The following is a 144,179-nucleotide window of genomic DNA, read 5'->3' as shown; positions in this document are numbered from 1 at the left end:
CATCAGTGTCCTTGCACCCGGGTCATGGAGTGACATGTAGAACAGTCATGTGAAGGAGGGAGGCGCCCACCCACCCTGGTGGGATTCTATCCTAAACTGCCACACCAGTCTGCCTACATGACTTTTCAGGCTTTCGATTCACCAGTCTGCCAGCTCCTGCCTGCATGGTGCATTGCTTTGTTGGTGCCCTTCCCAAATACTGAACTCTCGTGGTTCTCCCAGGAATGAGCAAACTTGGTCAAGATTTTTCAGCTCCCTCCTTGCAGAAGAACTATGCAGAAGAGTCAGGCATAGATAAGTTTCTAAACTTTCCACATCAATAGATAATAGTGCACAGAATAGCATAATAAATTGCATATGCTTCTCATTTCCACAGTGTGATTTCACTCATCCTCTAGGAACTATTTCATTCTCTTTTCTTTAAGGTATTCATATCCAGACACTTGCTCTAAATTCCTGCCTCCAAGGGATATGGCTTCTATTGGTGCTCAGTATTGGTGAAGAAAAAAGTGGTGAAAAGCACTTAGGGACTGCTGCTGCCTTGGGGACGGTGTTCCTCTCTCCTCCACACTCATGCACCTCCTAACACAGTATACAACACCAAGACAGACCCAGGACACTACAGTGAGAGGAGATGGGCCCTATGTGACTGCTCTTCCTGGCCTTGATCGACAATCCAGATTCCTTGGGTCCCCTAACACCAATGCCCCAATGTCAACAGGAAGCAGCCAGAGAGAACATTGCCCACTTACCCACCATCCACTGACCCAATAAGAAAACAAAAGGGTGGTAATGAAGGGACACTAGCCCACTCAAGCATGAGTCTCTGGAAGGCTTTGCCCTTCTCCCCCATTCCCTCTGCCTTGCTAAAGCCATTCAGTTACATTCCTGAGGCTAGGCCCCAAGGTCCATTCTCTTATTTGGCCATTCCTCCTCCTAAGACTGACTACTGAGGTCCAACAATCAAAGTATTTAAGTCCAGCAATCAAAAGCCCCCTTTGGATCACCTAATTAACATGCCAAATTAAAATTAAACAATTCATCCTAACACAGGGTTTTCCCTTTTACCTTTACACATGAACATTTTTCTATGGACCAAGTCTGCCTGCTCTCTCCAGAGGCAGTCCTTTGTCCTCAGGACAAATACCTCTGACCCCTTCCTTGGCTCCCTCCCCTTTAGACCTAGCTCACTATGCCCTGTATTTGCATCTTATCCTTGTCCTCTGTCCCTCTGGGGCAAATAAACCTTTTTTGTGCTGAGAACTTGGTCTGAGAACTTAGTCTTGTGGGTTCTGAGCCTAAACTTTTCCTTTCAGCATACACAGTTGAGACCCATGCAGGACACTATGGTGAGTGCTCGGTAAAAGAGATGGCCCCTAGAATGCTTCTCCTGATGAAAACAGTGAGTGAGAAGGAAGAGAAGCAAGCCCATGGCTGTCAGCAGGACCTGGGTAATTATCCAGGGTTGAAGCTACTGACACGTGAGGTTGCTTCCTCTGTGAAGACAGACAACTCTGAAGAAGTACAGCTTCCACCAGCAGAGGGAAAGAATCCAGGAGCTCATTCTTCTGTAAGCACTCCCTGGCCCGAATTCTTCTACTTTGCTAATCATGACCTATTACCGCGAGTACAGACAAAACACAATTCAGATAGGAAATGCAATCTCAGAAGATGAAAGAAACAAAAGCTTTTGTGGGAGTAGAGTCTGGGGTGCCGAAAGGCTGCCACAGAGCTGTGCAGACATCAAGATTCCAGAGAGAGTGCAGAGTGGGTGGACCGATCACTGTCATCCAGGCAGTGAGGTCTACTCCTGAAGATGACTTAGGATTGGGTCATCTTCATTCATCTCTGCAATATAAAGATTTATTTATTTGTCTGGATGCATGTATGAGGCCTGGCAGACAAGGGTTGTAAGATGCAGACACACTCCCAGATTCCAAATCCTGCTAATTAACCGCTTCAATTTATCTCAGAGTAGCAATAAATTGGAAATTGCTTTGTTCCTGAGACTCATACTTTTTTTTTCTTTTTATTATTCAAATTAGAAACAAGCTTGCTTCACATGTCAATCTCAGATCCCTCTCCATCCCTCCTCCCCTGCCCCACTCCAGGTCCCTCAGCCCCCCACCCAGTCTCCACTCTGATCCCCAGGGAGGGTGAGGCCCCTCCATGGTGGAACGCCAGAGTCTGTCATTTCATCCAGGCCAGGGCCTAGGCCCTCCCCCAAGATTTCAGGCTGAGAGAGCATCACTCATTTTGGGATGGGCCTTCAAAGTCCATTTGTATGCCAGGGATAAATATTACCCAAGTTCCCATAGGTTGCCTAGGCCTCCTCATTGACACCCACATTCAGGGGGTCTGAATCAGTCCCATGCTGGCCTCCCAGCTATCAGTCTGGGGTCCAAAAGCTCCCCCTTGTTCAGGTCAGCTGTTTCTGTGGGTTAAACCAGCCCAGTCTTGAGCCCTCTGTTCATCACTCCTCCCTCTCTGTCACTGGATTCCAGGAGTTCAGTTCAGTGTTTAGGTGTCTGCCTCTGCTTCCATCAGTCACTGGATGAAGGTTCTGTTTCCCAGACTCTCTGGCAGTGGCATTGTAGGCTGGCACTCCCCTGATCCATGTCTGAGATTCATACTTCTTACCATCAATTGTGTAAGGGGCCAATAAGCATGTTTGTGTGTAGTAGTTCCATTGTAACAGCCAGCATGAGGTAACCTCCCATTTATTTGCTTTTGTTTCTGTTTTTCTCTCTTTCTCTCTGGTTTTTGTTGTTGTTGTTGTTGTTAGACTATAAAACTAGAACCCCTGGACCTCACGTATGAGCCACTTACTCAGGGCAGCTAGAATTTGTGCCTTCTTTCCAGGTGACCATCTCTACTATGGCTTGAAGAAGGCTTTGTTCTCATGCTCTGTCACTCCAACTTGCCCTTCAGTATGATATTTGTCTCTACACAGTGGAATGCCTGGAGCTGCTAATCAGATTGACTACACAGTTGTTGAGTCCATTGCAAACTACCGAACCACAACTTCATGTCTAGGGCTCCCCTGATGATTTAGCCGTCCCTGTGAACAGTGGAGTAAAACCAGCAGATATCTATTCAGACATCCTTTTGACTACTAAAATAAAAAAAAACCTTAGTATTTATGTTTTGAGATTAGAGATGCAGAAACTGAACCCCAGTGGGATCAAGTGTAATGTAGAAATCAGAGCCAGGATTGGAATCAGCAGGTCTGGCTTTAGGGGCTGGAGAGATGACTCAGTGGGTACGATGCTTGTCGTGCAAGTATAAGGACCACAGTTCAGTTCCTCAGCACTCGTGTAAAAGCCAGATGTGGTGGTAAGACTTCTGTAACACTGGCAAATGGTAAATCTCAGGGTCACTGGCCAGCCAGCCAAACAGAAACAGAAAAGTCCAAGTTCAGTGAAAATACACTGTGTCAAAAATAACATGAAAATAGAGGGGAGCAGGATAAGAGATATCATAATAGAAGGAGCCATTATAGGTTTGAAGAGAGATCTGGCACTAGTGAGATGTCCAGAGATCTACAAGGAAGACACCAACTGGCAATCTAAACAATAGTGGAGAGGCCACCTTAAAAGCCTTCCCTGATAACATGATTGACCACTTCCCTGTATACCATCCTATAGTCTGAAGGAACCAGAGGCAGACACCCACAGCTGAACATTGAACTGAACTCCTGGAACCCAGTTGCAGAGAGAGAAGAGTGATGAGCAAAGGTGTTAAAACTTGGCAGGTGAAACCCACAGAAACAGCTGACCTGAACAAGGGGGACCCCCAGACTGATAGTTGAGAGGCCAGCATGGGACTGATCCAGACCCCCTAAATGTGGGTGTCAGTGAGGAGGCATCAGCATTCTTTGGGGCCTCGGGCAATAGATCAACATTTATCCCTGTCATCCAGATGGACTTTAGGAACCCATTCCATGTGTAGGGATGCTGTCTCCCCTGGACACATGGGAAGGGCCTAGACCCTGCCCCAGATGATATGACAGACTTTCAAGATCCCCATGAAGTTCCTCACCCTCCTTGGAGAGTAGAATGGGGATTGGGGGAGGTGCTGGGGGAGGATTGAAGGGGAGTGGGAGAGGAGGGGAGGGAGAGGGAGCTGGGATTGACATGTGACACAAGCTTGTTTCTAATTTAAATTAAAAAATACTGGTAAAATAAAAAAAATAACATGGAAGTGATGAAGGAATACACCAGTCTCTGAGTTCTACATCACACACACACACACACACACACACACACACACACACACACACACACATACACGTAAAGAGAAGCTTTTTCCTGTGGGTTCTGCATGTCCAGATTATACAACAACAGTCAAGCAGTACAGGCAAGAGCAGTTTCTTGCCCAAATGGCTAATCTTGCCATGTTGAAAGCAAACTCCATAACGAGTTTCTTCGATGCCCATCTTCCTCTTAGACGTAATTGGTGATGCCAGGAGCAGACATTTCTCATTGTCGAGAAAAACCCTAGACCATTTTAAATGCCATGTTCTGAAGGTCTTTGAGAGGTTTGAAGACTGTCTATCTATCTCAAATATATTTCTGTGTATCTAGAAAACCTAACTTACCTAACTATAAATTCTATTATAAGTACCTATCTATAATCTGTATTTAATTACGCATTACATGTGACTGCTGAACTCAGTCTTACAGGGTTCCTGCTTCATGGAACAGTCTACGAGACTTTCTGCAGGACACAGAGAAATGACTGACAGACTACCAATGCAGATGGACAGTTTTGAAATTTCCTGCTTTGCTGAGAAAATCTTCTGGATACATTGTGGCCTATGGGCTGAAGATGGATGCCCCAACGTTACAGAGGAACTTCGGGTGACTGTCCAGGCAGTGAGATGTCTCTGTCAATCCTAGTGTTTATATATTATCCTTCTGTGGTCTTTGATGGAGTTGAAGACAGATAGTTATAATTATAGTTTTCCTTAGTTATGATAAAAGATAAGCTACATAGAACTTTGGACTCACAAGTATGGGATTGATGATATTTTCTTTAAATCTTGCTAAAATATTGTAACTATGTTCTTATTTGATAACTGTTCTGTTATATACAATTTGACTATGTGAAAGTTAAGACCTTTCTTTTTGTTTAAACAGAAAAGAGGAGATGTTGGGAAGTCCTGTGCATTTGTCAATAAAGCACTGTCTGGCCAATAGGGAATCTAGATAGGTGAGACTAGGAGTCCAGGAGAACTCTGGGAAGGAGAAACACAAGAAGATTCAAGATGTAACTCCATGGGGTAGGAGCCCGGAACTATTCTCCGGTAAGAGACATACTTAGATTAACAATTATGGGGTAATTACTTAAAGCAGAGCTAGCCAGTAAGAAACAAGCAAGGCCAAAAGCTTCATAATTAATATAGCCTCCTGTGTGTTTATTTGGGACTGATGCGGCTCTAGAACCAGGCTGGCGGGAAGGCTTCCCTCAAGGAAAAAGCCTCTCTTTACACACACACACACACACACACACACACACACACACACACACACACACAAACACCACCACCACCACACTCACACTATACACACTAACACATGCACATACACACACGCTCACTCTCACACACACACATACACACAACACATACCACACACAGTCAGTCACACACACCACACACGCACATACATACTTTCTCACTCACTCTCTCACACACACCACACACACCCATACTCACATACTCTCTTACACAAGAGTCTCTTCCTCTCTCTCTCTCTCTCTCTCTCTCTCTCTCTCTCTCTCTCTCTCACTCACTCACACACACACACACACACACACTCACTCACACATACACAAAGTCTGGTTCCTCTGTGCTTTGAATTTCTCTTATCTGTTGTACTAGTTCTTCATTACTCTGACAAAATAGGTAAGTAACACTACCTGAGGCAAGACAGGTTTGTTTCGGTTCATGGTTTCAGGTATTTTAGTTGATCACAAAGAGCATGGCGAAATAGCATCCACACCATTGCAGCCAGGAGGCACAGAGAGAAAATTCTATGAAGTGGTTTTTCCTATCCCGCTGTTACCCTACCCAAGTCCTGTCACTGAATTCAGTATAGGCCTTCCCCATTCTCTGGTCTCTCTGGAAATGCTGCTCTTTCTTTCTTTCTCTCTTGCTTTCTTTCTCCCTTTCTTCCTCTTTTCCTCTCTTCCTTTCTTCCTTTCCTAAACTTCCCACACCAATCAAGCTGACAACAGAGATTAACCACCATACCTGTCTCCATGACAAGGTGAACGAAATGGCTATATAGTACCTGATGTGAGTCACAGAGAAGTGTTACAAATGCCACCTAGGTTCATCAGCAGTGTGGACCATCCTTACCCCTTGGGGAATGAAGCTGTGTTGAAAGCCTCTGCTCCTTTTGCAACATCCTGAGAGCTTCTGTTTTTGTGTTTACACCAGACACATATTCTTATGACAGACTGTCTTCTGCTGCCTTTAGCTCTCCAGTAGGCAGTGCTGAGACAGCATGCAGACAGAGAGAAAAGGCCATTTCTTCTTACTGCTTATCTTTTTGCCTCACAAGATGATGATAGGAGCTAATGCAGCTTGGGAAATTTTGTTTTGTTTACAGTATTGCATGAGCCATAGGAAAATATACACCCTAAAATTTTTCAAAATACAAACACTTCTTCTTTGAACATATGTGCATTTTATACATTTTTATTTTGACCAAAAAAAGGAAAAAGTATTCCCTGACTAAAGCAGACTATGGGATTAAGAAATCCAGGCAGCCAAGATGGCTCATTGGGCTACAGCATTTGCTGAGCAAGCCTGACAACATGAGCTTGATTCCAAGAACCCACATAAAAGAGCCAGATGCAATGGAGTAACCCCAGCACTCCTGTAGTGAGAAGTAGGGTAGAGCAGGAGAATCATCTAGAAATTCAGAAACCAACTAGCCCAGAATTCCCAGGAGAGCAGAAACAATAGAGACCCTGCTTTGACACAAAGGAGAAGGGGAGAACCAACTCCAGCAGAACTACCCTTCAATCTACATACGTACACTATGGGATAAGTGTGCCCACAGTCAAACACATGCATCTCAGACACACATGCATACATGCGCACACATACACACAATAATGATGAAAATAATAAATAAATAAATAGTTTCTATTTTTTTAAAAAGGATCTCAAGCAAATTATCAAATCCCAAACACATGCACAGTCAAGTAACACTAAAAGACTCATATATGTGTGTGTGTGCATGCTCATATACAACAATAATACAAAATAATAAAGCAATAATGCAACAATAATAAACAAGAATATAACAATAATGAAAAAGAATATATTGTGAATTTGAGATGGAGAGGGGAGTATGAGGTAAGTTGGAGGGGGTAAAACAGGGGTGAGATGATATGAATATAGTATTCATTTATGAAATCTTATAAAATATTTAAATTAAGAAGCAAGAGAAATAAATCCCTGTTTGCCATTCTGTCATTCTATTTGGCTAGATTTAGAAAGAAGGAAAATCCTGCCTCATGCATTGTTTATTCCATTTGAACTAATTTTCATAATAAAGTTGAATATAATTTTGCAAATACACATCAGTCAGCAATAAAAACACATAAGGTCAGCAATGATAGTGCCATTTTTCTAAAGACAATACCAATAAAGATGAAATAAATCTTCAGGGAGGTTCCAAAATCTGCAGAATGCAAAGCTGGAAGCCAAGGTTTGGAACTGCATTGAACAATAAATAGCACTGTCAATTTACACAACATGTTTCCAATATGTGGTTTGTGGAAACAGAAATGATGACAACTGTCCTAGTTCATACATGGTGTGCTGGCCTGTGAACACAGAAATGATGACAACTGTCCTAGTCCACACATAATGTGCAGTCCTGTGGACACAGAAATGATGACAACTGTCCTAGTCCACACATGGTGTGCTGCCCTGTGGACACAGAAATGATGACAACTGTCCTAGTCCACACATAATGTGCTGCCCTGTGAACACAGAAATGATGACAACTGTCCTAGTCCATACACAATGTGCTGTCCTGTGGACACAGAAATGATGACAACTGTCCTAGTCCACACATGGTGTGCAGTCCTGTGAACACAGAAATGATGACAACTGTCCTAGTTCATACATGGTGTGCTGCCCTGTGAACACAGAAATGATGACAACTGTCCTAGTCCACACATGGTGTGCTGCCTTGTGGACACAAAAATGATGACAACTGTCCTAGTCCACACATGGTGTGCTGTCCCTCTGGAAGGGAAATGATGACAATTGTCTTAGTCCACACATGGTGTGCTGTCCCTCTGGAAGGGAAATGATGACAATTGTCCTAGTCCATACATGGTGTGCAGTCCTGTGGACACAGAAATTATGACAACTGTCCTAGTCCACACACGGTGTGCTGTCCCTCTGGAAGGGAAATGATGACAATTGTCCTAGTCCACACATGGTGTGCTGCCCTGTGAACACAAAAATTATGACAACTGTCCTAGACCATACATGGTGTGCAGCCCTGTGAACACAAAAATTATGACAACTGTCCTAGTCCATACACAATGTGCTGCCCTGTGGACACAAAAATGATGACAACTGTCCTAGACCATACATGGTGTGCAGTCCTGTGAACACAGAAATGATGACAACTGTCCTAGTTCACACATGGTGTGCTGCCCTGTGAACACAGAAATGATGACAACTGTCCTAGTCCACACATGGTGTGCTGTCCCTCTGGAAGGGAAATGATGACAATTGTCCTAGTCCATACATGGTGTGCTGTCCCTCTGGAAGGGAAATGATGACAATTGTCCTAGTCCACACATGGTGTGCTGCCCTGTGGACACAGAAATGATGACAATTGTCCTAGTCCATACACAATGTGCTGTCCTGTGGACACAAAAATGATGACAACTGTCCTAGTCCACACATGGTGTGCTGCCCTGTGGACACAGAAATGATGACAACTGTCCTAGACCATACACAGTGTGCTGCCCTGTGGACACAAAAATGATGACAACTGTCCTAGACCATACATGGTGTGTAGTCCTGTGGACACAGAAATGATGACAACTGTCCTAGACCACACATGGTGTGCTGCCCTGTGGACACAAAAATGATGACAACTGTCCTAGTCCACACATGGTGTGCAGTCCTGTGAACACAGAAATGATGACAACTGTCCTAGTCCATACACAGTGTGCTGTCCTGTGAACACAGAAATGATGACAACTGTCCTAGTCCACACATGGTGTGCTGTCCTGTGGACACAGAAATGATGACAACTGTCCTAGTCCATACACAGTGTGCTGCCCTGTGGACACAAAAATGATGACAACTGTCCTAGTCCACACACGGTGTGCTGTCCCTCTGGAAGGGAAATGATGACAACTGTCCTAGTCCACACATGGTGTGCTGCCCTGTGGACACAAAAATGATGACAACTGTCCTAGACCACACATGGTGTGCTGCCCTGTGGACACAAAAATGATGACAACTGTCCTAGACCATACATGGTGTGCAGTCCTGTGGACACAGAAATGATGACAACTGTCCTAGTCCACACATGGTGTGCTGTTCCTTGGGGTGCCCTGCTCACCTGTTGTTGTGTAAGGATAGTGCTGCCCAAATTATTTCCACACTCTCATAAAAGAAGAACAGCTCCTTGTCCTCCAGAATCATTCAGTCCTGCTTTTGGGAAGACCACTTTACTCAAATTTAGCTCCAAAATATCCATGCACACATTTCCTCTCATGGACCCCAAACAAAAGCAAAGTGATGGAAGAGTTTACCTACTTGTTTCAGCCTGCTTTTTCTAAACAGCTTTTGCATTTCTGTGTATGGATGAGGTTGAGCTTGGCTTCATGACTGCCAAGCCTAAAAGCAGAAGCAAGGACTTCCCTAAACTTGAGTTCATATTCTCTCTCTCTCTGTCTCTCTCTCTCCCTTTCTTCTATCTTATCTGCTCTATATTTCAAATTATTCTAAATATATTTATTGAATACTAAACTATGTATAGTATCAACTATTATAAAAAAGTATTTCAATCATATGCAGTTAACTATATTTTTTCAAACGAGTATTTGAAAGAAAAACTACTAAATATGAATAAAGTTCAAGGGTTCAGTTTTGACCCAGACTCCTGTTACGAGAGAGGAGTTTTCCTGATCACCATGAAGACACCTACTTTATGATTTAAATAACATTTTTTTCTATAACTTAACTTGACACATTTTTTAATTTTTTTGGAGCCAAATTTAAATAGAATTTCACAGGAAGTTTTCCACTGAGGTTGGCTGAATTCCAATAGAATTTTAAAGCAATTAAATGTGGGGATTGGGTGGGGGGCTGGAGGGCTAGTGGAGGGACAAGGGAGGAGGGGTGGGAGAGGGAGCTGGGATTGACATGTGAAGAATTCATGTTTCTAATTTAAATAAAAACATATATTGAGAAAAATTTTTATCCAAGAAGTTGTTCAGTAGTTAGAAATAAGCTGGGCCAAAAGGAAATGAGACAAGCATATCAAGTAGATGCAGGACTTTGGAACATCTCTAAGAAATTTCTTGAGTTCTACTGAATAACTGACTGCAGCTTCAGTGGGTGGAAAATATTTCACTTTTCAGAAATGGAATTTTCTTCCAACCCTAAAGCACCATTCCCAAATGGACTTACTGCACAGTCTGAGAGATACAGCCTCTAGGATGTTGTATTGAAGTGTCTGCACAGGACACAAAATAAAATGTTCCACTTAAAATCCTTTCTTCTATTTTTGTTTTTTGTCTTTCTTTAAAATGTTAGAAGGGTCAGCCACAACTCTACATCACTTCCTTAGTGAGTGACAGGTATAGTGCCATCCAAAACACCACAGGAAATGATCGTAGACAGAAGGGATGGATGACATCAAAATCAACAATAAAGAGACATGGTTCACAGTCTTAGAGACACATCTCACTATTTCTAAGCAACACCTCCATAGTTTTCTGTCTTTTGAAACAAGATAATGACTATTAAAGTAACATAGGTTACTCTGTCATTTAAATATTTGCTGTATTACTATATTCCAAGAGTTTGTAGATAGAAGTTTTGGTCTGGCCCAATCCTGCAGCTGTTCAGTCCCAAATAAACACACAGAGGCTTATATTAATTATAAACTGTTTGGCCTATTGCTCAGGCTTATTAGTAACAAACTCTCACAACTTAAATTAATCCATAATTCTTATCAATGTGGCTTGGTAAATTTTCTCAGTATAGCATTCTCATCTTGTTTCCTCTGTGTCTGGCTGGTGACTAAGTCTCTGTCTTTCCTCTTCCCAGAATTCTCCTAGTCTGGTAGTGGCACCTATACTTCTGCCTGGCTATTGGTCAATCATCTTTTTATTAAACCAATATGATTCACAAATCTTTACAGTGAACAAGAGCATTTTCCTGCATCAAGGGTTTGCACAGAATTCTCAAGAAAATAGATTTTTCAGAATGTCAATTTATGTAAGTACCTACCTGGGGTAACATTGGTGTAGTTAAAACTTGAAAATCACTAATCATTCCTTGCCAATTAACCTCTTCTGATTAATTACTTAAAATAGAGAAATAAAGTAGAGAAATAAGATTTCAGAGTAATTACTGCAATAAGGTAATAACATATTAAGCTACTCCAATTTTCTTTTCATTTTAATAAACATTCCCTTTTATTTTTATTAGTGCATGTTAATTACACAGAATAATGAATTACAATTTGACATCACTGTACCTGCAGAAAATGTATTTTGATCATGTTCACCCCTCTATTACCCTTTCTGCTCTCACTCTTCTTTTCTCCTTCCACATACCCAAGAAGTTTCATTGACTCATGTCCTTCCTCTTGACCTAGATGCTACATGTGAAAGAAATCATGGGACACCTTTCTTTGGAAGGCCCAGCTTATTTTGCTCATCATGTTAAGCAAAATGATATTCAAATGACAAAATTGTATTCTTCTTTGTGGCTTAGTAAAACTCCAGTGTGCATATATGCCGTATTTTTCATGCATTCATTCATTGATGGCCACCTAGGCTGATCCCGCAGCATAGCACTGTCCATGGTGACATGACAAACACATTGATATAGGCATCTCTACAGTATGCTTACTCAGATTCTCTTGGGTATTTACTCAGAAGTGGTATATGGTAACTCTATTTTAAATTTTTGAGAAGCCCCATAGGGATTTCCATGGTGGCTGAACTAATTCACATCTACAGTGGATATCTGAACACTTGTTGGTGGGGATGCTTAGAGGTAGTGGCCTTGCTGGAGAAAGTAAGTCACTGGAAGCAAGCTTAGAGAGCTCATACAATCACCCTACTCCTCTGAACACCCTCCACTGCTGGTGGAAGTGCCAACTCTTACACCCAATTTGGAAATCAGTATCGAGATTACTTAGGAAAATGGGAATCAGTCTACCACAGGATCCAGCAATTACACTCTTAGGCATATACCCAAAAGATGCACATTAATACAACAAGGACATCTACTCAGTATGTTCATAGCAGCATTATTTGTATAACCAGAACCTGGAAGCAACCTAGATGCCCCTCAACTGAAGAGTGGATAGAGAAAATGTGGTACATTTACACAATGGAGTACCACTCAGTGGAAAAAAAAAACAATGGAATCTTGAAATTTGCAGACAAATGGATGTCACTAGAAGAAACCATCCTGAGTGAGGTAACCCAGTCACAAAAAGAGAATCATGGTATGTACTCACTCATGTATGGATTTTAGACCTGGAGCAGGGGATTGCCAGCCTACAATCCCACCGCCAAAGAGTCTGGGAACAGGGAGGACTCTAAGAGAGATATGCATGGTACCCCAAAGAAGGGGGAATGGGATGGGATCTCCTGAGCAGATTGGGAGCATGAAGGGAAGGGAAAGGGAGCATGGAGAAAGACAGGGGGAGAAGAGGAGGGGAGAGGAGGAAATGGAGGAGCAGGAAGTTTGCCTCGGGGAAGAATAGAGGAGAGTGGGATGAGGATACCATAATAGAGGCGGTCATTATAGCTTTGAGAAGAGATCTGGCACTAGTGAGATTTCCAGAGATCTACAAGGATGACACCAACTGGCAATCTAAGCAATAGTGGAGAGGCTACCTTAAATGCTTTCCCCAATAATGAGATTGATAACTACCTTATATGCCATTCTAGAGCCTTCATCCAGTGGCTGATGGAAGCAGAGGCAGACACCCACAGCTAAACACTGAACTGAACTCCTGGAACCCAGTTGCAGAAAGGGAGGAGGGGTGAATAAAGGGGTCAAGACTGGGCTGGTAAAATCCACAGAAACAGCTGACCTGAACAAGAGGGATCTCATGGACCCCAGACTGATGGCTGAGAGGCCAGCATGGGACTGATTCAGACCCCCTGAACATAGGTGTCAGTGAGGAGGCCTCAGCAATTTACCAGGCCTCAAGTAGTAGATCAGTATTTATCCCTGGCATACAAGTGGACTTTGGGAGCCCATTCCACATGGAGGGATGCTCTCTCAGCCTGGACACATGGTGGAGGGCCTAGGTCCTGCCCTGGATGATATGACATACTCTGGCTATCCCCTATAGAGGGCCTCACCCTCCTGAGGAATGGAGGGGGCATGGGGTAGAGGTCTGGGGAACTGGTAGGGGTGGGGAAGGAGGAGAGGGAGAGGGAGCTGCTATTGACATGTGAAGCAAGTTTATCTTTAACTTAAATAAAAAAAGAGCTAGTTAGGAATAACCCTAAACTATAGGCCAAGCTTTTACAATTAATAATGAGTCTCCATGTCATTATTTAGGAACTGGCTGGCAGGTCAGAGAAAGATTTGTTACATTCCTAGAATCAAATGAAAATACAACTTGTATCTGTGGGACAAAACAAAAGCAGTTCTAAGAAGGAAATTTATGTGCATGAATGTCCACATTAAAAATCAAAATACTCTCAAATAGCTTTAATGTGTCCAAGTTCTTAGAAAAAGAAGAACAAGCCAAACCTGAAATTAGTAGAAAAGAGTAATAACAAAGCTGCATTTAATGAAATGGGGAGTAAAATGTCCATATCAAGTTCAATGAAACATGTAGTCTATTATTTGGAAAGATAAGATTGACAAACTCTTAGCCACATTGACAAAAATCAATGGAAAGATGATCCAAATTAACACATTTCAAACTAGAAAGGATTATCACAACAGATTTAACTGAAATCTAGACAGCCATTAGATCATGTTTTGAAAATTATTTGAAATAATTAGAAAACCTGAAAGAAGTCACATACAACACATCAAAATTGAGCCAAGAGGATATTGGTTCACTATAACATCCCTGAAGAAACTAGGAGTGTAAGGAACATATCCCAAATAGTAAAATATATACATGACAAACAAAAATCAACATTATACTGAATGTTAATAATATTATGTTGAATGGGATTTTTTTTCAATCAGGAATGAGACTATGGTGTCCATTCTCTTCAGTCTTATTCATTGTAATGTTCGTAGCCACAGTAGTGATGCAACAGAAAAATGAAAGTGATACAAACCAAAAACATTGAGATTCCATCTCACTTCAGTTAGAGCAGCCATCAAGAAAACAAAGCAAACACGTTATTTTGAGGAGAAAGGAATCTTTAAATGTTGATGGCAGGAAGGTATGTTAGTTTTCTGTTGCTGGGATAAAACATCACGGACGTGGCAACTTAGAGAAGAAAACATTTGCTTAGGTTTATAGTGCTAGCAGAGCAGGAGTCCATCCATGGTGGGATGGCATGGCAGCAAAACTAGGAAGCTGAATGCTCACACTTCAAATGCAAGTGAGAAGCAGAAAGAGAAGTAGGCTGACTTTTTAACTTAAATTAGAGACAAACTTGCTTCACATATCAATCCCAGCTTCCTCTCCCTACCCTACTTCCCCCTTCCTACTAACCCCCCAGATCCCCCACCACATCTGGGGCAAGGCCTAGGCACATGTGTCCAGGCTGAGAGAGCATCCCTCCATGTGGAATGGGCTCCCAAAGTCCATTTGTATGCCAGGGATAAATACTGATCTACCACCTGAGGCCCCATAGATTGATGAGGCCTCCTCACTGACACCTACGTTCAGAGGGTCTGAATCAGTCCCATGCTGGCCTCTCAGCCATCAGTCTGGGGTTCATGAGCTCCCCCTTGTTCAGGTCAGTTGTTTCTATGGGTTTCACCAGCCTGGTCTTGACCCCTTTGTTGATCCCTCCTCCCTTTCTGCAACAGGGTTCCAGGAGTTCAGTTCAGTGTTTAACTGTGGGAGTCTGCCTCTGCTTTCACCAGCCACTGGATGAAGGCTCTAGGATGTCATATAAGGTAGTCAGCAATCTCATTATCAGCATTATCAGGGGAGGACATTTAAGGTAGCCTCTCCACTATTGCTTAGATTGCCAGTTGGTGTCATCCTTGTAGATCTCTGGAAATCTCACTAGTGCCAGATCTTTTCTCAAATCTGTAATGCTTCCCTCTATTATAATATGGGAGAAGAAGAGGGGAGAAGAGGACATAGGGGATCAGGAAGGTTGAGTCAGGGGAAGAATAGAGGAGAGCAGGATGAGAGATACCATAAGAGAGGTGTTGGGGAAGTCTTATGTCAATAAAGTACTGTTGAGCCTATAGGGAACCAAGATAGGAGGGATTAGGAGTCCAGGAGAACTCTGGGAAGGAGAAACACAAGAGAGTCGAGATGTAACACCATTGGGGTAGGAAGCCCGGAAACCTCTCCGGTAAGAGACATACTTAGATTAACAATTATGGGGTAATTACTTAAGTCAGAGCTAGCCAGTAAGAAACAAGCAAGGCCAACAGCTTCATAATTAATATAGCCTCCTGTGTGTTTATTTGGGGACTACAATGCGGCAGAGCCCAGGCGGCTGGCGGGGGATAAACCAAAGTGGCTAGCAAAGAAAAAGCTTCTCTTAACATAATGGTTGTCAGGAGTGGGATCAAATTTCCACGCAAAACAATGAAAGCTTTAAAGGAATTTTAGAAGCAGAAGAACAGAGAGAAGCACAGATTTTGGTAGCAGCAATTTTCTCAGGTGTGCTCTGTTTTGTTAGGAACAAGCCGAGATTCACGTGGCTCGCTTACCGGAGTCTTCCTGACACGGCATAAAAAGAAAAAAAAAAAAACAAGGTTGTTTTAAGAGACTCTACTAACGATTGAAAGGTGTGTACGTACAGCTGGAAGTGGCAGCTTTTGCTGGATGTCAGCATGGACTGAGGCGGTAAGTTGGAATCACGCTTACGCCCGCCATCTTGACAAAAAAACCGGCAGTTTAAAACAGCCGCGGTTTTACAGATACGACACATGGCCAGAAAAACATGAAGATTTACAGTAAAGTCAGACTTGGATGAAGAAAATCTCTAAAGGTTTACAGTGTGTTTAAAAATATAAGTGAGATTGAGAGAGAAAATGAAACGGCAAAGTGGTATATATACAAAAGCCAGCGTTGTGGTGGCACACACCGGTAGGATTTCCTCCAGAGGCAGAGGCAGGCAGATTTCCAAAGAGAAACCCTGTCTCAGAGAAAAAGAGATAAAAGTAAAAGAAATAAAGTAATAATAGAAATAAATAAGCCACATAAAGATGGAAAATACGCAGAGAGTCTGGATACTGTACGCTATTGTGTTTTTCAGTTTTATAATTGCTCAGAAGGAACTGCTACTAAAGTACACTTGATTATAAATGCTGCTGAATTAATCCAACTTCTATCTTTTGAAAATGCCTTGACTTCAAAATTTAAGTATAATGATATGTTACTTGGGAAAGGAGATTTTACTTTTGTTTCTACAGAAAATGAAAAGCTGAGGATTCCTTCCAGTCTTCTGTGGTTTGAGGAACCAAGACCCCCAGAAGCAGTGGACCAGGTGTTCCAACGACTGAGACAGCTAAGATGATGCAGCCTTACAGACCCCCAAAATACGGACTTATACAGGTTTCTGAGTTTTGTCATGATCCCCATGGTGTGAACAGCGCTCCCTTCCAGCAGGAAGCAGTTTGGAATGAGCAACGTCCCAATTCCCATCTTGTTTATAAATCTTTGTTCTCATTTAAATGGGGTTATTTATAATTGGCTAGTGATCACAGCCAGTCTTTTTTAATGGTAAAAAAGGGAATTATGGTACGGGTATTATTTTTCATTTATTGATACAAATTCAAGGTCAATTTTGTGATGCTTATATTTCTCCTCTTGATTAAGTATTGTGCTTATACTGATCTTTTAAAACATAATACATAATTGAATACAGACTATAGATATTTACTTATAATGTCAGAACTTATAGTTAGGTAAGTTAGGTTTTCTAGATACACAGAAATATATTTGAGATAGATAAACAGTCTTCAAACCTCTCAAAGACCTTCAGAAAATGGCATTTAAAATGGTTTAGGGTTTTTCTTGACAATGAGAAATGTCTGCTCCTGGCAGCACCAATTATGTCTGAGAGGAAGATGGGCATCGAAGAAACTCGTTATGGAGTTTGCTTTCAACATGGCAAGATTAGCCATTTGGGCAAGAAATGCTCTTGCCTGTACTGCTTGACTGTTGTATATTCTGGACAAGCAGGACCCACAGGAAAGTGACTGCTGAACTCAGTCTTACAGGGTTCCTGCTTCATGGAAGAGTCTACAAGACTTTCTACAGGACACAGAGAAATGACTGACAGACTACCAATGCAGATGGACAGTTTGAAATTTCCTGCTTTGCTGAGAAAATCTTCTGGACACATTGTGGCCTACGGGCTGAAGATGGATGCCCCAACGTTACAGAGGAACTTCGGGTGACTGTCCAAGCAGTAAGATGTCTCTGTCAATCCTAGTGTTTATATATTATCCTTCTGTGGTCTTTGATGGAGTTGAAGACAGATAGTTATAATTATAGTTTTCCTTAGTTATGATAAGAGATAAGCTACATATAGAACTTTGGACTCACAGGAATGAGATAGATGATATTTTCTTTAAATCTTGCTAAAATATTGTAACTATGTTCTTACTTGATAACTGTTCTGTTATATACAATTTGACTATGTTAAAGTTAAGACCTTTCTTTTTGTTTAAACAGAAAAGAGGAGATGTTGGGGAAGTCTTAGGTCAATAAAGTACTGTTGAGCCTATAGGGAACCAAGATAGGAGGGATTAGGAGTCCAGGAGAACTCTGGGAAGGAGAAACACAAGAGAGTCGAGATGTAACGCCATTGGGGTAGGAAGCCCGGAAACCTCTCCGGTAAGAGACATACTTAGATTAACAATTATGGGGTAATTACTTAAGTCAGAGCTAGCCAGTAAGAAACAAGCAAGGTCAACAGCTTCATAATTAATATAGCCTCCTGTGTGTTTATTTGGGGACTACAATGCGGCAGAGCCCAGGCGGCTGGCGGGGGATAAACCAAAGCGGCTAGCAAAGATAAAGCTTCTCGTAACAGAGAGGGATCCATTTTAGGTTTGAGGAGAGCCCTAACTAGTTCTTATAACTTAAATTAACCCATTTTTATTAATGTACATTTTATCATGTGACTTTTTACCTTTTTAAAATTTCAAATCTCCAACTCCCTCCATGTCTCCTTGACAATTCCTCTGCACCTCTCCTCCTACTTCATCTATCAGCTGGAAGTCCCACTTATAGCTCCTGCCTAGCTATTGACCATTTATCTCTTTATTAACCCAATCACAACAATGTATTTCACACAGTGTTCAAATATCCCACAGCATAGGAATATTTAATTTTTCCCCTCTTGATTTTTTTCAGTGCTCAACTGATTATTTAAAAGCACCTGATTGTTCAGTCTTCACAAAATTGTATGTGTGTGGTCTATGGTTCTCTTGTTATGATTTCTGATGGTATCCCATGTGAAAAGATACAAGAAAGTTTTTTTTCCATTTAAGACCCCCCCTCCTTTGAACAGGGTCCTACATAGTTAGGCTTGATTGATGACTTTGTAAACTTGACAGAGCCTAGAGCCACCTCATAAGAAAGTCTCAATGAGCAATTGTCTAGATTAGTTTGTCCGTTGGGCATGCCTGTTGGGTTAATTGAGTTAGATGAGGTGGGAAGACACACCCTAAATCTCATGACTGTCCCTAGACTGAATGAAGAGGAGAAAATGGTCTGATATCCCCAAACTTCTCTGCTCTTGACAGTGGATGTCATGTGATTAGCTACTTTAAGTTGCTGCTGCCTTCGGCTAAGTACTGAGCTGAACTCAAGAAAGCCAGTAACAGAGAGGGAGGACTGATGACCAAAGGAGTTAAGACTGGGCTGGTTTAACCCCAGAAACAGCTGACCTGACAAGGGCTAACTCTTGAATCCCAGGCTGATGCCTGGTAATCCAACATGGGACAGATCAAGAACCCCTGAATGTGGGTGTCAGTGAGGAGGCCTAGGTAATCTATTGAGCATTGGGCAGTAGATCAGTATTCATCCCAAGTATACACATGGACTTTGGACTCCCATCCAACAATGTGAGATGAACTCTCACCCTGAACTCTTGGGGGGAGGGTCTAGGCCCTGCCCTGGATGAAATGACAGTCTATGGATACCCCCATGGAGAGCCTCACCCTCCCTGGGGAAATGAGGGGATAATGGGGGAGTTGGGGGGAGGGCACGGGAGGAGGGGAGGGAAAGGGAGAGGGACCTGGAACTGACTTGTGAACCAACCATGTTTCTAATCTAAATTTAACCTTAAAAATAAAAAAATTAATAAAAAAGTTGCTGCTGCCTTGACTACACTGCAATGATGGAGTGTGACCTGGAGGTGTGAGCCAACTAAACCTCTATCTCTGCAGCTGCTTTTGCCAGGATGTCTTATTACAGCAACCAAAAATGAGATTAGGCTAGTCTCACACTTGCTATAACCAAAGCTGGCCTTGAACCCCTAATCATTCTGCCTGCACCTTCTGAGTGCTGGGGTCACAGGCATGCTGGAATCCTGTTAACACAAATTTTGGGTAAAACATGATCCATTTTAGAGAAGGTTGTATGGGATATTAAGAAGAATGTGTATCTCATAATTATTGGGTACAATATTCTGTAGAAGTCTATTAAGTCATTTGATAGATTGTACAGTTTTTTCTGAAGTTTCTTTGCTAAGCCTTCATTGGAATAATCCATCAATAAAAGTGGGGTATTAAAATATTCCATGATTATTGTACCTGGACATGCCTGCTCCCTGATGTCCAACAGTGTTTGTTTTATGAAACTGAATGTACCAACATTTGGTATGTCCATATTTATATCACTTTGTCTTCCTGATGGATTGTTCTCTATATTAATTATACCATGACCTTTATCTCTCCTAGTCTGGGCTATAAATCTACTCTGTTAAGCTTGACTATAACTAATGCAACTTGCTTTCAGATTCTGCTTTTGTGATGTATCATGTTCTATCCTCTCCTTGTAAATATTTGTATTTGTTAGTGAAGTCTTTATAAAAAGACCTTATTGTCATGTGCATGAGTGCTTTCCCTGCATACATGTATATGTACCAAATGCACACATAGTATCTAAGGAGGCCAAAAGAGGATGTCAGGTACAGAGGGTTGTGAGCAGGTTCTGGAAACTGAACCACAGTTCTCTGCAAGAGCAGCCAGTGCTTTTAACCTGGGAGCCATCGCACCTGCCTTGGGGTGTGCTGCTTCAAAACATACTAGACAAACCTGGTTTATTAATCCAAATACCCTCACTTTGCCTTTTTAAATGGAGAGTTAAAACCATTTTCATTTAAAGTTATTACTTTGTGGTATGTGCTGGATGAGTCTTGTAATTTATTATTATTATTTTTATTATTATGAACTCAAATACTGTGTCTTTTTCTTTCCCCCCTATTAATTTTATGAGTTTAAATGTTGGACTTTTACCTGATTTCCTGATTCATGTGTGATATTTGTCCTTTCATGAGCTCCCATCATCCAGAATATCTCTCCTTCTCATCCATGTGTATGGTTTCTCTAACTACTTTTAGCAACTCTACCTTGGTGATTGTATGTTGCTCTAGTTCGTGCTTTTTTTAGGAGGTGTTTATTTCTTTGTTGATTTTTAAATATCCACTGTGATAAGATGATCTTGACTGGTAGTCATTTGCTCTCAGAAATTACAAACATCGTGTTACACTCTACCACTGACCTCATTCCATTGGGCTTGCCTTCAGAAAGCACTCATACTGCTCTCATGCAGCTGTGATATTGTTCCTTTGCTCTGGACTCTTGGCATTTTAAATAAAATGTGACACACAGAGAGTCTTTCTAATCACAATCATGTGGGGCTCTAAATCTTTCCTATACCTGCACATCCTATTTGTACCCTGCATTACAGATAATTTCTGCTAGAATTTAATTAAGTTAGTTTTGTTAAGCTTTTAGTTTGGATCTTAATTCCTTCTACCTCTTAGTTTCTTGGGTTTAGTCTCTTTACCACATCTTAAAATTCTTGAAAATTGTCACTTTGATTGCCAATTTTTCTATCTAGATGTAACAATTCCTTAACCTTTGTCTTAGTTACTGTCTTTATTACTGTAAAAGAAAACAACATGACCAAGTTACCTTATAAAAGAACCCTTTACTCTGAGGTAATATCTGTCTGTGAGTTTGAGGTGTGTTTCTTATATGCAGCAGGACGGATTCTGTTTTTGTATCCAATCTGTTAGCCTGTGTCTTTTTATAGGTGAATTGAAATCATTTACATTAATGGATGTTAGTGACCAGTGGTTGCTATTTCCTGTTACTTTTGTTTTTGTTGTTAGTTATCGCATTGTGTGTGTATTCGATTCCCTTTTTGGGATTTGCTGCTGTAAGCTCATCTATTTCCTGTGCTCTTGTGGATGTAGGTGATTCCCTTGGGTTGTCGTTTTTCTTCTAGTATTTTCTGCAGGGCTTGGTTTGTGAATATGTATTGTTTAAATTTGATTTAATCATGGAATATATTGTTTTTCTGCATCTATGGTTATTAAAAGCTTTGCTTGGTAAAGTAGTCTGGGCTGGCATCTTTGATCACTTGGTATCTGCATAACCTCTGACCAGGACCTTCTGGCTTTCATTGTTTCTGTTGAGAATTAAGGTGTAATTCTGATAGGTCTGCCTTTTTATGTTATCTGGCCTTTTTCCTTTGCAGCTCTTAATATTCTTTCTTCATTCTGTATGTTTATTGTTTGGGTTATGATGTGGTGAGGGAACATTTTTTTGGTCCAGTCTATTTGGTGTTCTGTAAACCTCTTGCACTTTCATAAGCATGTCTTTCTTTAGGTTGAGGAAGTTTTCTTCTATGATTTTGTTGACTATATTTTCTGTTACTTTGAGTTGGATTTCTCCTTCTTCTATCCTTGTTATTCTTAGGTTCCATCTTTTTCATGGTGTCCCAGATTTCCTGCATGTTTTGCATTAAGGATTTGTTGGATTTGAAATTTTCTTTGACTGATGAATCTATTTTCTCCATGTTATCTTCAATGCCTGAAATTCTCTCTTCCATTTCTTGTATTTTGTTGTTTATGCTTGCATTTGTGGTTGCTGATTATTTACACAGATTTCCCATTTCCACAATTACCTCAGTTTGTGTTTTCTTTTTATTTCCTCTATTTCAGATTTCATGTCTTGAATCCTTTCCTTCACTTGTTTGATTTCTTTTTCTTGGTTTTCTTTAAAAGATTGACTGATATCTTCATTTTTTTGTCTTTTCCTTCATTTCGTTAAGAAAATTGTCATTTCCTCTTTAAGGGCCTCAATCACACTCATAAAATTATTTTTATGTCATTTTCTTCTACTTCATCTGTGTGGGGATGTTCAGGTCTTGCTGTTCTAGCACCAATAGTTTCTAGTTGTGTTGAATTACTCTTTATACCGTTGAGTGTGTTCTTACCATGTTGTCTACACATCTCTTCCTCTAATCAGTATAGGTGGAGATTCTGCATCAAGAGTCTCTCTTTCTCCAATTGGTATAGTTGAGGGCTGTGACTCTGTTGATTGCTCTTTCAGGACAAGCAAGCAGAGCCTCTGGTGAATGCTCTTCCTTGTGGAAGTGGGCCCAATGCTGAGGTGGTCATTCCTTAGGTGCAGGTAACCATCACTTGTTTGAAAAAGACATTAATGAAAAATCTTATATCCTGTAACACCAAGTTTCATAGACAAGGGTAAAATGAAGAGTTTATGTCTAAACAAAAGCCAAGAGAACTTCCTGTAGTCTTGCCCCAAAGCAATGTTGAAGTAAAATCCTCAGTCTGAAGCCTGGAGATACCAGGCATTAATCTATTAATCTGAACCTCTTCCAAACAACACAGCACCAGAAAATGTAATTAGGTCATTATAAAAGAGTTTGAGGTAGGCACTTCTTACTTATACTATCTCTGTAAGTTCTTTAAAAATAAGTAACATTCTTGTTAATACTATCACTTAAAAGACAACTATATAAAATTGTACTATATCATAGTACCATTAGACCTAGAACATACACAAAGGCAAGCATCATTCTGTTCTTTTTGGGGGGGGGTTATGAGACAGGTTTCTCTGTATTGTTTTGGAGGCTGTCGGTCCAGCCTGGCCTTGAACTCACAGAGATCCGCCTGCCTCTGCCTCCCGAGTGCTGGGATTAAAGGCATGTGCCACCACCACCCGGTGGCAGGCATCATTCTTGACAATGATAACATAAAGGCAGATAACAACAAAGCAGAACTAGATCAAGAACTGACACTTCTCAATAACGTGCATCCCTGGGATCAAATGAACATAAGGAGAGTGGCAAAAACTTAAGTTATGGCTATTTTGGGATAACCACGTAGATCATAATAATCAAGTTGGTATAAATCTAAAATCAATTCTCAGAAATTCAGACATATATATATATACATATATATATACATATATATACACACACATACATATATCCTGTAACAAACCACTATAAATATAAATTCAAAAAGCAAAACATTTAACAGTTATAAATATGTATACTCTTAAAAACAGAGTACCAAAATACACAAAAAAAATACTAAAAGAATTTAGCAGAGGCAATTTAACAATAGTAATTGGTGACTTCAATATCTACTTCAATAATGAGCAGAAATGGGCAGAAGACTGACATGGAAATAGAAGATTTAACCAAAATTGTAAGTCAACTAGAATGAATAAGCATCTATAGAACACACTGCACAAAAGAAGAAACAACACCCATGTTTAGCATACCTCTACCATTTTCCATGAAACAAGAGAAAGCCTATACAACTTGTAAAGGATTCAGATCATACCAAGTATGTTGCCTAATCTCTCTCTCTCTCTCTCTCTCTCTCTCTCTCTCTCTCTCTCTCTCTCTCTCTCTCTCTCACACACACACACACACACACACAGACACACGGAGGAAATAATAAATGAATACAAAAACTTAGGCACTCATAAATATGTCCAAATTAAGCAACATACAGTTAAATGACAATTAGGTTCAACATAAAGGTGCAAATTGGATAGAATACATTAAAGTGGATGAAAATTTTAAAGTATCATTTTAAAATCTATAGGCTGCTGCAAAGTGCTCAAGGAAGACTTACTAATGTCTTGATTTAAAACAGAAAAATCTCGTTAATAACCTAATCTTAAGATAATGAAAAATGTAGTGCTTAAAACCACAGTAAGCATCAAGTAATGAAAGAAAATGCAGATCACAACAGAGAAACGCACAATAGAGAAAAACAAAATCAAGCTTTGGAAGGATTAGCAATATTGGTATGCTTTTGGAGAGACTGAACAACACCAAAGGGAGAGACTCCTATTGAAAGTGTTCAATGGTAGTGCCTGACGACCCAAGTTTGATTCCATCCCCAAAGTTGATATACCAGAGAGGACCAATCCCTCAAAGTTGTTCTCTGATTTCCATATTCACACAGTGGCATATGTGTGCCTACACACATAAAACACAGGCATTTTTCCCAACTGGAAGACTGACATTCTCTGAAACCAATATTCCCTCACACACCATCAGGTTCATTAACAACCACAAGTCAGATGTGAAATATACATGGAAGGCACTTCAGTCTGTTGCCTTTTCTCTGAATCTCAGGATTGGTGAAATTCACCACACATTCCCAGTTAGTGCCCTCCTTTACTTCTGCTCTAGACAGGGATTCTCCAACTTCAGGTCCCATTGCCTAACTTCTGATTTTATTTCCCACTCACCATCAGAGTAATATAGATTTGAGAACATTTATTTACAATTTTATTGATGAACAAATTAGACTTTCAAATCCATTCATAACAACATACTCGAGTTTCCATTCTGAACCAGTGGCAATGAGCCCTTGAAGGGGTTCTTCATATGTGAAAATATTGGTTGGGCTTAGTAGTACACACCTTTAATTCCAGCATAGCCAGGTGGATCTCTGTGAGATAAAGGCCAATCTGATCACCACAGAGATAGATACCCAGAATAGTCAAGGCTAGACAGTGAAAACTTCTCTCAAAATAAGTAAATAAATAAAGATAGAAAGGAAGAATATAAAGAATATTAAGCTTCACCATTGATACTAATATTAAATGGTCATTTAAGAAAATACTCAGAAAATAAATTTGGTTGCTTTGTTAAATTCTTATCTTAGACTAGAGGATAAACATGTGACAGCTAGCTATCACACTGGAAGTCAATCATGCTGGTTTTTGTAGTTACATTTTCCACTTTATACATTTCGGGGTCAGATGGGTAAAGACTGAAGGAAGTATGAGACATAAAAACCAAGAGCTCAAGTCCAGGTCCATCCTGTAGGACATGGACATCTGTGCATGACTGTGTCCCAGGCACTGATCTACCAAAGAAGCACCAGGTGTGCCGTTTAACTGGCCAAGCATGAAAGCCTGTAGATCTAGTCCATTAATTATAAACTACAATGCACCTGCAGCTATGTCTCCTAGTGCTAGCCTGGATGATGCGAAGGTTTAGAGTCAGGATTGTTTTGTTTTGTTTGTTCGTTTGCCTTTTATTTAACCTATACTTTGCCATTTCATTTTTTAGCAAATGCTAGAAACACAAAAAACAAGTATCCAGGGCCTCTCCTTGCCATTGGGAGCCTTGCCTGTGGCTTCTCTGTTGTGTTCTGGGGCTATGGATCCTTCTCATCTCCCACTTTCCTCAGGACCATGACTCCCGTCTTCCTTCCTGCTCATGACTCTACAATGAACCATCTTTGTTTCTGTTTTCTGGAAGGTCTATTGTAATTTTTTAAAATTGTATTGTTACCATTAATGCTCTTGCTACCTAACAGATCTAAAATCTTCTCAACAGCTGCCTCTCTATCTACCACCACAAAACCCCTCCAAATTAAGGTTGTTACTAAAGCCGTTTGTTTTGTCAACAAGTATAGTCACTTTCTATTCATTAAGTTCTTGCTGTTTGCTAGCATCTCTACTGCTTTGCATCATTCTGTCATATTGAAATATGACTAAAGATGTGCTTAATGGACAGCCACTCTTAAAATAAGAATATGCTCAAGCCTGTCTTGCCGCAACACAGAAGTTCAATCTAGAGATTAAAGAATTGTGAAGTCTTACAAAGTGTACAATACTAAATTAATATAGTGTAATATTGAATTATATTCCCACTATGCAAAACAAAGCTATCACGATTTCACTCTTCCTATTTATTTCTTGTGTTATTCTTAACTTCGTAGAAACCATAGTTTCAGATATGCTCTATTAGATTCAATTAAATTCTTTAAAATATAATATATAAAGTATTTTTCATTAATTCCAAAATTGTTTTCATTAACAAACAAGCTTGATATTAAATTTGATATGATTGTTAAAAAAACACACAAGATAATTTTATGACTCCTTCATGTTGTATTTTGAAGTTCTAGGCTGTTGTAGATCAAAACTCTTATTTTATTATCAAGAATTACAATAGGCTGGGATGAGCATAGTTTCTAATACAGACAGAAAATGAATAACTTGGCTCTGGAAGTGTGGAGGGTTTCTTTTGTCTCGTATTGATGTATGATAAAGTCATATTAATAGGTCTAAAAACTACTTACATTCTTTGTACACATTACAATAAGCAGTGTGTGCAAAAGTCTGAATACCAGAAGCTGTGGTGTGTGCACATACACTGAGCTTCTTTACAGTGAACAGCCACTTCTAATGTTTCATAATAGCATGTGTGCAGACAATGGTCACAGATATCCATTAAAGCTGGAGTAGCTGACGATAATGCGGGCTTGAGGGTTAAAATGGAGCTGCCACTCAGGAGTTTCCAGTCCTCATCCAAGGGCTCCATGGGACCATTGTCTTCCTCCTTCAGGCAAGAAAATGAAGCAGTTAGATCATTGCCCCCCTAACACAGCAAACAGCGTTTCTAGAGTCCAACTACAACAGAAAAAAAGTTAAACATGAGAGAATGTAGAAATTTTAAAATATCTTCACAGGTTTGCTATCATTGTAATTTTCTTACAAGGTCTACATAATTTTGCTTCTATGTCAGAAAGAATTAGAGTACCTTGTCACAGCCACAGGTACTTTCAGCCAACTTAATATTTGAGTAATATTGTAAATGAAACACTTACATGTCTGGTCTAATAAATAAAAATGAATAATAAAAAAGCTAAAAATTACAAATATAACAGAAAGAAAACTGAATAAATTTTATTACATTGCATGATTTTAGTGTAGGTGCAATGATAAGAAACAGGTTAATAGCTCAATATCAGATGTACCTGGAATGACCAAATGTGGCTGGATTAACCTGTCTTAGGCAGAATAGTTGTTTGTATTAATAGTTGGAGCTGGCCTCTGTGTGGAATTTATTATTTGTATATCTGTGCTTTCTAACAATTTTTCTTAAGGAACACATGTACGTTCAGAATCACAGGCTTTTTTTTTGAAGGACGAACTGTGGACACGGTCTTCATTGACACTGACATCATGGATCCATTGTCCTGATATTCTAAACAATCAGCATTTTACTCTTAGGAATGATCAAAACCAACACAAGACAGTGAACTTGTAAGGTCATAAAGATAGCTAAGCTGAGAAAAGGCCAGAATCAGTAGAGTAACATGGTGAAACCTGTCCTAAGGCCACCATATTAAGATATCATCCTAACCATGAAAATAGAGATTAAAATTAATGATGGGAAGACTTTCTTTCGAAACAAAATGATCTAAGTAATAAACTGAATATCAAAAAATTTTTAAATGAAGCTTTAAATTGCTCAGTTTCGTGTATAATGATCACAGCTGGATAGTAACCACTTCCTCCTGGTCCTAAAGCATCTTAAAGGTCCTACTAATTGCTAATTGCACAGTAACATGCAAACTAATACAGGGCACAGTACTTTGGGAGTATAACAATCCACAGGTTTCCCAATGTGGTTGTTTGAAAAGAATGGTCCGCACAGGCTCATATGTCTGAATACCTGGTTCCCAGTTGGAGGAGCTATTTGAGAAGGATTAGGAAATGGGTGGAGGTGTGTTACTGGGGGCAGGCTTTGAGGTCTTAATAGGCCAGAACATTCCCCATTAGCTCTCTCTGCCTCATAGTCAGGCCTCAAGATGTAAAATTTTAGCTATTGCTCCAGTGTCACACCTGCCTGACTGCTGCCATGCTCCCAACCATGATGATGTAGACCCAGCATGCTGCCTGACCCAAAGCAAATGCTCCAAGGAAGAGTGTACATATGCATGTGTACACACTGCACACACATGTACATAAAGTACAGGAAGATGACAGCAGCAGGTGTTCTATTTTACTTTTTCATTTCTCTCAAAATTATATCGAGGCCATTTAACCAATTAAATAAGTAAAAATGCTTGCTATGAATACTACCTGTTTTCTCTCTCACATGTCAGCAACTTTCCAATCAATTCTTTCCATGGATGCTTTTGTGATTACAACGATCATGATCCTAAGCACACCATCCAATTTGCTTAAGTGTTAGGTGTTGACTGTCCCAAGGGGAGATTTGAAGTTCTTGCCCTAGACAGCCCCTCCTCCCCCTCCACACAGAGGCACACCACCCAAGACAAGTGAATCAGGCCTTACCACCATCCCTCCCTGCAAATTTATTTACCCTGTAATTTTGGTTGAAGAACTATTTTATATTATAGTAATGATAAATAATATTGAGAATGAACTATGTGTTTCACTTGTTTTTTTTTCTTTTCTGCATGTTGCTTTCTCTGAATTAGCTTCTTAGATTTTTTATAATTAATTCAATCTAATGCTACCTACCAATTTCCCTACTTGCCTCAAGAAATTAAGAAATATCTTGTGGCCAGAAAGAGTGACAAACACCTTTCACCCCAGCACTAGGAGGCAGAGGCAGGCAGATTTCCTTGAGTTCCAGGCCAGTATGGTCTACATAGCAAGTTCAAGTCCTACAAGGATGCATTTGCACCTTTTGCAGAAACCTCTTCTAGAAGCTCATCCCCACCTCAGCTATCTCTGCACTGACTGACATCTGGGATCTCACTCCACAAACTGCCATCCTGGGCATTCCCCTTGTGAGTCATCTGGGAAATAGACTGTCTTTTTAACATTGCACCGGACACTGGGTTGGGAGGAAGAAACCAGACACTGAGAGTTCTCAGGAAACAGTTCCTCCACCCTATCCTAATGAGGCAGCCTAAAGTCCCTATTATCAACTCTTTTGAGTGCTTTCCACAAGGTAAGTACTTCCAGCCTTTTGCCAGGCCTTAGAAGGGGATTTTAAGGTATAACTGCATCTCAAATGGTATCCAACCAACACAGCTAACATAAGCTTCTTTGCCTTCTGATGTCCGGAAACATCTGCTGCAAATTCCCAGGACCCTGAGAACACATCTGCTACCTCTATCACTGTGCTACCATGTGCTTCTGGCTTCTAAGGTACTGGCACCTTTGTCTTTCCTCTTGCTTTCCCATCCTTGTGAGTTCATACATCAAAGAAGTCCCCTTTTCTATTATTTTAATGTGATTGGTGCTAAAAACAAAATTGTCAATGGTCAATCAGTGATCATTATTTATGACAAACATTCCTTTTGATGCATCCTGTGTATTTTCTAAACTCTTTCTGATAACCATGTCATCTGGTCATCAGAACATGAATCTGTTTGATAAGGCAATCTAAAGAAATGACAAATAGAGAGAGGTAATCAGGCTTGCATTCTCCTCTTTGGGATGTCTTCCAAATACCCATTTGTCTAAATATAAACAGAAAAGCTTAAATGTAGAGGGATTTTTTCTGGTCTGCAATGATTATTATGCACAATAATAACCTTGAAGTATGACCACATTCTAAAGAGTCTGTTAAATCATCAATTCTTTCAATATAATTATAACAGATGTTATCTTTCATATGCCTATTTTGAACCTTAATTTGTCTTAAATGAAGAGACCCCAGGGAAAGTGTGCAATTCAGATCCCTTTAGAGAATTTCCTAAAAAGCTATGAACAATACAAGTGCACGTGTGCACACATCCTGCCCCTCAGAGGCTGCCGAAGGTCAGAGGCTCATGTGAGGGACAAGAAGTCTGACTCAGCCGACTGTCTGTCTGTCTACTAAAGTATCCCTTTTCAAAACATCAGCGTGGCCCACAGAATCAGCTAAGCAGAGTTCAGAGGGTTCACAGAGGCTGAACCCACAACCACAGAGCCTGTAGGGGGTCTGAGCTAGGTCCTCTGCATATACATTATAGTTGGATAGCTTGATGCCTTGTAGAACTCCTAATAGTGGGAGCAGGGGCTGTCTTTGACTCTTTTGTCTGCTTTCGGGACCCTTTTCCTCCTACTGGGTTGTCATGTCCAGCCTTCAGGCATGTCTAGCTTACTTTAACTTGTTATGGCATACTCAGTTTATATCCCTGGAAGGCCTGATCTTTTCTGAAGGGAAACAGAGGAGGAGTATATCTAGGGAGGTGGGGAGATGTGCATGTGGGGGAGGAAGGCTAGCAAGAGAGGAGGGAGGAGAAACTGGTCAGGATGGAATATATGAGTGAAGAATGAGTAAACAAACACTAATGGTGACACGGGGCTAGTTATGGCTCAGCAGTTAAAAGCGCATTTGTTCTTGCAGAGGATCAGGGTTTGGTTCCAACACCCAGGACATGGGTCACAACAATTCCAACTTCAGTTCAGGGAATTCAAACTCCTTTTCTGGCATTTAAAGAACCATACACACACACACACACACACACACACACACACACACACACACACACACACACAGAGTATACATACAGATATATAGGCAAAACACTTGTACACATACAATAAAGAAATCTTTTTTTAAAAAAAAGAAATGGTGATTTCCTGGACACTAGTGGCACATCCTTGGGGAGGTCTGTACAAGCTCCTCTGGCTTGAACTTAGCTATGAACACCTGCCTCAGCCCTAGGGTGAAAGCTACTGCAGGTAGCTCAGAACCGTCATGTATGCGTGAGTTTTTCTGGCTCATCTGCCTGGTCGTGCCACCACTTCAGCTCCAAATGAACATATAGACACTATATTAATTATAAAGCTGTTGGCTGAAGGCTAGGGCTTCATACTGGCTAGCTCTGTCTTAATTATTAACCCATAACTACTAATCTATGTATTTCTACATGCTCTTATCTTACCAGAGAACGCCTGATAATTGCACTCCACCAACACCTCCCAAAATTCTCCTCATCTTCTAGACCCGCCTATCATGCTGCCCTATTGGCCAACAGTGTCTTATTTATCAATCAATAAGATAAATACATACAGAAGGACAACCCCATCACAGTCACACACGAAAGGAAGAGGTCGAAATTCAGTGTGCTTCTATTATAAGCAAGGGCATGTAGCTGCTTTTCCAATATAGCCACCAATTATAGAAAGGAAAACAAGGAAACACCAAAGAAGAGACAGGAAGAGACCAGGAGCTGTGGTTGTTGTTGAATACTCCAAGGAGACTAGGAGTGGCAGTCATTTTTTAATACTCCAAGGAAAGATATGGGGAACAAGCGTCTGGGCTTAGAGATCCAAGCATCAGAAATAAGAACAGAAGACAACACAGTTAATTACTTAAAATTCATAGAAGTATCCATTGATGCAAAGGAGTAAGAATTATTCAAATTAGAAACACATAAAATTGTTACTATTGACAAATACTACTATAGTTTAGTTAGAAAACTCAAAATAAGTAACTAAAAGTCATTAGAAACTATATGAAAGGATCATTAGAGAAGTGGGACTGGCCTAACAAATTATGTTTTCCACAAAATATTAATCAATATGAAAATAAAATGGGAAAAGATAGTAGTCAATACAGACCATCAAAAGCATCATGGTTACAGTGAGTTTTCATGTTTCAGGAATGCTAATCTGCTGCTTAACATTACCTCAAGAGGAACTTAAAATGCCTGCTGTCTCCACTTCATTTATGAGGAAGCAAAGGTTGAATGACTACTGATAATAGACCCAAGCGAGAGAGGCAGTGGAGGGTCTTCATCCGCCATCACTGTGCTCACTGTCCAGCCACACCCCAGGTGACTCTGCCCAAATATGCCACCCAGAGAAACTTCAGTGAAGAGACAAATTACACGAAATATATGTGTAAATGATACCTAAATGATAAATATATGAATGACAAAAGATTATAGTAATTGTTCTAAACCAGTATCTACCCTTTGCCCCTCAATATTATAAAGAAATAAACTCCCTTAAGTGATATTCAATACAAGTCACACATTCTGGTGGTATTCTTTCCTTCCTTTTTCTCACTGTGTTTTGTTACTCTCTTTTGTTACTCCTGTCCTTCAGATAAAATGACTGTCTAGTTTATCTGGAAATCTTACATATGTGAGAATCAGATTTATCAGAATAGACTGGTAAAGGGCCTGTTCACACTAATGTCACAAGCACTGCATTCAGTGACATCACTAGACAAAACAAGGGAATACAATAGGGCATCAAGAATGAGATCGCAGGACTCAATGTGATGCAAAAAGCCATCCTTGTGCAAATTGCAATGATCAGAATTCCCAAAGGACTCTGGTAAAGTAAAAAGGGCCACAGCTAGTCACCATGTGAATTGTTGTAGCCCTTGAGGAGAGTAAATTTTTCTCAGAGTTAAAATAAAACTCTGATAATTACATTACTAAGAGATTTTAAGAAAAATCCATCACTAACTAGACCACAATATAATTGATTATAGAACACTGGAATGACCCAATTGTAAACAAATTTCAGAACTTGTGTAAAAGTAGAATACTAGAGATGCAGAGATTGCTTGGTGGTAAAGAGCACTTGCTGCTCTCCCAAAGGATTTGGGTTCAGTTCCAAGTACAAACCAGGCAGTTCACAAACAGCCTTGACTCCAGTTCCAGGGGAATCCAACAATGAACACCAGGCATGCACATTGTACACACACATTCATGCAGATAAACCACTCCACACACATAAAAAATAAAATAAATAAATCTTTAGATCTAAAAAATAACCTATACTTAACAAACACTTAAAAGTATGGCATGCAGCTACTCAATGACAAGAAGACATAGCAGACAGACAGCATGCACAGAATACTCCATATGGATCATTACACGCATGTACACACAGATTCCTAGATAGATCAAATGCACACAAGTAATATTCCTTACATACTTTAGTGCAAAGCATGTTCAACATGTGGATTCCATTTTCTTTTTGTAGCCTCCCCTCCACCTTTCTATAAGTGAGGGAAAAGCAGTATCTACAGCTCTGTCGTGGGCACACCAATGGACTCATGCTATTCTCACATGCCTGCTGCAGGGCCTCCACCCATCCAGGTCACCTGGGGCTGGAGATGGCTGTCGCTGGCAGCAGAGCTCCGGAAATTGGTGCCACTGCTTCATTAAGTGCTATGTTGCTCGACTCTTTAACCACAAATATTGACCGATTATATTTGGAGTCATGGAAACAGAAGGCAAAAGAATGTCAGGTTAACTTGTTACAGCCATACTGAAGCAGGAAAGGGGATGAACCAAAGATGGGAGGTGGACTGGACAACAAAACCTCACTCTGTACATTATTCACATGGTGGGCATATCTGAGTTAGTGAACCCTCAGAGGAATTAGTAGGGTAGCCCAGAAAGTGAAAACAGACACTTTCTCCCTGCCTCCTCAGATAATCTCATTCCCAGGGAATTATTTGAAAGGAGTAAGGAGGCAGAGATCCACTAGGTGCAGTTAAATAGCTCACACTCAGGAGTTAATCCCACCAGATCTGAATGGCTTTACTGGCTGTGACCTCAGCAAGCCACTCTGTGCTTCTCTGCCTCAGTTTCTTTATCTCTGAAATAAAAGCAAGAACACAGACCTCTCCATCACTCACGAGCATCTGTACAGAAATGTTTACCTACTCTGTAGGATACAAATATCCACATTATTCAGGGTTGGAGTTAGGAAACACTCAACCTAGCTTTTAAAATTATTCAGAAGTAAGCCTATGTCATATTATGACACTTTCTCAATCTCAATTAGCACTAAACTAATTAACAAAACCATTTTCTACACTACAGTGATCCACATTTTTCTTCCCTCTTCCTCACTCCCTGGTGTGTTGTAAGGGTGATTGAGTGTCTAATTACTTCTTAATTGAAAGCACATATTCTTCATTTTTCACTAGTTCAGGCTTAATTCTTTCAGTCCAGAAATCCAAGTCAATAAAATTAAGCTGAATTGGGATTTGGGCAGCTATTATGAGAAAGGGGTTATTTGCACCGTATCTCATTATAAGTAAAGGTAAGTATTTCCTATATAAATGTTTCAGGTATCAAAATGTGCCACAAATGATGAATTTTGATTATTAGCAATGTTGTAATTTTAAAAGCATGAGAAGGACACCATATGACAGAGCTCGTGTGGAGTGGATTTTTTTTATTGGGGGAAAGAGAATGGGGAAAGGGGAGGGGGAGGAGCAGCAGAAGAGAAAAGAGAGGCAGGGGCGTGAGGAGAGACAAGCAAAGAAGCAGAGAGAGGGGGGGAACAGAGGAGAGAGGGGAGAGAGGGGGATAGTCAGAGAGAGGGAGAGAAAGAGGGAAAGAAGGATGGGAGGAGAACAGGGTCCTTTTAAAGGGGAACATAGTGAATATGCACAGGTAGTGTTCTTAATGGCTGCAGTTGAGGACATATCCTGTCAGAATCCCAAGGGCAGGCCAGTACAGATGCAATAGTATCAAGCAACACTGTTATTCTTATTTCTTTGCTTTAGATTTACAGCAATTTTGTTGCTGTGATCCTCTAATAATAATCATTCTTTAAAGAAAAATGCTATTAAATAAACATGATGGGCTCTTGGAAAATCAGAATGAACTTTCAGGCATGCAAAAGAGAAAAAGTCACTGCTGGTTTTCTGCAGCACAAAGGTGTAAAACAGGAGGATGATGTGAATCTGAGAACACTTAAAATGTTGATCAGAAATCTGTGTTTACTGAGAATAAAAGTACCCTCATCTAGATGGCATCCCAGCAGTGAGCAGTAGGCACATACTTCATGAAGGTGATGGGCTATAGCCTTTGTCTATTATGCTGCTGCAAAGGCTAAAGGAGGTATTCCCAGCGAGAAAAAGCCTTAACTCTATTTTCTAAGCATAGTGAGTAACCACCTGGGATGATTTAGGCAAAAAACTAAGAGTGTCTTGAGATCCAGTTCAGTGCTGAGCTCCTCAGAAGTCTCTGAAGGCTCCCTTTCTTCTGTAGACAAGCACCAATGACCTTACATTCCTCATCAAACCCATCCCAGAATGAATCATGGGAACTCAGAGAGAGGAGAACAGCAAGAATGCAGACCATTTTCAGGGTTTGTGTTAATAATGAAGGTAATGAATAAATGTATCTGAAGGTGTCATGGCTTTACAATTTTAGCAATTTATTTTGAGGAGTTGCTATTTCTTGGCCTATTTCTTGACTGGAGAAATCTCTATATAATCTTGGTAAGTATTCCAGAGTCTGTCAAAAGTACTAGGCAGAGAGTGCTGTAGCTGTTATGAAAACAATTAACTGAGATATTTAGGTAAAATTAAAATAGCTAGAGAGTTAAACAGTTAAATATGCCATTTAAAACATTTTCTAAAACTTGTAGTTAAAAGCAATCATTTGTGTCTAGTTATATTCCCATTAAAAATATTTTCAGGTAGATGGCTGCTTAGCCTCGGGAGGCTCATGTTAGCCTCCAATTTCCTCTTATAAGATTTCTCCTATGCATACTTGAATGGTTTAAATGTTTATGTCCTTTCATCCTGCCTAGTTCTTATAGAGTTGATATTAGGAAGTAGAGCCTTGGATGGGAAGATAGAACATGGAGACAGAGCCCACATGAATGGGACTAGATTAGATCACAGAGGCAAAGCCCATATGACTGACATGAAGTTAGTTTATGGAGACAGAGCCCACATGACTGACATTAGGTTAGTTCATGGAGGCAGGGCCCACATGGCTGTGTTGCGTTTACTCATGAAGGGGACCCCTCAAACCTAGGGAGTACCTTCTGTGTGTAAAAAAGGAATGCTCTGTATTCAAGGAATGAGCCCTTCCAGACAGTTTCATGTCTCCTTATCCTGAGGTTGGCTTTGAAGTCTCCAAATATGAGAAAGATATTTCTGGGATTTTGTCACTGAGGATGAAACAGAAGGCATTTACTAAGCCTTTCCCATTCTCAGGAAAGTAATTCTCCCCCACACAGTGGCATGAGAGGAAGTCCCTCTGCCCTGCTAGGCTACTGTTCTTGCCTCACTGATAACGATGCCATTCCTCTTTTACCCTGAGACTTCAGACTTTAGATCTTTTTTATGAGCCTTGAATTTTAGTGGCTGAGTTGTTCCTCAAGCCCCAGGACTTGTGATTTCTCAAGCACTTACTGCTTGTAAGCAATATGCTATATAGTATTAAGAAGTAGAACATTGGAGGGGTAGACGCTATTGCCCTTAATCTGGACCTTAACCTCTATAGAAGTGATGAAAATATTGACAAAGTAAGTCAGAGGATTCAACCATTTTGACTTGTTTCCCTACTTCCTCACAATAGCCAACATAGTACTGGCTAAAGCAGATCAGCTTTCCAAAGCTCATTTCAAAAGAGTACAGAGTTAGGAGATAGAACATTAGAGTCACATGTTAATAATGTTACCTTTCATTATGGGCTGCAGCAAAGAATAGAAAGAGCATTCCTACCAATGGCAGGCATTACCAGGCAGTCGCGTTACTCTTTCCTACTGTGCTCACAGCTGAATTCAGAACCATTAACACTCTCCAGACAGCTGCTGACAAGCAGCTGGAGATGACACCAGAGTCTGAGTCCTGTCTGTTATCTGTGTCTCTTTCCTTAGCAGCTTTATGTGGAATGGGGCAACAGTTGCACATAATCTGATGCTGACCCTACAGGTAGTGACGGCAGATATAGCGATACTAGATGGCTCTGGAAGCTATCAGAAGGAAAACATACAGAAATAGGTGACAAATTAGAAATGTGGGGTAAGGTGAGGCAGCCAGGGTCTACACAGCCCACCTTTGAACATCAGTAAGCAGGGAGCCTGGTTGGTATAAAAGGGACTGTGAATACAATGGATGAATTCAGGAACCATTTGACACACACACACCCAAAAAAGAGCACACCCTAGAGCTGCCCTTCCCTAGAGAGGAAATAGGGGCTCTCTGGTCCCCACAACTGCTATCTCTGATTATCCTCCCCACTTTATGTCTTCCAGAACCACAGAGAATCCCTTGGGTTCCCAAACAATCCTGTTGCTGCTCTCCTGCTAACCCTTTCCTATACCAGACTGTCTTGAGATAATAAAGATTCTCGGAAGTCTTATAGAAAGAAAACCAGCCTAATGCAATACTTTAGGATAAACTTAATTCCAGTACACAGGAATTCCTATTTCAGTGGACTAAGTGGAGAGTAACACTTACTCCTAACCACATTATTAGAAGAAGGAAATTAGTTAAAGGCTAAAAGATTGAGGATCTAAACTCACATAACTACTAAAGTCTAGTAAGGCCAGTATACCCGAGAAGGACTTGATTGAGGAAAAGTGTGGTCCCTCAAATATAAACTATATTTAAATAGTCAGAAGCAGGTAGAATACTAAAGACTTCCTGATGGTAATAAGTTCCTGGGGTGGGGGCGGGGGTGAAGGAAGCCTAGCAATTCCTAATATCCATCTAATCTTGCCCAGTAGCAGGCTGAATTGTAAATAGCCAATCTGACATTCTAGGAAATCCTCTTGAGATTTTCTAGTTGAGAAAATTGTTAGGCAAATTACTAATCCTAGCTTAACTATGTAAAGATATGTTACATTCGTTTATGTTGTAGAATATTTGTGTGGCTGTTTTACCTTGCCTGCTTAAGTCATCTGATTGGTCTAATAAAAAGCTAAACTGTCAATAGCTAGGCAGATGAGGTATAGGAGGGGCTGGCAGGTAGAGAATAACTAGAAAGAGGAATCTAGGCTTGGGGGAGACAGAGGGAGACAGCAGAGAGATGCCAGGATCCAGTCAGCCAGACAGCCACTGAGGAAGCTGGAAAGCAGGACATACAGGATGAAAGAAAGGCAAAAAGCCCTGAGGCAAAATGCAGATAACTGGAAACAGGTTAAGTTATGAGAGCTAGTAGGCAAGCACAAGCTGAAGGCTGAGCTTCCATAACTAGTAAGCAGTCTCGGCATCGTTATTTGGGAGCTGGCTAGTGGGACAGAGAAAGAGTTGTACTACAGATTATATTTTCCCTTTCAATCAGAATGTCACACTAGTGTGGGGTTTGCTTTCTATGTGGTTGTGCCTCTACTGTGTACTCTGTTAAAAGGAGCAGAATACAGACTCCGGCAGTCCCCAAGAGAAAATGTCTTCTTAAGATCCTTATTGAAGAGAATGTTATTTCTGGGGATTTCTGCACTCATTTCTGCATTGTTGGCAATTTCCCCAACTATATTTTTAGCTTTTACCTTTCTAGCTGGAGACTTACTTTGAAACCTTATTAACTTCGACTCCGGATCACTTCCCTGCTGTTGTCCTCTCATTTGCCTTTGCCATGATAAAGTTAGTCGAGACAGAAGCAGGCAAGTTCACCACACAAACCCAGAAGTCAAAGGAACCCAGGAGGTCTGATGGGATAAGCTTTCTAGCCAGGTTCCCATCAACACCTCTCAGGAACTGAAAGGGTTCTGTCCCATGGCATGACAAAAAGCCTACTCTAAGATATGATCTACTTATCTATCGGAAAAGTCTGCCTTATTGCTCCTAGAAGTAAATTCTTCCCTTAGCTGATCATGTCCACTAAGCTATCTATTTAAAACCATTTTTATGTCAACATACATCTCTTGAGCAAAGGGCAACAGACAAACAGAACAAATTTAGACTACATACAGTAGTCACAGCCATGATGGTTTTCATCTGAAAACATTTCTTGGTGTTAAAAAAATCATGCAATTGACTGTATTTCAGGGATCAGAACATAACAGTGTTGCTAGACTTCCTTGTTCACCAGGTCCCACAGTAGACTTTCAACCCCAAATAAGCACCCAGATGCTTTATTAATTATAAAACTGCTGGCTGATGTCTAGGGCTTCTTACTGGCTAGATCTATCTTAAATATTAACCCATTTCTAAAAATCTATGTATTTCCATGTGGTCTTGGCTTACCAGAGAATGCCTGGACTTGTTACTCCTTTGGCATCTACATGGCATCTCTTTGCAGCCTCTCTCTGCCTCTCTCCCCAGCATCTTTGTCACCTATCTTCTTGCCTCTATTGGTCAAACAGTGTTTTATTCATCAACCAATAAAAGAAACATATATACAGAAGGACATTCCCCATCATAACAGTCAACAATACATTGATTATTGGTTACAAAATCTTTACTTCTTCTCAAACTGTCTAATAAATTCTCAAGTGAGAAAAAATAAATCATATAAGGATTTATACATAATAAATTATTAATATTTCTAAAACATCAAAGGGAAAGGGGGCATATTTTAAGGTAGGAATTACTTGCATAATGCCTACATAGTTCTGATATTTTTCACTCTCAGGCCAATAATAATTTTATATTACATAATCAAAACTGAAGAGATGGTTTAGGTATCCCTGGTGTTCAGGCATTTTCCTGAAATAATTCTGTAAACGTTGAACAATCTATTTCATTCTGAGGGAATTCTATAGGATCCAGTAAATAGAAAACAGCCCTATCTGTGGAGCCTTGATACTTTTGTCCATTGGACACCGTGTTAAGTGATTCAAGCTCAAGTGCTGATGACTGAAAATCTGCCTCTGAGCTTTCCATTTATCCTGGAGAGATAATGGGTAGGCTTCAACAGCGAGACACACCTCGCCTTTCTTACACAAAACTTCCTTTCCAATAATTCCTGGTGTTTTTCTGGCCTAGAATTCTTTCTGGTCATAAAACTGAAATGAAAGTGATGCTAGCTGTTGTCTCATCAAAGCTAAGAAGACAAAATCATTAACTCCTAAGGCACACATTTGGAAAAGTTCAACACAGTCAAGGATGGCCTCAAAGATTCAGAAAGAAAAATGGCAACAATTCTGTTTGTTGTTATTTTAATTTTAAGAAGAAAGGTTTTTAAGAAAACATGTATAATTGGCGATTATATTAAAGAAAGTAAATCATTGATTAATTGCAGCTAGTGAAAACCTGTGCATGGAGTAATGCTTTTTGAGTCTTGGGTGAGCTACTCTGTGGCCAGTCCATTAGCTTGTAAATTCAGCTAACATTTAATAAAGTATGCAAATAATTACCTTCCAAATGATCAGTACCAATATAATGATACCAGGCATCACCCCAAACTTAGTCTTCTTATTTACTGCTGTTATTAAGATTTGGTTTTTCTGAATCCTATTTTTAAAAGATTAATTAAGCTTGGAGAGATGGTTCAGCAATTAACTTTCTAACCTGTGTTTGGTTTCTACCACCCATACCGGAATGCTCACACCCTCATGTAACACCAGTTCCTGGGACTCTGACACCACCTTCTGGCTTTCATAGGCATCTGTACATATGTGGCATGCACTCAAACACACACATAATAAAAATAAATATTCTTTAAAATTCAATAAATGATGGATCTTATAATAGCAGTTGTCTCCCTGAAATGTGAGCCGTCACATTCTAGCACCTTGATGAGTTACATGCTAACTCCATAGACAACTACCAAATCATAATTCACACTTCTTAAATGCTAATATAAAAAGGTCTCAGATTCCTCCTGGGAACAATAATTCTCCTTATCAAAGCCCTCCAGATGTCCAGAAATGTCACATTTTAAAAACCTGTCATTTTAATTCCAAAACTAAAGTTATTTCAAAAACCACAGCTGAAATAAATCTGAATTATTTTAAATATTTTTAGAGAACAACTACCATGGAATTTCCCCCTCTTTAGTTCCAAGAGCTTAAATGAAACATTCATGCATTAAATTCAAAGGCTGACTGTCAAATAACTTCACTTTAATAAAAATTTGAATTACATGCCTTAGGGCATTATTAAATATCAAATAAAAAGAACACATCCATAAATCTGATTTCCCAATATAATTTTATGTCGAACTATGAATACATTTGTATTATACATTTCAAGACAAAAGAATAAAAATACATTCATAAAAAGGACAAAATCAGAATTAGAAATTTTGAAGGATTTCCCCCTTTGAAAAAAGATATCTCAATTGTAATTAGTTAAAAACCTAGAAAAAGTAAATGTCACTTTTCTGTCAAATAATTAAGGATCTTGAATATACATAATCTCATAAGCAGTATGGGATTTCTATCTCTGTGAGAAAGACAGAGGGACAAAGGACACACAGAGAATAGTGACGATTGTTTAGATACTCAGGAGCAACTCTGGTCTAGACTAGCTATGAATCAAACACCCAAGGCAATAATACCATGCCATTAAAGGTGTCATTTACAGTTAACTACATTCACAAGAGAGTGCCAACTGTGGCCTGGAAAACTGCTCAGCATCGCCCTTGCACCTCTCTATGACCCTCTTCTGTAGTCCCTGCCTCTACTCCACTGGGGTCTTTTCCCAGCTCCACTGCCACTTACACCCTTCTGGTCACCGCCCTATTCCTCACTCAAAAATGAAAGCAAGGCACCAACAGGTCCAGTCTATAAACCCGGACTTCCTTCTTTCTTCCTCTTGGAGCATGCAAAACACTTTCTCTTAACAAAACCAGTTTTAGTGTGTGTTCGGAGCTGCAGTCTTCCAAGTTTTTAAGTCTTCAGTACCAAGATCTGTTCCCAAGAACAAACTGCTCAGCTGCACACTCTGCTCCCTCCCTGTACATGAAGACAAGTTCTGGGATTTCTTGTGATCAAAATAAAATCTACCGCAGCATTCTGCCTCACCTGACATAGCTGATCATGATAAATATGTAAGGAACAGATGTATAAAATGTCACAATAAATACTGTTAATCTGTGTGCTTGATGTGTTGATAATATTTTTAGAAAGACCAATAAAGCCAGACAGTGCTAGTGCATGAAGGGACTGCAGCTTCCCCTTCTGATGGGGCTGGAAGTACTTTGAGAAACCACTGGGTAGCCGTTTCTAAAGTTAAACAAACACCCTTTTGGAAAGTGCCCAGGGTGTGGTACCTGTACCACTACCCCTCTATTAACTTCAGTCATGGCAACAGGCACCCTTCATTGCCACGCCACTCATAGCACCAAGGCGGAGACCTCAGCCCAGGTGCTGCTAGGAAAAGTCTCCCAGTCAAGCTGTGTAAACTTTTCAGCGATGGTTCCACTTTCCTGTCTTTTGATCAACTATACTGTAAAGGCCCACATAAGATTTCATAAATACTTAGTGAAATAATCCCTCTGATACTTTTGAATGCCATATATATATTTTGTCTGTGCCAACTACTTCCATATTTTACCCAGGCTAATTTTCTGACTCCTAATTTTGATTTTCAGTTTTATGGATTAAGAAATTTCCAGGAGATTAGTAAAGCTTACCACAGGGTGTGCGTGGGAAAGTGTTTGCAGACCACTCGACCATGGGGGCTCAGACCTACCCAACGGACTAATCCTTCGTAGATTTATAATATGATTACGTTGATGGAGAAGGTGATAGACAGGGGCAATGCCTGGCTGGAGGAAGCAGATGACTAGAGAATGTTCTTTGGGCTCTATCCTGTGCTGGCCTCTTTCTGTGCCTTCTTTCTGTGTGCTTCCTGCCTCCCATGAAGGTCCTCCATCATCACAAAGTTCTAGTGCACTGTCTCCAGGAAGGTCCTCTCTCTATCACAAGACTGTAGTACCATCATGCTCTGCCCAAACAGATACAGAGGAACAACCAAGCTAAAATTTGGAATTCCAAGCCAAATTAACTCCTTTCTCCATAAGTTATTCCCAACAGATATTTGTTCTAAGCAGTGAGAACATTCACCAGTGCATCTCTACATCTCTACCCCTGAAATTTTAGCACCCTTCCTATCAGCCCACTATTATGATAGACCGGTATCTCTTTATCAACATGCTCTAACTCCAACTCTTTATCTTTCTGATCCCAAAACGACCACCTCCAGCTTTCTTGCTGTTATTCAATAGAATCCTACCCACAGTTTCCTAAGACCCAAACATTACCATTTAACCTGACAATTCCATCTCCTGCCACCCTTACCCAGTTCATCACTGGGTATCATCTACAATTTCTATTTCCAATACATTACCTACTCTCTACCATCACTGCTTCTAATCTAAGCTCCAGGTCTCCATGTCTATCATCTTAGCTATCCAACATATTTCTAAAACCTTTCTACTCTGTCTCTGGTACACTTTAATTCAATCTATTAAATTTCTTCTTAAAGTGTTCTATTAAAAAGAGACAAAGTCTTTACAGGTTCGTAATATGTCCACAATAATGTGACTAGCATCTGCTACTTGAGTCTTACCTACTTCACCCTGTATTTCTATACTCCAAACACACCAGGCTTTCCTTCAGGGACTCAGTGCTCCCATATCTTACCTCTCCACAGCCAGCACGCCTTGAAGCCTTTGCACAAAGATATTTCTCTTCCTAGAAGTTCCTTTGCACTTCCTTAGTTCTTTTCATTCACATAATGTATTGCCATTTGCAACTGCGGATTTTTGAGTGCTATTTCTCTACTGTCAGACTTCTTTCCCCAGACTCTAGGATGAGGGCAGAAATCATGAATGTCTTTCCCTGGGTACACCCGCAATCAGTGAAAAAAATGTTCTCAATAGTGATTTTGGATTTAGTTCACTTTAGCTCTTCAGCTTATCTACTTTGAGGCTAGGCCTAAAGCACCCTTGGACTTTCTCTTTTTAACATCTGAATTATGTAGGGCATTGGTGGCACGCCTTTAATCCCAGCACTTGGAAGATAGAAGCAGGTGGATCTCTGTGAGTTCGAGGCTAGCCTGGTCTACAGAGCAAGTTCCAGGACAGCCTCCAAAACAATACAGAGAAACCCTGTCTGGAAAAAAAACATCTGAATTACTATATACTTCTTCCCACTCCTAACAATGGTGCAATTGCTGGACCTTCATCATATCAAGTTAGAGGAAGTTGAATATGAACTACACTGACCAACTGAGAAATGAGAAGAAATGAGGCTGACTGCTTCATATTTGCAGTTCTAAGAAATTTCAACTGGCCTGAAGTAAAGGCAGGTATAACACATGATGTGTTATAGTAGGTTCATAGCGAAATAAAACAATTCCAACCCTTACAGGTTTGAAATACAATAGAAAAATAAGAAAACATAAATAACAATAAAAGGGGGTCATGAAATGAAGTCTACTTTAAGAGAAAAGCAGAGAGCATCCACTGAAACCAGCGCTTGACTGTGCTCAGGGCAGGTAAAGGGGTCAACAAGCAAAAGGAAAGGTGTACGGTACAGAGTGAGCAAAGCATACCCCAGAAAATAAGACGCTATCATATAGAGTAATAACAGAGACAAGAAAAGAAGATTGAAGAACACATGACAAGACCATCGTCTTTGGAAATTTCCATCAACAGTGGCCAGGCCATAGACTGTGAGCTCCTCAAGGCCTGAGTTATCCACTCAGCTATGACTTCCTAGTCCCTAGTACAACTCACACATCATGCCAGAGTATATCACCAGTCCCAGCTATATTCTGCTTCTCCAGGCACTGTTCTAGTAGATGTGCCCCCCTTATGGGAAGCCTCTGTCTGCTACAATGTCTCTGATCTATGCACACTTAGGTGATTACAAGGTAAAGAAAGATTCCAGTACATAGTAACCTTTGCATATTTTTATCTTTCCCATGTTTGTAAGCTCCCTAAGGTTAAGTAATAAATACGTTGAATTCAATATGTCGATCAATTAAAAAATTTACAACATTAAAATAACTAACATATGCTTCTTGGCTATGCAAATAAAAAAGTATTCCTAAGAAACAAACATGAGTGATGTGACCAAGGTATATCATATGTATGAAAATATCACCCCCAAACCCATTATTCTGTACAAGTAGCATATGCTAATAAAAACACTTGTACAGGGTATAGGACTTTCACTCCTTCCAGATCAGCCCACTATAACCAGTGAACAAGATGACCCTACAAAGTGATAAGCAGGAAGGCTCATTCTTTTAGGCTTCCATGCATGTTCCGTGATCACAGGAAGTGGCTATTGCATCTTCAGGAGATGACAAAGTGAAGGCTAAAGAAAGAGACTGCTGGAAATAACCCTGCCTCTGCACGTACAGGCTTTTCCTTATGAAATACCCCTGCCTCTGCAAATACAAGCCTTTCCCTATGAAAGACGTTACTAAGGCAGGAAGTGGGATTAGAGATGTGCAAGCAGAAAAATAAAATGAATCATAGATTTTTAAAAAATTAATTCATGAAACTAAAAGGACCACCTGACTTGTCATTAATGGGGTGTGAGAATGCATCATAAATGTATTAAAATGAAGCACATCCCAGCAGTGTGGCTATAGAGTGACTTGGGGATGCTGGGTTAAGGTAACTCGTTTCCTTGTCTAATCTCACATACCCTGATACAGATGAGCTTAATCACAGTCTCTCCTGCTACTGAAATGCGGCTCGAATGACTCTGTCACTCAGGGGCTGGGTAGGTCGGAAATTATCTCCCAAAATCCCATCACAGCCTTCTACAAGTTCTGCCCCCTTAACATGTGTCCTCAGCCTTCGGAATTCTTCTATCTGAAAAGAAATGCAGAAAAAAGGAATCAGTTACTAGCCACACACTAGCAAGTTCAGAGTTTCATAAACAACTTAAAATATACATAAATGAAAGTGTAAAAGAAAAAATGAAAGGTAAACTTCGAAAAGAGAAATAATAGAGCTGGAGATTGTTCAGTGGTTAAGAAAGAATGTTTCCCTTGCTGAGTTCAGCACCCAGCACTTACAGCTGCCCAAAACTCCAGCTCCAGGGGTATGTCGCCCACTTCTGGCCTCCAGAGGTACCATACTCACAACACACACACACACACACACACACACACACACTTTAAAATAATAATAAATCAAAAAAATTTAGGCCAAGAAAACAAATTTGGTTGTTCCAGACCTAAGGATATGAGACAATGCCTTTAAAGGAAGACAGTAGGGATCCAGGTAACTCCAAATCAGTAGAAAACTACTGGGTTTGTTAATATGAAAACCCTAACATACAAAACTTTTGTGTCAGCTTAAAGTACACACACAGAACAAAAGGGTAAAGAAAGGAATATATGTTGTTAAAATTTCACAAGTGCATTCCTAGTCAGCATGCTCAGATGTCACCATGTGTCAGCACTGGTTACTTGCTAGAGTTGCTACAAGAATTCATGGACTCCTGGAGTATCTTTGACAGATAGTCATCTGACAGAGAATTATAGTGCCTAGAATATATATAAAGATCCCCCTAAAATACTAAACAGTTGTTATTAATAAACTCAAGAGGCAAAGGCAGGCAGATCTCTGTGAGCTGGAGGCCAGCCTGGTCTACAGAGTGAGTTCCAGGGCAGCCAGGGCTACATAGAGAAACCCTGTCTCAAAAAACAAAAACTGAAAAAGGAAAAGAAAGAGAAAAGAAACAACCTAATTTGAAAATGGCCTGTGAACTGGAAAGACTACTCAGCAACTAAGAGTACAAACTGCTCTTACATAAGATCTAGTTAAGTTCCCAACACCCACATGAGGAGTTTCCAAACCATCAGTAAATCCAGCTCTAGAAGACCTGATGAACTCTTGTGGACTCTGAGGGAACCTGCACTCACACATGCACATACCCACACAGAGACACATACACATAATTTAAAAATAAATTAAAATTATTTTTTAAGATGGGCTATAAACTGAACAATTTGTATGTGTGTGTGTGTGTGTGTGTGTGTGTGTGTGTGTGTGTGTGTGTAAGAAACACCTTAGCCATCAAGCTAAAAGCATTTTAAGATTCCATTGCTCCCAAATAGGATGGTCATACTGCCATCACCAATAATGCAAACAATTAACAAATACTAATGTGGACATGGCAAAAGGGAATTCTTGTGTTCTGCTGTTGGGAGTGTAAACTAACACACTCACTTTGGAAATAAATCAGGAGATTTTTTTAAAAACTAGAAATAGAACTATCATATGACCAAGCTATATCACTTCTGGGCACAAACCCAAAGAACTTCGTATCCTACTACAGACATACTTACACATCCGTGTTCAATGCTCTTCTTTCCATAATAGCTAGGAAATAGAATCATACCAAATGTCCATCAACCAATGAATGAATGAGAAACTGCAATAATATACATAATGGAATATTGCTCAGTCATAAAGGAAAATGGCATCTGCAATGAACTAGAAAGATCAGACTAAGTGAGGTAGTAACTCAGACCCAGAAAGACACAAGAGGAAGACAGGTAGACTGTGGTAGGTTAAATGCAACTAGCCCCCATAATCTCATAGAGAGTGAAACTATTAGGAGTTGTGGCTTTGTTGGAGTGGGTATAACCTTGTTGGAGGAAGTGTGTCACTGTGGGGGTGGGCTTTGAGGTTTCCTGTGCCAGTGTTTCAGTTAACTTCCTGTTGCCTGCAAGATATAGGATTTTCAGCTACTCCAGCACTATGTCTACCTGCATGCCTCCCTGCTTCCTACCATGATGATAATGAACTGAACCTCTGAAACTGTAAGCAAGTGTCATCAATTAAATGTTTTCCTTATAAGAGTTGCGATGGTCATGGTGTCTCTTCACAGGAAAAAAAAACATAACTAAGACACTAACATAAACTAATTATGGATGAAACAGTCCTATGACAACATACTACTTAAGCTAATTTAAAAATATAATTTTAAAAGAAATGAATTCATCCAAATGTAGGTGCCCTAAATGAGGTATACCTGGCCACTCCCCAAGGAAATGGGTCATTTAAAAAAATTGCAGTGCAAGGTATGGGACACCTCCCCACAAGTTACTGGTCAGGAAGGCACCCAAATGGATATTGTCATTGCCCCTTGATGGCCACTAGAACTGCAAGGTAAGACTTTATTGCTGAACACACCACCTCCTATGACTGCAGGTCAGAGAGGAGTCATTCTCAAACTATCCGGAAAAGTTCCCTGCTCACTAGCACTCATGATGCTAGATGATGCTATGCACACAGCTGAGGGTAAAAAGACATTACTGTCTTACGCTACAGGGAGGCTGAATGCTACAATACTGACCTGCCAGGAAAGAGATACCCACTGGTGTCATAGTGGCAGGACTGTTACTAGGTAACTAACTACACAGACAGCAATCAGTGCAGACACACATCATTGACATCTTTATCAACCTTCTGTGTCCATCAAGGCTCAAGGAACATTACAGAAGCGGGGGAGGAAAGAACATAAGAGTGAAAGATGGGGAGGAGTGCTGTGAATGCTGTCCTCTGGACATGACATAGTGCTCACTTTCATGAATCACAGTAAGTGGTTGCCAACAGACATGCTTAAGATCAAGTCATCCAATACAGTTGTGGATGATCCCCAGGCCCTTCACCTTACTGACTCTATTCCATTATATGCATGTATGGAATATTAAATAAATAAATAAATTTATGGTTTCCCTCATCAGTAGACTGCCCTGGCTCTCATCTAGCCCTCTGGAGAACACGAGTGCAAAGGATACCTGTGTGTCTCCAAATGTCTAAGCCTGGCTTTTTCTCTTAGCAATTCCACAGCCCATCTCCCATCTTCAGTAATCTCTTGATTGTGACATATGGAGAGATTTCCAGGCTTCTGAGGACCTTGCTGTGACCTGTCAGGTTTGAGCCTCCTAAGAATCTGTAGTCTACCACATGTGAATGTGAGAAGAACTTAAATAGCAAGTAGAAATACTCATGTGCATTCCCCTAGCTCACTCTACCTGAGAAACTCACAGCATCTGTTACATCACTAAAACACTACACAGCAATATGAAACGGGCATGCCTCGTTTTTTTCACAGAGGAGGAAACTGGGTCTAGAAGCTAAGAAAAACTCCAAATTAGCTCTTGTCCCAAATCTTGCCATTCTAATCCACCTGGCTCTTCCCAATACCACAACAACTATGTTAGAAGTTCTGGTCAGATCAGTACAACTGTGCCCTGCACAGCCCAGGTACTGAGCGCTGTGGTCTGAACAACCACCCAGTCAACATCTATATAACAGAAGCCTGTGGCTACAGAGGTTTGTAACACAAGAATTCTGTCTACCAGAAAGAGAAGCAGCGCAGGAGATCAACTAACTCGAGGCCTTGCACTAAAAACTCAAACTTAAAAAGGGCCAGGAAATCTGTAAATGACAGCAAAACCCTATGAATGTGTTCTCCTAAGTTCCTCAGCATTCCAATTCAGTTCACTCCCATAAGTGACAGGTTAGATTAGCAGCCTGATTACAAAGATGACTCGTATTGTTTTATTTTTCCATGTCTCCAAATACTGATTGTTCTTTTGATTTTTAGTGAGGAAAGTCGGCCCAGCTGGAACTGCCCTGTTGATTTGCTTTTTCTCTATGCCTATACACTGTGTTTACACAGCAATGCCAGTCGGGTAAGCAAGGCGCTATTAAATCAACATGGTTTTTTTCACTAGACCTTCTCGGGTCTTACACAGAGCCCTCTGCGTATGGCAACTAAATGCTTTCTAGCACTGAGGCTTCAGAGAATCCTCCGTCAGTGTCTGCTTTTCCCTTGATGCTCATTCCTATGGGTGGAAACGGAAAGACCCTGGGCAGCACAGAATCCTACACTATTTCAAAGAGAACACAGTGTGAGGGAGGGGGCTTTGCATCCAAATGACTGCCATGATCTCTTGGCTCTACTACCTGGGACCTAAATGACCAAATGGTATCACCTCTTTATGCCCCAGTTCCCCCTGTGCAACAGAGATGACAATGATGGCAATAACCCCAAGGTGACGTAAACGGTAAAGAAGAAACCTTGCACAACCACTCAGCATAGCTCCAGCAGTGCCCCACAAATACTAATTACTACCAAGGCCCTCACTGCGCAACGTCTTTATATGTCAAACCTTTCGCATTGGAGGTATATCTTTAGCTGAAGTTGATAGTAAATCAAATCCGATAGGAAAGCTTAAAGTCCTGCTTCTCAGCATTCACTTTAAACTAGACGAAGAAACTGTGCGAAGTTCATGACCCATGAGAAGCAATGTGGACTAAAAACTTAACTGCCCAAGCACATCATAGGAACTCTGTCATTTTTTACTGACTTTGCAGCTTATTTTAAAACTCCATTAGTCTTATATTTTCTTTTCCTAAGCTTAAGGAACATCCTCCAAGGCCGGGGCCTCAGCCGGGAGCACGTTCTGTGAAAACAACTACTTGAGAGGAGATGTCGCCAAATGCCAGCCTCAATCATTACACTCTGCAGACCACTTCACTTCATGAGAATGATTTTCCCTGATCACAGTGACACTTTGAAGAATTCAAACATCAGTTGAGATGGAAGGGAAATTCGTCTTGCTAAAATGTCATTTTTCTGAAATAACCACTCCTCAAAATCCATTATTGGTTTAAATGGTTTCCAGTGCATGTGGAATCATCCCACGGCAAAACGAGAGGCTAAGATGAATGAGTAATGTTTCAAGATAAAAGTCTTCAATAAACCCAGAGAGCAGGCCTTAGAGACAGACATTACTGCAGGGAAACAAGTATGTGGTATAGATCACCATATAGATTTGTAAGGATACTCCACTGAAATATGCTACTCATTTCTAAATAACTTGAAGTGGAGAAGAAGATGAGGATGGAAAGGACCAGAGACATGAGTGGACACCCTGCAACCTGGAAGAAGCCCCATCTCCTGAGGGTGGGTTTAGCTGAGCAGCTGCTGTTCTTTGAGTCAGAGAGGCAACCCAGCTGGTCTAAGATATCTATTCAAACTCACAGACTCACAAACAAAATTGCTGACTAAAGACCAACTCTAAAACTTTCTTTCTGAAAAGTGCATTCAAGAGACTAGTTTCCATGGTTTGCAGTTTGAGGCAAATTATCTTATAGGAGATCCCAAGTTCCTATGTCCATCCAATGTAACTGACTTATTTTGATTTCTATTTCCTGTGTCATCCTGCTAAAAAGGAAACACAGCGCCTTGAAGTCAGTGACTCCTATTAACTCTTCCACCATGAACATTTTAGTGTTTTTACGTGTACTGGCTGGTTGTGTGTGTCAACTTGACACAAGCTAGAGTCATCAGAGAGGAAGGAACCTCAGTTGAGGAAATGCCTCCATGAGATCCAGCTGTCGGGCATTTTCTCAATTGATGATCAATGTAGGGAGAGCCCAGCCCATTGTGGGTGGTGCCATCCCTGGACTAGTGGTTCTGTGTTCTGTAAGAAAGCAGACTGAGCAAGCCATGGGAAACAAGCCAGTAAGCAGTTACCATCCATGGCCTCTGCATCAGCTCCTGCCTCGAGTTTCCAGCCCTGCTTGAGTTCCTGTTCTGACTTCCTCCAGTGATGGACTACGATCTGCAAGTGTAAACCAAATAAACCCTTTTCTCCCCAATTTGCTTTATTGTCATGCTCTTTCATTGCAGCAATAGAAACCCTAACTAAGACATCATGCTTGGGCCACAAATAACATTTGAGTGTAGGTATGTCTGCAAGGTACTTATTTCCGTTCTTGTGGCTCCATACACAGATGAGGAGAGGAGTCAGACACAGGAAGGAAATACTGTTTGATGTCACTTATATGTGACATAAAACAGAAGTCACAGAAGCAGAGAGTAGAATGGTAATTGCCAAAAGTTTGTGAGAAGTAAAACTGGGATCGAGATGGCCAAAGATCCAAAGTCTCAGTTTTATAAAATAAGTGGTCCTGGGGATACACTATATAGCACAGCACTTACTGCTAAAACATCATGTTGTGACTTAAAAGTATTAATGAGCTAGATCTTGAATTATGTGCTCCCACAAAGAATGCATAATACTAATACTGGCCATGAGATAAAATGTTGGAGGCTTGTTCTTAGTCACTTTCCTATCACTATGAAGACACCATGACCAAGACAACTTATAGAATACTTTATCTGGAGCTGTGGTGACTTGAATGATAATAGCCCAAATAGATTTACATGTTTGAATACTTGGTTCCCAGTTGGCATAACTGTTTGGAAAGGATTAGGAGGTGTAGCCTTGTTGGGAAAGGTGTGTCATTGGGGGTGAGCTTTTGCCATCCCTGGTTCTTTCTCTCTTCCTCTTACTGATGGATAAGGACATATGTGGTGATACAGTATTTATGATTTATTAAAGCTTGCCTGAGGGTGCAGAAAGCAAACCTAGTCACAAGCCATAGAGCCAGGCAGTGGTGAAACACACCTTTAATCATGTAGCTCAGTGTGGCCTTGAACTAACAGAGATCCATCTGAATGTCTTTTGAGTCCTAGGATTAAAGGTGTATGCCACTACTGCCTGGCTCTATGTCTAGCTAGTATGGCTGCTGGGATTAAAGGGTCTCATAGGAGATTTATTCTCCAGCCATGCTGAGGAAAAAACAGCCCTTTCAGCCTGAGGTAGAGATAAAAGCTAGTGGCTGGTTGTTTTGATACTCTGATCTTCAGCTTGAAATTTGAACCCCAATATCTGTCTTGGGTCTTTTATTTTTTGTGTTACAGACATGTGTTTCCAGCTACTGATCTACTGCATGCCTACCTGTTCCTGTGCTCCCTGCCATAATTGTCACAGTCTCACACTCTGAGATGGTATGGTCCCAATAAACTCATTCTTCTACAAGTTGCTTTGGTCATAGTGTTTTCACAGCAATAGAAAAGTAACTAAGACCAAGATGATGAACATGTTTACAATCCTGATGGAGTCAATGGTTTCATGAGTATGTATTTATTCCCAAATCCATCAATTGTACATATTTCTAGGGAGATTTTTGCTAAATAATCACAGCTTTTTGTATTAGTCATATTTCAATGAAATGGTTTAAGTTTAGAGAAGTATCATGACTCACAGCTAAAATCCCAGCACTTGGAAGTCTTCTAACTTCTCAGTAATGAATGACTCTTTATGGGCTCCTTAATCTAGACATGTTTCCTTGAGGAAGAATTGGGTAAGGTAAAGAATATCCCTTCCCTAGGCACACTGATGCCTACTTTCCTCTCATTCCCATCTGTAGCCCACAGCAGCACCAGCCCAAGCTGACTTCCTTCCCACTTCTGGCTAGCTGCCGTTGAGTGAATGAAACTCCCTTCAGAAGCCCACACAGGATGGGAGGGTTATTCTCATTCAAACCACCACATTCCACTTCCTGACCTCCCTGTTTCTAACCGTACATCATAATGCATAATGCATTTAGTTCAACTTCAGAAATCTGCATAGTCTTTCATAGTCTTAATGTCCAAAGTTTCATCTGAGACTTAAGGCAATCTCTTAATTGTAACCCAATATAATATTAACACCAAAAAGCATATTACATACTATTGAAGTACAATGGCAGAATATACATTACCATTCCAGAAGGAAGAGAATACTGGATTGAAACCTAGTAGGGCAAACTCTAAATTCTATAACTCCATTTCTAAGGTCAAAGGATCCATCCTTCCAACTTGGCTGACTGAAACACACTTGTTTCTTTTAGGTTAGTTCTACTCTCTGTATACAGCTTTCCCAAGCAGATATCTGGCATCTCCAACATGCTGGGGTCTGCAATTCAATCCAGGCTTCACTTTCTCTGCTTCATACAATGGACTCTCAGGGCATCCACGTAGGGCCTCCTCTGCTAACAGCTGACCTCAGCAGCTTTCCTTAGCAGAGGAGGAAGATTCCACAGCCACTTTACTCTATGATCTAAAGCCAGAACCACATGGCAGATGCTGCCAAGTTGGGCTGCTTGCTTGGGGTGAAGCCTGACACCTTCCTTGAATTAATATTTGCATAAGATTTGCTTTGTTTTGCTTTTTAGGTGGAGCACATTCTTTTTTGCAGGACTGGCTGTGTGGAGTTTTGCACCAAGGCCACTGTTCCCTTTATTCACCTCTGCATCAGGACCCTCCTCATCTCTGTCAGCCTATGCCATGGCTCCAACATAAAATTTCCTGGTGATCTTTTTCTCCTCAAACTGCATACTTTGCATTTCTTTTCACCCTGCTTGCCCTTTTTCAGTGGTTTGCATAAGAGTTATTAGTAATAACTACTAACAAAGTCAATATTGTGACAGTAAATATTAACTTGTCTTAAATTCTCCTTTGCAACAAAACAAATCCAACACTCTCCTTACGTCTTTATCCTATAAACCATGAAGAAACCTTCATGGTAGACCCTGCATTTTAGTGCTGTCTCATTGCCAACACCCAAACTTTGGAAGTGACCCATTAAAACCATAGGCATGTCATTAGTTTTTTGTTTTGTTTTTGTTCCTTCCATTTAGTCTCAGGCAGATTTTTAAGACACAAGCAAAGGGCAGCCACATTCTTTGTCAAAATATGACAAGAATGGACTCCAGCCCAGTTGTTGATATTGGTCTAAACTGAAGCCTCTTGAGCTAGGACTCCATAGCCCACATTGTTCTCAGGTCTATTGTCCTCTAAGTTCATACTAGGATGGCACATTAAGCCCTGCTTACAGATTTCAACCACTTCTCTAGTCCAAAGTCCCAAAGTCTTCTATATTCCTCCAAAAAAATTGCTGTCATGCCTGTCAGAGCAATAGCCCATTTGCTGGTACCAGCTTCTATGTTAGTTACTTTTCTATTGCTGTGGCAAAGTACCATGACCAAAGCAACTTAGAAAACAATTGATTTCAGGCTCATAGTTTCAAAGGGTCAAAGTCCATGACTGTCATGGTGGCGAGCATGGCAGCATCGAGGAATGGCTGGCACTGGAGCATCCACTGAGAGCTCATATCATGATCTGTAAGTAGAAGGCAAATAGAGCTTACAGGGAATGGTGTCGACTTCTGAAATCTCAAAGCCCATCCCCAGTGATACACCTCCTCTAACAAGGCCACACTCCATAATCCTTCCCAAACAATTTCATCAACTGGGGGCCAAGTTCTTAAACACATGAACCTACAGGGGACAACCTCCTTCAAACCACCACAGCTATGGATGTAGGTGAAAAACTACCATTGGCATTCCAAATCAGCTGAATTCTTTTCATGTATTGCCATGGTGTGGACCAAGCCTTCAGGACAACAGCCCTCTCATTTCCATGTGGAACAATAAAGCCCTCTAGACAGCCAGCTGTGTTCCTAGCTTATCAGATTTCCTCATCTATATATAACAACAGCTGCATCTTAGGGAAGAGTATGTACTCTGTCCCTGCAAGGGCCTGGGCTTAATACCTAATGCCCAACACAGACATGACCTAGATCCTACAAACCACATATACATCACATTCTAATTTTCAGGCTGCCAACTCAAGATCTGTCCTTATGTAAGACAGAAAAGGGATAGAGATAAGACAAGACTAAGAAGAAAATGCACAGCCATCCCCCTTTGCTCAGTGGCACTGTTTTAGGCTAAAAGAAAAAGAAAGAACAAGAGAATAGAGATAATAAGAGAATAGAGATAAACTAAGAAATGTAAAAAGACTTCTCCTAAGATCTTATTTTAGTAAACCACCCTAAAGTACATTTTCATAGAAAAATACACATGTTATATATATGTGAATCTGTGCAGTGGTTTGAAAGAAAATGGCCCCCACAGGGAGTGACACTATTAGGAGCTATTGCTTTATTCGAGGAAGTGTGTCTCTGTGGAAGTAGACTTTGAGGTCTCCTGTGCTCAAGCTACTCCCAGTGAAACAGTTCACTTCCTGTTGTCTGCAAGAGATAAAACTCTCAGCTACTTCTCCAGCACCATGTCTGCCTGCATGCTGCCATGTCCTACCATGATCATAATGGACTGAACCCAGGAGTTGTCAGGGAGCCACCCCAGTTAAAAATTTTCATTTATAAGAGTTACCATTTTCATTTATAAGAGTTGCCATGGTAATTGTATATTTCCACAGTAATAGAAATTCTAACCTAAGACACACTGCTTCCTTCTCAGGAAATGTTAACAGTGTCCTGTGCTAAAAAGACCTAAACTTCAGCCATGAGAAGAGGAAACATTTCCTCCAAACACACATGGAGTTGGCACAGTTTATCTCCCAGCATGACTGGGTGAATGGGGGTTAGACTTGACCTGTAGCTTTAACAGAGGGCAACACATCAAATTCCCTTTGAAGCCAGAGAGAGTTGCAAAGAAATGGTTTCACACTGCATATGAGAGCATACTTGGACAGTGAACCAGCATATAATCTCTATGGCACACCTGGGAATGTTCACAATGGTGCTCAGCTTTCACATGCTGAGAGCCAGACTGATGAGGGATTCCCTATGCAATTTCAGGTAGATCATGAATCTCTGACACACTGTGGTTAAACAAACTCATATAAAATAATTATTTACTCTAGGCCCACAAACTGGAGGTTTACCTATTATAGAAGCTACTAATTCACTGTTAAATGTCAGAATTAGATGCCATTAGCTCAAGGCCCTATTTTTAATATTTAGAGCAAATTTTCTAACTTCTTCATTCCCACCAAATAAACCTCTACTTTTGTGAAGTTATTCCTCAGGCCTTCTAGCCTGTACTTTCTGTGACACATTACCACAACTGTAACTACCTATATAGTCACTTTCCTTCTCAAGTGACCACAACACTTCTGAGAGTGAAGGTTGTGTTTCAACCTCTGTGTCCCCTGTGCCCAGGTAACACTCAGTCAGAGTTTCTTATAAGAACAAATAGATGAAGAAGAAGACTGGAATTATGATTTGTCCTATGGAAAATAAGAGCTGAAAGGGATGTAGCAAAAGTTCAAAAACAGGGAAATGTATGGAAAAGAGGGTGAATGGGAACTTTAATGTGTTCCCTAGACAAGCAGAGATAGTGACTGAAAATGCTAAGTATAAGATTTTAAAGAATTGATGCTAAACCAAGGAATACTGAGTGTGGGAGAAATAGTCTTCTCCAAGGAATGACACAACAACTGGTTATAAAACACTAAATGGTCAGCACTGGAGATATATATACAAGTAACATTATGCAGACTAAGCAGGTTTTTTAACATTATTTTATTTTAAATAGCTTGTTTTACATGTCAATCCCAGTTCCCTCTCCCTCCCCTCCTCCCAAACCCTCCCCACCATCCCACCCATCCTCCCACCCTGTTGCCAATTCCTTCCACATAGGGGATATCTAGAGTCTATCATTTCATTCAGGGTAGGGTCCAGGCACTTCCCTAAGAGTCCAGGCAGAGAGAGCAACCCTCTTTGTGTTATGGACACACGATGTCTGTTAGTATTCGAGGGATAAACACTGATCCACTGCTCAGGACCCCATAGGTAGCCCAGACCTCCTCATTGACTCTCACATTCAGGGGGTCTGGATCGGTCCCATGCTGGCTTCCCAGCTGTCGGTCTGGGGTCCAAGAGCTCGCCCCTGTTCAGATCAGCTGTCTCTGCTGGTTTTGCCAGCCCATTCTTTGCCAATTTGCTCTTCGCTCCTCTCTCTCTCTGTTGCTGGGGTCCTTGGGTTCTGTTCAGTATTTAACTGTGGTTGTTTGCCTCTGCTTCCATCAGTCACTGGATGAAGGCTCCACAATGGTTATAGACATCAAGTTCACTATCAGGAATAGGCATTCGAGGTGGTCTCTACACTATTGCTTAGCTTGCCAATTGGTGTCATCCCTTTAGATCACTAGAGGTCACAATGGTGCCTGATCTATCTTCTAACCTATGATTCCCTCTTCCCCCTATCCTACCCCTCCAGTCGACCTTCCTGTTCCTCCACATCCTACTCTCTCTTCCACTTCTCCCACTCTCTATTTCCCAGGTCCCCCTCCCCCCCACCCCTCGCCGTGTTCCCCACCTGTTCAGAGGATCTTGCCTCATTTCTCTTCTCTTGGGTACCACGTATATCTTTTAGGTTCTTTCCTGTTTCCCAGACTCTCTGTCAGTGGAAGTGCAGACTGGCACTCTCCTGATCCATGTTTAAAATCCATATATGAGTGAGTACATACCATGTTTGTCTTTTTGTGACTGGGTTACCTCACTCAGGATGGTTTCTTCCAGTGCTATCCATTTACCTGTGAATTTCAAGATTCCATTGTTCTTTTCTGCTGAGTAATACTCCACTGTGTAAATGTACCACATTTTCTCTATCCACTGTTCAGTTGAGGGGCATCTAGGTTGCTTCCAGGTTCTGGCTATTACAAATAATGCTGCTATGAACATAGTGGAGCAGATGCCCTTGTTTTATGAATTTGCCTCCTTTGGATATATGCCTAAGAGTGGAATTGCTGGGTTTTGTGGTAGATTGATTCCCATTTTCCTGAGGAATCTCCATACTGCTTTCCAAAGTGGCTGTACGAGTTGGCACTCCCACCAGCAGTGGAGGAGTGTTCCCCTTTCTCCACATCCTCTCCAGCATAAATTGTCTTCGGTGTTTTTGATTTTAGCCATTCTGACAGGAGTAAGACGATATCTCAGAGTTGTTTTGATTTGCATTTCCCTGATGGCTAAGGATGTTGACTCCAGCTCTACAGAAAGTGCTAGAAGGAAAACTTAGATCCAAGGAAGATAACTACACTCACAACGACACAGGCAATATATAATCCCACTTTACATAACATCAAAAGAAAAAGGGAGGAGAAACTACACAAAATAACTTCACCACCAATAAATCAAGCACAAACAAGAATCATCAATCAATGGTCATTGAGATCCCTCAATGTCAACGGCCTCAACTTGCCTATAAAAAGACATGGACTAGTAGAATGGATACAAAGACAGAACCCATCCTTCTGCTGCATATAAGAAACACATCTCAACATCAAAGACAGACGGTATCTCAGGGTAAAGGGTTGGGAAAAGATTTTCCAATCAAACGGACCCAAGAAACAAGTGGGTGTAGCAATCCTAATATCTAACAAACTAGACTTCAAATTAAAATCAATCAAAAGAAATGAAGAAGGACATTTCATATTCATCAAAGGAAAAGTCCATCAAGATGAAGTCTCAATTTTAAACATCTATGCTCCAAATACAAAGGCACCTACATTTGTGAAAGAAACATTACTAAAGCTCAAATTGCACATAAAATCGCACACACTAATAGTGGGAGACTTCAACACTCCACTCTCACCGCTAGGCAGACTAAGCAGGTTACGTTTATTTATTTACAAATATACATATATTTACACATACATATACTTACATAACAATTAATGAAAAAAGAGGCCATAAACTTAAAAGATGGGGGGATTACATGGGAGGGTTCTGAGAGAGGAAATTATGTAATTATAATCTCAAAAACTAAAAATATTTTTAAAATAAAAATAATGTAAGGAATCAATCTAAAAGTTAGTGAACTCAAGTCTCTTGATGAAATGATGAGATATAAAAAATAATCATAAAACTTTATGTATTCTATTTCTTAAGCATTTGGGGGTTGGTGATAAAGGGAAAATACAGCTTTTGGGAATATGACCCTTAGATCTCTAAAAGACAGAAACCATTCAAACATCTTTGTGATAATACTGGTCAGGCCAGGGCCAGGACACTAGGATACAGCCAGAACACACTACACAAGCATTCTCCAGAGCTGTAACCCAAGCCCCTTCAAACCATTAAGACACACTAGAGGTGCTGACCCACATTCTCCCAGCCAACACACAGCCAAAACTTACTGGGTATTAGCGTTTACCTTTTTTCTTCTTTTGTAGGGTTCGTCTTTCTACAATACTTAATTGAGTGTTAACCTCCTAGACTCAAATGAGATTACTACCTTAGTGTCCCTGTGAATGTGGGTCTCCACAGATGGCTTTTGTTAGCATTTAAAGAATCTATGTGGAACACAGGGACAGCAAGAATAAAGCCAGGGAACAATCCAGAATTTCCCATGGCTTTCTTTCTGGCTTTTACATACCCTCATACATCTCTCTTGACTGCCAAGAGAGAACTATTATATGCCTGGGAAATGCAGTCTCTGTTTCCAAAACTGTCTCTTTCCCATCTCTAGAAAAATCCACATAAAGGAATGGATAGACTAGTCAAAAGTTTGGTGTTTCACAGTGATTTCTATTTGCTCTATAAAAACTAACTTTTAAAATAGAGATCATAAATGAGCATGGTTTGCTTCATCCTTGGCCTTCCCATTGCTTTCCCTGGCTCACAACAGTCAACTTTCATCTGAAAGCTGTAACTTATCTGACAGGAACTAAAGCATAAAACAGACATTTTCCCTTTACAGAAAGAACATTTGACCTCAGGACTTCACTCTGAAAGATTCAAAATACATACTCACCTGCAGCTGTGATATGGTTAAAGGGTAGCGGAATAATATCCAGGTAACTCCTTCGCTGCAAGGTGGGATGGTGAGAGAGCCTTCGTAGACCCAGTAATCCCGCAGAAGAGGGTCTGTGCAAACACATGGGCATGTTATGAAAGGGCAAGCTGATAGACTTACAACTCCAGCAACGATTTCCAAAATTGTAGTCTGTCACTTCTCATATGGATGACATTTAGAAGCTGGAGCCTCATATACAAAGTCTTAAACTACCATTTGTAAAGAAAATAATGAGAAACATTAATTCCATTTATATTTACAGAGATATCTATCAATGGCTCACTAGACACATCTATCAATCTTAATATATTTAGGAAACTATTACCCATTTTTATATTACCTGATTCACAGCTGATATCTATTGAAGTATGGTGTCAAGTACTATTTAGAGTAGTATAAATCAATTTGTTGAATCTTTCCAACAAAGAAATAAGACATATTAGCCCCATTTTATATAGGCGAGCTAAGTTACAGGATGTTAGTAATTTCCTAACTATACAATTTCCAAGATCACACAAAAGTGTCAGAGGGTTTGAACTCAAACAGTCTGCTTTCAAAGGCTGTGATTTTTTAAACATCCTGTTCGAGCCATCTCTACATTGCTTCCTCAGTAGTATGTTACTAAAATCCTAATGTGATAAGAAAACACAAGTCATGGATTTGAACTCCTTAGCACTACCTAAGAAGAATTCAGGGTTAAATATGTTCAGTAGGTTAAATATGTTCAATATGTGAGGAAAGTTAGTTCATGATAGAGCAGTTAAGTATAGAAAGAGGATACAATGGATCAATCTATTTGGTGTTGTTTGAAACACTATGGAACAGCACACAATTTAAGCAGAGAAACATAGAGACCAAGATTTTATATTAAAAACCACCTTGAACTCCAAGTTATAATCAGAGTGTTTTATGTATAATTATTACCTGTGCATGAATACAATTAGGATATTTAAATCCTGATGCTGTAAGGAAATGATCTTATAAAATTATATATAAAGTTTATTTCATTCTAGAAATAGTCCGATAGTCTTAGAAGTGTGACATTATGTGATAGGTGCGGGGACTTTACACTGAGGTGGAAATTTTCCATTTTACAAATGATGTCACTGAGAATGTTCTTTCTGGATTAAGGAAGCAGTGGCGAGGGTTTCCTAACATTCAAAAGGTTTCCTGCCTTATCAACAGTGATCGGAAACTGCACCTGCTGTAGAGAACAGAAACTGCAAGGCAACCTTGCTAACGAATCATGTATGACATCATGTATATGAGCACTCTAAGGAAAGCAGTGCAGTGACACACATGGTTCATGTTCATTTCAGACCACCAGATACATGCTTACCTGGTAATAATGTGTTAGGATTAAAGCAGGGTATTGTTTTGGATTTTCCCTGGAAAAGGAAAAGTAATTCAGGACATGTGAATAGAAAATTTATAACTATTTAAATAAAAATGATTAAAACTAAAGATCTATGCCAGGTCCCAACATTAGTGAGTGGACACTCTTCTCATTGCCGTGAGATCAAGTGGATCCAATAAATACACCTGCTCTGGACTCATGGCTATTTGCTTTGAATTTAAATTTCTCTTACAATGCCTGCTATAGAATGTAAAACTGATGCCTGCCGGCCCCACAGATACGTTTTGACTAAAACAGATGCCAGAGGAAGTGTGTTCCTCACCTGCTGGACTCAGCAGGAGTGGGCTAGTCCACATTCTAACTTCAGAACTAGCCCTTGGTTGACTTCTAGAAGACGGCCTCTGAGCCTTTGGAGTACACTCACCTTTGGTAAGATGTTTGCCTATACCTGAAGCCTTGAGCTATACCATATTTAAGATGAATTCCTGGTATTTTCAACCTGGCCCTTAGGTCTGGCCCTTGAAATCTGCTACAGCAGTGTGAGCCAGTGTGTTTATCCCAGAAATGTATGGATGCCTTGTTTGGAGAGAAACAACAGCAGGGTTTAAGATGCCAGAGGAAATTAATTAGGCAATTCCCCTAGTTCACATCATGCTGGGACTACTGGTGCCTGCTTCAAGTCCCCCTAGAATTCAACCCAAGACCCTCTCCCAATATCACGCTGTATTAAACCATAACTGTTGACTCTAGAAGCTATTCGGAGTCCCATAGGCCTTTCTAGAAAAGAATCAAGCCTAGAGACAACTTCTGGGAATGCATATAGAACTTCTTTTAAATGATTCACCTTGTACTGGATATCCTGGAGTATCTCAGTCACAGCCTTCAAGCCAACATGCTCCTTCCCTATCTGAAATACATAAAACACAAACCACAAATACACACTTTTAATGCTTAGCTTTTATCTAAAATAACTACCAGAAACAGGGCTCCAGTCCACCTGAATGGCCTTGTTGGGAACTAATGACCTATCTATTTATGGTCAGGTCAATAACTAAAGGTAAATAAAGTTTTAAAAGCTTATATAATATAACAATAAATAACAATCATAATATACAATATAATTCCAAACTCATCTTGCTACAGATATTTATTACTCATTATGTCATATATAATATATAATATATAAAAGGTTGCTACAGAAAAATGTCATAAGTAGTTCTGAATTAAAGTGATGTAATGTGTGTCTAAACTCTTGCCGTTCGTTCGTTCGTTCGTTCGTTTGTTTGTTTGTTTGTTTAAAACAGGCTCTCTCTGTCTAGCCCTGGCTTGAAACTTGGCATGTAGGCCAGGCTGGCCTCAGACATTAGCCTAACTCTGCCTCTGCCTCCTAGATGCTAGGATTAAAGACATGCACCAACATGCTGAGCTTTTTCATTTTTATTTATTTACATATTTTGCACTGTATTCTTGACTTTGACATTTATAGAATGATGTCATAAATTTCATCAAAGTTGAAAATTTTTATTAACTCAGATGTGCATATGATATTTCATGTCAAAGTTATCAAAATTAAAACATCTCTGGATTACTACTGATCACTATTCAATAACCTCTTCTTCATTCTTAGTAAAATAGGACTGTTTTTCAAAGTTTTCTACTTTAAATATATATATTTCTACTTTAAATATCTGTATATTTATATATAACTTATATTTTATGTACAGCATACTTATATAATATATAATTATATTTTATATTATAGTATATCATATGGAACTATACACTAAAATATATGGTATAATTATATACTTTATATGCATCATATATAATTATATATAATAAATATGCATTATACATATTTAAAGTAATAGTCTAAAAAACTGATACGTGAAATACATTTTCTGGCACTTAGTGTTTTTGTCTTTGTAAACGCTGAGTGCCACATGGTTGCTAGTTTCAGTCTACTTCCTGTGGACCGTAACAAGGGAGAGGAAGAGCAGGAATTATCTGTTAGACAGGCACTGCTATGCTAGACTTCTTCTATGTACACATAGGTCTGCAGAATGACCTGTAAGAAGCTAGAGTAGGTGTCAACATACACCTTTGTTTCTCCTAATGTCAACTATGAAATGTGCAAGAGAAAGAAACAATGAACCAAAGAATGGTCAGTCAGCTCAATGTAATTAAAAAAAATTCCTGAGACAGGCTGGAAAAACAGAAAATAGTTTCTAAGGTTTAAAAAGCATCTTTTGTAAATATATGACTAACTGCAAAAGCCAACATCTCAACCAAAAGCCTTCTCTGGTCTTCAGGAGAAGTGGACTCTCCTCAGTTTCACGGTTTCACTAGGAGGTAGCTCTTGGAGGCATGTCTATCTGGTTAGGATCAATTTTCATGAATCTCCTGTCAGACTGTTAACACTGAGAGGAGTCCACATCAGAACAACATAAAGTCTCACAACATAGTGGTCCAGCCGTCAGCTCTCACACTGCTTCTAGCTCTGATGCTGCCACGTTTTAGCTCCAACATCTGACTGTGTTTTTTTTTTTTAACTTCTATTCCTCCTTCCTGTCATTTTGAAATTTTCAGCTCTAAGAGGCCACTCTTTCTGATCAAGCTTTTACATCCACCCAGCCCTCTGTCCTCCATTCTCTCCTTTTACTGAGTGTTAGCAGCCAACACACTCAGCCCCTTGATTCACCCTTTTTCATTAGATTGAATGACATCTTTCCACCACTCTCCAGTCTTCTATTCTTTTATCCTCCTAAATCACCTGCTCTTCAATTGATCATCTCAATAATTTGCTAGAATGTTCTTTGCTCCTATGTGAATGGAGAATAATCCCTCGTGTGCTGTTCCACCTAATCCCGTACTATCCAGCCTTCTGTGGGTTTGCCTCATAGACTGTCTATTATCTCTCTTCCTGATTCAAAGCCAAAACCTGCATTCAGGTCCCTCTTACTCCATAATATGCTTTGCAAGCCTCAAGAATGAGGGGCACCAAACATGAGTGTCCCCAACTCCCCGCCCTCTCTTCACCTAAGAAAATGGCTTCTCTGTATGAGGCTTGATGTCCAAGTCTCTGAGACAGATGTTCTCCACTCCACACCTACCCTTCTTTAATGTGATCCAGCATTAGCCATCCATCTCTTTTCTGTAGTTATTAAACTGTGTCTGTGCTAGCTCTTCTTCCTCAGAAGAAAACAACAAGAACTCAGACCTCAAACTGGCCACTAGCATTTGCTCCATTGGCCCATCCTTGTCCAAGTCAAGCTGTTAGAATCAAGTCAGAGCTCAGTGCCCCACTTTTTCCTCTTGTGTTCTATTACTGTGGCCAGGGCACCAGCCTGGTACATGGACACTCAGTCACTTTCTTCCCTGCTTCCCCTGACACTCTTCAGCCATTCCTTTCTTAGTGAGAGCTCACTCTCACAAGTTATGTAAGTCTTTCCTGAAAAAAAAACATTTTACACAGCCACCTGAGTCTTTCCTCATAGAGAGTGCATGTCCTGGGGCTTTCCATCACCACAAGTTTGTTCCTGGAAACATGGGGGCTAGTCCCAGGAGACTAGGTTTGCAACCCAGGCCCCGTTGGAAGATCAGACAATGGAAACAGTAAATGATCATACCTAATTCAATTCACAAACCTATCGTGTACCAAGTCTGAAAATGAAGCTCACCTGTCCCCATCTCCCCACATATGATGACTTGTTAGTGTTATTATGCTTATTATCCTTATTTGTGCTCCTAAATGATGACATAATGCCTTCTACTGCTCAACTCTGGCAGTCTGATGCTCCACTCACTTTTCCAAGTTATAGAAAAAGGTCTTCTGCAAGTTAATTCTTCAATACAGTAAAAATCAAAATCATTCTGCCAATAATTTGTGATTCCTTTCTGTCTATACACTCCTTTGCAAAGCTAAAGGAGTATAGATCTATGCCTATGTAGACATGAAATAAATACAGGAAGAAAATTCAATTTAAAAAGGCAAGGATTCATTTTATTTCTATCAATGGGCCTCAGATGCACTTTTGAGACCCAAGGACTGTCAAAATTGATGGGGGAATGTCCTTCTGTATGCTGTTAATATATGTTTCTCTTACTGGTTGATGAATAAAACACTGACTGGCCAGTAACCAGACAGGAAGTATAGGTGGGCTATGAGATGAGGAGAATTCTGGGGAGAGGAGGCAGAGGGGAGCCACCAGGGAGATGCCATGTAGCCACTGAAGGAGTAGGTCTGGGCATTCTCCAGTATGCCAAGACCATGTAGGAATACTTAGATTAATAGAAATGGGTTAATAATTAAGAGAGAGCTAGGCAATAAAAACCCTGAATCATTGACCAAACAGTTTCTAATTAACATAAGCCTCCGTGTGCTTATTTGGGACTGAATGGCTACAGGACCAGGTGCGACAAGAAACTCCATCTACATAAAATTCCCAAGAACATTTTCACCTCTAAAAATCTTTATCACACCATGTAGCTGAGGATGTTTAAAACTCACCTTAGGATATCTTTAAACTTCTACTTCACAGCACATGGTTCCATTTTATGTGAGTGCTAAACCATGCAACATTCTCTGGCATCACAGAGCTCAATGCCCATCGTAGACTGCATTAAGTCTGTCATGGTCTTTGCCAGTCTTATTTTATCATTGTTTTCTATAAACAATTTCAAATTATCTCTGAGTGAAAATTACTAGTAACAAAAAGGCAAAGTGATTCACTACATGATCATATTATCGATTTTCTTAGATAAGTTTGAGTGTAAAATATTTTCTGAATATTTTTCCTAAATAAAATGAACTCTGACTTCAAGAGACATTTACTAAGTTGTTTCTCCAAAGGCCCCAGATAAAATTCTGAAGAAAAAGTCTAATAAACAAGTGAACTTTTTAATATAAAAAATACAGCTCGAATCTCGTGAACTATTAAAATAACAGTATTTATGCATGTTTAATTGACCTCCAAGTAATAAAGTGTGAATTTAAAAAATACTTGACAAAATGACTTAGAGAAAACATCTCTAAACAATGCACTGCCATTTACCTGAACAAACAATGCAATGATGGCAATGCCGTGGGGCTTCCCAACTGCCTCATCGATGCTGCCAAACAGTGTGGAATTCCAGTGGATCAGATGGAGCTGAGGGCAAAACACAGACAGCATCTCTTAACACACTACTCAGGAAAGCAGAGAGCCGATACCCAGAAACTCCGTGGAGTCAGGTATAAAAAGGGATCGCGACCAGGCACAAGCAGACTACCGCCCCAAGCGAAGTTCTCTGTAGAGTCCTCCCTATTTCTGTTCAACTCAAGGCAACTCAAAGATTTCACATGGGATGAGCTGTCTTTCTCTAAATCCAGGTGCTGTGGATTACAAGGGAATAAAACTACAGGTTGAGACACACTATTACTCATCTGAAGGATGGAGGCAGGGTGTGCAGGCCCAGTGGTGGAGTGGTATGCTTAAAGCGCTAAATGTGAACCCTAGTACCAACAGAGAAGGGAGACTGGATTATGACCTGCATAATTACCCAGTATTTCCAGTAAGAACCCTTCAAAAGCCATTCTCAAAATCTGGTAAATTACTTCAGTTCTCTGAGAATATCCAGAAACAGCATACTGTTGGGGGGGTGTTTTTAGAGAAACATCATTTTTTTTACTACAGATAAAACCTTACCTGTGAAGCAATGGCAAACAATGCCTGCCCCGCTCACCTCGCAGAGCTGTGTGGCTTTCAGGCCTCTAGAATAGACACTTGCTCCTACAGCACCCACATACATTGTAAGCTGGCAAATAAGATGCCCCACATGACCTCCACATGCACCCCACCCCCACCCCTCACACCTTCCACACCACCAGAGAAGCAAGAAAACCAGGAGGACTCTAAAATAGACATGCAAGGTCCCTAGGAGAAGGGGAAAGACATGATCTCCTGAACTAATTGGGAGCATGGGGTAAGGGAGAGGGAATTAGGAGAAAGAGAAGGAGAGAAGAGGAGGGGAGAGGAGGACATGAGAGAGCAGGAAGATTGAGTCAGGGCAAGAATAGAGGAGAGCAAGAAAAGAGATACCATAAGAGAGGGAGCCATTATAGGTTTAAATGGACTCCAGACTGATAACTGGGAAACCAGCATAGGACCAATCCAGATCCCCTGATCTTGGGTGTCAGTTAGGAGGCCTGGGCAATCTATGGGACCTCTGGTAGTGGATCAGTATTTATACCTAGTACACAAATGGACTTCGGGAGCCCACTCCACATAGAGGGACACTCTCTCAACCTGGAAACACAGGGCGGGGGTGGCCTAGACACTGCTCCAAATGATATGACAGACTTTGAAGATCCCCTATGGAAGGCTTCACCCTCCCTGAGGAGCATAAAGGGGATGGAATAGGAGGTTGGTGGGGGCCAGGGGAGGAGGGAAGGGAGAGGGAACTGGTATAGACATGTAAAACAAGCTTGTTTCTAATTTAAATTTTAAAAACATGAAAAAAATAAAAAATATATAAAAGCATATCTAAAACTTGATCATTATGCAGTTAAACACTTTAAAAGTTCCCCAAAGACTACCATAACGATAGCCTAAAATTTTGTTTTCAACTGTTGAATTTGTTCACAGGCTTTTAGTTGTGAAAACGAGTAGTTCTCAGATTTTTGTGTCTGCTCTTGGGGCTCTTTTCCTCCCATTGGGTTGCCATGTCCAACTTCAGTATGATAGATTTTGTTTCATCTTATTATATTTTGTTTTGTCATGTTTTGGGGTCCTCTTAGAAGCCTGTTCTTTTCTAATTAGAGACAGAAAGGGGGTCTATAAGGGAGGGGAGGTGGAGAGGAACTGGGAGGAGTAGAGGAAGGGGAAACTACAATCAGGATACATTGTATGAGGAAGAAAAATATTTTCAATAAAAGAAAAAAATGAAAACATTAAAAATAGAATTGGCCACTAGAGGGAGGTAACAAAATTAGTAATGGAATCAGCTACCTGAGGCCAGGCTGTGAAACCTCACCAGGACATACCTGTCCAGTGGTAACTATTGAGGCACCACCTTCGGAACACCGCCTTCTATCACTTCTCAATTAATAGTAATGTGCTAAACAGTTGTAATCTTTCTTCTGTGCTGCACCAATGGTTTTCAAAAGCCCAGTGATACAGACAAGGCCTGGCACTTCCTGCTAAATCAACAAAGGTCTGAGCCCTCCCTCTGGCAGAGGGTATTTTTATTCATCATTACATGGAGTCTAAAGAACATTTGCTTCTCATAACAATATAATGGGGCACTTTTTCCAGAAATAAAACATCAATACCCTTTTTAAAAGCATGGCTTTTTGCTTTCTGTTTGTTTGGGGCTGTGAATTCCAGTTTGGTTGGCTACTCTTCCCAACTCAGCACCTGCACATTCTTTTAAATGCTGTAAAGCCTTAAGGGTCCCTACTCTCTCTGTGTGCACAGTGCATGGCGACTGTTTCAAAGAGTACTGTACAAGGGGGCAGAAGGGGGACCTTCTAATAATGGAGCCTAATTAAACCACATGATCACGATCAGTGTACCACTTGTCACACTGACAGTAGGTGTCTTGATATGCAATGCAGATGGTATGGGCCTTTGTGCTCCTTCCAGTAACTCTTCACTACAATGTAATCAAAATGCCAGGCAAAACCATCTGGCCAGGACATCTCAGAACTATCAAGAAGAAAGGTAAGAAGATGGCATAGACAAGAGGAGGCGAGGAACACCAGAGCACCAACAGTAAGAAGGTCTCATAAATGGGATTTTGAGACAAAAGGGAATTCCATAAGAATTAAGGAAATCTGAAAGAAATAGAGACTTAATAACGTAGCAGTGCTAGCCCACTGATTCTAACAAATGTTGATAGGAGAAAATTGCTATGGGGCATATAGTAACTTTTTGTATTATCATCACAATTTTTCTGCAAAGCTCTAACTGTTGTAAAAATGGTGATTTTTTTCCCTCACTTAAAAAAAAAATAAAGGAAACACTAGCATTCCAGCCATCCTAAGATAAACCAGACAGCAGCAGTTTGTGGTCCTCACATGTCTAACACAATAATTCAAAATAAAAGTAGCAAGACAGTCTCTACCACCTCTCCTTGGTCTGCCTGGGTCTCTACCTATCACCTGAGACCTGGTCAGGACCAAGAAGACTTCATCTCAAAGTCAACAAGCAGTCCCAACTCTGACACCAAAGAACCATCATAGTCCTGAGAATTTATCTTCCCCTGAAGACAAGAGGGAGACCACCCATCTCCACGTGAAAAGAGATTAGATGGCCAACTCAAGTACCAGGTCAGTTTTCAACACACCCTGGAAGCTGGCCAGCCTGCTGACTGCGCCCACAGCAGGGACCAGATGCATAGTCTGCTTCTCAGCTTTTCGGTTGCTTTGCTCTTCCATTCTCCTCCTGTGAGGGACACTGCCACAGCCTCTGCACACTGGAAGCAGCAGCAACAGAATTCATTTTCTCCTACTTCAAGAGGCTGCAAGTACAGGAATGAGGTGCCGGCAGAGCCGCCTCCATGTGAGGGTTCTGTCCCTGGCTTGCAGGTGGCCTTCTCTGTGTCATCACATGGTCTCCCCTGCATGTGTGTCTACGCCCTAATCATTGCTTCTTACAAGTACACAGTTATATTGGATGAGGACCAGAGCATCAAAGTCCTTTCCTAATTACCTTTATGAGGAATTGATTTCCAAATACACTCATATTCACATGCCCTGGAATTTGTAGGGGACACGATTCGGTTAATAACCTCCTTCATCTGTCTCACCTGAGGTAAGCAAGATTGACCTAGCTGCAACCGTTCTGAGTTGCAACGGCCATGCCTGTACAGAGTAGCCACCATGTGTTTTCCTGAAGCACTATACTATTTCCAGCTTATTGGCGTGTGGAGTTCTACAACCAAGACCCTGGCACTGCCACCACCAGGAGAGTGCCTGGCAACTTTACTGCTACTTGAGACAAACCAAGTAACGGCAACTTGAGCGAAGCCAGTTTTCATGACCACTCTCTAAGCCCCTCCACATCCCCCAGATTGTGGGGATCCATTGTCTGCCTGCCCGCCTTTGGCTTCTCTTCCATCTGCAAGTTCTCCATGGTGCTTTATAATACTCCATCTGCCTCATTCTTCAGTCCCTGCGCACCTTCCGCCTCTGTCAGGCAGGTTTCTCATGGGATTTTCCCAGGACACTCCCCTTTCCTGTCTTGCAATCCCAGCATGGTTTGTTTACCTCTCAAACACTTGAAGTATTCAGAGTATGCCTGTTCTCCACAGCCCCTCCTTTACTCCCATCGTTTCAGCAGTTCTTCCTTAGATGAATGTTGGTTCAATTCCATGAATCAAAGTCACAGGAGGAGGGAAATCATTAGGCATATGAAGAACTAGAATACCTTTGTGGGGACCTAAGTCTGGCAATAATGAGAGAGTGCTGGAAGGCAAGATCTGACTGCAAGGTGCTTTAGATTTGGTCGTCGTTCTAATGTGGAAACACTAAAGTAGCATATGATTACAATGGTAATGTTATGCTACTTAGAAGCAATCAAACTTCCCCATCACCCTCTTTCCTTCCAGGGCCTTTCTGGCAGTAGAGAGAATGCACCAGAGGCTGGAATACAAGCAAGGTGAGGCCACAGGAGCTACAGATGAAAAACAACCATAGGGATATCTGCTGGTAGCTTTGGGTGGGAAGAGGAGTAGGGCTGTGAGTCAAGGCTTTGCTATGTAAGTCAGGCTAGCATAGTACTTACTGCATGGCCCAGGCTATCCCCAAATTCATGCAATTGTCCTTCCCCAGCCCCTGGAGACTGAGATTACAGGCCATGCTCCACCATGCCTAGCTTTTAGTATAGCTACCTTTATATATTGTTACAGAGCTAAGCTATGGAGTTCGATTTGGCCAAACACCAGTCCAGATGTTGTTGTGAAGGTATTCTGTAGCTGTGATTACCATTTAAATTAACAGACATTGAGAAAACCTAGTTGTCCTCCATAGCACTGGTAAGCCTTATCCTTGAGAAAACCTAGTTACTCTCTGTAGCATTGGTGAGCCTAATCCGCTGAGTTGAGTGCCTTGAGAACAAATACTCAAGTACCTTAAAAAGAAAAGAATCCTGCCTCCAGGACAAGACAAAATCCTACATTAGTTTCTCACTAAACTCTAACTATAATGCCAATTTCAGAAAGGATTTCCTGCCTCCAGTCTGTCTTGGGGATTTGGGTCTTGCCACTCCTCAATCACAGAGACCAACTCCTTAATTTAAATCCTTCTCTTCTCTCTCCTTTCTTCTCTCTTCTTTCCCCCTTCCCCCTCACCCCACCTTTTCCTAGTCTTTCCCTGTGCCTGAAGAAAAGAGTAATATGGGTTGTATAAGCAAACAAACAAACAAACAAGAATAGTGACCAATGGGGGTCTCTGAAGAAGAGCAGGGAGGGTGAGAAAAACGGGGCCTGCTGGCTAAATGAGCAGCACCTCCAATCTATTTCTCTAGGACTGAACAGAGGGTTCAGGGATGTGGGAGGGGCAATACACCACACCCGCCCATGAGACACAGTGGTTACAGCCTCTGCCCCTGACACGTGCCTTTCCAGTTCATGTCTGCTACCCACCCCAAAATTCATAAAACACACAGCACTCTTCCTTATCGGTGGTGTCTTCTCCATGTTTGCAGTTACCTGTGGCCAAAAAACTATGCAGAAATAATGTTTTAAATAGCTTTTATCATAGGCATTGATATAATTTAACTCTTTAATTATTAGTAATTGGTACCCTATACTGTGTCTAATTCACAAATCACTCTACCATTGGTATTTACACACATGAGGAACAGTTCATAGATATGGAGTGCGAAAGATCCAGTTTCAGTCATCTACTAGAGGCCGTGGAACAAATACCCTCAGACAGAGACTTTGTTAATACAAAAATGCATGAATTCTTTATTTAATAGACTGTGCATGTATTGTTCTGATGGAGGTAGTTCAGCAAAGGACTCTGGAGACAACTGGATTTGACTTGAAATCCACACACTAAGACCGTGGTTCACAGAGTGATGAAGCAGCTGGAAAGGGAGGTGAAGCCACTTTTCCCCCATCGTCTTATGAACTGTCTTCTGAGAGGCCCAAGTAGACAGCTATTGTGAGTTGAAGGGCCTCGGTAGATAAACTTCAAAGGCAGCCATGGCGACAAGTGCAGACTTGCTGGGGGCGTGTCTGACTACTCCAAGAGCAAAGGGAAAGGCTGCTACCCAAGTGCCTGCAACTCTGGACTCTCAGAAGTCATGTGCTCTCACAGCCCTCAGCTGGGCATCACAGGCTAAGATTCTTCTTTCAGCCCTGCACTGAAGCCCTGGGAACTTCACAAGTCACTGCCTCCTTTGAGCATCAGGCAGGCTCTCAGTAACCTAAGGAGCACTTGGTTACTCACACCTCTCTGTCTCCCCACGGGCTCACTCCTCCTGTAGACCCATCCTATCTTGCTGTCATTAGCATTGATTATCTGTATCCAGCACTGTCACTGAAGCAAAGAGGTGAAGTCTGGGGGTGGACAGCAGCGTCCCTTGTTTACAGTGTAGACCAAACAGCAATGCTGCTTGCTACGTAAGGACTAGATGGCATTGCCAGGGCTTCAGAGGGCCCACTGGGCACAGCCACCTAACTCCTTCAAAGGACACTGGAATAAAGCTGACCCCTAGCCCAGGACCCAGCTGTTGCTAGTCTATGAGGAGCCTGGGTGGTCTTTGCCTCGGAAATACATGATACAGCGGGTAGTCAAGGGCTACCTTGTTCAGACCGAACCCAAACTTACTGTGGCTACCAACCACTTTCAGCAGGTCAAAGGTTTTGCTTCTTTGTCGTATCAGGTGTGTCAGAGCAGCAGAAAGTGGTTTTCTCTAACAATCAAACCCAGACTTCCTTTACAATTATTTTCCCACCACAGGACCTCAGTAAGAGACATATTTTACAATGATCCATCTACAAGAGTGCTGAATGACCAGGCCACAGTCCCAAGACATCAGACTACAGGCTGAGTTATAGCCTGCTACAACTTATTCTCTTCCAGCTGCAGAGAAAATCCTTGACTGAGTTTTCACTCTAAGGCCCACAGACTCTAATTTTCTGTAATTGATTGCATGACTTTGCCATTAGTTCCAGAAAAATGTCAATCATAATATACTTAACTCACAGCAGCAGATAAAGTGTCCAAAGTTGTGAAACTCTGATACACCATAGTCATACGGTCATTTGTTTGTCACTGAGTAAAGTAAGTTTCAAGATTCCATGGAAGCTTAACAGAAATCTATCTTCAAGATAAATGAAGTTTATTAGTAACAGAAATAGCATGACAGCATTTGAAGCACAAAAGGATGAATCGCAAGAATGGAAAAAGCTGTAAAATCAGGAAAGGCCCCTGTGGCTCAGCAGTCTCCCCAGGCACTCCCGTGAGTTTTCTGGAGCCTCCTATCTGCAAAGGCTACATGGCATTTCCTTTCAGAGGCTTTCTTGTCACCACAAGGAATCACTTCTAGAAGTGACACCAATTCTTTTCAAAGGTGCACTCTGGCTGACTCTAGCAGGAAGCTGCATCTCCCAGGCTTCAGGCACCAGTCCTTATCTGCACTCACCAACGCCTTTCCTGCCCCTACCATTCACATTACAGAGTCACACTAATCTCTCAGGAGCCCAGCTTTCACATTTCCTCTGTTCAAAATCTCTAATTTCCTTTATTTCCTGCTCCAGTCAGACTTAAATGTCCCTGATCCTTTGCTTCCCCACTTAACAATCTAACACTCAAGGCAGAGTGACCCAGACTCTTCAGAATGACTCCATTCTAGTTACCTTCCTCCCACTTTGCCTTCCCCAAACCTGTGAAACCTCTCTATCCTCTGGCCTCACCCGACATGGTAGAAAAACAGACCGGAGAAGGAGGTGAGCTGTGAGACAGGAGGATAGGGAGACAGTGACAGCTGAGAATCTAAACTAACAGATACAAGAGACAGGGAAGAAAGGATGGAGAGCTAACTAAGATCCCCACAAACATGCCACCAAAGGTGAGATGAATTCAGTTTTAGAATGTGTGGCCCTGTTCTAGACCTGTGAGGTAAAACTAGAGCTGCCCTGAGACTACAGGTAGGGAGACATACCTGGGATGGTCTGGAGATGCCCCCAAAAGCTCACATGCTGAGAGCCTGGTCCCCAGTGGGCAGTACTATTTTAAGACATGGTTAGAAACTTCAGGGGGTGGGGCCTAGCTGATGGAAATGGGTCACAAGGATGTTCCACTGAGGGTACTACCTTCCCACACACACACACACCAGTTCTTGGTCACCACAGAGTAAAGAACTTTCTCTCACAAGCTCCTGCTGCCTGGGGTCCTGCTCATGTGTACACAATCAGATGGCTGTGGAATGAGTGCTCTGAAACCATGATCCAGAACTCTAAAAGCCATGATTCAAAATAAATCCTGCCCCTGAAGCTACTTGTCTTGGGTATTGGGTCACAACAATAAGACAACACACTTTTTATCCTAGACAAGGGGAGATAAACATGCCATACTGAAAGTAGGTACTGCCACATGGCAGAGGGTAGATAAGAAAGATGGGTTAATGTTGAAACATGCCGTGCATACATTTCTAATACAGCTCATTTAACATTGTAATACAAGCCAGGCATTGGTGGTACAAGCCTTTAATCCCAGCACTTGGGATACAGAGGCAGGCAGATCTCTGTGAGTTCAAGACCAGCCTGGTCTAAAAGAGCTAGTCCCAGGATAGCCTCCAAAGCCACAGAGAAACACTTCTCAAAAAACCAAAATAAAATAACAATGTAACACAAATTTCTAGTCCTTGAAAGTTATTATTATCAACTATATAAGATAATAAGGAAATGTAGGTTAGTAATTACAATAATGTGACTACAACTGAACTTTTAGTCACATTAGGTATGTTTTCAAGGTCAAACAGAGATATATTTATGAATTACATCTTCAAACACTTCAGAGATCTACAGAATATGGCATTTAAAATGTTTTAATAACATAGATACTGTTTTATGACAATGAGACATGTTTGCTCCTGGCAGCACCAATCTACTTCAGAGAAGATGATGGGCATTGAAGGAACTACAGAGAAGTTGATGTGTGTCAAAGAAACTCCACTTGTAGTTTACTTTCTTTGTGGCATAGGTAAGCCAATGGGAAAGAAAGTGCCCCTGCCTTGCCTGCTGACAGTATGCTGTCTAAATTGACAAAGAAGACATCAAAGACAGTAACTGCAAACCTTGCCAAGACAAGGTAAGACAATCCTTCAGAACATCTTGCCTCACAGATATGCTAGTCCTATAGGCTGAAGATGGATGCCCTAACATTGCAGAGGAACCATGGGTGACTGTCCAGGCAGCCAGTTGTTTTTGTCATTTCTCACATATATTGGAAGTGGCTTGATTACACTTCCTTGTTTCCTCAATTAATATTAATTCCTTCTCAGGTCTCTGAGGAAGTTGAAGACTAGATAGTATAGTTATAGTCTTCCTTATTTACCAGATTCAGAAAGGAAACTCACTAAAGATATGTAAAGTGCAAAGACTGAGAGACATTAAAAGATAATTTGATAATGCAAATTAGAATAGAAAGTAAATTAGGTACAAGACATTGGACTTACCAAAATAGGATAGACAATGGACTGTTTTCTTTGAATTTGTCAAATGCAGATGGACTAGACATTGCTGGTACTTATTACCTGTATACATTTTTTATACTTACTGTACTTATTATACATAGTTTTTCTTATGTTAACTGTAGCCTTCTTTTTGTATTATACAAAAAAAGGGAATTATGGTGATGTATTATTTATAATTTATTGAATTTAAGAATGCAAAGGTAGCCACAAGCCATGGAGCCAGGCAGTGGTGATACACACCTTTAATCTCAGCAGCCATACCAGCAAGCTATAGAGCTAGGCAGTGGTAGCACATACCGTTAATCCCAGGACTCAGGAGAAAGGCAGTCAGATCTCTCTGAATTCAAGGCCAACCTGACCTATACAAGAGTGAAGAGTAACAGAGCTCACGCCTTTGACCTCAGTACTTGGGATCACATACTTTTAATCCCAGCACTAGGGAGGTACAGACAGGAGTGATTCAGCTAGGCAGAGAGAGGTATAAAAGGAAGAAGGAAAGGGTCTCAAGTAGAGATTTAGTTTCCAGATAAGGAAAGCAATTGTCTACGAGGATTTGTGGAGCTAGCTGGATCATCCTTTCAAACTGAGGTAGAGGTAAGAGCTTGTGGCTGGCCGCTTTGCCTATCTGATCATTAGTTTGAACCCCCAATATCTGTCTCTGGGTTTTTATTTTTCATGCTACAGGTTAATCTAAGCCGTAAGAGCTAGTTAGTAACAAGCCTAAGCTATCAGCCGAGCATTTATGGTTAACATTAAGTCTCTGAGTGGTTATTTGGAGTAGCTGCCAGTACACAGAGAAATCTTGTCCACAGTGGATCTCTGTAAATTCAAGGCCAGCCTGGTCTTCATACTGAATTCCAGGACAGAGAAACCCTGTCTCCAAAAAAAAAAAAAAAAACCAAACAAACAAAGAAAAAAAACAAGCCCTCGTTCTCTGTTTAAGCGTCAATCCGCCTGTGGTACTGAGATAAATGATAAAAACAAGGACTGAGCTTGGAAAACGATGAGAAACGATGAGAAAATAGGCCTATCAAGTAAGTTTCTGAAGGAACCCAAAAAAGTCCAGACTTCTGTTAGCATAAATGCGAAAGCATTTTTCCAGAAGAAAGTGGCCATGGATCATGCCAAGGCTTCAAGAGCTGCAAAGAACAAGGTGGCAGGGGCAGGAGTGGGGGGATAGCACACATGTTTTTTTTTCTTTTAACTTTCTGTAGAAGCAGTTCAGAGACAAAGGCAGCACGTGAAGGCATCCACCAAAGTGAGGCAAGGCCATTCTTTCTAGGAGGTGGGCAGGGATGTCAGCAGACAGCCGCCATAAAGAAGTCGGCTGTCACACAAGGAAAAGCAGCATCCCTGACCTTCAGTCTTCTCATCTACTGCTTTAACAGTCTAGAGTAAAGCCAGAGGGCCTCACACAGGCTGCAGGAAGTTTTAATAATCGTGAGCATTCACGAGACCTGTGAACTCAGGTGTAACTAGATCTGGAAAAGAGTTCCCTCCCCATCTGTGGTCATGAGCTGCCTTCCTCTGAGCTAGGCCACCATAGCATACTTCCAGAGGACTCAGGCACCAGGCCTTGCTGTGTGGCCTGGGTTTGCTTGGCTGCTTTTCTTGATGCCAAAAGAAGACAGGCATGGCCGGTGAGGTTGTATCAAGGAAGCAGCATGTCAGGCTTGGAAGATGAGTGTCTCATTCTCCTCTTCTTTACTAAGGAGATATTTTAGAAACACACCTGCAAAGCATCTGGAGGCACCACGAGCTATTTTTGTTCGTTTATTTTTTTGTTTTGTTTTGTTTTCATGGTGCCAGGGATCAAACCCAAGGCCTCATACACACTAGGCATACAGGGTTATGATTTTTTATAAGTAAAAAGATATCCTTATGATAATCAGAGATTGAAAGACAAAAAGGTATTAAGTATTAAAATGCAAAGAAAAAGGGAATCACAAGTGATGAGTGTCAGTTTGGAGGGCTACATAGCAGTGTTTCTCTAGGGTCAATCTCCATCCCTTAGCTCAGCAGCAGCAGCACAATGAGACTCACTCTCAATATGCGATGTGGCTGCTTTCTGAGAAGTTCATCTCAAGACATAGGCAGATGTCACTGTGATGCATGGAGCAGGGAATGAGGTACTGGAAATTCTCTCTCAACCTGACAGCCACTTGCCTAAACTTGATTAGGAATCATGTCATTTTAGTAAAAGAGACGCAGGACACCACTGACAATAACAAAATGGTATTTGTAGTATTCCTCAGGGAAGAACCTAACAGTTCAAAGGCACCCAATATTTCTATGTAATTTATAAAACTTTTCTATGTAATTTGTAAAAATGACTTCTCCTTTGGAGTAGCGTGCTTTCCTCTCTGAACACTGACTTCCTTTTGTTTCTTTGCATGTTGCTGCCCTGTTAGGGAACATGACACTGTGACAACAGTAGGCTCTCTCCCAAAGTGAAGGCTCCTGTAGGAAATTCACCATGAAAGGTGCAGAAAATCTTATAGGAACTGTCATGTGAGTCAAAACAATGAAAAACTGTGACATTTAAAAATATTTTATACTCACTATAAAACCTAAAATGGATTTTATATGAAAAACACGCTGAAGAGCAATGATAGTTAAATTGGTGCACAAGCTAGACATGATCACACACACCTTTACCCCAGCACTCAGGCAGAGGTCTACGAGTTCAAGCCTAGTCTAGTTTACACAAATTCCAAAACAGCCAGAGCTGCTCGAGACCCTGTCTCAAAAGAAAAAAAAAGTATGTAAGTATACAAAAAAATTTAATTGCATGCTGTTCTCCTTTCTCCTCATATGTCAAACTACTTTTTTGGCATTGGTTTCCTGGTTGCTCAGAAAATAGCCAGTTCCTTTATAAAAATCTGAATTATGGGTTACAGAGGCAATTAAATAATCGTTATAATTTAATCTATACTGCACTTATAAAGAAAGCAGAGTAAAGAGACTATCAAAGGGTCTTGGTAGTGTTTAATGTCACAAAGATTAAGTCTGCTCATTTGGTATAGTGAACAGTGGTGACAACCCACTTTCTCATGGGGATGCATGCCACACTTGAGGAAGTAGCTCTAAAGCAAAGACTGTACTCGTCTAAGCAGTTATTGAACTGTTGGGCCCATATATTTTGGATATCTATTGTACCCAGCCATGCGTTCTGGAGAGTTTCTATTGTCTTTTAGATGTTGGCTGATAACCACTGGATGGCCTAACCTCAGTGCGGAATAACTCGTATTCTAAATAGTAACAGCCTTGGGCCAGGGCAAGTCTACACCCACCCTGAAGGCTAGTGAGATAGTGAGACATGCTGGTGTGGGGTGCCTGAGGGCTTGAGTATGTGCAGAAAAGGAGTGTCTCTAGAATTAAGGGAAATACTGCTATCAACTCTTTATATATGATAATAGGTGTCTTCTGCCATTACCCCAACCTTTGGATGGTTACTTAAAATGTTGCAACAATAGACCATGGACTTCAGTATTAACTGATTGCCCTCCTGATATGACCAGGAGTCTCTGTCTCATCTTTAACATCATTGGATAGTTAGCTTTCCTGAATCCACACTCCCCCACTGAGGGTCAGACCTGGGGTTGTTCGGTTGGTTCCGATTGCAGCCCCAAAGTCATCAGTCTGTAATACTGAACATCCATATTATCTATGGTTTAATGTTCGCAGTTTTTGCCATCACAAACAAAAGACCTCAAAACTTTTTATTAAAAGACCCAAGGTGTGAATAAATAAAAACATGAATTTTATGGCCTAATGGAAGAAAATGAGTGAAGGATTAGTACATGACCAGGATGTCACAGTTTCTGCAAGATCCGGTTCTCTGTATTGCATCGATCATCATTAGAATAGTAGATGCTATCATGATCATGGCTAGGACTTGTCTCCTGTGAGGCACATGCAGAAGTTCAACACCCAAGATGGCAGCTGTTGGATGGTGAGTCTTCTGAAAGGGGAGTAAGTTTTCAAGAGGCCTGCCTGTCCTTGCAGACTGAGCTTACTCCTACTGTTGTATGTGCTTGTTTTCTGTGCTTTGACTTTTGAGCTTAAGTACTTGCCCTCCTGACTTCTGCTACAGTGCAACAGCAGAAAGCAGTTACCAACAGGGGGCAGTATCCAGTGCTGTGCTCTTAGGACTCTCCAGGTCTAGTGCTGGGAGCCAGATGAACTTGTTTTGATAATCGACCTCTAGATCGGTGGTTCTCAAACTGTTACAATGCAATTCACAACAGTGGCAACTGCATATCAGATATTTACATTACAATTCATGACAGTTATGAAGCAGCAACAAAATCATATTATGGCTTGGGGTCACCACAACCTGAGGAACTGTATTAAAGGTTGGCAGCATTAGAAAGGTGAGAACCACTGCTAGGTAGACATATGCCATTGTCTCTACCCTTAAGAGTCAATACAGTTAGTTTTCTGTTACAGTCTCTATATGATGCAAAGAGAAATTTCTTTAATGAGGGGTAAGTACTTCACTTATTTGTGAGTATAAAAATAACTATTTAAAATATAGTTAAAGATTATGGTGATTTAGCCACAGGTAATTAGCTAGGATTCAGTATGAGGCATGGTTTCCTTCCTGTTGACCAGACCTCAGGTACAATTGCCACCAAGATATGAACACCTCTATTGTACCCTTAGGGTTATAGTATCACACTAGATGTTGTGGTGATTCATAAGTGTCACCACTATGTAGGACTTTCAAAGAACAAGTTACTGTGGAGTACAGAGTCCCAAAAGATACATCTATAATACAACATCTTGGAACACAGGACAGAAATATTGTAAGAATCAGAGAACCAGGAATCCCCTGTGAGGTTGTGTCCTCTAGAAATATTGAGAAAGCTACACCCATGAAGTCTCACCAACTTGGCTGACTAAATATGACCTGAATAAGAACAAGCCAATAGACATGGCAATATTATGGAAGTGGGAAAGCCCACAAGCCTCAACCATAAAAAAAGAAGCACAAGTAACTAAGGAATGCTAAGAGCAGGCTAAATTGTCTGCCTTAGTATTAAGTCCCTAATTGTGTATCCAATACCATGTGGTCAGCCCTGAAGTCATGATCATATACACACAAACAACAATGAGCAGAATGAGTAGGTTGTGTGTGCACTTATAGACACATACGCAGCAGTAACAAGGAAAAAGACACCATGATTTTGAGGGAATAGGAGAGAACATATAAGAGGAGTGGAAGGAGCAATGGGAAATAGAAAATGATATCTTACTTTTTTAATTAATAAAGTAAAAGTTAATACCTGGGCAGGTACATCGCCTGACTAAAGGATCGCCTCTCAGGAAGGCGGGTCTACTTAGCTATGTGCTAAAAGTTAAACAATTAACTATTACTTTAATGGGATAATGTGTTTTTCCTTCCTTGAATTCCCAATCCCTAGTGTAGTCCCTGTGAGCCACAAAAAGGGTCAGCTGGATCACTGCTTATACCCTTTCTAGCATAACTTTTTTGAGGTGCTGGCCAGAGCCTGCATATGCATCCTCTGATATTCAGGACTCCTTATTCTTTCTCATGTGGCTGACCTCCATGCTGGCTTAACTCAATAACAAGGCTTGTTTTCCTTCTCTTCCCCATTCTCCTTTAGGCAGGTGCCAAGGTTTACAGTTTGCCTGCACTGGGGTTTTCTTCTCAACTCTAGTAATACTGTCTTCAAGCCATCATTTGAACCTTTTCTTAAATTCTTTAACTAAGGAGATTAAGAACCCCAAGAGGGAACCCCAACACCACAGTCAGCACCTGCTTTCTTTGTAAATTACCCAGTCTTGGGTATTTTATTTTAGCAACAGAAAATAGATAGACGTAATCATCAATACAGACTCTGCAAAAATAAACAATGATAAAAATGTAAAATAACCTTTCAAGGTTCACAGAGCCAATAAGTGACAACAGAGCCAGAGCTTGAGCATAAACAGTGTGGCTTTATTCTAGCTTATTCCAAAGAAGGGGGATCCAGGAAGTATGAATGGAGTGGAATTCAAAAAATGAATGTTCATACAAAGATTAGGCAAATAATAAAGTTTTCTGTTGAAACAAAATAACCAGAACACATGGACTGTGCAACCCAAAGAGGACCAGGGATCCTGAGAGACTATACCAGAAACAACAACACATCTGGCTGAGCAAGCCATCTTGCTACCAGCAGCAGAAGCACCACCCAAGCTGAGTCTGTTCCACAGAAGAGACAAGATGATCCATTCTGTAAGGTACTGTGAGAACCAAAATTATACTTTGGAAAGCTCAACTATTCAGAGCAAACAGGTGCTGGCTAGACCCCAGGTAGAGTGAAGAGAAACAGGAGGGAGGTGACAGACGGAAATATCATAGTTTGCTTTCTGTTGCAGCAGTACAACAATGGTCAAACCAAAATGGGGAGAGATGGATTCTTTGGCTTACTGGCTACAGTCCTTCATTGTAGGAAGCCAAGGCAGGAACTGAGCAGAGAAGGAACACACTTCCTGACTTGTTCCCAGGTTCCCATATAGCTCCCAATTTTCTACAGCCTATTCCACAGGAGGTGGTACCACATACAGTGGATTGGAATCTCCTGCATCCATTAGCAATCAAGAAAATGACCCCACAGACATGCTCACAGGCCAGTCTGATGGTGGAGACACCTCAACCGAGATCACCTCTTCCCAAGTATGTCTAGGTTTGTATCAAGTTGACATGAACAGTAACTATGACAACTATACAAGGCCACTCCAAATTATATTCCCCATAACACCATTTAACTCTTATTTATTTCCTTAAAATTCAAAGATAATTAATGACACTTTCCACTACAGAAGGCCAAGCCAACACTATCTCTCATAATTTCAATTACCTTCCAAACAATGACGGACAAGTGTGTAAAGGAAGAAGAAACCTGCCCAATGTGCATCAAGGCCAAACTTTACAAAGCACTGCTTTCTGGAACCAGCCTTCAACCCAACCCCAAAAACCCATCTGCTAGGTCAAGCACTTGTCAGCACTCTAGTAACCAGCTCACTCATTTCTGGGAGAGGAAAACAAAACAAAACAAAAAACAAACACAAAAAAACCTTGTCCTTTTCATGATAGAAACACTTACCTATCTTTTCTCCTAAACACCTGTCAACACCCTGGTCCATTCCATCACTACCCTTAAAAGGAACTTTGGTCCATCTCCACCTCTGCCTTTCTCTGCAAGCAACTTCCCTCTTACCATCATTTGAGCCAGAGTATCTTTTTTTCATCTTAAACTAACTGGACCCCAATTACATTCCCACTGCTTTATCTGCCCCAGCAGAATCCTTTTTTCTTAAGTGTATCTCTATTCACCATCCTCATTCCTCCCTGACCATTTCCTCTATGATACACCACAAACTACTTCTTATTCCCACCACTCTATCCACTGGCTCACCCAAGGACCGTCCTTCCGCGTCACACAATCTGGCCTTGGTATCCTTGCTCATTTTGCAGCATCTGCTGTCCCCATCCACACTGACACATCGTCGCTGCCTGTGGGCTACAATACATGTACTCCTTGGCTCCCTCCTACTTCTCTCCAACTCTAGCTCCTCTCATCACTTTCTTCTCACTTTGCTCCTCTGGTTCTCTTTCTTTCCTTCCCTTCACACAGTGTTGGTAGGTGATGCTGTCCATTCCCATATCTTAACCATTACCTAGATGCCTATGATTCCAGAAATCAACATCCTTAACCCAAACAGCCTCTTGACACTAAGTATGTGTGTCAAATTGCCTATTAAAAGCCTTCCTGTGAGGTATTTTAATGTGGCATATCACAGTCCTCGCTACCCCACAGCCCGTGTCACTGCTTGGTTTCTCAGCACTAGTGATGGAACCCAAACCAGAAATCTGTTCCAACGTTTCTTCTTTACACACAACTGAGAGTTACATCTCTCATTCTACCTCCACAAAGCTCCCGAACTTACCCTCGTAGTCAAACTCATCCATTCCTCAGTTTAGGTATCTAAGTCATACTTATGACCCAAATCTAACGGGAGTCAATGCCTTCAATGCTGGTGTCTCACCTCCCTCTTTATCTGGCACTGGTTGTTGCCCACTGGGTACAATTGCAATCCTCAGTCTACAGTATCTAAACAGAACATCTTGCCTCAGGTATCAAGTGTGACAAACTATTTATATTAACCATTTCAAGTATGTTGATAAGAACATTATAGAATGTGTGCCCTCTTTAGTTCCAGGGATGCATAAAAAGCTATTTTAATGGGATTTCAAAATCTAAAATGATTTCATTTTCCTTGAAACACCATAATCAGCTTTTGACCCAACTCCAAGTTTATACACTCACACTTTGCCTAATAATCTCATTATTCAGAAGAATACTTTAGACATAATTACAATATGCAAACTATGTACAGTGAAACGAATTTATCTGGTAATGCTAAGAGACTTTAATTCTCACTTTATCTATAAGGGACTATCAGTTAATACAGTATTCTTGGGGCTTTTTCAATCAGAATAATCCAAAACAAAAATCAGAGTCACTTTATTAAACATGTGAAAGGCGTGCCCTGCAGGGGACAGAGAATGATAGCCCTCATCTCAGTTATGACCTTAGCTTTGGGCAACTTATTTAATGCTTCTTGACCTGATTACTCAGTTGAAAAATAGACATAAAAATTACCAGGAAAATGGGGCAAATAAGATATGGCATGTGTCTGGCTCACCACAGTCTTCACAAGCATTAACAGGAGACTCACTATCCCCTGGGGACCACAGGGGGATGCATTTTGCATTAACCTCATGCTCACAGACAATGCATGGACACAAAACTGTCCAACAATATGAACCACCATCTTCAGAATATTGTGAGAGGAGTGAACTTTGACAGGCTAAACAAATGCATGTATACATAGCAACACATGTAATAGAATTTCACCCAAATCATCCCCTGAGTATTTTGCTTTCTTTCCAAACACATGACAATGAAGAAGGAGGCCCTAATCTGAAGACAAAAAGCTCTGGATAAACACACATGTATGCTTTTCTCAAAGTACTTCCTTGTTTATGTAAGTTTTGTAACTCACTTTAAAATCAAAACATGCTAATCCAACTCAAGAGAGTTGCTTAAGAGAGTAGCATAAAGAACTATTCAGCAAACTTACTGTGAACCACAGAATAGGTGCTCTACCGCGATTTAAAAGGGACTGCACTCTTGAGATCTGCTAAGACTCCCATGGTGTTAGCCACGCAATGCTATAAAATGATTGTAAAGGCTATTCCATAAAACTGGGGCTGTAAGAAACTACTGACCCAAAGCTCAGAGACCAGCTACTTTCCAATGCTGTGAGAAGCTACAGTATCAGATTGCTTGGCTAAAGCATAAGTGGAGCAGAAACATTTAGCGTTTAAAATAAAATGGTCAACTGGACATAGGAAAGAGATCGATTGGTATGAACCTGAATTCAGATAGGAAGTTTTACCTCATTTTCTAGAACTAAACTTAACTTTTGTGCAGATTATGGTGAAATGGGGAAACATCTCTAGATATTATAACTTACTCACAATCCAAGATTTGTCATCAGGGTGGAGATGCAGCTGAGCCACAGAGTGCTCACCTAACATGTAATAGACCCTGCCGACACACACCCCCAAAAAGAGAATAGAAAAATAAACATATTGATAAATTTGCTGGGTAATAAATGCCTGCAATCCTGTAGCCCCAGCACTATATAGACAAACACAGTCCCAACAAAGCAAACAGCAAATATGATAATTATCATCAATGACAAAAGAACTTAAAGTGTCCCTAGGGCATGTCTGAGTCTAGATAGAGTCTCCCCATGTCATCACAGTTGTTTGTGTGGTACATAAATGATACTTGACAACATCTTTATCATCTTAGCTATGCAGATCATTCTCATAAAATCTACATTAATTTTAATAACAAATGAAATAGAAAGAACATGTGATTGCGTTTATAAGATGACAAAGAAATGTCCTACCTTCTAGTGACATCATAGCTATCATAGAAGAACCCATCATTCTTGTATTTATAGCAATACTAACCTTAAAAAAAAGCTGAAGTGTCAATCATATAAAGGTATATGCAGCACTAATATGAGATGCTTGATCAGGATAATAAGCCATTACTGATTTGTGCTATTCTAAACCTTTTTTGGGGGTTTGGTTTTTATTTTTGTTTTTGTGTTTGGTTTGTGTAGTGCTGAGGTTTGGAGTCAAAGCCTTGCACATGGAGCCAGATACACCGTCCCTCACTTATTGTAGACAGAGGTCCTTCTACTGAGGTTTGTCTAAGTTTCCTGTGAAACACCATGCTGTGCTTGGCCAGCTGAAGGCTCCTGGTGTTCTCCAAGTCTCAACTATGTGTCCATGATTAGCTTAGACCATCAGGGTTGGTGAGCATACATTCCAGAGTTCCCACAGTAACAGAGTACCCTGCCAAAGTGCTTCTCACATGTTTGTGGTGCTAAGGGACACATGCCTTTATTCTTTTATTGAAGATTTCATTTTAATTTTAGGCAAATGAAGTCAGTGAAAAGCCCGAACTGTATTTGATATGTGTAACTATGCATTGTGATGGACCCCTTAGGAAAGGAAGGGCCTTCCTTGCTCTACAGTAATGAAACACATTAGTAAATGCTGCTATCGAAATTATAACAGAAGGCTGAGTATAGTGACACATGCATGTAACCAGAGCACTTGGGAGGCTGGGACAGGAGGATAAAGATTTGAGGCAAGTCTGGACCACAGAATGAGAAACTGTCTCAAAAAAAAGTAAGATGATTTAAAAAAAAAGAGGTGTGCAGTTATTTTATCTTTGCTTTACTCTTGTATGAAGCAGCATCAGATATTTTAATCAATAGGCCGTTAAGTCTTTAGCAGTGATGAAAGCTTAATTAAAACAGTATTTGACTAGGTAAATGTACAGTTACCACTTCAAGATACGGTGAGGTATGGTGAAGCAGATATTCTGCTTATAACAGAAGACTTAAGGAAACTACAATTAGAAAAGTAAAGGATAAAAAATGTCTACTAGAAAAACATCCATTGAGTACATAACTACCTAGTGGGGATGGAACTTAGGAGTAACACCTTATGGAAGGAAATGGATTACACACTCATGTGGTAGTTTAAATGTAATTGGCCCACATAATCTCACAGCGAGTGGCACTATTAGGAGGTGTAGCTTTGTTGAAGTGGGTGTGGCTTTGTTAAAGGAAGTGTGTCTCTGTGGGAGTGAGGGATGGGCTTTGAGGCCTCCTATGCTCAAGATGCATCCAGTGTCCCAGACCACCTCCTGAGGCCTGCAGGCCAAGAGTCCTAACTCGCAGCTCCTTCTCCAGCACCATCCCCACCTACATGCTGCCATGTCCCACCATGACAACAATGGACTAACCCTCTCAAACTGTGAGCCATCAATTAAATGTTTTCTTTTATAAAAGTTGCAGTGGTTATTGTGTCTCTCTGCAGCAACGGAAACTAAGACACTCATGATTTGGAGACTTTCTGTTTCTGTCATCTAAATATAAAACATTTACCCTAAAAGATAAAGACAAATTAAGCACAGTGGCTCACAGCTATTATGCCTAGGAAGGTCAAGCAGGAGGAAGTTAGAAGTTTAAGACATGTCTGGGATTACATAGGCATCACCCAGTCTCAGAAATCAATAATAAATAAATAAAGTGAATAATAAGAACACAACCAATAAGAAAAAAAGGTGATTTGGCCTCTAGGAAGCACTGCAAATAATACCATCAAGAAAGTAAAAATTTAACCTATAAGAGAAAACATTTGTAAATCATTTGTCTGATAAAGTTTTACAACTCAACAATAAAACAAATTACCTATTTTTCTTTGTTTTTTCCTCTCCTTTTTTGTTTTTGTAGTCCTGAGGTTAACCCAGGGCCTTACACATTAGGCAAATGTCTTACAGCAAGGCTCACTAAGCCCAGTTCAATGTTCTAAAGTGTATAAGGGCTTTAAACTGAAAGGAATATAAATGGTCAGTAAATACATGAAAAGTACAATTTAACCATCAAAAATTGTTACTCAAAGCCATAAATCTATATTACTTCACACATGCTAGAATGCTCTAGTCAAAAATCTAATGACATGTTGGTCTGGGTGAGGAGAAATCAGTATCTATATACACTACTGGTAGAACTGTAAATAGAACAGCCACCAGTCACCTTGGGAAGGAGAAGAACAATTTCTAAAATGTAAACAGGGAGTTAGCATATGACCCAGAAACTCCTCTCCCAGGTATATAAAGACAAATAAAAACATGTACAGAGAGAAAGACAACATTCATAAACCACATTATTCAGGACAGCCACAAAGTAGAAACTACCCAAATATCCAGCAGCTAATAAGTAGATCAACAAAACATATCCACCCAACAGAAGGCCCTGAAATACCAAGGAACGGTGCGGTAGGGGCTGCCACATCCTTATGCTAAGTGACAGAATGCCAAAAAGTCCACAGAGGCACAATCCTTCTCACAGGAATTGTCCAAGCAGGCAACAGTGGAAGAGACAGAAACTCAGCCTTCGACTCCAGAGAGAGGGGATAGAAAATGACTGCTTCAGGGCTGGGAGCAAAATAAGTTTCCTGAAATTGCAATACAAGTATGGGCTGTAAATATACTAAACCACTGACTTGCTGTTTGTGTAAAAGCAAGAAAATGAATACAAGCCCTCCTCTTGCTTCCAAGAACTGATCATCAGGACTTAAGGCTTGCAGATACAGCCATCTCCCAAACCAAATGGCGAGGTGGGGGGGGGGCAGAATGTTACAGAGAGGATAACAGTCTGAAGACATCACAGCTGAGCAGCTGAATCACATAGCACTGGAACTGTCCTAGTGAGCTCCTGTTCGGTGGGACAAGGGGCTTCTTAGTGCTTTGTAGTTGCATCTTCACTACTTATTGGAAACCAACTCCTACAAGACATGGATGATGTTGACCAAAGCTCACACACAATAAAGAGACGTTTTCCTAATGTTTGCTGAAAATAAGGTTTCACTTAAAAATCAGACAAGGCAGCACAGTATTCAAACTAAAGGCATGAAGAATATAAACCAAAAATCAAAGGCAAGAAAGTATATTGTTTGGGGCTGGAGGCATGTCTCAATGGGTAAGAATGAGGACAAGAGCCGGGTGTTGGTGGCGCACGCCTTTAATCCCAGCACTTGGGAGGCAGAGGCAGGTGGATCTCTATGAGTTCGAGGCCAGCCTGGTCTACAAGAGTTAGTTCCAGGACAGCCTCCAAAGCCACAGAGAAACCCTGTCTCGAAAAACCAAAAAAAAAAAAAAGAATGAGGACAAGACTTTAAATTCCCAGAATCCTCATACTGAAGCCAGGAGTGGCCAGGAATGCCCATAACCCCAGAGCTTGGGAGGAGGCAGAAACAGGATTGCTGGGGCTTGCCAATCACCAGGGCTTGTCAGTCACAAGCCTACCTACCTTCAGGTCCAGTGAGACTCTGGCTCAAGAGAATAGATCAGAGTGACAGACTGGGATGTGTATTAGATAACGTCTTCCAGCCTCCACATACATGCATAGATGCACACATATATGCACATATTACACATGCGCCCCACATGCATACACATACACAACAGACAAAAGAGAAAAAAACTATAATCAAAGGCCAGTTTAAGGTCATACAGTTAAATATCAAATATCTCCATTCACATCAATATTTCCTAAATATCTAGGTATGGATTATATTAGCAGTAATTTATTATTCAGAGGCACTTAATAAATCTCAAAAACAAGTTGACTGCGATGTGAATAAGAATAACATATGCCATTACCTAGGATCATGACTCTTAATTTCCTTCTGGAAAAGTCTTGCATGGTTAAGCTTGCTAAGCAACATTCCATATGCCTGTGATATCAATAAGTAATGGTAACAGGACACCAACTTAAAATTGTAAATGTTACTTATGACAGTGGGTAAAGAAAAGACACTGTGTGTCCCTGGAATTATCATTTCCACAGAAACAAATTGAAACGGATAAATGAGTGAAAATTAGTGTTGCCATAATTCCAGTCTGCTCTGTTCTGAGTTACAGATCTATAATCGCAGCCCCTTCCTGGGCATTTTACAGAATGAATGGCAACTTTCAAGGTCAAACATGTCAGACTCTTCCAACCTCCAAACAAACTCCGAAGCCATCAAGGACTCTGAAGGTCCTTCTCTCCCCACCTTGCTCATTGCCAAGGCCAGCATCCCATTAGAAGTTCTTTGAACAAAACACCTGGATTTTAACAATGATCCCCTAAAGTGAGTCACCTCTCTCGACCAAGGAAATCTCATTAGAGGCAGTCTTCTTGGCATGGTGATGTCTAACTTGTCTATGAAATGTTGCCAGGAGTAGAACATATATAGCAGGCATTCAATAAATGTTTAGTGGGTGAATCAAAAACTTATAGCTGAAATACTGCACAGCAACACCCCACATTAGTCAGATACCACTTAGGTACCAAACATCTGCCCACAGCCATTTATCAGCGAAAACCTGAGAATCAAGCTTTCAGCTTCAGTCCCTAACCAGCCATTCATCCCCAGGCCCCTAATCCCACATCTGCTAAAGCAGACGATTATGAACTATCTGTATTCATGCATTTATACCTACACAACAATATATAACTACACGACTTCACATATCTTATATGCATAGTTATAATTATATTTACAGCCATAAATTTCTGTGAAAGAGTAGCTAGAGAAGGAACATTGGGTCTTGCCTCCCTGTCTATGTGGCATGGGAATAGAGGCCCAAAGATGCTGAAGTGGAAAGTTATGAAGCTCTCTGGGTGTAAAGCACTCAAGAGAGAAAACAGGACTTCTCCAAAGTGGGAGGATGACAGGATGACCGCCCTGTCACCTTTGTGGCCTCAGTAGTTGGCATGACGCCTAGAACTCGCTCTTCTATTCCTTGCTCTTTTACCTGCTTGTTTTATTTACTCAAAACACACTAGCTGCCAAGAATTGCTATTCTGTGAGATGTCAAGACAAACTGCTAAGTCTGAAAATTCTTAGAATCGAGCTGAGTTTAATGATATTTTAAACTTAACACCAATCACAACATCAACATGACTATTTGGCCTTGAAAACTTTCTTCCAATTTTCTTGGCCTCCTTGTAGCTACATCATTAATAACATCATTTCCCCAGGGCATCACATTCAAAACTCGACTCATGAAAAGTATCACATACATGTTTACTTGGCATCGTGCCAAAAAATGACTCAGAATATTTGTCAGCCTTTACACTATCTTTTTCTAACTTCTCCAAAACAGAAGGTTTGCAGAGAAGGGAGATGTCCTTTGCCATTCTCTTGAATCTCACCATCCCAGGGGCTCAGCACTCAGAGGCGGAACCTGCATGCTCTGAAGTTGGAACCCGCCCTGTAAGACGAAATCTGCAGGGATCAAGAAGCAAACCTTCTAGTTCCCCAAAAGCTTTAGCTCTCCCAGAACCAGGACCACCAATACAACAAATTCTAACCATTTTAAGTAAAATTCTATATTGCTTGACACAAAACTGGCTTTCACTTCTAAGTCAAAATTATGTCTCTAATAAAATTTTGATATAGGCAAATATAAGAAATTCAGGAAATCCCATGCTTTCTTAATTGCTGCTTTCAGTCCACAGTCTTTATGGTCTCCCCTTTTTTATATATGAATATCTGGAAGTTATGAGACCTCCCTCTACTGGGAACATGACAAAATACAGATATCTATGTTGGAATATACCATAGGTAATGGAAGCCGATAAAGAAATAGAAACTCCAGAAGCAGCAGTCAACAACAGTGAATGCTGGTAACTCTAGGGAACAAAGATATCAAAATAAATCCCTTCAAAACAACATCATCAGTTAAGAGAGAATGTGGTGATGTTGCCTAGGAAACCAAGGGAGAAATACACATTCTCCTGTGGAGATCAATAAATGAAGACACTTAGACTAAAAAAGGCATAGAACATTCTAAAGCTGAATTCCCCCCTTGACTATACAAATCAAATGTAATTAACAATAAATAAGAAATACAATTAATAATAAATAAAATCAATAGTGTTGTTACATTAATGGAGAGGTTACTATTCTACTTAAAACTCCAATTATACACATCTTAGCATGGCTTCACACATGTTCACCTTATAGGTAGCCAAGAGCAGCTTTACCAACACACCAAAGGGCTAGGACCTCCTGCCATTATTCTCTGTGCAGTTTGAAGGAGGGTAGAACTAAAGCACTATGGACAGTTACAAGATAAAAATGACTCACTAAAGCCTACTGACTCAATCATTAGCTTCACAAACCATCTCCCTACTGCAGTATCTCACTTTTTTTTCTATTACACAACAAAGTGACCTAATCCCAAAACCTGAACTCCAAGATGCTACAAAACTCAAAACTTTTTCAAAGCTTATATGACATCACAAGTAGAAAAGTCCACACTGTGAACCTCTGTTTCATGTATATTATAAATACATTAAAATTCACCTTTAAACTATACATGTAAGGTGTGTATGGAATGTGTATGAATCTCCTGTTTAGACTTGTGTCCAATCTCATCATGTCTCACTATTGCCAGCATATATTCCAAAACTTCTGGTGCCCAGAGTTCTGGATTAGGGACATTCAGTCTGCAAGGATTTCATTGTTCTCTCATTCATTTCACTAATATCTCATTATTCATGTCCCATTTCTCAGCATCCCAGTGGTTTCCCCGTGGCTTCTCTAATCTGCCTTGTCTATATATGTCTTCTTCCACATCAGCCACAACCCTTCTGCCCTCCTCTTTACCCCATTCCCATTCTGCCACCTTAGTCTCACCCTGACAATCTCCCTCCTTAGATGTGTCTATACCTCCTGGTCTCCTCAAGAGACTAGAGTCTAATTCTCGGGCTGGAGTCAGGCTCTTCTAAATCCAACTGTAGAATATTCAGTGTCCCTTCCCACCCCGAAGGAGCCCAGAATTTCTACCCAAAATAATGCTACTCCTTGGCCCAAAAACAGCCTTTGCAGCCTTGCTTATCCAGCAAACTCCAACTCCATTATTAAGGTCCAGTTCCTAAATCTGTTCTTTTCTAGTTTTCTCGGAGCCTAGCAGAAACCCATTATTCCATGATCTTCTCTTTACACCCAGGTCCTAAAAGCCTTCGTCACACAAGCAGTGGTTTTGACTAGGTCTGCCATCCTGTGGACAATGAGTACTTCTTTGCATCCTAGACATTTGTCATTCATGTCAACGCCAAGCACAGTGGTGAACACACAGCCATCACTGCCTAACCCTGTCCTGGGTTGCTCTATAATGTCATTTAATGTCTTAGTGCCCCCAACAGACTCGGGAGTCACTGGGAACAAGTATTGTCTTCTTATGTTTCATATTTCTCCTGGGGTGCTGCTTTGAACACAGACACAAACTTGTTGCATCACGACTTCCCCGTCTTCCTAATAGATCCACGCATCAGAAACACTGTTCTCTTGCTGCTCTAGTTTGACTCTGTTGTTCTGTCAGTCACTCTGTAGGCCAGGCTGGCCTAGAATTCAAAGATTCACCTGCCTCTGCCTCCAGAGTGCTAGGATTAAAGGCATGTGCCACCACTGCCAGGTCCAAGAATCTTTTAAAAGGGATGTGAGTGGTCACAGATGATTAGGATGAACCAGTCTGCAATAAAGAAAATGGGATTGACTTTGCTGACTCCCAGATGTGATGCCTTCTTCCTAGTATTTAGTGCCATGGAGCCTTACAGGGTGAGTGGGTGACATGGAGCCTTACAGGGTGAGTGGGTGACATGGAGTCTTACAGAGTGGGTGACATGGAGCCTTACAGGTTGAGTGGGTGCCATGGAGCCTTACAGGTTGAGTGGGTGACATGGAGCCTTACAAGGTGAATGGGTGACATGGAGTCTTACAGGTTGAGTGGGTGACATGGAGTCTTACAGGGTGAGTGGGTGACATGGAGTCTTACAGGGTGAGTGGGTGACATGGAGTCTTACAGGGTGAGTGGGTGACATGGAGTCTTACAGAGTGGGTCACATGGAGCCTTACAAGGTGAATGGGTGACATGGAGTCTTACAGGTTGAGTGGGTGACATGGAGTCTTACAGAGTGGGTGACATGGAGTCTTACAGGGTGAGTGGGTGACATGGAGTCTTACAGGGTGAGTGGGTGACATGGAGTCTTACAGGGTGAGTGGGTGACATGGAGTCTTACAGAGTGGGTCACATGGAGTCTTACAGGGTGAGTGGGTGACATGGAGTCTTACAGGGTGAGTGGGTGACATGGAGTCTTACAGAGTGGGTCACATGGAGTCTTACAGGGTGAGTGGGTGACATGGAGTCTTACAGGGTGAGTGGGTGACATGGAGCCTTACAGGGTGAGTGGGTGACATGGAGTCTTACAGAGTGGGTCACATGGAGCCTTACAGGGTGAATGGGTGACATGGAGTCTTACAGAGTGGGTCACATGGAGCCTTACAAGGTGAATGGGTGACATGGAGTCTTACAGGGTGAGTGGGTGACATGGAGTCTTACAGAGTGGGTGACATGGAGCCTTACAGGGTGAGTGGGTCACATGGAGTCTTACAGAGTGGGTCACATGGAGCCTTACAAGGTGAATGGGTGACATGGAGTCTTACAGAGTGGGTCACATGGAGCCTTACAAGGTGAATGGGTGACATGGAGTCTTACAGGGTGAGTGGGTGACATGGAGTCTTACAGAGTGGGTCACATGGAGCCTTACAAGGTGAATGGGTGACATGGAGTCTTACAGAGTGGGTGACATGGAGTCTTACAGGGTGAGTGGGTGACATGGAGTCTTACAGGGTGAGTGGGTGACATGGAGTCTTACAGGGTGAGTGGGTGACATGGAGCCTTACAGGGTGAATGGGTGACATGGAGTCTTACAGGGTGAGTGGGTGACATGGAGCCTTACAGGGTAAGTGGGTGACATGGAGCCTTACAGGGTGAGTGGGTGACATGGAGTCTTACAGGGTGAGTGGGTGACATGGAGTCTTACAGGGTGAGTGGGTGACATGGAGTCTTACAGGGTGAGTGGAGAAATCTGAGGAATTGGTGTCACTGACAGGAAACATCTCTTCCCTGTTCCTGGTTTCTATAGTGAGAGATTTTTTTCCCTAAACAAAGCCAACCCTCTTCTTTACTCCTCCACTACAAACAGCTCCTTCTTCCTCCTCCTCCTTTTTTTTAAAGCTTGTGTGAAATTGGAGCTACTCTTAGGAAGTTAACTAGCCATATCTGGGCTATCCACCTCCTTCCTACCTATAAACTAGCTGCACAGGTACAACTGCCTAATCCCCTTCACTCCCTCCCCTGCCTCACATACGCTGACTCCATGGCACGCTTCTATCCATGGCAAAGGTAATGTTTTACAGTCCATCTGAGGGTTTTCATAGTGTCCTGTCTCTTAACAGTTCAGAGAACAGCCTGGGAGACTGCATCTCTCCATTGGTCTCCTCACTGAACTAACCAGTGCAGAGTTCTCAGGAATATTCCAGGAAAAATATACTAATTCCGGAGCCTACAAAACAGTTCCACTGAATAGCTCATTTCATCTAGAAGACTTGTTAGGTGGGGTTCAGAGAATTTACTCACTGTGGGGTCTCCAAAAACAAACATTAATGAAAGGGAAAGGCCTCCTCCTGATAGATGGCCTTAAATATCTTCCGTTTGTAATTAATGTTTATATTTAACTTGAAACTTGAGTTTCTATTTTTTTAATCTTTTGGAACTTCTAAATTACAGAGTAACTCTACAGCCCTACATGACAAACTTTACATCAAATACAGCTAACTATGTTTGTGGAATATTTTCAGAAAACAGAATAAATACCAGGCCATGCTTAATAACAAACAACATATTATACCATTGTTGGAGAAACTGAGGAGATTTATTCTCAGTGCTTACACTATAATTTATTTTTAGTGGGGATATACGTGATCCTGTTTACACACATATGTGTATGACCTGTGCGTGTGCCTACGTAGGCCAGAGGTCAACACTGGTACCTTCATCAATCACTCTCCACCGTATTTTTTAAGATAAGTCTTTGCACTGAATCAGTGAGCTTCAGCAATCCGCTTATTTCTGTGGCCCTGCACTGAGGTTAGGGACACAGGATACTACTGTGTGTTGAGAATCCAAATTCGGTCCTCTTGTTTACATGGCAAGTATTGTAGCCACTGAACCACCTCTATGGGCCCTACACTACTAGGTTTTACAGTTTCTCTCTGTTTCACATTGTTAGGGACAATTACATTTTTATATGTTATCAGTGAAGGAATTTAAGTTAAACAACTGTGAGGAAACAGAACAACAAACCCTATGACCTAGACTCAGCATGTAGCTTTCTCTGGCTTATACCATACATCACTAGGGCCAGTTGCCTCCTGGGAAATCATTTCCCACCACCACCACCACCACCACCACCAAAATCTGTCTTTCCATGTGAGAATATTGGAAATTGGGTGTTGTTGTAGAGTTCTGTAGTGAACTTTTGTTGTTCAGAGCACTATGAAACTAAAAGAAAAAAATATTTAATCACATTCAAGAATTAGCAAAAATTCAATTATCCTAGAAACACCACTGTACCTTCTTTTATTTTCCTTTTTCACAGCTTTGAGAATGGAATACGTGTGACACCAGGCAGGCTTTCTGTTACCATGCCACACACCAAGTACCTAAGCTAAAGCACCAAAACCCAAACTAAACTTGCATGTTTGTCAGAATATTACAAAGCTAACCTCTTCTAATGTCCTCTCATTCACCAGATGCTTAGCACTGTTCAGTCATGATCTCCCCAGAGAAATGTTTGTTTTCACTATAAAACAGGTAACTGTTGGACCATGGTCCAGGAACGGAGGCCTGTGAGGAGAATTCTGAGCACTTGTGAAAAACTCCAAGAAAGCAAGACAAGGGCCTTGTGACCTCAGTTTCTTCAAGACGTGGAATTGTTCTTGGAATGTGTTTCATGCTCCAGGTATAGTGGACAGGAGAGAGTTTACGTTGGATCGCTCATTATTGCTTGTTGTTGGTATTCAGTTAAATGTTTAAAATATTCTTTAGATGCTTCTATGGAAAAGCATGCTTTGCCATATGTGCCGTGTCCTTGCGATTGCATACAGCATAAATTCATGAGAACTTTACTCATGTAACGTTTCTTAACCCTCAGAGTATAAATTGTCTGAGGCTCTGAATAAAGTTGGCTATTGCATGAGACTTCAGTCCACCTCATTTATTGGATCCACTCTCCCAGGCCCTACAGCTTCTAGATTAGTGACAGCTAATGATGGGTATTCTATTTTTATGTATTCATAATAATCATAATCAAAAAGACTTCAGGAAAGAGGGCTTTAGAATGGATACTGATTAAGCCTAGCAATTGAATTATAAATGCCAATATATTCAACTGAAGAGGAAGGACAAGTTACAAAGATCAAATAAAGGCTTTCTACTTTTTCCCCCATGGATACATTCTGTATGTTTTACTTGCAGTAACTACAAAGATTTTGTCATCACAGCACTGAGGTCCATCACCCCTGATATTCCTCCATCTCTTTCTAGTCACAGAATTAAAGAAGGGTTGACTCTGCTAACCTCTGACCCAAATTCTTACCTATTACACGGGAACATGGAACTTGGAAACAGTTCAGTTACTAGCTTATCCAAGGACTTAGATGAAACCAAGAGCCTCTCAATCCTGCCAGACTGCCCATGGTTCCCAGATGAACCTCCTTTCTTAACTTTTCCCTTTAGGGCTTTCTGTCCTAAATCTCATTGGTTCTAACTTCGTTGGATGACTGAGATCAATTCAGCCCACAGCAGTCTGCACCTGCGTTACGCCAGTCTTTCCTACACTAGCTGATATTCTGTATGGTTAGCAAACATCTGTATCTCAAATGATGCTCATATTCTCATGTATGTCTTCAAGGGATACTACTCTCATTAGATTCTAATGGTCAGAATTTGCATACTGTATGAACAGGTTAAAGGGGCGACTCCTTTCTAAATCACAGAAACAGTTATATTTTTATATATAGCTAAATATTTATATGTAAATACTCTCTCTTTTAGGACAAAAGTGGGAAGGATATACATCACATACATTGCATTAAGACCCCTCCATTATATAATGAACTACAAGCTTCAGGTTGCATTCATCACCATCTCCCCATTATTTAGTCAAAAGCTTAAATAGTAGGTTTTGGAACATTTTTTCGGATGGATGGATGGATGGGTGTGTGGATGGATGGATGGATGGAAAAACTGGTGGATGGATGGATGGATGCATGGATGCGTGGATGGATGGATGGATGGATGGATGGATGGATGGATGGATGTGTGGATGGATGGACAGATGGGTGGTTGGATATGTGGATGGATGGATGGAAGGATGGATGGATGTTTGTATGGGTGGGTGCATGGATGGATGGATAAAAGGTATGCATGAAGAGATGTAAGCTGAGAGATAGCTGCTCAGTTACACACTAAATATTGAAATCAATGTTTATTATCTTCAAACATACTGAGATGAGACAAAATTCACTACAGACCATTAGTCTACTAAAACTTAAGTTTATAACGACCCTTGCATTAATTCCATCCCATGAATATTGGTCTACACTGATTTGGTTTGTATCACAAAATTAGCAAGAATAGAAATGCTTCTTATGAGTTTAGCTTGACAAAAGACCTTCTGTGTGTCTTCAAACAGTGATGAAGAAGGAACTGCTTACAAATGAAAAATCAAAGGAAACTTCCAAGTGGAAGGTCAGATTGGGAGGAAGGGTGGGTGCCTCACAGTGCAATGCAGCTGCAAGATCATTTCTGTTTGCTCAACATCATAACTTTATCAACTATTCAGTATCTGCAAGAGAATCTCCCTTCTTACTGCACTCAACATCCCATAAACAGTGGATATGCATCGTTCATTACTTAGCCCTCTCAGAATACACAGAGTAAGAGCAGCTCCTTAAATATAGCCTAAATAAAGATCAGGGCCTATACTATAACACCACTGGCCTGCCACCAAAGACATTCTTAAACCAGAGACTTTCTGGTCAGAATGCTAATCTGGGCAGAATCAGTGCCCATGCCCCACAAAGCAACACTCCTGCAACTGGAGTGCAATGAGAGAAACAGAAAGAGTACAGTGAGCTTTTTAAATGCTTAACCTAAACCCACCATGGTGTCACACACCTGTACTCTCAGAGCTCAGGCAGCTGAGACAGAATGACCTTGAATTTAAATTCAAGGTCAGACTACGCTATAGCCCTTGCCTCAAAAGAAAAAAAGGTTGTAGGATGTGGAGAAATCAGGTTGGAACTGAGCTAGTGAGCTTGCAAAGTGTCAGAAGGCGTTACACAGGCAGCTAGGGGAGGAACCCTACAAATTTCAAAATTAACCTGCCAGACAGGATGTACCATCCTGTGTGACAAAGGCACACTGTTGTGGAGGAAACCAAGTATGCTGACTTGATTTGAGGCCTGCCCCACAGGAAGAAATCCATGCCTAATAGCACAAACGTGGTCAAACTCCCACGACTAATGAGATATAGTGCTAGGGAGTAACTTAGGACTGGTGCATAGCCAAGTGCACACACTGTCTCCTAAATATGTTTAAACCCAGACAAACGGTACTCTCAGTCCTCATCAGAGAAGCCTCTCTTGGAAGAGAATGGCCGTGAATACAGACACTCATGGCTGCCCTAGATGCTGAAGATAAGCGACAGGCGAGGTTCAGCATTTAATAAGACATTTAAAGCACCCCCCAATGCTCATAGAATATCAAAGAGGATGAAGAAAGTATGTAGAAACATAATAATGATAGGGAGAAAGGTTATGAAATGTCATCTAGCCAACTGTAATATGAACTCACCACACCATCTGAGGTTGTCCACACAGGCTCTGCCCAAGATTAGCCTTGCCAACAGTCAGTCATGGATGAGGGAGGACCTTACAGGCCTTACCCATTACTGAAAAGCTATTGTCTACTGACATTCTGGGAAGGAGGAGACACTGTCTTCCCTTGCTTAGGCACTAGTAAGCCCTCCAGCCAGTGGATAGTTCTAAACCAGAGTGATTCAGGTGGCCCTGGTTAAACACAATGAATAAGAAAATGGAACAAGAAGTCATAACTTTGGTGAAGAGATCTGTAGGACAGAAGTAGAAAGGAAATAAACCAGAGTGAGGGGAGAATAATTAGGATGCATTATATACATGTATGAAATACAGAGCAAAGTCAATTAATGATGAAAAAGAATTGACGCATTCAGACATTCTAAGAGCTAGTCACAGGACTGATATAATAAAAGCTATTCTAGAAATCAAAAAGAAACAGGATCTGGGAGAAGTTGGAGGAGGGTAAAAATAATCAAAATATTCTGTATGAATAAATATTCAAAGAATAAGTGAAATATTACAAAAAAATTATTACCATTACCATAGCTCTATCCTAAAAGGTCTACCAGCTTGTACCTTCCAGCAACAATACTTAAGAAACCTCTCACCCATATCTAAAGTAAGAATATTTTAGACAGCAGCAGCTAGCTAAATGACGTGCTGACTCTTTTAAATGACTTCTATTGCCTGCTACGACGGATTACAAGTGTCTCTCTGGCTTACACGTATAAAGGAAGAAAATAGCCATATAATCTATGCTGTCTTATTTTCCTTCAGGTGCTTATCTTTTGCTTTGTTCATGAAATCTCTTGGTAAAGTCTATTGACTATCCCATGGTAAAATCTTTCTTTTACACTTTACAAATCTTTTGCTAATACTTAGTATAATCTTCTGGGTTCACAGCTACAAAACTGTACATCCATGTATTCCTCTAAAGTTTTTATGTTTTCACTTACATTTTCACCACACTAATGCTAACTTTAATGCTGACATTAATCTTATAGTGACATTACGATTATTATTAAACATTTTCTATCCCATGTGAAACTATGAACCTAAATACATGGAAGTTATTAATTAGAACAATATTAAATATGAATGGAATAAATAATCCCAGTACATATGGATGTCCCAGCCTACTGCTGTTAGCAAAATGGCAAAGCTATATATGCAAATGCATGCTCTCTCAATTTGCTTAGTAAAATAAATATTTTAATAAAAAATAGTAGAGACAAAAAATAACTTCACAGATTAGTAAGAAGAAAGGATTTTGAAATTCTCCAATGTTATGTAACATGACAGCTTTACAAATCAAGACTTAAGAACCAGGAGAAAACTCACTATTTAAGGCCACTTGCATAGGGTATGCTGGAAGAACAGAAGACAGTGGTCTAGGAGCAATAAACCTGAATAAATTCAGAGAACAAATGCTTAACATGTCTAATTTGTTCAAGTGTGTGATTTATTCTGAAACCATCTCTTCCCTACAGTCATCAATTAAAGATCCTACCTAAAATGATGGGCAAAAAGTGAATGACATTCTCATTGAGAAAAACTAAAACTTGGCCACATGCTGGGCTCCTGATTGATTTTTATTTTTAACTGACCAAGCATAAAATCTAAGCAATCTCCACTACAGTTATGAGAGTATCTTTTCCTGTGCAAACACTCATCATGATTTACCAAGAATCAGACAGCACTGCCAGGCCATTTAGAGCAGCAAGGAAATGATGTACCGTGGATGACAGGAGTGAATGAGAATCTCTGGAAAGAAGCTGTGTCAGCAAAGACTGACAGAGTAGAACTTCAATGACTGCTTGGAATGTTACAGCTCCATAGTCTAATTACTAAAGAGTCTTTTTATGACTCACCCACCCCCCGCCTTCTGTGACCCATCTAACTTCCTGACAGACATAAAACATCTAGAATCCAATAACTTAACATAAATCTAGTTTTCCTCCAACCAAAAGGCTAAGAATGGTATTAGACAGCATGAAAAGCCTCTAATGTTACTGTCCTGACCCAGGCTTACTATAACCCACCTACTAGTTGTACAAACCAGTGCATTTTAAAAGTGTCTTGATTTCGATGGATGGCTTTCTTTGTTCTTTCACTATAGGAAGTCCATGAACTGCTACTACATGGGAACATGGTTCTTGGAGTAACCTAACTATATGTTCCCAAGCAATAGTCACACAAAATGGCTTCACAATGAACTATGCTCTCTATTCCATTCTGAGAGTTCTTTCATTGACACCTGAAACTAAAATGTGAAACTATGAACTTAAATACACGGAAGTTATTAATTAGAACAATATTAAATATGAATGGAATAAATAATCCCAGTACATATGAATATCCTAGCCTACTGCTGTTAGCAAAATGCCAAAACTATATGCAAATGCATGCTTTCTCAACTTGCTTAGTAAAGAAACTATATTTAAAAGTCAAGAATTTCTGGGAAGTGGGGCACACGTCTTTGATCCTGGAACTTGAGAGGCAGAGGCAAGTGTATTTCTGTGAGTTCAAGGCCAGCCTTGTTAACAGAGTGAGTTCCAGAACAGCCAGGACTAAATAGAGAAGTGGTAGGTAGGGATAACTCCTAGAAACATTTTTTAAAAGTATTAATACTGAAAGGGTCAATGAAGAAATCAAGAAATAAACTTCAAAATTCCTAGAATTATAAGAAAATGAGAACACAACACAACAAAACCCATGGAATACAATTAAAACAATCCTAAGAAGGAAGTTAATAGCTACAGGTGATTCCATTAAAAGTTCAAAGTAATATCCAATAAATGTGGTGTGAAGTGCCTTAGGGTCTTGAAGAAACAGAAACAATCCAAACACAAAGTCAATCCAGAAATAATTAAGATCAGGGCAGAAACCAATGATATGCACATAAAAAGAAACAATGAAAAATGACCAAGATCTTTGAAAAGACAAACAATACTAAGAAAGCCCTAGCCAAATTAACTAAAACAAAGAGCGGAGGATCAAATTTACAAAATTAGACATGAAAAGGGAGCCATATAATAAGCACCAATGCAATTCAGAGAATCATCAGATTATATTTTAAATGTATATTTCACTGAATTGGAAAATCTAAAGCTAATGAATACAATTTAGACACATATGACACATGGCAAAATTAAACCAAAGTGCATCAAACAATTTATACACAGATCTGTAAGGAGATTGAATCAGTAATAATAATAACCTCAACTATAAAATATCCAGATAGACTCACTACTGAATTCTAACATATGTAAAGGAAAACTAACTTCAGTGTTTCTCAAACTATTGCATGAAAGAGAAATTTAAAGAATGAAGCCAAACTTTTTTTTATGAATCAGTATAACCCTGACACCAAGATTGAATAAAGATGCAAGAAAAAAGGAAAATTATGAGCCAATCTCTGAAAAAATTCTCAACAAAATATTTGCAGATTAAACTTAAAAGTACAGCAAGAAGATCATTCACTGACTGTGGTCAAGTTGGCTTCATTCCAGAAATGCAGGGATGGTTCAGCATAAACAAATCAATAAATGTAATAAATCACATGGACAGACTCAAAAATGGAACTCACATGGTAACCTAATAGAAACGGAGAAGGCCTGTGACAAAATTCATTACCCTTTCATCATAAAAGCCTTGAAGGCTAGAATTAGAAGGAAAACTCATTGTTCAATATAATAAAGCCTTTCATGACAAACTACACCCAAGGTGAACTGGTAAAAAAAGAACTCATAGCATGTCCATTAAGTCAAGAGAAGGCAAAAGTATCCACACTAGCTAAAGCTGTGTTTCGAGTCTTAGCTAGATCAAGGAAATAGGAAGAAATATATATGGTTCTATCTATGAGACCCTTAAAAGCCATCAGCAAATTGCAGAATTGATGAATGCCTTCAGCAATGTATCAGGACATAAAATCATCATATAAAAACCAGTAGCCTTTCTACATACTAGTAACTAACAGGCTGAGTAACAATCCTAAATACAATTGTGAAGGGAGAAAAAAGAAACAGGAATAAACCTAAATAACCAATGAAGTGAAAGACACTGTCAATGGAAATGTTAAAACAATGAAGAGGGACACTGAGGAATACATACACCTGTGGAAAAACTACACCTCAATGGGCCGACAGCTGACCTAGAACATGCACAGTTGATATGTCTCCTGACAGCCGGTCTAGACCGATAGTAAGAGCATGTGCAGTAGATGTTTCTTGACAATCAGCCTGGGTCTGCCAGAGGGCCTGGACAACAGCAGATGAGAGATGATGTGGACCTATGGTCAGCGACCACGTCATCTCAGCAGATGCCGGCTCAGTGGATCTCCTCCCCTGGGGCAGCTTTGAGGGACGTATAAAGCTTACTCCTTCCTTGAATAAACTGAGCTTGTTGTTTCAACTTGTTCCCGATGCCTGTGTCATTAGTGTCGTGCCTACTTTTCCCCACCCAAAAGGGACACCCGTTAGGATCCTGCAGCATACACCAGAAATCAGAAAAAGAATAATGTTGGAAGTATCTCCCCATATCTGATTTAGAGTTATACTAAAGACTTGTATTATCAGAACTCATATAAGCATTAAAAACTAATATGTAGATTGAAAAACTAGAACAGTGCAATGAGAAAAAAACCAATACAATTACAGCTATGTAATACCATCATACTCATTGGAGAAATGGCATCCTCTTCAAGAAAAGGTGCTAGGGACACACTTGCACAGGGAAAGGGTGAAACTGGATCCTTATCCCTCATGCTGTACACAAACCAACCCCATATGAACCAAAAACCCTATAGAAGACTTAAAGGTTGAAACTATTAGTGGAAAATTTTAGGAAAAACATATTATGGAATAGGCACAAGTGACGACTTTCCAAATAGAACCCTTCTCCTTCAGGAAGTAAACACACACACATACACACACACACACACACACACACACACACACACGCACACACGCACACACGCACACACACACACACACAGGGTGCATGGAGCCAGGAGGGCTACTGTTATATCGCTAGACTGAATTCTCAGAGAACTAATTTTAAAGATGATTTAAAACTGATAGTCCCCTTCTCCACCCACAGGACTAGGTAGGCCTGGGCCTGTCTCAAGTTTGCCTTCCAGTGCCCTGTGGGCAACCAGCTGTGACCTGGGGACTGCACATTGTGTATCCCATCCTGGAAGTCAGCCCACCCAGAGACTACCAGCGTCCAAGTCCCATTCTCCACCCACGAGACAGGCAAGGTAAGTGTGGGCCTGTTTCTGATCTGCCCTCTGGTGCCCTGAGCAGAACCACCAGAGACCTGGAGACTGAGCCCTGCAGATCCAGTCCAGACAGGGTCCAGCCTACCCAAAGACTGCCAAGGCCCTGGTGCTAGGACCTTCTCCATCCACGCAAGAGGACAGCCAACAGAGTATTAGACATGCTTGCATCCACCAGACGGTAACAGTGGCCATGTACCCACCAGGAGAGGAAGAGTCTCCTTCGGCAACCAATGGAAGAAGTGATGGGAAGGAGACAATATAAAAGCACAATGAGCAACAGAAAAACAAATAAGAAACTGCCAGAGTCTAGAGAGACTACAACAGCAAGACCTGAACACCCCAATGCATATGAAGCAGAAGAGAATGACCTTAAAAACAACTTCATAAAAATGATAGAGGCCCTCAAAGAGGATATGAGAATATCCCTTAAAGAAATGGAAGACTACAGTCTGAAGGAAACCTGGAAATAGGAAAGCTGGTTAAACGGTCAGGTACTACAGATGCAAGCATAACCAACAGAATATAAGAGATGGAAGACAGAATCGTAGGTGTTGAAGATGCACTAGGGGAAATATCTTAAGTCCAACAAATCCCTAACACAAAATATTCAGAAAATATTGGAACTGTAAAAAGACCAAACCTAAGAATAACAGGTATAGAAGAAGGTGAAGAAAACCACCTCAAAGGGGCAGAAAACATATTCAACAAAATCATAGAAAAAAAAACTTTCACACCCGAAAGACATGCCAATGAAGGTACAAGAAGCATACAGAACACCAAATAGAGTGGACCACGAAAAAAAAATCCCCCTCACCACATAATAGTCAAGACCCCAAACATACAGAATAAAGAAAGAATATTAAGAGCAGCTAAGTAAAAAGGTCAAGTAATATAAAAAGGCAAATGTATCAGAATTACACCCGACTTCTCCATGGAAACTCTGAAAGCCAGAAGGTTTTGGATAGATATTCTACCAACACTAAGAGACCACTGTTGCCAACCCAGAGTACTATACCCAGTAAAGCTTTCAATCACTATAGATGGAGAAAACGAGATATTCCATTACAAAACCATATTTAAAAAATATGTATCCACTAATCCAGTCCTACAGAAAGTACAGGAAGGAAAACTCCAACCCAAAGAAGTTAACTACAATCAGAAAAGCATACAAAATGTATAATCCCACTTTACCAACAGCCAAAAGAAAAAAAGGATGAATATCCACACACTATTCCAACAACAGCAACAACTCCAAAACAAACAAAAATGAGCAATCAATGGTCATTAATATCCCTCAATATTAATGGTTTTAATTTGTCCATAAAATGACACAGGCTGACAGAATGGATTCGAAGACAGAAGCTATCCTACTGCTGCATACAAGGAACACACCTCAGCTTCAAAGAGTCAATATTTTCCAAAAAAAAAAAATGGACCCAAGAAACAAGCAGGATTAGCAAACCTAATATCTACCAAATTAGAGTTTAACCTAAAATCTATCAAAAGAGATGAAGCAGGTCACTTCATACTCATCAAAGGAGAAATCCACCACAATGAAGTCTCAATTCTGAACATCTACACCCCAGATACAAAGGCATCACATTCATAAAAGAAATATTACTAAAACTCAAATCACACATAAAACCTCCCACACTTACAGTGGGAAACTTCAACACTCCACTCTCATCACTAGACAGGACCACCAGACAGAAACTTAACAAAGAAGCAAAGGGGCTAATAGAAGTTATGACCCAATTGTGATTAGCAGGCATCTATAGAACATTCCATCCAAATAAAAAAGAATATAACTTCTTCTCAGTGCCACATGGAACCTTCTCAAAAATCAGCCACATACTCAGCAACATAGCAAACAGAAACAAGTGCCAAAAAAATTGGAATAACTCTATGTATCTTATCAGACCATTCTGCTTTAAAGTTATAATTCACAACAATAGCACACATTGCAGAAACCCTACAAACTCATAGAAATTGAATATGTGCAATTTTACCATTCCTAGGTCAAAGAAGAAATTTAAAAAAGAAATTAAAGACTTCCTAGAATTCAATGAGAATGAAGATACCACATACCCTGGGGAAAGGAGTGGGGATTGGGTGGGTGGATGGGGGACCTGGTGGTTGTGGAGGGAGAGGAGGGGAGCTAGAGGGAGCTGGGATTGACATGTGAAGCAACCTTGTTTTTCCTAATTGGAAAAAAAGACTCATGAATATGTGATTCGGACATTAGTCTTAACATTTACACAAGGGCCGGGATGCAGCTGGGGTAGAGCAGTAGCTAGAATGCAGTCCCTGGGTTCCCTACCTGGACCCACAAACAATAAAAGTAAAAAAGAGGGAGAGAGAAGGAGGAGAAAAGGGAAGGATAGAAGAAGAAAAAGGGAGTAGGGAGAGGAAAGAAGAAAAGGCAAATAAAGGAGGAGAGGAAAGGAAAAGGAGAAGGAGAAGGAGAAGAAGAAGAAGAAGAAGAAGAAGAAGAAGAAGAAGAAGAAGAAGAAGAAGAAGAAGAAGAAGAAGAAGAAGAAGAAGAAGAAGAAGAAGAAGAAGAAGAAGAAGAAGAAGAAGAAGAAACTAAAAGATGGATAGTATCCTCAGGTGGGGAAGGTGAAACATTCCTGTGTCTAAAAGGATGTATGGTCCCCTCACCTTCTTCCATCATGCTGGCTACATTTTCACATTTGAGGTGTTCTTAGTGGCCGTTCAGGACTGGAGATAGGTATAGAATTAGCTAAGCAATCACTCATTTGCCATCTCATTACAGACTCTGGAATGTTCTCCCACTTGACATACTCTCTCCTCTCTGCCACCACTCCAGGAGAGCCTTTTCCTTAGAAGCCAGCTCCTTATCCACAGCCTTGATTTTATTTTAAGATTGTTAATTTTTATTCTTAATTGTGTGTGTGTGTGTGTGTGTGAGAGAGAGAGAGAGAGAGAGAGAGAGAGAGAGAGAGAGAGAGAGAGAGAGAGAGAGAGAGAGAGAGAGAGAGAACACATGAAGGCAGTGGGAGAAGATGGTGGAGCTGGAGTTACAAGGAGCTTAAAGGCATACAACATGGGTGCTTGAGAACCAAACTTGTGTCCTCTGTGAGATTAATGGGTGCTTTTAAGCACAGAGCTATCTCTCTAGACCCAATATTCCTCTAAATCCTGCAAAGCCACAGCACTTACACACCAATAGAATACAGTTCAAGCAAATGACTGATGACTGATACAAGTATTTTCCCTCAGATAACATCCAAGATAATCTAGAATAACAAAGAATACAAGTATCACTCCTTAATGACTTTGGAAAAATAAAGCCAGTAATTCCATTATCCCAAATATAAATACCCCTTCAGAAGCAAAGCCTCACTGCTGGAATTTAATCTTCACTCAAAATAAACCGTTTCCTGTGCTTAATGGGATGGAGCGGTTCAAACACTACCAAGTGGCTAAACACTAGGTCAGGAAATTTTATCTGGCTGCCCAGAAAGGGCACAGACCGCTGACCCCAAAATATAATGAAACCTCCCAAAGGCTGTGAACTGTGTCGAGCAGAGCCACCATGGAACCTGCAGTTCAAGCTGCTCCATTGTGTGCATCTCCCCCTGGACCTCTGCCTCTGAGACTGATCAGAACAAAATGATGTCATGGACTTTCAAACCCCAACAGGAGGCCAGCGATGGCTCTGTCCCCGCCTCTGACTTGCCCCCTGTATCCTGCTGCTAGGCATGAGGGCACATTCTTCTTTCTCAGGTACCCCCAGGACAGGACAGGAGCCGGGGTAATAGGAAACATTTTTTTAAAGCAGTAGAAATGAGAAGGCATCTCCACACCTTGGAAGGAGAAAAGAAAAGAGCAAGGAGGCTCATGGAACCTTTTTCAATAGAAATGTGAGTCCGTCCTCTCTTCCTGAACGCCTGAGGCACACGTCACATCCTCTTCAATCCACTGCCGCTCAGGTTTTCCCTCCATCCTTGAAGCATATCATATTCTACTTTTAAAGTTTGGGTTTCTTTTCAGTGAAATGGGTATCTTGAGTCTCTGAGGGGATTTGTGAGCCATCATTAAGATAATGCTGAGAAACATTACAGTGTGATCCTGTCCACTCCGTATATGATGGATATAAAATTATCCAGTAGTGATTTTGAATCACAGAGGCATATCTACACATGGCATGTGGCCAGGAGTGGGTACATACTTAATATGATGCACACCCACAGTGTAGATGACAGAGAAAGGAGCCTAGTATTGCAGCAAGTCTCACAATAGCTCTTTCTCAAAAGGTGTTAGATAATCTTTATCCTGTAATATCTGCCAGGTATCCAAATCAGGAATTCCACTAGATGTTTGCCTATGAGATTCTGCATAAAGGTAAAGTTGAGACCTGATAATAGTTAGGGAATAAGGCCTTAGAAAATAATTAAAACAACACACATGGGAGGGAGGGAGAGAGGGAGGGAGGGAGGGAGGGAGAGGAAAGGGAGGGAGGGAGGGAGGGAGGGAGGGGAGAGGGGAAAGGGAGGGAGGGAGGCTCTTAGATCCCAGTGAGCATCTGCTTCTTGGGGAGAACTAAGATTTCTTATGGAAAGAAATACAAGCAAGTCGGGCACCATCAGGGACATCCGTCAACTCATGCACTTTTGTGATGAGCCTAGCAGTAGGTACACGATAAGAGTCAGCATCGGAATGAATAGTAGACCTTGTCCTCAAAATACCACAGCCAAAGAAGTCAGTGGACTTAACATGTGTCCATCCATGGGATGAACGTGTGACAGGAAACTATCAAAGCCACTGGGAGATTAGAAAGGGGATGATGAATTCCACATAGGCGAGGAACCCAGAAAAAGTACACTAGGAGACATGAAACTTCAACTGGGAATTAAAGAGGGCATATGAATTCACAAAGACAGAATTGCTGTAGGGAATGCTTCAGGAGTGTGTGTGTGTGTGTGTGTGTGTGTGTGTGTGTGTGTGTGTGTGTGTGTGTGTGCGCGTGCGTTCTCTATGACCTGAGGGGGCATGAGTGCTCATCATTCTGTGGCCCATCCTCCTGTGTACTCTTAAGTAGGCAGGTGACCTCATTAGCTGCCCCAAGCTGACATTCTTAGTACAAACATAAAATTCAAGAGTTACACAGCTATTTTCAAAACAAGCATTTTCACTAGATTATTGAATTCTTTAGCAAGTAATGAGATGTTTACAAGATTATTATTCTTACCTCCATGGGGAAAGCTTTGAAATTCACCGTGTGCTCAGAACCACGCTGGTTTTCTCTCCCCCAGTGAAATCTAACTTCATACAGTTCAAACTCATGTCCCTGAGGCAACGGTCCTCCTGACAGAACTGAAAAAAGAAAACGATACTGCTGAATGATGTCACAAGCTTTATACACAAGAGGCGTGTTGAGGATGCTGTTGTTGTTGGCCTAAGAAGCTGCCCTGAGCTCTAAAGACTGAATTTGCAAAGTCAAAATGAAAAACATACTACAACTGAGGTAAACTGAATCTGTCCAGACTTCACTAAAACTCCTATGCTTGCTACTCAGGTGGGACCTTGGTAATAATACGTATATTTTAAATTGTTTTGTGTTTTCAGTCCAGGAATAAATAAGGAAATAAATCCTCATTTCAAAAAAATTATTCCAAATTATGTGCAGGTGCTCATGGGGTAAGAAAGGAGTGTCAGATCCCCTAGAGTCAGAGTTACAGTCAGTTACTAGCCACCTAATGTGGGTGCTGGTAACCAAGTTTGGGTCCTCTGCAAGAGTCGTACTGCCTCTTAATTGATGAGTCATCTCTCTGGTCCCCATACTGTGACTTTTAAACTGGGCACTGATCAAGAGACAAGAATGTGGTCATGGGACAAATTAGTACTCTGTCAAAGAGCTATCAGTGAACTAAGCCCCATCTCTAGGTCACCCACTGGCGTGAGTAGACTTTCAATCAAAGGAAAGGTATAAGTTGATAAAATTTTCCGAGAAGAATTAATATTAATATAACCAACGGGAGCTGGAGAGGTGGCTTAGTAGTTAAAAAGACTTGCTGCTCTTGCAGAGGACCCTAGTTTGGGTTTCCAGCACCCTCATGGGGTGACCCACAACCTTCTGTAACTTCTGCTCCAAGGAATCCAACACACTTTCTGCGCTCTGTCTCTCTCTGTCTCTGTCTCTGTCTCTGTCTCTGTCTCTGTCTCCCTCTCTTTCTCTCTCTCTCTCTCTCTCTCTCTCTCTCTCTGTGTGTGTGTGTGTGTGTGTGTCTTCTCTCTCTGTCTCTCTCTCTCTCTCTGTCTCTCTCTCTCTCGCTTTCTCTCTCTCTCTCTCTGTGTGTGTCTTCTCTCTCTGTCTCTCTCTCTCTCTGTCTCTCTCTCTCTCTCTGTGTGTGTGTGTCTTCTCTCTCTGTCTCTCTCTCTCTCTCTCTGTCTCTCTCTCTCTCGCTTTCTCTCTCTCTCTCTCATAAAATAAAAATAAATACAATCTGCCAGGCAGTGGTAGCGCACATCTTTAATCCCAACACGTGGGAAGCAGAGGCTGGCAGATTTCTGTGAGTTTGAGGCCAGCCTGGTTGATAGAACTAGTTCCTTGACAGCCAGGGTTACACAGAGAAACCCTGTCTCAAAAAAATAAAATCAAATAAAATTAGAAAATAAATACAACCTATTATTAAATCTCAGTTTTAAAAGCAAAGACCATTCAGCACATCACATGCACTGCCCTGCCTACTCCTGGGCTGAAACTGTGCTGCAAATATTAGCATCAGTCCTATCAGGCCCCATTAGTTCTCACTCTGAGTATGATTCATGACACAAACAAGGACGCACCAAAGTATGGTGGAAAACTCATCTTCATGATAAACTGCACTTAAGCAACTTTGTTAAGTATTGTAACAGCCCCTAGAAACAGCCTATGTAAAAACTTGAAATAAAGTGTATTATAAAGCAATGGGTAATTTCAATGAAAATAAAGATTAATTTGATACCCTAGCATCAAATTAGTTTCTCCTCTAGCAACTCCTTATTCAAAAACAACACCAGCTATGAATTTTCAGGGTCTTTTACACAACAGCTGACAACCTTCATGGCCAACACCCTAGAAGAAGGGTCAATGAGCAGAGTGCTATTCACTTGGGAGCCTAAAATCTGTCTGGGATCAACTGCATCATCGCCCTCAAATGCAACAGATACGGAAGTGGACTGGGGCCACAGTGTCTGTCTGTTTGGTTAATTCTTACCTAAGAACCTGCTCTAACTGGGCTTATGTCGGTCTGCCTGCAATACGGCCAGAACGTAAATTAGAAAGAGATCATGAAGAAACAACATGCTAGGAAATAGAGGCAAGATAAAGCTATCTCACACATCATATGTTAGGGTCCTCAAGCTGGCCCACAAAAGACCACCAGACGCATATGCAAGCAGCAAGAGGGCTTATTTACAACATCAGTATATGTAGGGTCTTTCACCTGTACAAAACGGTGACAACCCTGAGAGGAGCATGTAGACTCCTTTTAAGCACAGCCAAAGGGAGTTTCAGGATCAGTTAGGTCATTCTGGCTTAGCAAGTGGCAGTTACATTATAATCTCTGATTGGCTGGGGCTGGCAGGGGTTGGCTAGAGCTACAGCTCTTTCGTGTTTGGGCCTTTATGGTCAAGTTCCAAGGGTATGGGGTAGAAGATTTGTCCCTATTTGGTCATCGCCTTGAGATACTGCAGGGGACTGACTAAGACCTTGTTCTGGTTTTCAACTTGGCCCTGAATGTAACTTTTTGAAAACTGGCCCTTTGTTGGGAAAGGCAACTGTTTGTCCTTCTCAGAGAACTGAACCTAAATTCGTTGTAAAAGCGGGAGAGTCTAAGCCCTTTATCATCCAGTCCTTGAGAGTGACTTACAAGTTTGGTTCTCATCTTCCTATCAACTCAGGAGGAAAAGGTATCCTGGAAAGATTGTAATTCTGAAAGTGGAAGTGAAAAATAATCCAATGTTTGGGGGGGGACAGAACATATGGCCAGCAGAATAAGACTATGGCACAGGAATTCATAGTCCTTACATCACAACACATTCCTAGGGTTAGTGCTCTCATGCCTACGGACAGAGGAGAAAGGTGGGCTTGAGAGACCAATGCAGTCTGCCACAGTCACCCTGTTATAAAGTCCAGGACAAAACCCAGGGTCGGAGCCTAACACACCATGGGGGTGACTTAGGGACAAACACCTAAATTTTACTGCCTTATGAGAATGAACTAATACATACATACATACATACATACATACATACATACATACATACTCACTCTAAGCCTAGATTTCTAAACTCTAGGCTCTTCTTTGAGAACTAAATTCTATCAGACTTTTCAAAAGACAATGAAAACAAATGTAAATGCATGAATTGAAAGGTTTACAGGCAGTCATAGTTCTGTAGACTTGCTCTGTCTTTCTCCTCTATAAGGGTAAGTTAAAGATTGTGTTCCAGGCTTTCATTTCAAGAAGGGGTCTTAGATTCTGGATAGTCACTCCCACTTGGTCTCTTCCACTGACTGTCCAAACTCCATCTTGAGAAAAACAAGGACAGACATCAGGAGTCTACCTTCTATATACCCTGTCACCCAAACCAGAGAGAAAATGGAGGGTCTCACACAGCACCTCAGTCAACATCATTGGAGAAAACACATCCCCACCACTGCCACCATGCACAGAGCATGGGCCTGACTCCAGTCTTCAGGGAAAGTTCTGGAACTCTCCATCCTTAAAGGAAAGCAATAAAAGTATCTTGGAAGAGGCTGAGATCTATGTTTCTATGGGAAAGAAATAGGAGTATCATAAAACTAGGCATAAAAGGGCTGGGCAGTAGTTGTCATGCTTTTAATCCCAGCACTTGAGAGGCAGAGACAGGCAGATGTCTGTGAGTTCAGAACCAGCCTGGTCTACAGTGTGAGTGCCAGAACAGGTTCCAAGGCTACACAGAGAAACCATGTCTCAAAAAAAACAGAAACTAGGCCTAAAAACAAATAAGAAAAGCAATTAAACTATTTGTCTGAACCCCTTCCTAGCATACACGTGGGCACTCATTTAGAAAAGCTACTACAGAAAACAGTATTTCTCATGGAAAAGAGTAATACAACTGGCTTTGATGTGGACTTCAATGCAACAAACAAATCTACCTTTCAAAACTGTAAGACCAAAGTGACCAATATTGAGGGTCTTATGAATTATTATCATGTTGTTTGGGAGGATACAAAATTAACTTGCAAAAAAAATAGCTTTTCTTTATATGAACAATAAATATACAGAGAAAGAGATCATGGACACACTCCTTTTCACAACAGCCTCCAAGAAAATAAAATATCTAGGAATAAACCTAAATAAAGAAGTCAACAGCCTCTGCAATGAAAACTCTAAATCTCTGAAGAAAGGGATAGAGAAAGATACCACACCATGGAGAGACATCCAAGCTCATGAGTTGGTAGAATCAATACTGTAAAGATGACCATTCTAACAAAAACCATCTACATATTCAATGCAATCTCAGTCAAAATCCATGTCTCATTCTTCACATAAATAGAAAAAACTATCCTAAAATTTTTATGAATTTACAAAAGACCTGAGGTACAAAACAATTCCAAGCAAAATGAACAATGTTGAAGGGGCTACCAGATCTCCAGATATATGTAATAAAAATAACATGGTACTGGCACAAAACAGACAGGTAGACCAACAGAACAAAGTTGAAGACACAAACATGAATACATTAATCATAGCCAACAGCTCCAAGTCTTCCAATGTGAATATATAACCTGGCGTAACTGCATTAACCAGGAAAGAAAAAGGGCACCATTGTTGGGGGAGGGAGCAGACAGAGGAATAGCAGGGTCCAAGTGATTTAAAGTAAAAACATGGAAATGGAAGGGGATTTTAAATAGGGAGAAGAATGAAAATAAATAAAGGATAGAAGTGGGTAAAACAACAGTAACAATGTCTGGAAAGGTCAAAAGAAATCATAATGTTGACTATTTACCCAAAATTATATATAATACATACAAACTTGTGTATACATATACAGATTAAATAAAATGGTCCCATCTGAGTTGACCATGATCCCCACAAAAGCCACACACTATCTAACAAAAGCCTCAACATCAAACATGAGATGCCCCTTTTGAGTCAAGGTTGTCCAGGAGACCCCCCCCAAAACTTACATTATTGTTGTTGCCCTTGGTTGGCTCCCAGAGGTAGAAGGTAAGTCACAATTGCTAAAGACACCATGTCCTTCGGATACAGGACCCAGAGGACCTAAGATGAATCTGACCTGAAAACCCCTCCCTGAGGACTAGTAGTCATGATACCAAAGGCGCCATGCAACTATGATGCCTATAAATTGCAACAATGGCAAGCATGAAACAAAAACCGTAAGGACTTAATCCTGGGCAGTAACCAATCGCTCTCTAACTAGTGTTAAGACCCACTCAACAAGTGTGTAATCATTCCTGTAACTGGAAATCTAGTCAGATCTTGGAGGAATACCAACGACTACCACCCTACTGAACCAGAATAACTCCTAACTACATGATAAGTATTTATTCTTGTACTATAGACAAGTGTAGTTCTCAGCCCTCATCAGAGAAACTGATCTTTACAACAAACAGAATTGCTGGCTTCCTAGATTTCACATCCACTGAGATGGAAATTGAACTCATCTACTCATGGAGATCAAACACTGCCGAGGAATACTTGATCACTGTGTGGCGGTTTTATTAGCTGCAGTTAATTGTATTCCATGAAATTATAATGAAGCAGCAGGATCCTCGGGAACCACACATGCTGTGAGGCTATGGGGGCACACAGGAGGGAGGCACCCTTCCTAGATCAGTCTTCATGAAGAGGAGGCAAAGAGGTCCTTGTCCAGGTGCCAGGGTCTGGGTACTTTTTCACTTTTGCTGCTGGTTAACAACCCAAAAGTAATCCATATGAATGCCATGTGGCCACACAATGCCATTTAAAAGAAAAAAAGACAAAACATTGAATTTAGTTTGAGGTGCCAAGTAAATGTGTTTCCTAGCCATCCCTCAAAATTGACTATTTACATCAGAATACATTGTCACTCTGACCCCTTCCAGTGAAATCCTCTACAATTCAAATCTAAGGATACTACACTCCCTTGCTGTAGATGTTGTTTATATGGAAAGCCATCAACCCAGCAGGGTGCGTTCCCACATCACTGCACACTACGATCTGGACAGTGATGCTTGGACACTGCTTGGCAGACTCCTTGTAGAGAGGACATCAATTTTAATGAAATTGCAATGAAACAACAGAGATGCCTCTGATGACACACTGCATTTCCTTAGAGTGACAAAGGAAATGGAGAAGGAAATGACAAAGTGGGAGAAGAATCTGCAACTAGTTGGTCCCCATTTCTTCTCTGTCCTTAATGGACCCCACTATGATGCTTAAGAGACACAGGAAGAGCTCCCAAAGGAGTGCTCTATAAAATCTGAGACTTGTGACAACTTGATGAACAAACATTTACCTAACCCTGTCTAAGCCTCATAATCCTTTGATGAAAACAAATTTACCATGTAATTCAAAAGCAGTAGCTGGAGAATTTCTTCACATTTCATTTAAACTGAACATCCATCTTGAGTGGGATGACCACAGGGTAGATAAAGCAAAAGGATCCAACCTCAACAGCAGCCAGGCACCCCAATGCAGACAGACCTCCCAGTGTAGACAGACCTTCCCAGTGCAGACAGACGCCCCCCCAGTGCAGACAGACCTCCCCCAGTGCAGACAGACCCCCCCAGTGCAGACAGGCCTCCCCAGTGCAGACAGACCCCCCCAGTGCAGACAGACCCCCCCCAGTGCAGACAGGCCTCCCCAGTGCAGACAGGCCTCCCCAGTGCAGACAGATCTCCCCAGTGCAGACAGGCCTCCCAGTGCAGACAGGCCTCCCCAGTACAGACAGGCCCCCCTTCCCCAGTGCAGACAGACCTCCCCAGTGCAGACAGGCCTCCCCAGTGCAGACAGACCTCCCAGTGCAGACAGGCCTCCCAGTGCAGACAGGCCTCCCCAGTGCAGCCATCCCCTCCCCAGTGCAGACAGGCCTCCCCAGTGCAGACAGACCCCCGGGTGCAGACAGACCCCCAGTGCAGACAGACCCCCCAGTGCAGACAGGCCTCCCCAGTGCAGACAGACCCCCCCAGTGCAGACAGATCCCCCAGTGCAGACAGGCCTCCCCAGTGCAGACAGGCCTCCCCAGTGCAGACAGAACCCCCCAGTGCAGACAGGCCTCCCCAGTGCAGCCACCTCCTCCCCAGTGCAGACAGACCCCCCAAGTGCAGACAGACCCCCCAGTGCAGCCACCCCCTCCCCAGTGCAGACAGACCCCCCAGTGCAGACAGGCCTCCCCAGTGCAGACAGACCCCCCAGTGCAGCCACCCCCTCCCCAGTGCAGACAGGCCTCCCCAGTGCAGACAGGCATCTCCAGTGCAGACAGACCCCCCAGTGCAGACAAGCCTCCCCAGTGCAGACAGACCCCCCCAGTGCAGCCACCCCCTCCCCAGTGCAGACAGACCCCCCAGTGCAGACAGGCCTCCCCAGTGCAGACAGACCCCCCAGTGCAGCCACCCCCTCCCCAGTGCAGACAGGCCTCCCCAGTGCAGACAGGCATCTCCAGTGCAGACAGGCATCTCCAGTGCAGACAGACCCCCCCAGTGCAGACAGGCCTCCCCAGTGCAGACAGGCATCTCCAGTGCAGACAGACCCCCCCAGTGCAGACAGGCATCTCCAGTGCAGGTAGACCCCCCCAGTGCAGACAGGCATCTCCAGTGCAGCCAGACCCCCCCCCCAATGCAGACAGATCTCCCTAGTGAAGCCTGGCATCCCCAGCACCTAAACACTGTTCCCAACAAGAAGTATCAAGAGACAGTGAAAAGAATGTTTGGACAGTCGGAGGACACCCAGCTAGGATCAAGCAAAAACCAGGGAGCATGCACAAAATCACTGAAGACTTTCTAGACTATCAGCCAAGCTGAGTCTTGAAGAATATGCTAATGTTCTTCTATATTCTAATAGAAAACAACAGCCAATACAGGAAGAAGAACCTGGAAAAGGTTTAAGATACCAAGTAGTACACGTGTGTTCTGAAAAGAAGACCATAAGTCACCAGTGAACAGAGTCTCTATACAGAGGAGACAGGGTTAAGAATGATGGCATAGCCTAAAATAAAACTGAGAATTATAAAAGACCCAGAAGCAAATGTTTCTAGTTAAAGTTGCTATTAGAAGTTACAGTGGGTAGCACAAATGATCTGGAGTGGTTAGCAATGTCTCATATGCTGGTGAACAATTAAAAAATGTCTTTACTGTGCCGGGGGTGGGGGTTGGGGGGTGGCGCACGCCTTTAATCCCAGCACTCGGGAGGCAGAGGCAGGCAGATCTCTGTGAGTTTGAGGCCAGTCTGGACCGACAGCCTCCAAAACAATACAGAGAAATCCTGTCTTGTAAAAACCAAAAAAATAAATAAATAAATAAATAAAATAAATAAAAAATAAAAAATGTCTTTACTGCCACAAAGGGCTCACACCTGAAATCCCAGAACTTAGAGGCTATAGCAGGAGGATGGAGAACTGGAGTCCAGCCTGGGCTAATAGCCAGACCATGTTTCATAAAACCCAAGTGTTTACCCTTTGTAGTCAGATGGAGTAATGTGCTGTCACACACCTGAGTACCACACTGTTCCCACCAGAAACCTACCCTTATCTATAGTCACCTTCTGTGGTTTCCATTACCTTCATTCAACCACAAACTGAAAGTACTGAATCAGAAATTTCACATAGTCTTCATCCACATAATTTTTATTCTAGTATGTATTTGTAACTTTTTATAATTACTACATAGTGCTGCTAATTTTGTACTATACCTATTTTATAAGGTAAATTTTATCGTAATTATATAAAACAAGAAAAACAGTATGGAGAGAGTTTAGCACAATCTCTGGGATCTGAGAACATATCCACTGCCAATAGATGTCAATATATTTTAATATTTGTGCTATTTTCATATCATCATAAATACATTCAGTTTTCTCTAGTCTGTATGTCTCATAAGTAAAGGTTCCTGCCATTCATCAGTCCTGATAGGAAATCAAATGATGTATGTGACACCTTCAGATAACTTCTTCAGCTCAAGGGATGATGGGGCAAGTGGCCTGGTCAAGTCATCATCGGTAGGCCATGAAAATGAACCATACTCCTGGCCCAGTGGAACTCTGCCACTTTTGAGCAGGCCTAGCAAAGACAGATGGTGAGGGGACTCAAACCATAGTTCTGTCTCGAGGTCTCCCCTCCTGCCCATCTCTGTCCCTTCCCTCCTTCCCGCTACTCCACACACTCACTAATCACCAGACCTCTGCAGATTGCACCTCAATGAAGCCCTGTTTCAGCACTACTTTCCCACTGGGTATAGAAATGGCCTCAGTCTTGGGTCTAAGAAACTAAGGTTTCTCACACTGAATTTAAGCAGATCCTAATCTCTCCTACATCCCAACTCAGCCTATGCTGCCATGTTAATTTTCCTAGACCAATCTCTACTTACGACTCCTATGGGGAGAGAAGTCCTGTTCTTTAGACCCTGTTCATGGTCCCTCTGTTCACACCCTCACCCTTGTATTTCCCGTTAAGCCCCTCAGCACAAAGACATCTCCCAGGTGTGCTAAAAGACTTGCCTCTCCGCATACCATCATCTCTACGTTGTCCCCATGTCCTTGTGCTTTCTGCAGCTCTCTGCTCCATGGCTCAGCAGTTCAGACGCATATTCACCCTTCAAGATGACTTCGGATCCTACTTCCTCCCCAAAGCCTTCTCCAACAATGTCCCCTGAACAACCTCCCTTCCGCAGCTCTGTCTCTAACTTACATTTACCACACCCACAGCATGCAACTCTTTGCACAAGATAAAAATATAATGCTGCGTATTACATTCTGCCAGCCAGAGGAGGCCAAAGAACAAGTATGTTTGCTGCAACTCCAGCTTCTCTGGACATGTCGAACATCTGGTAGACCAGGCATGCTCTGACCAAGCCCTCCACTCCCAACACCACAGGTAAATCACACAGCCAGGAGCTATTTCCAGTCTTTTGTTCTCCTAGCTGAGAGTGTCTGCTTAGCCCTTACAGACAGGAGGGTTTATACCGCTGTGGTAAACATTAAGTGTTGAGAGATAAAGGACAGGACTTATCTGGAGTGTCATGTTGGAGAATGTGTTACATTTGTTTATGTTGCAGAACATTGTTTAATGATGCAAAGAAGTGTTGCTTTCTTTTATGCTGCATTGTAACTCTGCGAAGGTGTGTTACTTTGCCTGTCTAAAACACCTGATTGGTCTTGTAAAAAATCTGAACAATAGCTAGGCACAAGAAAGGATAGGCGGGGCTGGCAGGCACAGAGAATAAATAGGAAGAAAAATCTGAGAAGAGGAGATGGAAGAGTGAGAAAAGAAGGAAAGAGGACATCAGGGGCCCAGCTACACAGCAACCCACAGAGTAATAAGTAAAGAAAGGTGTATAGAACAGAGAAAGATAAAAGCCCAGCAGCAAAAGATAGATGGGTTAATTTAAATTAAGAAACGCTGGCTAGAAAGAAGCCAGGCTAAGGCCAAGAATTCATAAGTAGGAAACAGCAACAGGGTCAGAAAGGAAAAATGCCACCTGCCTGATGGAATGACAGTTGTTTTCCAAAGGATGCCTGTGAAAGCCTGATACGCATGCTCTATGCATGTCCAGAACTCTAAATTAGACATCATGGGGAACTTTCTGACTTGTGGAATTGTTCAGGTGCAGAATGTGTCTCTCAGAGAGGACTGGCTTTCCTTCCCTCAGCTGTCCAAGCAGAGGCTGTCCCAACCTGCTGAGGCTCGGGTACGCAGTGTAGAGCCAGTCTGTTGACAGAAACAACACAAAACAAAGCAGCACACAGTCTCTACACCTTAGTGCCTGTGTGGGAGGAGCCTTGAGGAGGAAGCTAGACTGCCCAGGATGCTAAGGCTGATATGAAGAACTGGCAGGGAGAAAGGGGTCAAAACTAAAACAACCTTCAGGTGACTGTGTCGGAGACCAGCTAGACAGTTTCCACACTGCTCATTTCAAAGCCAGCACTGCAGGAATCTGATAGGTTTTTACAGCTCCCACTGGAGAGAGCATGGGGCAGATGATCAGTGACCCCAGCCTGAGAAAGTCTCAGAAGAGCATAGGGTGTCAAGAGGCTGTGATCAAAAATGCTCCAGTGTTTCCAGATGTGACCATATGCAGGGACTGTGTCACTAGGATGACACTAACATCTTTGGCTTGTGAAGCATAAACATTGCAATTATACTACAAAAATTGTGTCATCATTTGGGGTAATTATTTGTGAGTTTTTGTTTGGTTTGGTTTGGTTTGGTTTTTTTCACAATAAACACAAGGAGAAAAAAGGAAAGAAAAATAACTGTCTACCACCACAGATATCCTCAGGGAAACTAAGATCTCAAAAGCAATTCATAAAAAGTCAGCTTTAATTCCTAAAAAAAAAAGAAAGTTGCGGTTATGGTATGAATATTTTTTTATTCTAAAAAGATAATCTGTGGGCCTGCAAAATGACTCTTCAGGTGAAAGCACTTCTATGGGAAGTCTGATAACCTGAATTTGATCCCAAGAACCCATGTAAAGCATGTAAAGGTTGAAGGAGATATAGAATCATAAAATCGCCCTCTGACCTCCTCATGCACAAATCCTCAACACACACACATACACACACACACACACACACACACGCACACACACACACTAATAAAAAATAATAATCAAAACAATGCTTTTTTAAAGCATGTGAATGGGATACAACCACCTCAGGACATAGCTTCCTGAAGCCAGCTCCCAAGTGCAGTCATGCTAGAGACGCTTAGGGGAAGGGGAATAGCTTCCTGACCTGGAGAATGGCAAGAGTGCTCCCTTTGCCCTCTGCAACTTGAGGACACAGCTATGAGGTGCTGTCTATGCAGCAAAGCAGGTACTCCTCCAATGCTGCATCTGCTCATACTCTGAGCTGAGAAGTTCCAGATTCCTGAACTGGAAAACAAAAACTCCTTGTACCAGTTTGAAAGAAACTGGTCCCCAAGCTGGGCGTTGGTGGCGCACGCCTTTAATCCCAGCACTTGGAAGGCAGAAGCAGGTGGATCTCTGTGAGTTCGAGGCCAGCCTGGTCTACAAAGTGAGTTCCAGGACAGCCTCCAAAGCCACAGAGAAACCCTGTCTCGAAAAACCAAAACCAAAACAAAACAAAACAAAAAAAAAAAAACAAAAAGAAACTGGTCCCCAGAGGGCATGGTATTAGTGGAAGCTGTGGTCTTGTTCCAGGAAGTATGTCACTGTAAGGGTGGGCTTTGAGGTCTCCTATGCTCAAGCTACACCAAGTGAGATAGACCACTTCCTGTTGCCTTTGGATCAAGATGTAGAACACTCAGTTACCTCTCTCTACCATGTCTGTCTACATGCTGCCATGTCCCACTTTGATGATAATGGACTGAATCTCTGAACCGTAAGCTACCCTCTGGAACCAGGCTGGCGGGAAGACTTCACTCAACACCACCCAATTAAATGTTTTCCTTTTATAAGAGTGCAGTGTCTCTTCCCAGCAATAGAAACTAACTGAAGCACTCTTATTATTTAATAATCAAATAGTCTAATGTATTTTGTCATAGAAGTCAAAAGGAAAAGACACCAGGACAGACTCAGAACTGAGGGGCGTTGTGTGTGCCTGGTTGTGGGTGGAAGAACAGAGTGGGAAACTGCAAACAGGAAATGAAGGTCTCTAAAAAGAGCCGTTCACTCTACACCCCATTCTCCATAGCCAAACAGCTGCTGCCTTTATAGTCCCTGGCAGATGAACAGAGAATAGGAACACAGCATGTGGTGATACTCTCTTGGCTGTTACCAACAGCCAGAATGCAAACGTCCACATGTAGGCTAGCTCTCCCTTCCCAGGGTTCCCCAAAAAAGCAGAAACAACAAGCAGGTAGATTCCAAGGACACTGAGCCAACCTCCAGAATCTCCCCTCCAGCACAGCCAGGTCTCTGCTGGCTCCAATCACTGACCATGTGACCAGAGCACAGCCTTTGCGTCTGTTAACCGAACATCTAGAGCGCATTTTAGAGTCATTCTTAAGTAGCAGCGGAGAGCCAGATCCCTAGGAGTTGGACAAGAACCTCCAAGATGAAAGGCTGGAACTGACCTGATGAGAAAGAACCCAGAACAAGCAAACTCCAGGCAGAAGACAACAGAAAAGAACAAAGCAAGGGCTCGTTTCCATGAAACACTGACAGTGGAATTCAAAAGGGAATTAATGCAAACTGTCAGCACCAGGTTTTAGAAACTAAAAGTGTGGGAGCAAAAATGAAAAGTGTGTATGTGTTAACTTTTCCGTGTCAGTCCAGACAGAGAGGAACAGCTCCAAGGGGCAGGAAAAGGGACACAAGGGAAGGAGGGACGACTCAGTGCCTTTGAATGTCCTGAGACAGGACCTATCATCTGTCACAGTTAAAAGTGAATTCCTGCTAGGCAACTTTAAAATAAATAAACAAAAATACAGTAACTCCAGGGGAAAACATTGTTCCATCAAGGAAATATAGTCTCCCCGAGCAGAAATGGCAGGTGCAAGGTCATAGCAATAATGTTTTGATTATTAATTTTACTAATAGCATAATTTAGGCATGTGGGGCAAGACCAGGACAGAAGAGGCTCATAAGACCCCCCCTCCTCTTCCATAGCAGGGAGCCTGGGGAGTTCCTAAATATCAGAATAGCATACACATGTCATTAGGAAATAAAAGAGAAGCCATTTAAAAAGGCTCATCCCTGAAAACAAACAACTAAGTATATACAGACAGAGCAGGTTGCACTTATAGATTTAGGAATATATATGTGTATATTTAGGAATATATATGAAAAACAAGTTGTAAGAGGAGTGAGATGGGCTGTAGCTAGAGGTAGAGAAAATGTAGAAATAGCCAACTATTCAATTATGTCTGTAGCCCATTTTGATGAAGAAAGTATTTCCTTATATAAATAATGGTATTCAGAGCTTACAGAAGCTGAAATAGCTTAGAAAAAGTGATAAACTAATCAAGACATCGTTTTTCAGTTACTTGTCTTTTTTGGGAAGCGTTCACTAGGTAGACCAGACTAGCCTGAACTCGCAGAGATCGACCTTCCTCGGCTTCTGGAGTGCTGGAATTAAAGGTGTGTTGCCACCTTGAACAGCACCAATTAACTTCCAAGTTTGCTGAAATATTGAAAGGAGAGATTACTGCAGTGGCAGAAAGAGGACAGGTCATGTGAGGGATGAAGTCCTAAAGGAGTAGAGGACAAAGCGGGATCGGGACAGAAATACAGGCAGTTCTGCCTCCCACTCAGGAGTGGCGGTCAGAGGAGGAGAGGGATAGAGGAGTAGGCCAAGTATACGGTAACGTGTGAACTCAGGAAGAAGCACACTAACTCCATACAAAATGCAGACTGTCCTTCAGGAGCCGTCGCCACCTTGATTAAACTCACAACAGCTCCGAAGAACACATGTTCTGTCTCACTGATTTCGAATAAAGCACTGAAACGTGATGATCAATACCTTCCTTGCCTAATGTCAGACCTAAAGGTTTTCTGGTTTAAAATAACTGCTCTATCCATCTGAAGTTAATACCAGCACAGCCTATTGCAACACACATCAACATTCAACATACTCTAATGGTCCATTCTTTCCAGGAGGAAAACAGTCATTATCCCCCTGAAAAACACAATGTTAATGCATGTATTTTAATCTACTTTCATCTCTCCTACAATTAAGCTGAAAACCAATTTCCCTGGAAATTTAATTTTTCCACAAACCATTTGAGATTCATTTCAACTAGGTTCACGAAGAATGGTGTGTGAGTTAAAACTAAATAAAACCAAGAGCTAAGTTTCCATTTAAATATCTGGCTAGGCTTCCATTTAAATATCTAACTAGGTTTCCATTTAAATATCTGTCTGAGTTTAACTGTTATTAAAATTATTCTTGACATTCATAGAGAACAGAAATTTAATTTGAAAAGTTTATCTTAAGCACGAACACATTAATAAATTCTGATCTTTGGTTCCACAAATCAGCAAAACGAAGAATTGTAATTAAATGATTTCAGCTAATCAATAACTTGGAACGAGATGCACAGCAGAAAAACTCAAATAAACATGCCTGTGTATGTGCTGCCTTCCTCACAGTTCGGTAAATGTTTGTTCAAGCAACAGAGGCGGCTCCAGGCACAGCTTTGGGAGAACAGCCAGCTGAGATAGCCGTTCACCCGCTTAGCCCTTCACAGCTACTTCAGAAAATAATCCCCAGAAAATGCATCTTGTAAAGAACTATAAAGATAGAAATTGCCTCGGTGCTCCCTTTAAGACCCTGCAAGTTAAATCAGAGATTGTCCACTTGCTCACAAAAGCACACAAACACACTTTGCAGAATACCTGATTTTGACTTCAGGATAACTTGAATGGTGTGTCCATCGTTGGTGACTTCACAGTCCCGGCAGACCACGTAATTTGGAGACAGACGGACATCCAGCAGCGTGGGGTCGTACCTGGCTTCTCTGGAGTTTAGGTTGATAGGAGACTGGTATTCCCCGTTAGCATCGGGAAACACCAAGCCCCACTCAACACCTGACAAGGAAATGACAAAAATTGAGAATAAGTTTTTTTAAGTTAGTAACATTAAAATATAACATAAAAACTCATAAACCTTGACATTATACCTATAACTACCATCTGCATATAAATGAAATATGAGAAACGTGTATGGGTTTTTACATTCATTATGTGAGTGATCTGTTGTTAAATGTAATACCCCACACAAAATCCTTCACTATGTGTTTATATCTGTGCACACAGATGCCTTGATTTAGGGATTTGGGAAACGTAAGTCATCTTTAAGTGATTAGAAAAAAACACCACAAGAATTTCCTCTGCTCATCAGTTCAATTACAGGCAATACTTAGAAAATATCTGTAATGCTCAACATGCTCAAAGACAGCCGAAACTCCGTGGTGCTGAGGAGCAACACTTGTTTAAAAAGCAAATACAGTATCCCATGCACATATTTATGGACTCCTTTGCGCTTTTTCCCCTCTGTATACAGTAAACATGGGCACTAATGACTATTAAGAATCCTGGGCTTCCGGGACAGATTTAGGAAACTCCTTTTAAAGTCTCCAAGAGCACTGACCCAGCTTGCAATTCGGGACGCATTTGGCGCTTTTGGTTGTACTTCTCCCAAGACAAGGAAGCAACTAGCTTTCAGATACGCTCCGGGCTGGGCTGCCCGGGCGCAGCAGGTGCGAACCGCAGTCGGGCAGCCTCGGTGGGGAAGGCGCGGGACCGCGTGGGGCGGAGAAGCGGCGACAGCAGCCCAGCGAGCCTACCTTCCTCGTAGCCCCACTCCACGCCCTCCTCCTCCTCCTCCTCCTCGTCTTCCTCCTTCTCGGGGAAGGCGACTGCATCCTCGATGAAGCTAAGGTCAGCCATGGGCAGCTATGCGGCACTGGCGCGGCAGGCACGGGGCTGGGGGCCGCGCGAGTGTGGCAGTCCCCGCGAGCGCGAGCGGCGGCCGGTCGGACGCAGGCTCCAGCGTTTTAAGGCCGGTGGGGGCGTGTCGGCCCGAAGACCCGCCCCCTACTTACAACCTTCCCCCTCACCCCCCCAACAGAGCAGCCTGCTAAAACCGAGCTGGGGCTGCTGCACCCCAGGAAGCCTGCTGCGCCCCCCCCTCCTAGACCTTCCAAAGCTGCGGGCCCCCAGAACCTGTCTGGACTTGGACGCCCCATTTGCTCCAGGCAACGTCCTGAAATGAGCGGATGGGTGGCCATGGTTTGAGAGGGGATTGGAGACCGTGAACTCAATAAGACTGTGGTCAAAGGGTTTATTCCCTATCATTTACCCATTAGTTTTGTTGGGGCCTGGTTTCGTGAGACAGGTTCTCAAAGAGATCAGGCTGGCTTCATACTCCTCCCTGTGGAGAAAGGAATGACCTTGAACTTCGCCAACACTGGGGTTGCAAGAATGCACCACCACAGCCTGGGGCGCTGTCCTGTGAGCTAGTTTTACTTTTTTTTTTTTTTTTTTTTTTTTTTTTTGAGACAGGGTTTCTCTATGGCTTTGGAGACTGTCCTGGAACTCACTTTGTAGACCAGGCTGGCCTCGAACTCACAGAGATCCGCCTGCCTCTGCCTCCCAAGTGCTGGGATTAAAGGCGTGCGCCACCAACGCCCGGCAAAATGTTTAGCCCAGGCTGGCCTCGAACTCGTGATCCTCCTGCCTCTGCCTCCTTCAGCAAATCCTACCGGCGTGCGCCACCACAACCCGCTAGTTTTACTTTTTAATTTGTCCTTAGAGCACAGCGAAAATGAGTATAGAACTTTTTCCCCAAGAAACTCCTACAAACATTTCAGGAAAAGAAAAGGACAAATTTAGCATCAGGAAGTAGGCATAGTTTGGAAGGTCTTTTACTACACGTATTTCAAAGACAAGGACACAGGGTGTTTGATTCCTCTTTCTAAGTCCAGGGTGCTGCTTCAGACTCACCTTACTGCATGCACTGCTCCCAAGCGCCTCGTGAAATCGTGCAAATAATGAAATGCACACATTACGAAACAAACAGGAACTTTCCCTGATCCAAAGAGGTCAAGTCGTTACCTCTGAAACATGTTTCCCAACCCCAGGCTAATGCTTCATCCCTGTGTTCCAGCCCTGTTCAGTAACCCTTAAGCTACTGTACTCCACATTTTAAGAGATATATTTGTATGATTAGCTCAGCTGCAGGCCTGGAGTACAATTTACCTCTTATATACCCTATGCACACTCCAAAATGTCTGTGAGCAGATTAATGGACTGTGGTTCCTAGATCCTTACATCTTTATGCATGCTAGCTCCTCATGCAGGATGGAGATGTTTAATTGGGGAACTTTGAGGTGCTGGGTTCCTATCCTTAACTGCCTGCTGGAACCTTAACTTCAAAATCATATCACCCTCTGTTAGATACAACTTCAGGAAGTAGATGGAGGCTAAGGAGGAAAATATCAGGAGTTGGCCTACTCGACACTTTCTGGAAAGTGAAAATTGTTAACCAACTTCAGCACTGACATAACCAATGGATTTCAAGCATATGTCATTTCTTTTCTCCATCACAGATGCTGTAAACTGACTTCCCCATCTAGAAGAAAGAAATAATCAGACACTAAATTTACCCTGAATTCTCAGCCTTTCCACATACTTAGTGCTACTTAATAATCCCCAGGCAGGCCAGAGCCCACTAACCCATAAGCACTGATGAAAAACACCCACCAGTTTCTACTGATATTCATCTAAAAGGAACTTTGCATTTCTTTTTCACTTTACTTGAAAACCTTTTCAAACCTTTTCAAAGGCTGGATTTGTTTTGAGTTTCTTGTATATACTTTCACACTAATCAAATGTCATAGCTTATGAAGTCCATGCAAAGGCTGTACAGGACATCTATCATAAAAATCCCTGGTCCATTCTGAACTAATCATTGATATCCCCCTGTGCCTCCCAAATGCATACAGATGTGACATTGTGGCCCATTGTGTGACCACTAATTGCATTTAAGGTACACGAACATGGAAGTGTTTACCAAATCAAACGACTACCGACTCTCCTTGGCAGGTAAGTTTTTCAGGAGTAAATGGTGTGCATATTTACAGGAGATAGGCTGAAAGTTTGCATTGTTAACATTAAAGTTTGCAGCTAATAGTGTCACATATAGCAACAAGACACCGCTATTCAAAAAATGGGATTGCTTGTGAGACAAGCACTTGTTTGACCCATGTTTGTTCTTTCTGGATTTTCCACCTCTTTTGTATAATGTAACTCCTATAAGCAGGAAAGCAGTACCTCCAGCTACATCTGAGCCATTCTGCTCTGCAGCCAAATTTTCAATTACCATCCTTAATTGCTTTGAGACTGTGTGCTTCACACACTGCTAATTACCAACACCTTAAGACCTCTCCACAGTTCCCCTGCTGTATTAGCACCAAAGATGGCATTTCTAGTTCTAGTTATTATAAAGTCCTGTCATCAGAAAATCTAAACACAGATCAAAGATGTAGGCCAAGTCTTTAGTTGACAAAATAGAACAAGCACTCCCAAATCCAGTGTCAGAATCTAAAAATATCCATGCTTTATATTATGATCAGAAGTATCTACTGGCTTGGGGTCCCTCTTGAGCTAACATCGTATTTGAGTTTTTAAATTGCTCACACAGTGTTTGCATAACTGAGGTCCAACTATAGCATCAGAACAATTTCTTAAAACTAAGATTTATACCACTAATTGTCATTTGATAGAAGCAGGGATCCTGAAAGGGACAGTCTCCACTAGAGGTCAGAGGAGCAGAGAAAGGAGGATCGCTTCTCAGAGCTTCTGGATTTTCCCATCCTCCCAACCGATCTTTCTCATCCTTGTCTGCCCTACTGAGACTTGCTTAGCACATCTGTGCATTTGGGTCCCTTCCTCACCTTGCTTGTCCTTATCCTCTGGAAGCCCCTCGACAGGAGAGCTAGCCTGTTTTATGACAAATGCTCTTTATGTAGATCTTAATCCCAGATCTGCAGCAGCAGAGTCAGTGGATGACCCCAAAGGAATAAAACCTGCTTCTGCCCACAAGAAGTTGGAGTTTCACTGCTAAAATGTCATGTGTGCATTCCATTTTGCTTTTACTCAGCTACCCCACTGCTCTTCCCTGTCGCTCCTCCCCTTCCCTTGATGGTCCCATCCACCCCACAAGAAGTCTCTCCTGCATCTATGTACATGTGTTCCATCCCCTGTGCCTCCTACTCCTTGCCCTTCCTGTCTCTAATATCCCCCTTTGTACTTTCAGGTCCTGTGTGTGTGTGTGTGTGTGTGTGTGTGTGTGTGTGTGTGTGTGTGTGTGTGTGTATGTGCACTTAAATTTAGATCAGTGTTTCGCATATAAGGGAGAATGGTTATATTTCTGAGTCTGGCGTATGTGGTATCACATAATGAGCTCGAATTTTGTTCATATTTCATATTTCCTGCAGGTGTCATAATTTCATTCTTCCTCATAGCTGACTGAAGTTCCATTATATGTATGCACATTTCCTCTTTCCATTTATTTGTCGGTGGACATCAATTCTGGTCTGTTTCCTGGGTTTTGTGAATACAGCAGCAATAACCATTCAGGTACAAGAATCCCTATGGTGTGCTGGCTTAGAATCCTTCCGATGTGTACCCAGGACTGGTACAGCTGGATCGTATGATAGTTCTGTTTTTCGATTTTCCTGAGGACTATCCATACTGACTTTCCTAGTAGGTGTACTATTCCCACCAACACTACATAAGTGTTTCTCCCCACAATGGGGGAGTATAGACTCAATGGTGTGTACAACTGTATCACAGCACTGGGGAGGCAGAGGCAGGCAGATGCCTGAGGCTTGCTGCCCAGTCGGCCTAGCCTACTTCACAAGCTCTGGGCCAGTGAGAAACCCTGTCTCAGAAACAACATACATGACTAGAGTAATGACACCCAAATTATCTCTGGTTTCTTGCATGTGCTAAACACACACACACACACATATTCAGAGAGAGAGAGAGAGAGAGAGAGAGAGAGAGAGAGGGACACAGAAAGGTCATCTTTCCCCACTCTCCACCTACATTTGTTATTTCCATCTCCAGCATGAGATGGAATTTCCAAAAAGTTTAATTTGTGTTTCCCTGGTGGCTAAGGAGGTTGAATACTTTCTCAATTTTTTATTTGACTCTTGTATTTCTAACAAATGAGCTTTCCAGTCACTTCATTAGTGCATTTATTTCAGTGTTTAATTTTTAGAGTCTTTTGTGTCCTTAGCTATCTAGATATCAGTCCTCTGTGAAATGTATTGTTGGCAAAGGTTTCTCCCGTCCTGTAGGGAGTCTCTTCACTCTGTGGACTGTTCTCTTTGCCGCGCAGAGGCTTCGTGCCGGCACGCACTCATGCACTCTTGTTTGTTAATTCATGGGATTATTTCCTGAGCTTTTGGAGTCTTCTTCAGAAAGTTCTTGCACATTCCTCTCTTGAAATATTTTCTGTGCTTTCTTCTAGCAGTCTTAAAGTTTTAGGTTTTGCACTAAGTTCTTTGACATATTTGGAACAGGATTTTGTGCCTGCTGAGAGACGGGAAGCTAGTTTCATTCTTCTACTTGGGGCTAGCCCACTAATATCAAATTAATATGGTTACGAGAGACATGGTGCCTTTTTAAGTTATTAAATTATGTTATTTTATGTGTATGGATGTTTTGCCTGTATGGTTTTACCCGGGGTCTACAGAAGACAAAAGAGTGTTATTCCCCCTGATGCTGGAGTTATATAGACAGTTGTGAGTGCTAAGGATTGAACCTGGGTCCTCTGAAAGAGCACCCAATATTCTTAACTGCTGAGCCATCTCTCCAGCGTCATGTCCTACTTCCTTGAGGAGAAATCCTGGAACTTACGTAGTTCCACCATCATTTTTGTTCTACATATGACTATTCAGTAAACTAACCAAACCAAGAAAGGCATTGCTTCATCCCAGGACCCTGAACTGAAGACAGCCAGGAATCATTTCTTTTCTGAGCCTGCAGCAGTTACTCTGGGGCTCCCTCAACCACTTTGGCACCAAGATTATTCCTATTGGAGTTGGGCTGTTAAAGATCATCGGTCTGATGAAGTAGACTATTACAACAACCAACCCTTCTCTAGGGAGCCCAAAGACACTCCCCACTGCAGGGGCAGGGTGTCCTTTGCCTGGGCTTCTGTAATACACATGTGATGGTTAATCTTTATTGACAACTTGAATGAATGGATAAGAACCTGGGAGTTCAATAAAGCACATCTTCAGGGTTTTGACCTAATGGGTGGAATAATGCTTGGATGAGTTCATAGTATGATAGCATCTTTGAGACATTTTTGAAAGGTAGAAGGTGGAGGCTCACTGGAGGAAGTAATGGCTGGGGCAATGTTCTTGGGGACTATGTGCTTCTCTGTCCCCTGCCTGCACTCTTTTGTAGCGATTCCCCTTCCTTAGTGATGTGGGGCAGCCTACCTTCCCTGCCATAGAGGTCAACAGTTCTAAAAGTGCCTCTGTCAGATGTTTGGTCATAGCAACAAGAAAAGTCACTCTCAAAACCCTGTACAGATCTGTAACCCTGAAATAGTCAATGTTAAACATACAAAGAGTTCCCCAAGCCTTAGTCCTCTGTGTAGCCCACACATAGCACATGACATGTGCTTAGAAATTAGTTTCCTTATGTCACTTGAGATAGTATGTCCTATTTACCTTTATATTAGGGTAATAAACTTATTAAGGTGGAGGCCTTCAGAGTGCAGAAAGGCCTAAAGAAAAAACAGGATGTAATCAAGTTTACCTGATGGCAGGTGTGTTAACAGGGGCTTCATCAAGGAAGTGACATGTGACCTCTCTTAAAAGATAAATAAGAGCTCTTTCACCCACAGAAGGGACTCAGAGAAACTCAAGAGAACATGTCAATTCCAATTTTTAAAAAATACACACAACAAAAACAATTACAAAAGTCAGGGTGGATTCACTATTCTGGTCAAGTTTATTTTTCCTATGGTTCTAAAAATGGGGGCGGGATTGCCTATTTAACTAGTTTGTCTATCTTTAGTATTTTTAAATACCTCAAAACAAGGTTATGACTTGGCTGACTGAACTATAGGACTTAAAATTGACTGAGACCTCTTGAATCTAAAGAGAAGATGCCATTGCCAAGTGTCCCCTCACTGCACCAGACCTTGGGTTCCTGAAGCAACTTGGAAACTGTTCTGCTTTGTACCTAAATAAAAGATACAACAGGAAAGGATTGAGATCTGAGAAACAGGCCTGTAACGAAGCAATAAAGAGAAGTTTACGGAAAAAGAAAAACAAGTTCTCCAAGTGAAGTTCCCACACTCTCTAAAGGTTGGAAGTTAGATTTTGTCTGAGATGAGATCTGGAAGTCCCAGTTTCATTGTTTTTGGTCACTGTCTGTGTCCTGATATGAATATATCTGTTAAGCAGTTTATAAAGAAATGTGCTTATTCACACATACACACACACAAACCACCACCACCACCACCACCATCACCACCAAACACACACATACACACACACACACACACCACCACCACCACCACCATCACCACCAATAGTAACAACAAAAGCATAGCAGTCCATTATGTACCACACACCATGCCAAGCATGTCATTCTTGTAAAAGGCTCAGAAATATGGTTCTGTTTTCTGATGAGAAAATAATGGTTCACCCTTGGCCACCAGCAAACACGTCATCAACCATGAACAATCTGAGGTGGAATAACAAGGAGTGTCAGGCCAAAACAAGACTAAACCTAACTCAGCAAATGCAGATCCCACTGCTGCATATCCAGCATCTGGGGCTCTTGATGATACCACCTGGGATCCCTAGTCTTACATAACCCTCACCCTTCAGCTCTGCTACGTTCAGGACACAGCTTCTCTTTCAGGCTGGCTCCATTCCATGCCTACCCTGTTACTAAGTCAATGTCCTATATTCTGGCATCTCCAGAATCCCACAGGCTCCATTACAGCTTGGGCTTCACCTACAGAGCTTCAGGAAGTTGGACTCTCAAAGTTCCTTGCAAGGAATCCAATCCCGCTACCCACTGCCTGGCCTTAGTGGTTTTCTGTGACCTTGGCACAAAGCCTCCATGGCCCTCACTCTTGTCTGCAAAGCCAGTGCTGTTGCCAACTTGAGATGAAGTCTGTAGTGTCCTCTGTGTGTCAGAGCAGCTAAACCTGGGGATGCACTTCCCTGGGCAGTTGTTTTAGAGCAGGGAATGACATCAGTGACATTCTCAGTCATCTTGTCCCCTTTAGAGGCTGGAGAGTTCCATAGGTGGGCTCTTATGTTCAAGGCACCTTTCCCACTGTTCCAGCACAGAATGAGAGGTTTTCTCCTTCACTGTGCTAAGCCCTGAAACAGTGGCAGCATCTCCCTCTGCACTCTCCTCATCCACAACTTTGCTTGCTCACTCTTTTCTCACCCAACTGAACATCCATGTTTTTCTACTGCACTATAAACCGAGACAAACACAGAAAGCCATATTGTACCTGAGTGCCATGCTTCTCTCTTAGGCTTGAAATTTTCTCCACAGTGCAAACTAGTTCATTGCTTTTAAATTCAGCATGACTCAAGTTGTCACAACACTGACAGAATGCTACAGGTTATTTGCCAAATGTAGCATGCCTTTTAAGTTGGGACTCACTGTCCACACTCAGTCAGCATCCCAACATTCTGGTTTTCTATTCTTTTACCAGCATGACCCACTAAGCCACACTTGTAAAGTTTTAGGTCTTCTCTAGCCCACAGTTCCAAACTTTCCCAGAACCTTATGAACTAGTTCCAATTGCCCACAGACCACATGGCCAGAATCACCACAGTAATATCCCCCTCTATTCAGTAACAGTTTTCTATATGGAGTGACTATAAATCACATCAAGTTGGCAATGAAGATTAACCAGCACCCTATGTGTTATTTGAAGATTCTGCATATGTACAGAAAAAGGAACCAGTGGCTAGAATCCTCTCCTAAAGAAAGAAGTTCCCAGTCCAACCCTCCTCTGTAAGCATGTCTATGAAACGATGCTTACTCCAGATCTGCCCTCTTCAGTGTCTTTCTGGGTCTGCTTGTTTTAGCCAGTTCTCTAGATCTAATATATCAGAAAAACCTGAAGCACTTTAAAGTAGTTAGTATGAAGAAGGTTATCCCGACATCTGGTCTATCTCTTCAGGCTTGTCTTGCTCAGAGCAGCAACGGGAGTTCCAACCTTTGATAGACTTCAACATCCTTTTTCATAGGCAGGTAACTTAGCAATTACTTATTATAGACACTGTGTAGATACTATGATTGAGCCATTATTTTGCAGCACTATGAAACAAAAGTGAGTTTTTAATAGCTGAAGAAATGAAACCTGAAGGACTACATGCTTTGGCCATGGTCACACATAGGGAGGAACTAAAACGTCAACATAGTTCTGACCAGCTCAAAGCCAGAACTCATTCCAAATCCTCTCCTTGCTTCTCAACTCAAAGGAGGTGTTAATCACTGTTGTACAAAAAGATGATTCATAACACCTTTTGTTACTCATCCATTCACATTTGCTACCAGCTTTCAGTGAGATAACAATTGCCTCTTTAGCAATTGAAAACGCTTCTCCTCTAAAACAGAAAGCATTCAAGATGTTTTGTGTTAAATATGTCTATTCTATAAAGGGGTTGTGTAATGAGGAGGACCCAGGGACACTAACAAAATACAAAAAGCAGTAAGCATTTGGAATGCTGACGGGGCTCAGCATGTTTACACTGATTGGAAGCTCTTAATTAGGCTTTACTGGATAGTATCAGCATCATTATCAATGATGGAAGAGAAAGCCAAGCATGCTGCTGAGCCTGTTTGCAGCACCAGCATGACTGACATATGACATGATAGCCTGCTATTCCCTGACCTCTACAAAAAGGAAAACTAAAAAAAAAAAAGACTAAAACTAAAACATGAAAGACTTAATACAAAATAATTGTCAAGTACTAAAAAGTATTTAAAAAGGAATTCTCCAAAATAAATCATACTTCAAAAATCAGGTGGAACCACATCTTATTAAATGTGTTTTATCGACGGGTGATGGTGGCACACACTTTTAATCCCAGCACTAGGGAGGCAGAGGCAGTCGGATTTCTGATCTACAAAGCAAGTTCAAGGACAGCCAGGGCTACACAGAAACCCTGTCTTGAAAAACAAGAAAGATAAAGAGAGAAAAAATAATTGTGTTTTATCATTAGCATAATATAAACATCAAAGGACGGGGTAGTTGGTTTTGTCTTTAAGAAGCTTAACTTCATCAAGTTATTTAACCCAGTAAGAGAAAGCAGTTGTTGCACCAAATCAAATGAGCTACTGGGAAGATTAAAGAAGTTAACATAGGCAAATCACTTCAACTAGAACATACAGGCATACTAGAATGTTTATTTTCAACATGTAAATCCTGGGTGGTGGTGGTGTACTCCTTTAATCCCAGCATTTGGGAGGCAGATACAGGTGGATCTCTGAGTTCCAGGCCAGTCTGGTCTACAGAGTGAGTTCCAGGACAGCCAGGGATGCACAGAGAACCCTGTCTTGGAAAAAAAGGAAGAAGGAAGGAAGGAAGGAAGGAAGGAAGGAAGGAAGGAAGGAAGGAAAAAAATTCATGTCAGTAAAATTAATATAAAAATATAATATAATTAGGGGACAATTACAATTTGAATGTGTGTTTTTCCCATGGAAAATACTGGAGCAACACAGAAACAGTATCCAGTAGAATTGAGGTTGTGGGGAATACACAAAAGTCACAGCTGTGCACACTCCGCATGTGCTCTGACTACCCAGGCTATTATGTGCTACCAGCCACCCCATCCTCACCACTGCTACAGCTGACCATCAGGTACCAGGTGGCCTCTAGCCTCCCTGTCACAGTTGCCAACCTTCAGCCTGACACTCACTTGCACAACACACATCAGCTCTTTCCAAATTTAAAGAAGCCATACTTATTTTATCATTTGTACACACTTTGCCATTGCACAAGTGTTAAAAAAACTGTTGATTTATTAGACCCATTTTTGTTGGTATGCATGAGCATGTGCATGTGTGTTTATTTGTAATTGTTCAGATATTTTTTAGAGTATTGTTTTCTTAAATCTATTTTCCCCATTGCTCTATGACTATTCTCAAATGGTGGTTTCTACACATGTACATACTGTGTTAGAGCAAAGCTGACCGTCCCCAGCATAGAATAAGACCAACAGTCTATATATGTATTTTCTTAGGCCATCTTGTGTTGGAATTAACTTTATTATTTGTTTAAATCATGTCCATGTTATCATGGCATTCATATTCAGGAATGTCTTTATGATCCTTATATTTACAAGATTTTCCCAAGTGTATAAAATACAAGAAGCATCATTGCTGAAAATCTCAAACATGGTGAATGGCCCAGTAAATTAACATTCATGCCTTTGACACCTCAGATCAAAATAAGATCTGCTAGAAGTCTAGGTGACTAGGTATTTGATATCAAAAAACTCCAAATTTAGATACAAACATGTATTCTGGATTACTTACACACACCTCTGCCCATGGACATGTAAGTAGGAAACTGGTGATTGCATTTCAGGTGAGGTAGGAAATAAACTTATCCATCAAGAAGCTGAGGTTGCCAGGTGGTGGTGGCGTATGCCTTTAATCCCAGCACTCGGGAGGCAGAGGCAGGCAGATCTCTGTGAGTTCGAGACCAGCCTGGTCTACAAGAGCTAGTTCCAGGACAGCCTCCAAAGTCACAGAGAAACCCGGTCTCGAAAACCAAAAGAAGAAGTAGAAGAAGAAGAAAAAGAAGAAGAAGAAAGAAGAAGAAGAAGAAGGAAGAAGAAGAAGAAGAAGAAGAAGAAGAAGAAGAAGAAGAAGAAGAAGAAGAAGAAGCAGCAGCTGAGGTCCTAGAAAGAGGGTAGGAAAGTCATTTGAGATGTGAACTTTCTGCAATTCAGGAACAATAAAACTACAAATATAACCATCAGTGTCTTTTTTAAAATGTTTATTTATTTTATGTATATGAGTTACCTGTATTCATTCACACCAGAAGAGGGAATCAGATCCTATTATAAATGGTTGGAGTTATTGGGCCTTGAACTCTAGAGCTCTGGAAGAGGAGTCAGTGCTCTTAACTGCTGAGCCATTTCTCCAGCCCTCATCAGTGTCTTAGTAGGGACACATTCTAAGAAATGTGGCACTTAGTGATACCATTGTTATATAAACATATGACGTACTTCCACTAGACAACATATGTAGTTCATCATTGACTAAACCATGGTCGTACAGTATATTGTTGTGGCAAAGTTCTTGGGTTCTTTCATGTGATCTGTCACTCCTATAACCACATGTGAATGTGCTCATTCATCCATTAATTTACCCAGGAATATTTATTGATTAACTATTGTCAGTCTTGCTTTCTTTTGCTATGATAAACACCATGACGAAAAGCAATGTGGGGGAGGAAAGGGTTTATTTCAGTTTATATATTACAGTCCAGCATGAAGGGAAGTCAGGGCAGGAATTCAAGACATGAAAATAGAAGCAGAGAAATGAAGCAGAGGCAGTGGAGGAATTCTGCTCACTCTCCATGGCTTGCTTGCTTATATCACCCAGGAATGCCAGGAACAGAACTCAGGAATAGTACCATCTACAGTGGGCTAGTTCCTCTTACATCAGTCATTGATCAAGAAAATGTCATCTAGGCATGCCACAGGCTAGTCTGATAGAAGTAATTTCTCAGTTGTGATTATCTCTTCATAATGACTCTAGTTTGTGTCAAGTTGACAAGAGCTAATGAACGCAGATACTCATAGAAGATATCATCCAAACATTTGGGATTCCATGAGGAATAGGATTCATCTTTGTTCTTGAGGAGTCACAGCCATGAAAATATCATGCCAACACTCTGAATGTATCAAGGGACAAGAAACCAGCTTTGGAGCAGTGGTATGGCCAGTAGGAAGTATCCCAACGATTGGAGGCTTCATGTTTTTACATAGATCCTCCTTCAAGGAATGCCTGCTGTATAGAAACTGAATATAGCAGAAAAGGCAACTTGGTATACCTTCATTTTAAAAGAATCATACTAAACACCAAGAAGACAACACAATTAAAAAGTAGACTATAGAACTGAGAGTTCTCAGAATAAAGAAATGGCTAAATAGGGATGAATGTGGAAGGAGTTAGGGAAGGAACTGGAGGTGAATATGATCAAAATATACAAAATGAAATCTCAATGAATTAATAAAGTATTATAATAATAAAATAGAGTTAAGAAATCAAGATTAATTTCCCTTAGTATGGAACACAGCAGCCTTAAGCTGGTCAGATCTTATCATCTAGCTTCACTGAATTCATTAAAATTAACCCCCATCTCCAACTATAACTATATGATACTTACCACCAATAAAAAGTCGGCAAGTTTCTTTCTTAGACAAAGCCTCCATTCCTGGAGAAGAGCAGGGTATGACAGAAGACTCAGCATCATTGGTACCTGTGTATCTGTCTGTGACAAGGGAACTGATCAAAGCCCTACCTCATCTATCTTTGCATTTCCAGGATCTTAGCTTTGAGAAGCCACTCAATCAATCTACAGCATTAACAACTTGAAGGTACTTTTTTGTGATGACTAATCTTACCAACTTCTTGAGATCTAGAATCACCATGGAAACACACCTCTGGACATAAGTGTGGGGAGTTTTCTGGAGTAGATTAATTGAGATGAGAAGACCTACCCTAAATGTGCTCTGGAATCTTGGACGACATAAAAAGAAGAGAGGGGGTTGGGCAGCAGCATTCTCTCTCTCTCTCTCTCTCTCTCTCTCTCTCTCTCTCTCTCTCTCTCTCTCTCGCTACTCAAGCTCCTGCTGCCCTCTCTGACACTGTGAACTGTACTCTCAAACTCAGAGCCAAAATAACTATCTGTCTTTAAGTTGAATATGTTAGGTATTTTATTATAGCAACAAGAAAATAACTAACATAATTTCTACTGATATTCACAATAGAGCACCCAAACAATTAAAGTTTAATAGTTCCCAGAAAGTGAGACTGTCCTGGAAGGGTCCCACAGTCAATGTCCAGTTTTCTACTGAAACAATACTGACTCTCTCCCCCAATTTCCAGTAACTTTTCTTGACAGAAGAGATCCTGAAGATACTTTTTAAAAGAACGTGTGTGCCATATATGCACACGTGCAAGTTCACATGTTTGCATGTGTATGAACATACATGTAGAGCCCAGAGGATGACATAAAGTGTCTTCCTCAATCTCACCTGATTAAATTTAGATTTATATGTGCAGTCAGACAACAGCGTGCACGGAGAGGTCAGAGGACAACTCCCAGAATTTTTCTCTCCTTTTGGTTATTGGGTTTATCACAAGCGTCTTTAACAACTGAACCATCTTGATGGCCCTACCTTATTTTTTGAGACAAGCTCTCTCACTGATCCCAAAGCACACTGATTTGCTAGACCACTAGCCAGTGAGTTCTAATAATCCACCTGTCTCTGCCTCTTAATGTTTGAAAGAAAATGGCCCCCACAGAGATTGGCGCTGTTAGGAGGTATGGTTTCCTTTGCTCAAGCTACACTCAGTGTGGTACACAGTTCAAGTCTGAGGGTCAAGATGCAGAACTCTCAGTGCCTTCTCCAACACCATGTCGCCTGTATACCACCTGCCATGATGATAATGGACTGAACCTCTGAACTGTAAGCCACCACAATTAAATGTTTTCCTTTATGAGCTGCCCTGGTCACGGTGTCTCCTCACAGCAATAGAACACTAAGACACTGCCACATATCTCCCTGCCAGCATTAGTGTTACAGAAATGTACAACTGCTGGCAATTTTTTGTGAAGATGCTGGAGATCTGAGCTCAGGTCCCTGTGCTCACATGGAAATCATCTTATATCCCTCAAGGCCCCAGGTCCTAACTTTAAAGGCAATGCTCAGAGTAGGCATGAGGTACCCAAACTTGCAGTTTGGGTTGATGGACATCCAACAGCTGAACAAGTTTCAAGTCTTTTTTGTTGTTGTCATTGTTTTGTTTTGGCTTGGTTTGGTTTTTCTGAACTTATTTCCCCATTTACACATTTTTTCTGGTAGTATTGTTCACCCTAGGATTTTGGCCAAGTTCTTTCTCTTCTCATTGATGCCGGTGATGCTGGTGGTTTCTACTTCCAGCGCACTTTCTTTATGTTGCCAGAGGAAGCTTCGTAACAGGTCTTTATAGCTGTGGTTGCCTGGGTACCCATAACCCAATAAAAACACCAAGCATTTCCAGTAGTGACCTATTTTTCCATCTGCTTTTTTTATATATAAGCCTTGTGTTTTATTAACACATTTATACAGCAGAGTCATGTCCTGAAATGAAGAAACTTTTAGGGTAGGCTAATTCCTAAAAGTCATCACAACTAGAAAAAAAATCTGAGATGTTATTTCTGTCTGGAAAAAAATTCTAGCTCATTGTGTGACCCATAAAAGAAATGCATGAAATTAATTTAGGCAGACGCTATTGGGAAAGAAGTCTTAGGGTGATATAAATACTATCCTAAATAATCACTGTGTTAGCCAGCATTCTGTAGAGTAACAAAACTTATAGAATAAATTTCCCTCCATATAGAGAAAGGGGATTTATTAGAATGACTTATAGGCTGTGATCCAGCTGCCAGTGGGCAGAAGGTCTGAGAATCCAGTAGTTACTCAGTCCCAAGGTGGGATGTCTCATTGGGTCTTCAGTGTACACCAGAATCCCAAAGAAGTAGTCTCTAATGCTAGTGATGGAATGAACAGACTTGCTAGCGAGGTAAGAACAAGCAGGTGAAGGACAAAAGCTTCCTTCTGTGTCCTTATGTAGGCTTACAACAGAAGGCATGGCCCAGATTACAGGTAGGTTTTCCACCCTGAGATGATCTGGATTAAAGGTGTGTCGTCCCACCTCAAAGATCTAGATCAGAAGTGGATCCTTCCACCTCCAATTAAGCAAAAACGCATGCCCCTCAGTTTCGGGGTCTTAGTTAATTCCAGTTGTAATTAGGTTGACAACCAAGACTAGTCATAACAATCACCAATCCCTGATTATGAAAGAGTATCCTTGCAAACCAAGGTCAGATAGCCAGATAGTACAGTCTTTCCAGAAACTAAAAACAGAATCCCCAAATCAATTTGGTCTTTTAAAGGATTCTTTTTAAAGAGCTGGTGTTGACTTTAGGTCATGGGAAGAGTGAGGGGGAAGATTATAATCTTATAAAGCTCTTCTGGGTGATGCCAACAGACAATGGAGCTGAGGATCACTGAGTACAGCAAAACTCAACTAAACCTCACCGCAAGTGTCCCCAGTTTCTTCAGCAATGTCATAAAGTTCAAGTGGTATTAAGCTTTTAAAATAGGTACCCAGGCAGGGAAGGGTTAAGAAGATGCATGCGTCTTGAGCACCAGATATTCATGCACTTAGTTGCCCAATTCTCACAACAGCTCTCTGTACGAGTGTCTTCATTTCAACCATGAGGAAATGGAGACCGAGAACTGATGCAGCTTATTCAGCAGGAGAGAAAGGACAGGTAACAGTGTTAGAAAATTCATAAGATCTGCTAATGACAAAGACAGTGTGGTATACATTAAACAAATGCTGAATGTTGTGTATCCAGAAATATGCTGAAATTATCAATAGATAGGTTTAGTTAGGGCTCTAACAGTGGCACAGAAGTTGCCTGACAAATACAACGTGGGGGTTCTGTCAGAAGGAAGGAGGGAGCAAGGGAGAGAGGGACGGAGGGAGGAAGGGAGGGACAGAGAGAGGGGGGTGTGAACAACTTTACAATATGTTTTTCAAAAGGGACTCTGAATTTCAACATATATTAGGTTCATATAGATATACGTAGTGGAGTAACATGAGTCTAGCCAATTTTGACTACAGATGCTAAATCGCTTAAGTGACCCCACACACACACTCCATCCTTTTTATCTTCAAAGTGCAACAGTCTCAGGACTCCCATGTTCTCTATGCTGGCTCTATCTCAATTGTCTTGAACCCATCTCTGCTATAACTCCAGTATTGAATACTGTCTGGTCCCCAGATACACTCTTGTATACAGGGAACACATGTTGTTCATCATCCGAAGGGCAGACCACCATTCCTCTTCCTGTTTCCTCCACAGCCTACCTTAGCCTTGCATTGTCTACACAATATTGTCTCTCCCTGTAGAACAGTGATTCTCAGTTTTCCTAATGTTTTGACCCTTAACTGTAATTCTGCATGTTGTGGTAACCCCATAAAATTATTTTTGTTGCTATTTCATAACTGTAATTTTGCTACTGTTATGAATTGTAATATAAATACCTGTGTTTTCCAGTGTATGAGATAGTCACTATGAAAAAGTCATGACCCACAGGCTGAGAATCACACATATAGTTAGTGCCTTCCTTGACGACCACATAAGG

General features: G+C 41.3%; 1 protein-coding gene across 2 annotated transcripts; it reads right to left on the bottom strand.

The window, feature by feature from the left end:
* Positions 1-25,200: 25,200 nt before the first annotated feature.
* On the bottom strand, positions 25,201-127,719 carry Ca8 (carbonic anhydrase 8). Of its 2 annotated transcripts, XM_005066731.4 has the most exons (9): positions 127,521-127,717; positions 126,571-126,762; positions 111,280-111,404; positions 67,198-67,293; positions 62,988-63,050; positions 62,126-62,174; positions 60,745-60,857; positions 45,968-46,137; positions 27,147-27,284 (listed from the first exon to the last, which is right to left on the bottom strand). In XM_005066731.4, the coding sequence occupies exons 1-8, from the start codon at positions 127,621-127,623 to the stop codon at positions 46,003-46,005; spliced, it is 876 nt and encodes a 291-aa protein (XP_005066788.1). In that variant the 5' UTR covers positions 127,624-127,717; the 3' UTR covers positions 27,147-27,284; positions 45,968-46,002. The 2 variants fall into 2 exon arrangements, with proteins under 2 accessions (XP_021080885.1, XP_005066788.1); XM_021225226.2 differs by lacking the exon at positions 45,968-46,137 and having other exon boundaries at positions 25,201-27,284; positions 127,521-127,719.
* Positions 127,720-144,179: the final 16,460 nt, after the last annotated feature.

The sequence above is a fragment of the Mesocricetus auratus genome, unplaced genomic scaffold (genome assembly GCF_017639785.1).
Source record: "Mesocricetus auratus isolate SY011 unplaced genomic scaffold, BCM_Maur_2.0 Super-Scaffold_6730, whole genome shotgun sequence".
In the NCBI taxonomy this organism is placed as follows: Eukaryota; Metazoa; Chordata; class Mammalia; order Rodentia; family Cricetidae; genus Mesocricetus; species Mesocricetus auratus.
This window is presented reverse-complemented; position numbering and strand designations above follow the sequence as displayed.

What these genes read in the sequence shown, in the direction of transcription:
- Ca8 (XM_021225226.2), bottom strand. Translation starts at nt 127,623, where the DNA reads ATGGCTGACCTTAGCTTCATCGAGGATGCAGTCGCCTTCCCCGAGAAG. An exon ending in GGAGTGGGGCTACGAGGAAG is followed by an intron (nt 126,763 to 127,520) that starts GTAGGCTCGCTG and finishes TTTCCTTGTCAG; the next exon opens with GTGTTGAGTGGGGCTTGGTG. An exon ending in TATCCTGAAGTCAAAATCAG is followed by an intron (nt 111,405 to 126,570) that starts GTATTCTGCAAA and finishes TTCTTTTTTCAG; the next exon opens with TTCTGTCAGGAGGACCGTTG.